Raw genomic sequence first — 102,939 nt, 5'->3', positions numbered from 1 at the left:
ATGTAGATTCTAAGCCCTCTTGAACAGGAAATTCTATGTACAACTCACCTTGAGCTCAGATATGGATAATGCAGCAATCAAACCTAAAGTGCAGATTTTGGGCTTTACCCTACCTCAAGTCACTTTATGTCCCTGTGCGTTTAAGTCTTAATCCCAATTCTGTCTCTGGGACACCCTGGTTAAGTTACTGTATCATCTTAGGCCTCAGCTGACCTAAATGTAATGGGGTATTCTCTTGTCCCTTTCCTCACTCTTGTGCGGATATTAAATGCTAACTTCTGTTGATGGAGATGCTGAAGAGAGAAAGAAAGGCAGTCAGCAACAACTGGAGCATAACCAGAAAACTAAAGATCAGAGAGGAAGAAACTGAGAATGAGGGACATGTGTTGCACATTTCAGTCTATGGTCTGCTCTGTTTTATTGTCAAATATAGACGTCACATATGCATATCAAAACTTTCACCACTAAATGTCATTTTTTTTAAATACAGATGATATAATCAAACTTAGAATTCATCACATCTTAAAAAGGAAACATACTGGTTTTCTTTTTAAAATGCACAGCATCTACATCTCTGAAAAGTTCATGCACGGCACTGTGCATTATAACTTATAAGTCCCAACAGCCTGCAAAGAATATAAAAGGAATATGCAATGAACTCTATCAATGTATGTAATTAGGTCAGCTACGCAATCACCATGCAGGTCTCAGAGGCCATCTCCTGGTTCCCATCCTTTTAAAATGATTGTTTGTAGGATAAGCCCAGCCTTGCCTACTTCCTTCACCAGGAAAGAGATGGGGGATTGGTCCCATTATACAAACGTGGCTGTCCTTCTGATTCATGCTACTTCTGCCTCTGTATATAAAATTTGCGTCCCACGTACCTTACCCCCTTCACTTCTTCCCAGGTGAAGAAACTCACAGAGGGTCACAACTGAGTTAGGTTTTCTGTCCATGTCAACTAAAAAAAACCCAACCATACAAAAAAGCTACTTTCCCAGACACCTGCAGTATTCAAGAAAGACCACATGGTGTCCACACAAATCCACGGCCCTCACTGTGCCGTGCTTTACAGTACCTAGGGCAAGGGAGAGAAATGCTCATTTGTCCTCTACCCATTAAAAATTCTAATTTTTCAGTTGTATTGAAATTAGTGCAGCTGGGGCCCCTGACTCCTGGGAGCAGCCACTTTTGGTCCTAGATCCCATGGAATTACATACATGAACTAAGTGAGATCTTGCACTGCACTTGTTAAGATGACAGCTCCCATACCTCAGGAAACCAATTTACAGTGTTTCAAAATGAAGTAAAATGTTTAGTCCATCAAGAGTACTACTAGTTTTCAAGTGCTATACAGTACCCTCAGAGTGCAGAAGAGAGAAAGAAAGTCAAAGGCAGCCAAGGTCCAATGCCACAGAATCTTCTACCATTTAAAGGACTGACCCTCACAGAAATCAGCTCAACTGGCCTAAGAGGGAAAAGCCCACCCACAGTCACTTTGGTCCGTCCTTCATTACGGCATTCTCCTGCTTACATGTCTGCAGGTACGGTCTTGCACCTATACTGGCCTGCTCTGTAAGCACACATCCTTCCATGTGCACTTAAGCAGATACGATCAGCAAGAGCGAAGGGGAGCTGCCTTTCCTCCTTCTACCCCTCCCCAGTCTCCCAGGTCCTATTTATCCCCTTGGTCACATGAAGTTACAACAGGGTCTTTTCTCTGTAGGAGGCTCTTCTGAGGGTGCAATCAGTTTCAGTAGGGGAGGGTCACTACCAGCTGTTGGGTAATGCACTAAGTTCTGCTGGGATCCTGCTGTAGAGAGTTCCTCTTGTGTCTCTGTTGGGCCTGGTAGGATCACTGGCTGCTCAGCAGCCAGGAAATCCTCAGAGGAATACCGCTGCAGTTTGGCAGCTGCCCGCTGACGCTTCAGGTCTGCCAGCGTGTGGTGGCACTTCTCGAGGCTCAGGTCTGCAGAGAGGCCCTGTTCCCTGGCACACTGGTACGACACACTGCGGTCCAGTCGTTTAGTATAGGAGTGCTTGGAGTGGGGAATGCTGCCATTCCTCTGGGTCACCGGTGGACCCTGATATGATCCAACTCTTTCTTCTCCAGAAGCTGAATCTTCTGCTGAGGAACCCTGTAATGAGAGAGAAAAGGTATCAACACAGACTCCAATGGCAGCTGAATCTAGAATTTACAAAACGTGGATCAACTACAAACTATAGCATAAAGGTAGTGGGATAACACAGTCCCACTCGATATTTAAAACCATTTAACCGGCCAGGGATGGATCCTGGCCAGTTAAATTGCACTTAACTGACTATCTGAGAAGTTCTGAGAGAAGAGGATATTTCTCTTGGTAAGTGAACATTATTTTGCTCCGTGCTTTACTGTTCTAAAGACTGGGGTTCAAAAGAAGAATTGTAGGTTTATTGACAAAGACAGTTTGAATTAAAAAAAAAAAAAAGCAAAGTTTAGTAACTAGTCTCCATAGTATAAAACCCTTTTCCCCATAGTTTTAAAACTTGAACTTTCTGCCACAGCCTACAGTATTAATAGATAGCCTCTAGAAGGCATAGCAGGGCCTAGTTCAGTCTTCATACTTGCCCACCCTCCCACCCACCCCTAGCACACCTTTTCATTTATAGTCTTAACATATAGTCAATTATTCTACTTAGGATAACAAGAGGAAAGTTTTAATTACATTTAATTACTTTCTGAGAAGCAAACACTAAATAAATCAAACAATATATCATATAATCTTAAGGGTCTTTATATTAATCTAATATCCCTAGTATCTTAAGAAGTTTTAATTAAACAACTCAATAATACTAGGATGCAGACAGTAAGTCCAGCAGTGAGAGGGGTGCTATCCGGTCTTTTGCACTGAGTGGCAGTGTCACATGTATGATTATCTCCCAGTTGGCAAGAGGTTATATGTGTGTGCTCAATACGAAGAGCTCCTAGCTCTCAGAGAATGAGTCTGTTCTCTTGAGGCTAAAGTAGCAGTCTTGGAGGAGCTGAGGGAGACAGAGAAGTACACAGACGAGGACTACAGGGACGATGCAGAGAAGTCCCATCTCCAGTCTGGCAGCCCCTGTGGGAAAAGAAGAGCATCGCTCTGGTGAAGTAGGAAGTAATCCTGCAGCCAGGACCTGCCCATCAGGGGATGTAATATCCTCTCACACTGAGGATGTGTCTCTAGGACCTTCTGCCCAGGAGAAAAGGGTTAGAACAACTGTTGCAGTTGGTGATTCGATCATTATGCACATAGATAGCTGGGTTTCTGGTGGATGTGAGGTAAGTCTGGTCACTTACTTACTTGCCTGCCTGGTGCAAAGGTGGCAGACCTCATGCATCACCTAGATAGGATTTTAGATAGTGCTGTGGAGGAGCTGGCTGTCTTTGTACCATAGGCGCCGACTCCGTGGGTGCTGTGGGTGCTCGAGCACCCCCAATGTTTTCACCCGCCCAGGCAGGGGCGGGGGCGCCGCTTACCCCTCCGACATCGCAGCACCGTACCACCTAGGCAGCGTCAGTGAAAGCGCTGCCCGCTAGTCTTCCCTTCGCCTCGCTCGTTCGTTCCCTGTCAGTGTCCCGCCCTCGCGGAAATGATGTCAGAAGAAGGCGGGACACTGACAGGGAACAAACGAACCAGCGAAGGGAAGGCTAGGGGGCAGCACTTTCACTGACGCTGCGCAGGCTCAGCTGCTGCGACGGAGGTAAATTTAAAATATTTACAGAAGAGGGGCGGGTAGGGCAGATGGACATGGGAGCGGGAGGGCAGGGGACAGCGAAGCATTGATGGATGGATCTGGATGGGAGGAGAGGGCAGGGCCCAGGGAGAGTGGAGAAATTGCTGTACAGGGAGGGAAGGGAGGAGAATTGCTTGAGATGGATGGATGGAGGTGGGCATGGGACAGAGGAGCCCGGATGGACATGGATTGGAGGACAGGGCCCAGGGAGAGAGGAGAAATTGCTTGATATGGCTGAATGGAGGTGGGCAGGGGACAGAGGAGCATGGATGGGAGGACAGGGCCCAGGGAGAGAGGAGAAATTGCTTGATATGGCTGTATGGAGGTGGGCATGGGACAGAGGAGCCCGGATGGACATGGATTGGAGGACAGGGCCCAGGGAGAGAGGAGAAATTGCTTAATATGGCTGGATGGAGGTGGGCAGGGGACAGAGGAGCATGGATGGACATGGATTGGAGGACAGGGCCCAGGGAGAGAGGAGAAATTGCTTGATATGGCTGGATAGAGGTGGGCAGGGGACAGAGGAGCATGGATGGACATGGCTTGGAGGAGAGGGCCCAGGGAGAGAGGAGAAATTGCTTGATATGGCTGGATGGAGGTGGGCAGGGGACAGAGGAGCATGGATAGACATGGATTGGAGGACAGGGCCCAGGGAGAGAGTAGAAATTGCTTGATATGGCTGGATGGAGGTGGGCAGGGGACAGAGGAGCACGGATGGACATGGATGGGAGGACAGGGCCCAGGGAGAGAGGAGAAATTGCTTGATATGGCTGGATGGAGGTGGGCAGGGGACAGAGGAGCATGGATGGACATGGATGGGAGGACAGGGCCCAGGGAGAGAGTAGAAATTGCTTGATATGGCTGGATGGAGGTGGGCAGGGGACAGAGGAGCACGGATGGACATGGATGGGAGGATAGGGCCCAGAGAGAGAGGAGAAATTGCTTGATGTGGAGAGGAGGACAGGGGAGAGAGGAGAATTGCTGGATATGGATGGATGGAGGAGGACAAGGGAGAGAGGAGGACCCAGCTTTTACTTATGGATATAGAGCAAGAAATGAAGAAGAAAGAAGGAAAGTAAAGAAATAAATGGAAATGAAGCCATGGAAACGGAGTTAAGAGGACAGATAGCAGCAGAATCAGATACTGGGCCAGCATAATCAGAAAAACAAAGTCACCAGACAAAGGTAGAAAAAAATCATTTTATTTTCATTTTAGTGTTTGTAATATGTCCACTTTGAACATTTACATCTGCTACATCTGCTGTCTTATTTTGCAATGTATAGCAATGTGTTTCTTTCTGTTTGTCTGGTATTGTGCTGCATGCAGGGTCTAACTTCTTAGGATTTCAGGTTAATTTTTGAAGAATTTGAAGAGGGGATAGCTCTGTTCTGCATGTGTGACTGCAAGGCCAAGTATCTGAATAGGGATCTGTTTCTTAGATTCTGAGATTTTGCTAACACATTGTTTTTCAGAGTTGGCAAGACTGTTCTCGTATGCTAATTTGGTTTGTGTCATTTAGAGTATAATGGAGCTGTAACAGCTTACAGAAACTATTTATAATGAAAACAAAAAAGAAACAAGTTATTTTTCTTCTTTACTGGTGTAATATTTTCAATGACGCCATGGCTGGTAAAAGGGGTGTGACTACTGTGATCCCACCCCTGGATGGGTAGGGGCACCGACTAATAGGCTGCAAGAGGGTGCCAGAAATCCTAGGACCAGCTCTGCACCCGCCGGAAGTAGGAAGTTTCCTTCCCAGCCAGCCCACCTGCTCGGTGCCCACCCTCTTCTCCTTCAGTTCTCTGCCGGTCCGTCCTCGCCTTCCTGCGTGCCACCCAGAATTTTAAAACTCATCTTACCTCGGGGTCCCAGCGGCAGCAGTGAAAGGCGAACAGGCTCGGCGCTTCAGCCTTCCCTTCTCTCTCAGCTCTGGTCCCGCTCTCATTTTCTGTTTCCGCAAGGGCGTGACCAGAGCTGAGAGAGAAGGGAAGGCTGAAGCACCGAGCCTGCTCACCTTTCACTGCTGCCGCGGGGACCCCGAGGTAAGATGAGTTTTAAAATTCTGGGCGGCATGCAGGAAGGCGAGGATGGACCGGCGGAGGACTGTTGTGGGAGAAGAGATCAGGCTGGGGTTGGGACTGGCATTCGGAGGAGGGGGGCCTGGAACTTGGGGGAGGGGGGCAGCGAGGGGGAGGGAGGGGGCGGGGGAATGCGCCACCTGTTAAAAAAAAAATTCAGCACCCCCAATCATTTTGAAAAGTTGGCTCCTATGCTTTGTACATGTGGGTACCAATGACATAGAAAAATGTGGGAAGGAGATTCTGGAAACCAAATTTAGGCTCTTAGGTAGAAAGCTGACATCCAGATCCTCCAGGTTAGTATTTTCAGAAATGCTCCCTGTTCCATGCACAGGACCCTGGAGGCACATAGAGCTCCGAAGTCTCAATGCATGGTTGAGACGATGGTGCAAGGATGAGGGATTTAGATTTGTTAGTAACTGCACAACACTGTGGGAAAGTGAGAGCCCGTTCTGAAAGGATGGACCCCACCGTAACCAGGATGGAACCAGGCTGCTGGTGCTAATATTTAAAAAGGAGATAGAGCAGTTTTTAAATTAAAATGGGTGGTTCAGTGTGGAGTATTTTTGAAGGATACTATTAAACAAGATCTTTAGGGAATCTCAATAGCGAGATTTCAATAATGTTGAAAGAAAGCCAGGAGTGTTCAATGGGAGAACAGAGTAAAGGATGCAAATTATCCCCATCAACTTCAAAGCAGCTTGAAGATGCAAGGCAAAAACACAATTTGAAGTGTCTATATACAAATGGTAGAAGCCTTAAATATAAGATGGGAGAGTTAAGAGTATATAGCACTAAATGAAGAGGTAGATACAACAGGCATCTAAGAGACCTGCTGGAAGGAGGACAATCAACAGGACACTGAGTTATCAGGGTACAAATTATATTGCATTGATTGAATGGAAAAAATTGGAGGGGGGTTGTGCTATATGTTAAAGAGAGAATTGAGTCAAACAAAATAAATATTCTACATGAAACAGATAGCTGCATGGAAACCTTATGGATAGAAATTCCATGTGTGAAGGGAAGGACTATATTGGTAGGGTTGTACTACCATCCACCAGGACAGAATGAACAGACAGATGAGAAAATATTTACAGAAATTAAGAAAGCTGACAAATTGGGCAACAGTATAATGTATTTTTAAACAGTGTCCAAGCCTGATTTAGAGTCCTAACCTTAGTAGCTGAACCTTTTAGCTTTTTTTTTTTTTTAACCATTTCCCTCATTTTATCATAGTCGCCCTTTTGAAAATTATATGCTGCTACGTAGATTTCCTTAGTGATTTCACTCCAAATATTACATCATATTCCTCTGATGTATAAATTATTTTAATACCATGTAAATTTTAATCTGCTGTATGTTTGAATTGTAGAGTTTTTTGATAGTTTGTTGTGTAAAGAAATAATTTTTATTGCTTTGGTTTTTTTTTTTTATATATTTTATATGTGATTTATTCCCCGCTTAGACTTTTAAAGATATAGCAGGTTATAAAAATAATACTAAAACTTTTTTAAAATCATGTTATGATCACTGTTTACCAGCGGGTCCAACACCGTTACCTCTCATACTATGCCCTGCATTTAACTAAGGACTAGATCTAAAGTAACTCCCCCTCTTGTCAGTTCTTGGACCAGTTGGGGGGGAGAGGATACTGAGAAAGGAAAATAAGCTGAAGGATCTGGTGACATTATCAGAATGGGGGCTGGGGAATGAGTGTAATCTAGGCTGTGCGGCTGCAGAGAAGTCTGGGGGAGAACATTGCTAGAGAAAGGAGAGAAATGAGCTGGGGCCAGAGAGAGGATGGCAAGAGAGGAGGATGAATGGTTTATTTTGTTTGGCATTAATATTGTGTACTCCCTACTGATTGATTTGGGGGGGGGGGGGTGCAGGAACTCCATACCCTACCCACTTGCAAAAATTATTAACTCAACAGTAGTGCACACCCCCAAAAAATTGAGGGAAGAGTTCTGGAGACTCACACAGGTGATTCGCTCCTGCAGTTCTGCGTTGGTCTGTCTGTCTTCATCCTCTTGCTCAGTCTCAGTCTCCCGCCGTCTCACCTGTCGCCAGACAATGGCTTCCTGCTCATGCTCCTTGCGATACAAGTTAGTGCGTTCAGTGACGCTCACTCGCCGGACAACCTTCCTGCAGGATGGAAGACATTCTCGGCTACATCCAATGACCACTTCTTATCCCCTTGCTGCCAGCCATACAACCACTTTTTACCCCTTTGCTGCCCATGTCCTGCCTAACTCATGCTGCTAGTGCATTCTGGGGCCCTTTTACAAAGTTGTGGCAAGCCCAACACAGGCTTACCGTATGCTAATCTGGAACTACCGCCGGCCCAGCGCGGGTGCTGGTGGTAGATCCAGCCCCGGTGCGCGCCATTTTGCTGCACTAGGGAAAATAACTAGCTATATTCTAGCGCGGCACTAATCCGACGGTAATTGGGCAGCGCCACACACAACCTGATTGCTGCGGGAGCCCTTAATGCCACCTCAATGTGTGGCATTAAGTGCTCTCCACTGCATGGGCAAGCGGTAGGTGAAATCTTACCGCATGACCATGCCATTTTTTGGACTTTTTAGCCGCCGTAGTAAAAAGGGCCAAAACACATTGCAAAAACAGCCCCTGCCACTAGCGCAGGGCCCTTTTTACCGCAGCTTAGTGAAAGGACCGCTCTGCACTCTCCTCAATCTCTGCTGTCTTCACTCTCCAGTACATCTTAACTCTCTGCTGCCAGTGCTTGCTGTTCTCTCCCTTCCCTTTTACTGCCCACGCTGCTTGTGCCCTCCTTACCCTCTACTGCTGGCACTTGATGTGCGTCGCTGCAGTGCTGACTTGTGCCTGTCATGGGATTTCATGATGGCTTCATGTTTGTGTTTCAAGTCCAGGAGTCTTCTTCTGACCTCATCATCTCCACAAACATCTGTGGGGGGAGAGAGAGAGAGGATCAGTCACATGGGCACTGTATGCTGCCGGAGAGCAATCTACATAAGCACTTCTTATATCACAAGAGGCATTGCATCACCTCCACCGCACAGAACTAGAAATGCACATTTGCACGGAGTCTCTAAACGGGAGAGTGCGCAAGACAATTTACAATTTATTTATACTTATATACCGTTAATACCATGGGTTCGAAGCGGTTTACAATAAGAGAAGAATATCAAGACAGTCTCTTGAGAACTACAGTTAAGAAGACATATCTAGAACCCCACTATGAACTTTTTAAAAAGCAAGGTTTTTTAGGATCTTCCTAAAAAGAGAGTAACTAGGACAATTAATAAAACATAAAGAGTAATCACGCCAAATTTTAGGTGCTTGATATGCAAGAATTCTTTCACAAATCTTAAACCATTTAGTATCGTTAACCAAAGGAAAAGCAAAAGGGGTGTTAGTAAGAGTCCTCCTATTTCTAGAGGAAACTGAAAATTCCAGATGAGATAACAAGTATTCAGGACAGTCTCCATTAGAGTTAGATGCTGAACCTTTTTATAGTCACTGTCTGGGGTGGAGGTTTCCTTCCTATTTATTTCTATTACCCCAGCTGCAAAGGACTAAAATATAAACTAACATATGCATCCAGTTTCTCCTACATAAGCACGCAACTATGGAATGCACTACCATAAGCCACAAAAAAACCCAAAAAAAAACCCCGATATAACTATAGGTTTCTATGGAACTTTGGAAGGCTAAGTGCTTTGAATATGCCTCTTAATTACTCTGTCACGACTGACCTTTAACTCATTACCATTTTATTTCTCATCACGAAAATTAATTCTTTTTACTTGATTGCCTAAACTACTCTGTTCGTCTACGAACCTAATGCAATATAACTCTGTATTTCTCATTCCGGAAATGGCGATCGCCATTACGGAACAATGTAAGCCACATTGAGCCTGCAAATAGGTGGGAAAATGTGGGATACAAATGCAACAAATAAATAAATTTACTAAATGATTATTTTTTTTTAGATTATCTACTTAAGGGGCGGGACAAATTTGTCTATCATAATCAACAGCACAAGCATGACCCCGCCCTTTTTTGGCCTACTGCTAAGGTGGTGCTACTAGGAGATGTTATTGTATATGTCAACATCCGCAATATAAAAATAGTGCAAGGAATAGTTCTTTTGGAGAATAAGTTAAGGGCATTAAAACAGATTACATCAGACATCCATCCCCACAAGTGAAAGACACATTAGAAGCTACTAGGGTGGCCTTCGTGGATGTTGTTGTTTCATAAATAAATTGTTTTGTTGGGAATAAGTCTGGGCGGCTTCTAGCTCAAAATCACCACGTCTTGGGGACAGTTTTGCTATATTTCTTCTTTGAAAACTTTCTCAGGGATCATCGCTTCTAAAGTGGAGACGACAGCTGAGGAGTTCAGTGCCTTTTTTAAGGGATGTATTCAGTTGGAGATGCAACTATGGAGAGTGATCGCATTCACAGCTATCTGAAAACTGCCAGATTGCCTAATCTTTTCCCTGAGAAACTTGCTTCGCTTGAGCTCCCTTTACAAGCTAAGGGGGTGTAGGGGCCTTTTGCGCTCTGAACTGTCACTCTGCTCCAGGTCCTGATGGCTTCATGGAAGAATTCTATAAGCTTCTATCACTGCAATTGATTGGCCCATTAATAGATTATTATGCTCAGGTGGTGGAGAGCGGTAGCTTTCTGCATTATAAGAATATGGCTCTAATTAGTCTTCTTCCCAAACTGGGCACATCACTAGATGAACCAGAGGGTTAGAGGCCAATTTCCCTCATCAATCTTGATATAAAAATTTTATCTTGGGTTTTGGCTGATAGACTAGTGCCATATCTTCCTGAATTGGTGGGGGCAGATCAGGTGGGATTTATTAGAGGATGCCAGTCAGCAATGAAAGTTGGGAAGTTGCTTTTAGCAATGGCCTATTGTCAACAAAGTGGGCAGCCAGTGCTCTTGGCCAGCTTAGATGCAGAAAAGGCCTTTGATAAGGTCCGGTGGCCATTTCTTTTTCAGACTTTATCTTATGTGAGCCTGCAGGGCTAGTTTTTTCAGCTGTCATTGCTTTGTATATGGATCCTCATGCGTGGCTATTGGTACATGGGATCCATCTGGCTCCCTTTTCAATTCACTGTAGAACGCACCAGGGATGTCCCCTATCTCCTTTCCTGTTTGTGTTGTCATAGGAACTGCTATGTATGCTCCGGGCATTGGCTGAAGTATCTGGTGTGGTAACAAGGTGGGGGGGGGGGGGGGGGGGGAGTACAAATCAAGGTGCTGGTTTTTGCTGATGATTTGATGCTGGTTTTGAGGAACCCCTCCAGTTCACTTTTGGCCATGCTTCGGCTTATTCAGATCTGCTGCTGCCTGCAGCGTTTCCACACGGAGGTGAGAGGCGCTGTCAGGTCAGTGCAGGGGGCCCGATACAGAGGGGGGCGGGAGCGGCGACGGGGATGTGGGGGGAGGGTGGAGGTTGTTTTGCACGATGTTCCTTTCCAGGTGGTAGCGGCGACATCCGACAATTCGACTCCGTTTCCCTCTCTGTTCCGCCCTCTGACGTCTTGACGCGAGGGCGGGACAGAGAGGGAAGTCTGTACTGTGCATTTGCAAGTGAGTGCGGTCACTTGCCGTTGATTCTCTTTTAGCCTCTCTTATCAGTGCTTTGCATCTAACTTGCCAGTACTTATGCTGTTTCCTGTTTTCTTTATTTAGATCCTTTTTCCATTTTTTGAAATATGCTCTTTAGGCTCTAATAGCCTCTTTCACCTCACCTTTTAGTCACTAGAGCTGTCATAGGGAGCTATAAGAGTCAAAGCTCGCTACCTCATTTGGTCTCGTTACTGAACTGTTGTATTCATGGACCACTGATCGAAGTTTACATGCACATTTTGTTTGTAACCATTGTGGAGACTGTCTTCTTTGTATACTTCAATAAAAAAGATTGAAACAAACAAACAAAAAATCATTAGAGCTGTCATTTGGCTGTTTTAACACTTTTAATATGTAAAATGCATCTGGTCTGGGCTTTCAACAATGCCCATGCCCAATTTAAAATCCTAACCTTTGCAGCTGTTCCTTTTAGCTTTTTTTTTTTTTTTTAAATCATTTTCCTCATTTTATCTTAGCTGCCCTTTCAAAAGTTAAATGCCTGTTGCAGTAGATTTCCTTAGTGTCTTCACACCAATTATGATGTCAAATTTGATCAGAGCCATGCCACCTTACATCAGTATAGTTGCCTTCTTGGTGACCATTAACACCAGTGCATCCACCTTCAAAAGGCATAACACTTCCTCCTGGAATTGGACACAGTCTAGCCTTAGATCTTGTAACTTTAAGCAAAAACAAGAGTGGAAGTCACCAAAGAAACACAAGTTCCCAAGACAACCAGTGGAATTACTTCTAATTGTTATAACTGAAGAATAAACTATTTTGGACATATCCTTCAATTCTGCATACAGGCAAAACCCAACATGGGCCGTGTTTCGGCATACAGGTTTTCGACAGGGATCCTGTGGCACAGTAAATTATATTTCTATACTCAAATGATTAGTTCAGATGGACTTATGAACTAATCAGATGGCACTTAAGTGTGATGTGATCTACAAATGTGCATCAGCTCAGTTTTCCTGAAGCTTCCACTTTTATTTTTTGCTTGCTCTTGGCTTTTGTGGAAGGAAGGGGTTTTTTTCTTCGTTTTTTTGCATCCCTTGTAACTTTAAGACCTGCATCCGGAGTGTCCCATTTTGCTATCATCATCTCCTTAATTATCCTGTAAATTCAGAGGCCTTAGACTGCTTTTTAGTCCCTTCTAACACAGGGTCCTCCCTCCTTCGCAGCTTCTGCCAGCTGATTGTCAGAGATCCTTAAGGTTGAAAACAGTTAGGTGATCATGGAGGGCAACTCATCTCTATGAAAAATTCTCACCACTGAGGCATCCTCCCCCAGAGGCACCTCTTCCTTCTCCCAATCTTCCTAGAGGTCCATCCAGAAGGCCTTCAGGTCCCAAGGATTCTTGCAATTCCAGTGACTCCAAGGACTTCAAGGAACCTAAGGCTAAACCCCTACAAAGCCCATCTTGAAGAAAAGCCACGATGCACACTTACTTTAAATGTAGATTTTGCTCTCTCAAGTTCAAAGAACCTGTATCTTCTAGTGTGGGGATTGAATCAACAGTAGTCTACAGCATATCCCATGATTTGAAAATTTGCCAGATTCGCTCATACATCAAAGAAGTGAATGGCATCCTAACCTGAAGCAGAGTGGCAATCACCTCCTCTAACTATCCATTATGCCTTACCTTCGACTGTTTAAGAGCCAAGCTGTAAGACAGAAGAAGGGAACCAGATGTTCCACGACTTGTGGACCTTGAAGGTGGTCCCTTTTCCTGGGAAAGATGCAATGGCCGGTCAATTTTGAGACATATTAGGTCCACAAAGCATAGTCAACAAGATGGCTTGGTACAAGATTTTCAGAAAAAAAAAACAATGAAAAGATGGAGACAATGAGACGTCACTATGGTGCATAAAAGCTGATTTATTGCCAATACAAACCCGATATGGCCAGAACATGAAAAAGCATGTCACATATAAAGGTGGTAAATTTCATATGAAAACAGTACTGATGATGAATGCATCCAAGTATACACTAAAAACATGTTATGATACATTATGTATGATAATCTACTTGTGATAAAAAAAATTAATCTTGTTTATGGATGATAAACCAGAACCACCATGGACATGTTACGTTTTGGCCACTCAACATCAAATATTAAAAAGCATACATGACATAATGACATTACTGATCATAATTATATTGAAAGTGCTTGAACATTTTTATAATAAAAATTGATGCAATTGTTTAAAAAAGGAAGCACAGACCCCGAAACTCTATATAACACGTGGCGAGTAGCACACATTAAATTAGGCACGTGCCTAATTTATGTGCACACCTTGATTGAGTATTGAGCCAATCAGTGATAACTGGCCAATAACCAATTATCACTAATTGGCAATAACTGGAATTTATGACAGCATCTTTGTAGGGGTATTCTAACAAGAGGCGCGCGTAAATTCTAATACGCATAGCTGAAAATGGGGTGCAGCTATGGGAGGAGTGTGAGCACATCTAAGGCGTTACTCAAATGTGTGTCTGTTGATATAGAATTCGGGGAACACACCTACATTTAGGCGTAGGTATTTGCGCCAGGTTTTCAGTGGCATAAATGGCCACGCCTAAATACGGGCGCATTCCCTGGCCCTATGTGCTATTCTATAAACCGTGCCTAACTTTAGGTGTAGTTTATAGAATAGTAACATAGTAACATAGTAGATGACGGCAGAAAAAGACCTTCACGTTCCATCCAGTCTGCCCAACAAGATAACTCATATGTGCTAATTTTGTGTATAACCTACTTTGATTTGTACCTGTGTTCTTCAGGGCACAGACCGTATAAGTCTGCCCAGCACTATCCCCGCCTCCCAACCACCAGCCCCGCCTCCCAACCACCGGCTCTGGCACAGACCGTATAAGTCTGCCCAGCACTATCCCTGCCTCCCACCACCGGCTCTGGCACTTTTTCTGGACGTGTCTATATTTTAGACCCCCATTTACAGAATCTGGCCACAGAGTGCAACTTATCCTTATGGCCACTAGATTTCAGAAGAGTGCTGTTCAACTACTACACTGCATATATTAAGAGTAGAGAGAGCTGCACCCGAATGAGGTTAGCAGGAATCCCATGGTTCCCGAATGGATCCTCTCCAGATCCACAGGGATGGACGCAAGTCCTGTGGGGATCCTTCGAGTATGGACGTAAGTCATGCGGGTATCCCGTGGAAGTGTAGTGCCAGGTCAGCCTACCTATCTCCTTTCCTTGTGCCATAGCAATTATAGCACTAAAAAAAAAAAAATTAATGGATATGGTTGATAGCACTGAAATCCCCATAAGAACTGAGAGGGGAAGTTATCAACATGGGCTACTGTTGACTTATTTTACCACAAGCTGGGTTATTTTAGCACAGGGGACGGATGAGGATGCAGGAGATTACTTGCAGGGATGGAGGTGATTCCAGTGGGGACAAGCAGGGACAGCTGTAATTTCTGTCTCCATGCAACTCTCTAATTAAGGGTAGCTCAAATGAAAAGTACTTCTGTGTTTACAAGGTGTACGTGGGAAACTAATAATATTAGAAAAAACTATTACATACCAACATTCAACGAAAAAGACCTTTGCAGCAAACAGTCTGATAGGATGGGTGGGTCCTGAAAGGATCCACATGGAATGTTTTTTATATGGATAAAAACATTCCATGTGGATCCCTATGTGGTTGCTATGGATAATTTGTAAAGCAGTTTTTAGGCACTGCTATGTATTTCTCCTGATGAAGATTGCGAAACAGAAGGATTTCCTACTGTCGAGAAACAAGAAAATTGGACATTTTTTGCCAGAAGGATAATATAAATTGGACACTTTAATTTTGGAGAAACCCCACAGACTCTGAAAATCCTATGAGGCTGCACTTCTGCTATGACAATTTGGATGTTCTGAGCTAAGTAAAGTTTACTTTTTGTCAGAATTAGAAACCATTCATTAGTAAGGATGGACGTTTAAGCAATTCAAGCAATGTTATAAGAGTTTTTGCTCTATTTTGAGTTTTCTTTACTTGCAGGAAGGCTTCTCTGTTTAAATGAGGATTTTAGTCTAGTGAGGGATTGCTAATTAGTGTCTATTTGGGTGATTTATATTCATAGTGAGATCTAGTGTTGTGGGTATTTGGATCTGTATTGTGTTAAATTGTGTTACCCTCCCTTCTGTTTTTTAAACACAGACTTTTCTCCCACTTCTTTAGAATTTTTGAAATATTCTGGGAGCTTTTCTCTGTGTTTTTTTTTTCGGAAGGTGGTGGAAGCCTGTGATGTTATTTTGTACAGTGGAGCATAAAAGTCAGGCTCCCTGTTATACTGAGGCTATTTTTTAAAATTTAATATATTTTATCCTTCAGATCTGAATCCCCAGTGTGACACTATATTGGAGTGATGTGTTTGATAGTTTCTTTGTTATAACTACACACTCGTGCAGATTGTTTATTTGTGAGAATGTTTTTTATATACAAGAAATATTCTACCATACACTTATTTGAACAGATTAGTTCTTCATGACATTTGGAAATTAAAAAAGAAGAACCAGAGAACGTATTACAATTTGACAGTGAGTAAGAAAGCAGCAGCACAGTCCCTTAAAAACAACACATATATATTTATCAAGCCAGCATTTTTAGCACACGCTAACCGTGTAGATGCCCATAATATTCATATGGGCACCTACATGGTTAGTGCATGCTGAAAACGCTAGTGTGCCTTAGTAATGCGATTTGAAAGCGCAAAACCCCTCCGCGAAAAACTACACTGGCTTCCAATCAATGAATGCATCGCCTTCAAAATTTGTACCATGGTTCACAAAATTATCTACAGTGAAGCACCGGGATACATGACAGACTTGATCAATCTACCAACCAGAAACACATCCGAATCAACACGTGCGTACCTAAATCTACATTACCCAAGTTGCAAAGGACTCAAATATAAATCAACCTACGCAGCCAGTTTCTCCTACATCAGAGCACAACTGTGGAACGAACTGCCAAGGGCCTTGAAAACCATGAACGAGCAACGACACTTCAGAAAATCACTAAAAACTCACCTGTTCAAAAAGGCATATCCTTCTGACCCAACATAAATGACTGATTCCTGCGACACAACTTGACTAAAGATCGTAACTCCTCAGCTAAACGAATCTTTTATGTGGCTATATCACATGATCCTTTTCTACCACAACATAACTCTGTAACTGTTTTACCCCGGAGCCTGTAAGCACCTCTCCGGAGCTATGTAAGCCACATTGAACCTGCAAATAGGTGGGAAAATGTGGGATACAAATGTAACAAATAAATAAACAGAGCCCAAAGTCATAATCCTGTTAAAAGTTCTCATTGTGAATTCTTTGTATAAGAGTGAGGTCTGTCCTTTTATTTATTGATATTTGTGAAGGTCTGTTTCACTAAATGTTGGTATGTAGTATGTTTTTCTAATATTTATATTAGAATTCCCATGCTCACCTTGTAAACACAGAAGTACATTTCATTTGAGCTACTCTAATAACTGCACTCTCCTGACATCTAGTGGCCATAATGATAAGCTGCACTCTGTGCTTGTTTTTTATATATAAACGATCGCCAGAAATTGTTTTCAAGCACATTTTAATATAATTACGACCAGTAATGTCATTATAATCTCCTTATTCCCCCACTTTATCCACCTTAGTATGCAAGTTAATTATCAATGAAGTACTTATCAACAATAGAAATAATGATCTTGTATTTCAATTTTATAGTTTTTGGTGACCTTGTTGGTGCCACTTGCTAATACCCTTCAACTAGCACAATAGTCGGCACACACCTCTTCATGGGTACACCCGATTAACACGTTTTACAAATAGTAATATATTCTTTAATACTAATCTTAAATATTGCCAGACATGGGGGTACTGCGTCTGACATGCATTTATCGCCTCTACGAGCTGTCTCAAGGACTATCCCCCATAGCCATCTACAGTGCCAGAGCTGAGAGTATTAAAGAATATATTACTATTTGTAAAACGTGTTAATCGGGTGTACCGATGAAGAGGTGTGTGCCGACTATTGTGCTAGTTGAAGGGTATTAGCAAGTGGCACCACCGAGGTCACCAAAAACTATAAAATTGAAATGCAAGATCATTATTTCTATTGTTGATAAGTACTTCATTGATAATTAATTTGCATACTATGGTGGATAAAGTGGGAATAAGGAGATTATAATGTTTGAAGATTCCCACAAAAAAATTGTTGGTGCCAGTCAGTAATGTCATTATGTTATACTTTTTTAATAGCCAAAATGTAATATTATATTCATGGTGGTTCCGGTTCATCATCCATAAACAACAAGATCAATTTTTATCACACACAGATTATCATAACAGATTTTTAAGGCATTATTTGAATGCATTCATGGTCAGTACTGTTTTTACATGAAAACTGTATGTTTGATATATGATTTACTCTTTCTCATGGTCTTGACCAGTGTGCCATTTTTTTTTTTTTAAATTTCAATTGAGTTATTAGTAACAGATACGTATAAAAAGTTTTATTCTATTTTATTTTTAGAAATTATACCCCTGATGCAGGGGTGTAGCCAGACTTCGGTAGGTCCAGAGCTGAGGGGCACATTTTAGCCCCCCCCCCCCCATTGCCGCCCCCCCTCCCACCGCCGCCTACCTTCGCTTTTCCTGGCGGGGGACCCCAATCCCCGCCAGCTGACGTCCTCTCTGTCCTGCTGCAGTCAAAAAAGTCTTCTTCTTTCTGTTGCATGCTGACGTCCTGCACGTTGTATGTGCAGGACGTCAGACTCAGAGAACAGAACTTTTTTGACTGCAGCAGGACGGAGAGGACGTCGGCTGGCGGGGATTAGGGTCCCCCACCAGCAAAAACGAAGGTAGGCGGCGGCGGGTTCGCCGGGAGGGGGGTCCAGGCTGAAATATACGGGGGCCCAGGCCCCCTCAGGCCCCACGTAGCTACGCCACTGCCCTGATGCATGCATCTGCTGAAACATGCCCATGTTGTTTGTATTTATCCAATAAATCATCTTTTATGTGTCATACTGCTGTCTCTTTGTCTCCACGTGGTATATATTTTAATATGCCCTTGTAACAAACTATACGTGGGTAAAACAACACATTCTCTAAAAAATAGATTAAGTGATCATAAACATAATCTGAAGTACTCTCGTATGGATGCCCCTCTTGTCCAACACTGTGCGGAATATTCACACAAATTTGAAGATCTTAGATGTGTAGTGATTGATCACGCTCCTGCATATATTCGAGGTGGTGATCGAGATCGCCGATTAATGCAGAGGGAACAGCGTTGGATTTATAGACTGAAATTCCTGATGCCTAACGGTTTAAACAATAAGATTGAATGGAAAAAGTGTTCCTTTAAGATCCAAACAGTTGTACTTTTGAGTTAGGCTCCTTAACTTTTTCCACGTGATAGGTGGAGTACAAACAGGAAGTAGTTTAAATATCCTCAGTCTAGTGTTAAGAATCATAATGGAGTAGGCTGGTGGTTGTGGAAGGTGATCCTAAGTACCCAAAGTATGTGAGTTAACCAATCTCTCTTTTTTCGTAGAAGATGACAGATTTAAATATTTTGTACAGTTGTAGGTGCTGTGACGAGATGTTTTAGTCCGGCTCCTTAAGAAGCGAAGAGCGAAGTGGGAGCTTGCCGTCGGGCACGGACATGTATACTAACTCCAGCACAAACCACAGCTAAGTACTTTTGAATATCGTTGTTATAAAATATTATTATAACACATCATTGCTAGGATTTCAGAGGTTTTTTGACTAATGAGGATTCTTGCCAGCGTGAGCTGAAGATAAGCCACACAGTGCATTGCGGTCAGCTGTTTAGCTATAAGCACTATCAGCTGAGACCGAGATTCTGAAGTCTTTTCCTCTTTAACAAGCATAGTCATCGGATTAGTAGAGTACACGTTTGCTTTAAAATAGATGTTGTATGTTAACATAGCATAAGAGCAAACGCCAAAGATATTGTTTAATAAAAAAATAACAGAAATATGATCAAATCAACAAAAGGCATTTCTGCCTATCTAGGCTCAGATGAGACAGAATCATTCACCAATGTGAATAATTTTTAAGCAAGCGATTTTGTGCCAATTAATGTGCTTTTTTTTTTGTCTCAGCACAGCTGAATTTATAGGATCGTAGTACTTCTTTCCATCTGGACTTGGTAGATGAGTTGTGCTTTTACTCTTTCCAGACATTTGCAAGACTTTTTTTTTTTTAAGTACCTCAGGAGATCAATGTACCAAGGGTTAGGTTTGGTGGACCCAACCATTTGACATTTCTCAGGAGCTATGGTGTTCAGACATTCTTCAGTAATGAAATCCCACTCGGCCTTCATTACTAAGGGATCATTTGGTTGTATACAGATCTTATCCAAGACTAAATTCCAGAACCTGACACTATCAATTTTCCCCCTTGTTTTTACGATGGTTCTGACCTTGTTAGTGTTAACAAAAGTCATACACATGTGAAAATTAAAGTGGTCCAGAAAATGATCAGACCATGCTATGGAAGTCCAATTAACATCAGAGAGAAGTGACAAGAGTATGTCCTTTTTCATGTGTCGTGGTCATATAGCCAAGGATATAATCAAAGGATGTTAAAAAAGATTTGAGGCAGTTGACCCTGGCATCATCCTCTAACCCAAGAGGGTATGATACATACCTGTAGCAGTTGTTCTCCGAGGACAGCAGGCTGATTGTTCTCACGACTGGGTTGACGTCCGCGGCAGCCCCCACCAACCGGAAGAAGCTTTGCGGGACGGTCGGCACGCAGGGCACGCCCACCGCGCATGCGCGGCCGTCTTCCCGCCCGTGCGCGACCGCTCCCGCCAGTTGAATGACTAGCAAAAGATGAAACACACAACTCCAAAGGGGAGGAGGGAGGGTAGGTGAGAACAATCAGCCTGCTGTCCTCGGAGAACAACTGCTACAGGTATGTATCATACCCTTTCTCCGAGGACAAGCAGGCTGCTTGTTCTCACGACTGGGGTATCCCTAGCTCTCAGGCTCACTCAAAACAAGAACCCAGGTCAATTGAACCTCGCAACGGCGAGGGAACAACAGAAATTGACCTACGAAGAACAACTAACTGAGAGTGCAGCCTGACCAGAATAAATTCGGGTCCTGGAGGGTGGAGTTGGATTTACACCCCAAACAGATTCTGCAGCACCGACTGCCCGAACCGACTGTCGCGTCGGGTATCCTGCTGGAGGCAGTAATGAGATGTGAATGTGTGGACAGATGACCACGTCGCAGCCTTGCAGATCTCTTCAATAGTGGCTGACTTCAAGTGGGCCACCGACGCTGCCATGGCTCTGACACTATGAGCCGTGACATGACCCTCAAGAGTCAGCCCAGCCTGGGCGTAAGTGAAGGAAATGCAGTCTGCTAGCCAATTGGAGATGGTGCGTTTCCCGACAGCGACCCCTAGCCTGTTAGGGTCGAAATAAATAAACAATTGGGCGGACTGTCTGTTGGGCTGTGTCCGCTCCAAGTAGAAGGCCAATGCTCTCTTGCAGTCCAATGTGTGCAACTGACGTTCAGCAGGGCGGGTATGCGGCCTGGGGAAGAATGTTGGCAAGACAATTGACTGGTTAAGATGGAACTCCGACACCACCTTCGGCAGGAACTTTGGGTGGGTGCGGAGCACTACTCTGTTGTGATGAAATTTGGTATATGGAGCATGAGCTACCAGGGCTTGAAGCTCACTGACCCTACGAGCTGAAGTAACTGCCACCAAGAAAATGACCTTCCAGGTCAAGTACTTCAGATGGCAGGTATTCAGAGGCTCAAAAGGAGGTTTCATCAGCTGGGTGAGGACGACGTTGAGATCCCATGACACAGTAGGAGGCTTGATAGGGGGCTTTGACAAAAGCAAACCTCTCATGAATCGAACGACTAAAGGCTCTCCAGAGATGGCTTTACCTTCCACACGATAATGGTAAGCACTAATCGCACTAAGGTGATTCCTTACTGAGTTGGTCTTGAGGCCAGACTCTGATAAGTGCAGAAGGTATTCAAGCAGGTTCTGTGCAGGGCAAGAACGAGGTTCTAGGGCCTTGCTCTCACACCAAACGACAAACCTCCTCCACTTGAAAAAGTAACTCTTTTTAGTGGAATCCTTCCTAGAGGCAAGCAAGACCCGGGAGACACCCTCAGACAGACCCAACGCAGCGAAGTCTACGCCCTCAACATCCAAGCCGTGAGAGCCAGGGATTGAAGGTTGGGGTGCAGCAACGCTCCGTCGTTCTGCGAAATGAGAGTCGGAAAACACGCCAATCTCCACGGTTCTTCGGAGGACAACTCCAGAAGAAGAGGGAACCAGATCTGACGGGGCCAAAAGGGCGCTATCAGAATCATGGTGCCGCGGTCTTGCTTGAGCTTCAGTAAGGTCTTCCCCACCAAAGGTATGGGAGGATAAGCATACAGGAGGCCGGTCCCCCAATGAAGGAGAAAGGCATCTGACGCTAGCCTGCCGTGTGTCTGAAGCCTGGAACAGAACAGAGGCAGCTTGTGGTTGGTCTGAGAGGCGAAAAGATCCACCGAGGGGGTGCCCCACTCTCGGAAGATCTTGCGTACCACTCTGGAATGGAGCGACCACTCGTGCGGTTGCATGACTCTGCTCAGTCTGTCGGCCAGACTGTTGTTTACGCCTGCCAGGTACGTGGCTTGGAGAAGCATGCCGAAGCGACACGCCCAACGCCACATACCGACGGCTTCCTGACACAGGGGGCGAGATCCGGTGCCCCCCTGCTTGTTGACGTAATACATTGCAACCTGATTGTCTGTCCGAATTTGGATAATTTGGCAGGACAGCCGATCTCTGAAAGCCTTCAGTGCGTTCCAGATCGCTCGGAGCTCCAGGAGGTTGATCTGCAGATCCTTTTCCTGGAGGGACCACAGACCCTGGGTGTGAAGCCCATCGACATGGGCTCCCCACCCCAGGCGGGATGCATCCGTCGTCAGCACTTTCGTGGGCTGCGGAATTTGGAATGGACGTCCCAGGGTCAAATTGGTCCGTATGGTCCACCAGAGCAGTGAAGTGCGGCAACTGGTGGAGAGGCGGATGACATCCTCTAGATTCCCGGTGGCTTGGAACCACTGGGAAGCTAGGGTCCATTGAGCAGATCTCATGTGAAGACGAGCCATGGGAGTCACATGAACTGTGGAGGCCATATGACCCAGAAGTCTCAACATCTGCCGAGCTGTGATCTGCTGAGACGCTCTGGTCTGCGAAGCCAGGGCCAAGAGATTGGTGGCCCTCGCTTCGGGAAGGTAGGCCTGAACCGTCTGGGAATTCAGCAGCGCTTCTATGAATTCCAGAGACTGAGTTGGCTGGAGATGGGACTTTGGGTAATTTATCACAAACCCCAGCAGCTCCAGAAGTTGAATAGTGCACTGCATGGACCGGAGGGCTCCTGCCTTCGAGGTGTTCTTGACCAGCCAATCGTCGAGATATGGGAACACGTGCACTCCCAGCTTGCGTAGGTAGGCCGCTACCACCACGAGGCACTTTGTAAACACTCGTGGGGCAGAGGCGAGCCCAAAGGGCAGCACACAATACTGAAAGTGCCGTGCGCCCAGGCGGAATCTGAGATACTGTCTGTGAGCTGGCAGTATCGGGATGTGAGTGTATGCGTCCTTTAAATCCAGGGAACATAGCCAATCGTTTTTCTGAATCATTGGCAGAAGGGTGCCCAAGGAAAGCATCCTGAACTTTTCTTTGACCAGGAATTTGTTCAGGCCTCTCAGGTCTAGGATGGGACGCATCCCCCCTGTTTTCTTTTCCACAAGGAAGTACCTGGAATAGAATCCCTGCCCTTCCTGCCCGGGTGGTACGGGCTCGACCGCATTGGCGCTGAGAAGGGCGGAGAGTTCCTCTGCAAGTACCAGCTTGTGATGGGAGCTGAAAGACTGAGCTCCCGGAGGACAATTTGGAGGCAGGGAGGTCAAATTCAGGGCGTATCCGCACCGCACTATTTGGAGAACCCACTGGTCGGAGGTTATGAGAGGCCACCTTTGGTGAAAGAATTTTAACCTCCCTCCGACCGGCAGGTCGTCCGGTACGGACACTTGTAGGGCGGCTATGTTCCCGTGGATCCAGTCAAAAGCCCGTCCCCGGCTTTTGCTGTGGAGGCGCAGGGGGCTGCTTAGGCGCACGCTGTTGACGGGAACTAGCGCGCTGGGGCTGTCCCTGTGCCTGACGAGGCCTTCGGGCCGGCTGGTTGTACCTACGCTTCGCAAAAGAATAGGGTGCAGCCTGCCGAGCCCGGGAAAACCGCCCGCCCGCGGGGGCGGGTGCTGAAGGCGCCCAGTGGGAGAGCTTGTCGAGAGCGGTTTCCCGCTGATGCAGTTGGTCAACCATCTGCTCGACCTTCTCGCCAAAAATATTATCCCCCCGGCAAGGGACGTCATCCAGTCTCTGCTGGGTGCGGTTGTCCAGGTCAGAGGCACGCAGCCATGAGAGCCTGCGCATCACTATACCTTGGGCCGCAGCACGAGATGCCACGTCACAGGTGTCAAAAATCCCCCTGGACAGGAACTTTCTGCACGCCTTCAGCTGCCTGACCACCTCCTGATATGGCCTGGACTGCTCCGGCGGGAGCTTATCGACCAGGTCCGCCAGCTGTTGCACATTGGTCCGCATGTGGATGCTCATATAGAGCAGGTAAGATTGGATGCGGGTCACGAGCATGGAGGATTGGTAGGCCTTCCTCCCAAATGAGTCCAGAGTGCGAGACTCCCGCCCCGGGGGCGCCGAGGCGGTATCCCTCGAACTCCGTGCCCTCTTGAGAGCAGAATCCACGACCGCTGAGTCATGGGGCAACTGGGGCCGCATGAGCTCTGGGTCAGAGTGGATCCTGTACTGGGACTCTGCTTTCTTGGGAATGGTGGGGTTAGTTAGTGGTCGCACCCAGTTCCGAAGCAGCGTCTCCTTCAGGACATTGTGCAGCGGTACCGTGGAGGACTCTCTAGGTGGTGATGGATAGTCGAGGACCTCGAGCATCTCGGCCCTCGGCTCTTCCACAGAGACCACGGGAAAGGGAATGCTTATAGACATATCCCGCACAAAGGAGGCAAAGGAGAGACTCTCAGGAGGTGAGAGCTTCCTCTCCGGTGACGGCGTGGGGTCCGAGGGAAGGCCCGTAGACTCCTCTGAGGAGAAATATCTCGGGTCTTCCTCTTCCCCCCACGAGTCCTCATCCTCGGTATCGGACATTAGCTCATGTAGCTGAGTCCGGTACCGGGCCCGGCTCGACGTCGAGGCACCGAGGTCTCGGTGTCGTCGAGCGGTGGACTCCCGCGCCGGCGGGGACGGAGCTCCCTCCATCGACGTCGACGGGGACTCCACCTGCGTGGCGGTCGAGACCGGCACCGCAAGCGGCGGCGGTGTCGACAGCCCCGGCGCCGGGCTAGAGCTCGCCGGCGCCACAGTCATCGGCGCCGGGGGCGCAAGCACCCCCGACGCCGGCACAGCCTGGCGCATCAGCCCTTCCAGGATCCCCGGAAGGATGGCTCTGAGGCACTCGTCCAGGCCCGCTGCCGGGAAAGGCGGTGGGGCCGGTAAGGGTGTCGGTGCCAGAAGCTGCTGGGGGCCAGGAGACGGCACCGAGGTGCCGGAACCCCGACGCGTCGGTACCTCCACCACCGACGGAGATCTCTCCTCTCTGCGATGACGCTTCGGCGTCGACTCCCCTTCAGGGTGCACCGAGGGCTCCCGGTGACGGCGCTTCTTATCTTTTTTCCGGTGCACGTCACCGGCGCCGGAGGGCATGGAGGAGGAGGAGGTCGATCCCCCTCGGTCTCGAGGTACCGGGTCCGACAGGGTTCGGTCCCGTGGCTCACGAGCTGAGGGAGTGACCGGGGCCGACAGCCCACGCGGCCTCTCAACCCCACTCTCACCGGCGGACCGGCGGGCCGACGGGACCTGTTCTACTGGGGTCGCTGCCATCGGTGCCGATGTCTCGGGCATCGATACCGGTACCGAAGATCCGGCCTTCGATACCGATGCCGTCGAGGTCGACGTCGAGGGGCCGGCGCAAGTTCCAAAAAGACGGTCCCGCAGAACTTGCCTCGCAACCTGAGTCCGTTTCCGGAGACCGAGACACAGCGCGCACGACTTGAGATTGTGCTCCGGCCCGAGGCACTGGAGGCACCAAGCGTGGGTGTCGGTCTGCGAAATCGGCCGGCCGCAGCGACCACACTTTTTAAATCCACTCGGGACCTTCGAGGACATCGACGGAAAAATCGCGTCGGCGAAGTCAAAGTCGGCAATGGTGGCTAAAATCACACCATGAAAAAACTAGCCGACCGAGCGGCCACTAGGCCGCAACGAGGCGTCCCCGCTGGAAGCGAGGGAAAAGGGGAGCGCGTGCTCCACACGCGCGAAAATCCTTTTTTTTTTTTTTTTTTTAACAATACGAAGAAAGAAAGAAAGAAAAAGGAACCGAACGGGTCAAAGCAACGATCCGCGTAAACGCGGTCGAAAAATCCGGCGGCTGAACGGAGAGAGAGGCAATTGCACAACTCTCTCCAGTCGCGGAAAAAAAGTAACTGGCGGGAGCGGTCGCGCACGGGCGGGAAGACGGCCGCGCCTGCGCGGTGGGCGTGCCCTGCGTGCCGACCGTCCCGCGAAGCTTCTTCCGGTTGGTGGGGGCTGCCGCGGACGTCAACCCAGTCGTGAGAACAAGCAGCCTGCTTGTCCTCGGAGAATGTTAGATACAGTCTCCCTCGATTATCAATCTAGGGAATTGTGAAAAGCATAAGCTTAGGAGTTCAAATAGCCTTGCTTGAGCATCATGCCAAGAGCCAGGAGATCTGTAAATCAGTAAGACTCCAACAGTGCTATGAGGCATGTTAGAATCGTCATGAAATTTGCAGAGCATATATTCTAAGCCAGGAGCAGTGTCAGAATTAGAATCAGATAAAGGAAACAATAGTATAGTATGACCAGCCCTCCCCTCTGTTTATCCAACCTGGGGGAATGAAGGGTGCTGAATCCAGGTGGACATAAGAGAGACAGTTCAGGACTATTTTGTTCTTTTAGCCAGGTCTCAACCAGAAAAACAAAACTGAAATCACCTGATTCAATCGGTTCATGAAGCAGTACACAGTTTGTTCCTAACACTGGCACACATACAAGGTACCGGTACCTGTGGTAACCCCGTTGGAATTTCATGATGACAAGAGATAGAAGATAAATTGGCTAAGTTTCTCTGACGTATCTTAGGTTTGATCTTTCTTGGTCTGATGCCTATGATCTGTCCATCAGAATTTGATGGGCTGTCAGAACAGTCAGTCTGAGAGGCGAGAACCAGAACCCTCACCGTTCCTCCTGCTCCTTGATTTCTGATATGTAGAGTATAAGACTGGGATAGGTCGATTGAAGGTATCCTTGTAGCCTACCCCTAAACCACCCAGGCTCACCATACATAGACTGCAAACTAACCACCTCATGGTGAAGACCACTATACCATCAGGCAGGTTGTGACCAGTAGTAACACATTCAGTTCTAGGTATCAATAAGATCGTATAAATTCATCCATTTAGTTTAGAGATAAATTGACAACTGGTGTGCAAAGGAACGTGCCTTCAGCCTGCAGCTAGGCACTGTGGTAAAGTTTCCATGGCGTCTGCTGTCAGAGCTGGTGGGCAGAGCTTGCTCCCACGTTCAGCTCAGCTGGAACAGAACCGTATGCAGTTTGCTCCCACATCCCGATCCGGTGGCCCGGGATTAGCACAGAGCAGCCTCTTCGCTGGAAGATCAATCCAGCCCATAGAGCTCAACCATTAAGAAAAAGTTGTCTGAAGAGCTGCTGTTCCCTGAGGTCCACAGAAAGGAAGAACAGAATTACTGTGGTTTTTCTGTACTGTATATAGAGAAAAACCAAGATTCTTAAATAGCAACAAATGCACAGCAGAGAGCAAGAATATGTCCGGGAAAGATGCAGAAATTATCCTAGTTGTCCTGATTAAAAAGAGTTTCCAAGCACATCTTGATATATTGCCTATACAGACTCCAGGAGCCAGCTCATGTTGGGACAATGCAATTATTGCGATGAGCATTAACATTGAATCTGAGAGACTCAGATCATAAGAGCGAGGTTTATTCCTGTCCTGGTATGGAGATATTACCCACTGAAAAAGGAAGGGGCCATCTAGGCTCAACGTCATGTACTTGATTGGCAATACCATCCCTCACTCACCTAAAGGTGTTTCTTCCAGGCTGGACTTTGCATTCAGGTCTGCATCATGAGCCACCAACAACTCCACAAGATGAATCTAGCAGCAGAAGGGGCAGAGAATAACAAACAAAATAATATTCAACCCTAATGAATTTCTCATTTCTCCTCCCCAACTCCTACCTTGCACTCAGAAAAAAACACAACATATCTCGTAACAAAGGCAGTGAATACGAGGAGTTGCCCTAGGTGCATCTCCCGGGATTGACATGTGCTCCTCCCCCCCCCCCTTTAAGACATGAAAGCTCGAGTTTCCACACAAAAAAATCTGGTGTATTCAATGACAATTTTTCCTATAACATTCAATTAACTTTAACGGAGAAATGCTGGTCCAAACCACTCACAGGTTTCAGACTTGATCAACCTGGAGTGGGAGAGGTTGGGAACTGTGTAGACACTCCTTGGAAGGTTCTCTGCCTGGTGAAAGAGCGCTGTCTGAGTCCAATGACTCTAGATGCAAAGCTCTCAAAGTGAGGATGCGCCATGGCACAGAGATCTTAGAGACTCCCCAACTAAACTGCTCTGTTTAGTGGACATATTTGCAACAAAACAATCTCTCTCTCCAGTGTTTTTCTTTATTTTTACCTTGTTTCAATGAAACATCCCAGCAGTCTGTGGGGCTTTTGATGAGGCTAGAGCCAACACCATTGTTTACTACAAGCCAAAGAGGCTTACAACAATATCCACAAAACTATGAAAAGCTCAGTGCTCGCAGATACAGTGCTGTTAGAACATCCCAGCCCTACATCCCTGGGAAACACACAGGACATTTGTAATACTCACCTGTCCCCAGCAGGAGGCGGCGTGCAACGGTGTCCATCCATCACTGTCCCTCACACTCACCCTGGCCTTGTTCGCCAGTAACAGCTCTGCTGATCCCAAGTATCCATTCGCTGAGGCAATGTGCAACTACACAGAAAAACAGTTAAAATATCAGCGCAAAAGTTCTGACCTTTCTATTCTAGTCATGTCTTCTGTCCTTCCTAGAAACCCCTTCCATTACTCCAGCTGCTCCCCCACCAACCGCCGAGTCCCGTGCTTTGAAAGATACTGGTCAAAGAACTCCAAGTCGACAGGACAGATAGAGCTGGGCCTGGCCCCAATCCTGTTTCTCTTAGGCCCATGGGAACTACAAGCACAAGGCCACAAAGAAGCAAACTCCAGCTAGGCTCAGGCTTGCTCTGCAGACCTGCAGTCACTTGGTGAACACAATCTAGCACTCTGCTTGCAGCCTAAAATCTAAAAATGAGAAATCTTCTGCTAGCATAAAGTCAGGGAGCTTTGCTACAACCTACAATTTATTTCTATAGTGCAACTAAACGTACACAGCAGCGTACACAAACACGTTAAGACAGTCCCTGCATAGTACAGCTTACAATCTATTCAAGATAATCAGGACAAGCTTCATATCCTAGCCTATCTACCCCCCCACCCCTGAACTAGTCAGGAAGCACCTTACTTGCACTGGAGGGAAATCACCCCACTGTCTAAGGCAGCACTTATCCAAGTCAAGGTGGTTGTGACTCCATTCACAGGGCTACAGAAAAGCATGCAACCTCCCAGAGGCAAAGTATGATAACGTCCTATGGAGGTCCCGCCCAAGTCATGACCCCCAAATGCAAGTTTTATGACTCCTCGGTTTGGGAAGACCTGTCCAAGGCTGACATTTCTGTGACCCTGTGGTAACCAGGTGAGCCAAAGTGAGGGTGAATTTTTAACTAGCACTGAGGAAGTGTGCAAGCCATGTAAAATCTCCATGCATAGTGATCTGAATTGTCCACACACTGATGCCAATTTTTCATCGGCTCTTAAAACGTGTTGCTTGACATTCATTTTCAGTGAATAAGCGGGTATAAAACCAGATGCACACCTTGATGCTCACCTAGTTTTATGTGTGTGGAAAAAAGGGCACGGACAGAAGGGCGTTCCAGGGGCCGGGCCCACTATATGCCTGCTCTAGATGTACAGAGGCGGATAAGCCACACCTCTACATCTACCTGGAAATGGCAAAACAAGTACAACCTGGAGCGTATGGCCTAAACAATATATACAAGAAGCACAATTATTTGCGTAGGTTAGATGCAGATTTTCAGTGGTGTACACTATATGCACCGTGCTGTGCCACTGAAAGTACGTCTAATCTAGGCATATACTTTGGCTGTCCTCAAACAGGTTGTCCAGTGACATCTGCTAAAACTGCCCCGATTATTATGATGTGGTCTAGAGAAAGACTAGGGAGGTCATGGGATTACTACTACTACTTAACATTTCTAGAGCGCTACTAGGGTTACGCAGCGCTGTACAATTTAACAAAGAAGGACGGTCCCTGCTCAGAGGAGCTTACAATCTAAAGGACAAAATGTCAAGTTGGTGCAGTCTAGATTTCTGAGTAGAGGTGTGGTGGTTAGGTGCCGAAGGCAACATTGAAGAGGTGGGCTTTGAGCAGTGATTTGAAGATGGGCAGGGAGGGATTACCAAACATAAGTGACTGAGCAGCCTCTTGCAGAGGGAACAGGGGGAATGAACCACCTTGAAAAGCCTTAAATCTCTCCAACCCAAAGTAAGTAGGTCCGACAACGACACAGCAAAATGGAGGTATTCTACTAGACCTGTGACCATGGCAAGAGACAGACTGTGCAATATCTTTTGATTGCCCACTGCTTGCTATGAGGTCCAGCCTAGGTCAACTCCTGAGCCATTGAAATGTGACCACCAGTGAAAAGGAATGAATTTATTTAATTTATTTTCTACCACTGGCAACTTCGGTGGACAAACAAGAGAAGGTAATGATGGGAAACCCAGGCAGGGGCAGTGAGGAAATGCATGTGAGCCCTTCCACCCCAGGTGGGCCTGCAGTACACGTGGTTGGCATTAGCTTAAAGCAATGGCAGAGGAGATACCAGGCTCCAGCCTGCCCCTGCCTCTTCCGCTAGGTTATCGCTTTCTTACCCTATTGATCTAACTTGAGCTGCAGGGAGCCATGATGGGAAAACCAAGGGAGATGTAGGAAAGAAAGGCCAGTCAGCTGCTGCTCCAGGCCTGAGTAAACCATAGCCACAGTGAAAAGCAGAGCCTTACCTCCTCTCTCACACCCAGGCAGGGGAATCGGGGAGGAAAGGCACAGTGTGGAGAGGAGATGGGACACACTTAGCAAGTTCTGTGGCTGCTGAAATGTAATTGATGATAGACATGGTGGGAGGTAGGAAGATCTCCAGAACGGGGTTTCAATCCACCCAACCCCCCCCCTCCCCCAATCACAACACACTGTGCAGTCACATAAGCCACGGACAGATCTCTCTCTCTCTTTCAAGTGACATGGCTGAAGGTAGATGCAAAGCTCAGCCCTTGCCCCTTGGGGTGTCTCACCAGACTGACTCCGTGCTCATCCTGGACATTCAGATCTGCACCAGTCTGCACCAGCTTCTGGATATCTTCCATCATACACCGCTCTGTGGCAGACCGTGCCTCCTCGATAAGATCCTGGGTTACACCTGAGACAGTGAGTGTGCAGCATGAAACAGGGTCTATGAAGATATTCGCCTGAACCAGTCACACTGTGTGGAATACTGACCCACCCCTCCAAACCATGGACTGGAGGAAAGAAGTAACCCGTAAACAGAGAGACAGGAAGTGTAAAATGTAAACACACTGCAAACCAGCGCTGCAAAGCTAGGTACACAATTGATGCTCTCCTAGTGGTTCTCAACCCAGTCCTCAGGACACACCTAGCCAGTCAGGTTTTCAGGTTATCCATAATTAATACGTACGAGATAAGTTTGTATGAACTACCTCCCTTACATGCAAATCTATCTCATGCATATTCATTGTGGATATCTCGAGGACTGGGTTGAGAATACTTGTGCTAGCTAAAATGTTTAAAAAGACAGAGAAAAACAAAACATGTTACCTTGTTTGTTTAGTCTTTTCTATTTAGTGATTTTTATTTTGGCTTATTTTGCTTTTTCCACCCACTCTCTTACCACTTCCATTCATCAGTGCCTTCCCTTTTCTGTAGCTCGGTGAAGTGCATTGAATTTTGGGTACCCAAGCAAATTGAAGTTACTTACTTGTAGAAGGTGTTCTCCAAGAACAGCAAGATACATAACCTTACATCTGAGCACAGTCTCCCGACACAGCCCACATGGGAACATTCTCCAGATTGTTTACCACAAACATTTGAGAAAATCACACTGCACATATATGTGATATGCACTCTGCCACTGTGGCACGGGACCTAGATATTTGTATACATAGAATACAACGTGAAGGAGAGGTAAAAGAGTATGCATATATATTCCGCAGTATTTAGAGAACACCTGCTACAGGTAAGTAACTTCACTTTCTCCAAGAACAAGCAAGACAGCATAGCCCTCCATCTGAAACTCCCTGGCTACAGGCTGCCTTCAACAAAAAGAGGGAACAAGAAGAAAGGCTCTGCAACAATGAGATAACAGAAATAGCAAGAAAGTGCAACTTGTTTTTCTTTCGTTTTTAGAAGGTAGTCTGGAACAGAAAATTACTGGGCAGTGGGTGGAAGGAGTTAAGATTGTAGGCCCCAAACAAGTTCTGAAAGTCTGTCAGGCCAAACCAACTGTCACGTTGGGAGTCCTCCTGTCCCAAACAGAAATGAGATGTGAACGTGTGAACCAAAGACCATGTTGCAGCTCAGCAAATCTCTTCAATGGAGGCTGATCTCAAGTGGACTACTGACACAGCCATGGTTCTGACATTATGGTCCATGACAGGACCCTCAAAAGCCAGTTTAGCCTAGCAAAAGTGATGGAAATGCAGTCTGCTGGCCAACTGGAGAGAGTGCATTTGTCGATGGCAGCCCCCATCCTGTTTGAGTCAAAAGAAACAAAAAGCTAGGTGGATTTCCTTTGGGCTTTAGTCCTCTCCAGATAAAAGGCCAAGGCTCAATTGCAATCCAAAGTGTGCAGTGTGCTTTCACTTTTATGGGCATGAAGTCTGGGAACTGACTGGTTAAGATGGCATTATGACACCACATTAGGAAGGAACTTGGGATAAAAGCACAGGACTACTCTATTGTTGTAAAACGTTGCCTACGATGGATCTGCTACAAGGGCCTGGAGCTCACTAACCCTGCACGCTGAAGTGACTGCCACCAAAAACAAGACCTTCCAGGTCAGGTACTTCAAGTAGCAAGTATCCAGTGGCTCAAAAGGAGTTTTCATCAGCTGAGCTAAAACAACAAGATCCCATGACATTGTAGGAGGCTTAATGAGAAGCTTCAATAGAAGCCAGCCCTGCATACAGCGGACAACTAAAGGCTGAGCAAAGATGGGTTTACCTTCTACTTGATGAGGATAGGCCAGAGACTCCCAAACTTCATCCTGGAGGCACCTCAGTCAGTCAGGTTTTCAGGATATCCACAATGAATATTCATCTCTTCATATTATTTGAGTAATATTTGTTCAATTTGTTCAATATAAACATCACACATTTGTAGTCAATAATATATCCTACAACATCTATAATATTTATTAACATTGAGACATTTCTTTCATACACAACCGATAAAGTTCAACATGTGTCTATTCCATATTCAAAGTCCCAAAACCAGCTTTGAATATGGAATAGACACACAAAATCTTAGCTCCTCTGGATGAGATTTATGCCTCTCATGTGAAGGGACCCCTCCTCTAAGAAGACCTCTGGTTCTTCTTTAGATGCCAGGAGAGCTCGGACTCAGAATAATACTCCTCAGAAGTCAGACTCTCTGCCTGCCTTGAACAACTGACCTAATGGTCAGGCCTGGACCTATGGTGTTGAGGCACCAGGGAACTTCTGTGCACCATGAGAGCTCCCCCTACCCCTTTGAGGCCTATGTGAGTAGACATTGGGTGCGTATATGCTGCACATAGCCACTTTTACCCCTTGCAAAGTGCCTGCCACTATCACAAACCGTCCTTCTGGGTCCTGATACAACCTATGCATATCAAACGCTAATGATTTCTTAATTAGGATAGCCACTCCTCTCTGCCTGTTGTTAAAGGATGCAAAATAAAGGTCTCCCACCCAATTCCTCTTTAATTTGGAGTGCTCTGACACTCCTAAGCGAGTTTCTTGGAGTAGAGCTACATCAGTATGCTGCCTCCTGAGTGCCTGCAACACCCTGGATCTTTTTATTAGGGAATGAATACCATCTACATAAAGAGAGACAACTTTAAGACTAACCATAGGGTAATAAGAAAAAACACCAACATATCAGAATAGCTGAAAACTTTTCCTTACCCAAAGGGCCTCCCAGCTGGACCCTCCCAGCAAACTCATAACCAACCCATCGACTAGATAGAACCACACTCCCCTCTGCGCCAAAAAGAGACTGATTCCCCAGTGCCCCCATGGTTCCCCAGAACAAGAATACGCTGGACAACCCCACCCTCACCCCCCCCCCTCACCCTTTAAACCCTCAGCCATTGACCCTCCACCCTACCTCAACCAATTGCGACAGCCACAAGAACTCCCATACACATCCACACTCCTCTCACAACAGTCACCCCCCTCTTACCACCAACCCTTCCCCGCCTCCGCTTCCCCCCATCCCCCCAACTCCAAATACCACTCCTCGAGGAGAACTCCCCAACCCCACGCCGCCCCTGTAACCCTGAAGACAAACTGTAAGTAATAATAGAGAAGAGAGAGAGGTAAAAAAAAAAAGTGTTAATAACAATAATATGTTCACTTCAGCTGGCTTCCCATCGCCTGACTCAAAGCTTGTAGCGAAGGCCCTGCTTCAGTAGATGTCAAAGATCACAGTCCTCTGATGCACCGCCATCCACGAGGCACAAGGGCTCACAGCATGCCGACTGGACCTTCTAAGGGCTCATCTCCCTCGACAGTGCCCAGGCACTGAAATTATGCTCCGGCTTCAGGCATCATTCAAGAACCACCAATCTACTTAAAATACACCGTGAAAGAAAGTCACCTAGGAACGTGCAAGCTGATAAACTGAAATTACTCCAACCGCATTGAAAGATCTAGAAGAAAAAAAAAAAAAGAAATGTTCTTTTCTCTATTTTACAGTCCGTCCACAAAGGCACCAAGTTCCTTGGGGTCAGTAAAATACACAGTTTTATTGTATTGCAAGATCCGCACCTTAGCCAGGTATAACAGTGCAAAACGCACACCCTTCTCATAAAGCCATTTGCAGTGGCATCCCATCTGTTTGTGCTGCTCTGAAACAAGTGCTGAATAGTCTTGAAATAGCAAAATCTTGTTACCTTCAATTCCAATTGCTTCTTTCCTCTAAAAGCTTGTAGAATTTTATCCTTATCCGCATAGTTAAGGATCTTAGCCAGAACAGGTCTCAGTCACTTATCTCCTTCACACAGCAAGCCCACTTTATGAACTCTTTCCACACGCAGAACACCGTCAGAAAACTGCAGGCCCAACCGTCCCAGTAGTCAATGCTCAATCAATTGCCATAGATCTTTGTCCTTCACAGATTCTGGAACTCCTATTACTCTGAGATTATTTCTCCTGCTCCTATTCTCTTGATCATCTACCTGGTGCGCCAACTGTCTACGTTTCTGTTCCAGAGCCCCAATCCTCGCATCTGCCGCCTCTGTACGGTCCTCCTGCCGAGAAATACGATCTTCGGCCTGCTGCAAATGGGCGCCCTGCCACTCCACAGAATCCCGTATCTGGTCTACCAAGGCTTGAAGCTTTGACAGCTTATCTTCCAGAATCCCAGTGATCTGCTGAATCAAATCTTGAATGGCCTCCGCAGGCAAGCTTAGAGCCATATGGTTCTGAGGGCTCTCCTGTATCACCGCCATCTTAAGCTGCAAATCCTTCATGCGGGGCTTCTTAGAGCGCGGGGTCCTCATGGGCATAACAGCTGTCCGTGGACATGCTCACCTCCCAGCACCAGCTGAAAGAAAGCGTGATCCCCATACTTCTCACTCTGGTAGATAGAAATTCTCCCCCGGAGTACTCTGCAGGTAACATTTTAGAATTTAGGGGCAGCAGGAGCGGAGCCGGGTCCCAAGACGTCCGCTCAGCCACCAAGCATCACTTGACACCCCCCCCTCCCCAGCTAACACCTTGATGTGAGAATGAGTTATGAATAAATGTAAATATAGGGAAGATACCATAAGATTGAGATTGGCGTTGGGTATTTGTTGAGATACACTTTTTAAATATGGCCTGAAACGGACAAAAAAAATAAAGTACGCTTAAAGGCTGACATGTCTATTCAGGAAAGCAAGAGAGATTGGAAATAGTCTCAGCATGATACTAATAGGACTTAGAGTGCAATGAAAAATCCTGAAAACTACATCCAGATATATTTTGAGGTGTGCTGACAGAAGCTGGCTAGATCCTGTGCGATGGAGGCAGACAGAAAGGTCCACGCATGCATGGTGCAATGCTCTCAAATTTGTGGTAAACAAGCTAGGGACCTTCCCACGTAGGCTCCGTCAGATGATGTCACCCAAATGTAAGGCTATGCTATCTTGCGTGTCTTCGGAGAATCTAGGAATAAATATCAGGATTCATTTTTAAGACGGTGACAGGTGACAAAACTACACAAAGAGACAGGAAATATGGTCTGAATTATTGACCAATCACCTCCAAAGGGCATAAACATGAGTGATCTGCAGCACATATTGTAAAGTCAACCCACACCTGAGCTGGGAAGCATGCACCGTAAACCAAACAGGACACTAGAATGCTTTATGGAGAACAGAGCACGAATGAATGGGCTGAGACTCACCTTGATCTGCCATGGCTGTCTCAATGAAATCCAGCGTGACATCGTCCTCACAGAGGTCATAGGGCATGTTCCCATCTGAGTTCACTGCCAGGAGATTGGCACCACTAGAGAAAGAGAAAGGGAGGGTGATAAGAGAGAGCAGCTGCAGCACCAGAGAGCCAGACCTGTCAGGGGATTCTGCATTATCTCAGGTGCTTACGTGAGATGCTTATGTTTGGGTAACGGAATCAGGAAACACAAACATTTCCAAAATCCCTGGAATTTGTCTCTGCATGTCTCCAACCGACTTGCTTAAAGCATATGGAGACAATCATGCCACAGGCGCCTGCAGTCCTCCCACACAGAGTTCAGGAGACTAAACAGTACTGGAATATAGGGGTTTCAAGTCATTAGTGTTTAAGAACCATCAGCCGGCTCTGCTTGGACAGTGGACAGTACAGTGCAGTGACAGCACGTGAAGCAGCAGCACAAATTTCACATATACAATACATACTCACAGCCCAATCACAGAACAGAGACAACACAGGCAGCAATGCCAGTTTCTCACACATACATAGCCCAATTACAGAACAAGGACAACAGACGCAGTTTCACACATACGCAACCCAATCACAGAACAAGGACAACACAGGCACTGACACCACAATCACAGAACAGGAACAACATAGGCAACAACAGTGCCAGTTTCACATATACACACACACACACACACACACACACTCACACACAAAAAGAGGTGTAGCAGGAGCAGCAGGGTTGGGGAAAACTGCAGGGATGGTCCTTCTGGGACCCACTGTACCCTGACACTGAGATCTCACTTACTGGAGAGTCCAGCAGCCCACAGCAGCAGAGGATACTGTTACAGCATTATCAGTACAAGCCTATGAATCATTTAGTGCAGGACATGCATCTTGCCTGGGTTTATATCACAAAGCACAGGTTTCCCAGGTGCTCGTGTACTGTGGAAAGGGGAGGATGCAAGAAGATTTTTGGGATATTTATAGGAAGGTCTAAATGGAGACTGTAGAGTGAGGAAGGGAGGGGGAAGCCTCAACATCTGCTGTAGGACACGACCAGCCTAAGAAGCTCCTACGTACTATTTAACTAGCAGCTCCACCAGATGCAGGTGTGCGCAGGTCGCTGCAGCGTGCATAGGCGTCCAAAGCTCACTGTCGCAGGCATTCACGTCAGCTCCTGCTTCCAGCAAAAGTTTGACCACATCCTCGTAGTCATCGATGCAGCACTAAAACGGGGTGTGGGGGGGGGGGGGGGGGGGGGAAGGAGTAAGAAAGATGTGATAATGAATCTGAAGCATTTTATATTGGACCAATTTAAGTGCTTAATTTGTAGACCAAAAGGAAGAGGAACTATGTAATAGGAGGAGGTGAAGCATCATTTTCCAAGAAAAACCCCACACCGGCTTTCTTTCACCCACATACACGAACACACTTCCTCCTCCTTATCCACAAGATGCACTGGTGGGCAAAGGATGGCTGGGAGGTGCAGAATTGGAGAAGGAGGAGGGTGGGAGAGAGAATTGAGCCTCTCTTTGTCCTTGTACTGCTGATCCTCCATCTCAAGCCCACCATATGACTTCCCCAGTGGTCCTAAAGCACCCATAACAGTCACTAATTCCTCCTCCCTGGAAAACCGCCCTCTGCATCAACTGGGGGAATAGTGCTAAATTGAAGGGCATGTGGCTGCTCCTGTTTCAGTATAGGCAGCTCCAACACTTCCAGCTATGCTTTGCTTCCTCCAGGAGATCTGGAGGGGGGAGGGGGGAGCACACAGGTGGCTCTGCTTCATGTCCACAAGGCTGCTGGAATCAGGGTAGGATGAACTCTTTAGTGAGCCTAGCAAACAAGTGCATACAGACGCCTTCATAATACAAACACATGTTAAGACTTTCACACAGGGCCCTGTGTGCTTCTGACTTCCATAGTAACATAGTAAATGACAGCAGATAAAGACCTGTACGGTCCATCCAGTCTGCCCAACAAGATAGACTCATTTTACAAGGTATGTCATACTTTATAAGTATACCCGAGTTTGATTTGTCCTTTCCATTCTCAGGGCACAGACCATAGATGTGTGCCCAGCACTCTTAGTACAAGTTCTGAAGCTAAGGTTGAAGCCCCATAAAATGTACACTCCAGCCCATCTCTATCTATTCAGTCATGATCAGGGCATAGGCCGTAGAAGTCTGCCCAGCAACGGTTTTGTTTCCCAATTATCGGCATCGCCACCTAATCTCCGCTAAGATTCCGTGGATCCATTCTTTCAAAACAGGATTCCTTTGTGTTTATCCCATGCATGTTTGAATTCCATTACCGTTTTCATCTCCACCACCTCCCGCGGGAGGGTATTCCACATGTCCACCACCCTCTCCGTGAAAAAATACTTCCTGACATTACTCCTGAGTCTGCCCCCCTTCAACCTCAATTCATGTCCTCTAGTTCTACCGCCTTCCCGTCTTCGGAAAAGGTTCGTTTGCGGATTAATACCTTTCAAATATTTGAACATCTGTATCATGTCACCCCTGTTTCTCCTTTCTTCCAAGGTATACATGTTCAGGTCGGCAACTCTCCTCGTACGGTTTGCAACGCAAATCCCATACCATTTTTGTAGCTGTTCTTTGCACCACTTCCAGTCTTTTTACATCTTTAGCAAGATACGGCCTCCAAAACTGAACACAATACACTCCCAGTGGGGCCTCACCAACGACTTGTACAGGGACATCAACACACCTCCTTTATTCTGCTGGTTATGCCCCTCTCTATGCAGCCTAGCATCCTTCTGGCAATGGCCGTCGCCTTGTTTCTTCACCTTCAGATCCTCAGACACCAACACCCCAAGGTCTCTCTCCTGAGTCGAGCTTACTAATCTCTCCCCTTCTATTTGGCATCTGTCTTTAGGGTTTCTGCACCCCAAGTGCATCACTCTACACTTCTTGGCATTAAATTTTAACTTACAACTATTATATTCTGTTGTTTAAAACATTTTTTTTATTTTTTATTTGCAGTGCTCAGTATAATGATGTAGTGCCTTTTAACCATATGTTATGGAGTAGGCATACAGCCGCCAAACATCACAGCACTAGCCCTCCCTTTCTATCCTATCTAAAGAGGGGGTATTAATCTGTGCTGGCGATTATAATGATATCATAAAAAAATGCTTTCACTTATCTTGGCCGGTTAGATAAATGCGCGGTCTGTTACTACTCCATATCACCCGTGTTTAGTGCATAGTGTTTTAAAGCTCGTACTCCATCACTATTCCCGACATACAGCCACGTTTCACTCTCAGGGCTTTCTCAAGGGAATGTATTCCAAATCTATCAATAAACTACAAACATATGTATATGAGTTAATATGAACTCTATAATTTATCGAAATTTTCTACAAAAATGCTGACTAAAGTCTATTTCTAGGCTTACCGGGAGATATCTCTGTGCTCGCTCCTCCCTGCTGCTATGAACCAGGAACTGGTGAATCGCTCATATTTTATATGTCACTACTACAGCTGTTTGACCTGAATGGTAATTACGTGGTCATATGATCCGAGCGCTGAAATTAAAGGGTCAACCACTCTATTTCTTTGTTTACACCCTTGGGGTATACCGTGTTCCATAAATATCTTTGTTCTTGTTGTGTCAAGACTGCTGTAATGTCTCCACCCCAGCGTAAATGAACCTGAGTCCGATTCTGAATGTCCTTTCGTGGACCAATGTTTTACTAATGGCGCCTCTACTTTGTTTGTCCGTATATTACTGAGGTGTCCCCTATACATTGTTTGACTTTTCTACGTGTTTGACCAATGTACCACTTAGCACACAGGCAGCAGATGGCATAAATTGCTTGAGTTGTATTGCAATCTGTTTTCGATCGTAAGTCAAACCTTCTGCCTGTGGCGGGATTGATGACACTATCCACTTGCATTGCATGTCTACAGTAAATGCAATTCTGACAACTGCTATGTGCTCTTTCAGTCAGTTCCGACAATGTGACCCTCTGTCTAAGAGCTCTCCCATATTTCTGGCTCTTTTGTAAGCTGTCCGGGGTCTATCTTTAAACTGAGGGTGCAGTTATAGAACCGACCAATGTTTTAGTATGATCTTATTAATTGCAATATCTGTAGGTGAAAACGGTAAAACACACTGTAATGTCTTATTGGATTCAGTACACAGATTATCACATTCTATTTCATGCATGAGCAGTACACACTTATGCCTTGTATACAGAAGAGATCTGCGGTGGCACGGGAGTAGGATTTACATTTGAAAACAGGACTGGCATTTCCCGGGAAGCTCCCGCATACCATCCTGTGTGGATAACTCTCTTGTCCTGCCTTCAAAATTTGCAAAGCCCACACGGGTTTTATTTTTCCCCAGGACATGGGTCACGAGCCTCCTGCCCACTTCATCATAAGTCTCAGTACAAGATCACTGAATGCTTCCACACATGGATAAATGTGCTGTAAAGACTTCAGATTATTTGAGGCATGGGAAGGGGTAATGGTAGGGTATGCAGTATTCTCTGGTCTAGCCACTCTGTAGCAGAAAGCTGGTCACAGTTTTTTCCTCCCTTGCCACCATTTCATCACAGCCATTAATAACAAGCAGGCCCACCTTTGGGGGAAATTATGCAAAGAAGGATTTACATATAGAAAAAGGCTCTTATAATACTACACAGCTGAATACACAGAAGGAGGGGAAGGAGGAAGTGGTGATGGAGGGGGAGGAGGAAGCGGTGATGGAGGGGGAGGAGGAAGCGGTGATGGAGGGGGAGGAGGAAGCGGTGATGGAGGGGGAGGAGGAAGCGGTGATGGTGGGGGAGAAGGTACAGGAGAAGAAAGAGGAGGGAGAGACATCATTGGGTAGGAGGTACAGGAATCTTGAGATATGAGGTGCAAGAGGGGGAAAGAAGTGTTTTTTCTTTCCCCCTCTTGCACCTCATATCTCAAGTTTGTGTAGAAAACAGGAGTAGATGGAAGTTTTGATATGGAAGTTAAGAAGAGCAGGAGGAGAAGAGCATTGTGATAGGAGAAAAGGAAAAGGCAGCACTGTGAGAGATGGTAGTAGGTGGAAAGCAGGCCCTCATGGTAAAGGGAAGAGTGGCAGTTGGTGGGAGGACAGCCCACGTAGGCTCTAGAGTAAAACTTATTTGGGTTTCCAACCTGGTGCAGGGCCGTGAGTCCATCATCATTGCATAGGTTGGGGCTGACTCCACTCTGCAGCAGCTGATGAACTGGAACAAAAAAAAAAAAAGGGAGAGAGAAAAACGTGATTTAAAAAAAAACTTCCAAAGGATCCCCAGAAGGTAGATCATCCCTTTCTCTGTGCAGGGTTTCACCATACCCCACTGGCTCTTGTACTGCTTTTCCCTTTGGGTGAAGGAAATTATAACCATGCAAAGCACTAGACATTCCCGACTGCATTCAGTGGATTAGGGTTGTAGCTACAGTACAGAGTTAGGCATCCTAGCAAAAAACACAGGTACTCTTGTAGACAGGTCTGGTGTGCTATGGTGCCCAGTTTAGTGTGGCAGGTTGAAAGTGTGAGAGCTGTCCAGAAAGACCATGAGGACCTAAAAAGCTGAATGTTTTGTTAGCAAGTATGCTGGTGTTAGCTGCTCTTTGGATTATTGTGGGGTCTCGTGGTTGGAACTAAAGAGGGGAGCTATTGTATTTCACTACAGAACTTACAAAGTGCCACGGTTCAGTGCCAAGGTCAAGAAAAGAAAAATGCTCTAGGTAGGAAAGAAAGAAAATGAAGATGTACAAAGGATGATGTATGAGAGGTGAATACTAGTGGCAACTAGAAGCTTAAATGCTGTTGATAGGAGAAACAAGGAAACATTTTTCTTGTCTTATCCTCTTGCTTCTATGTAAAGATAAGTGTTTAATCAGTGTTTACTGAAGAAACAATGGTGGGCACTTTTGGTATGGGGGTGGGACAGGGAAGAGAGGCTTTGGGTTGGGGATGGTATAGGAGGTGTTGGTTTTATAAGAAGACTAGTGTTTTGATTGTATGTAAGTTTTATTGAACAGTTTTCAATTAAAGAAATAGAGCAGTACAACACAGAAAACATGTTAACAATCAAGTTTGCCAAACTGTGCAAAAGTTATCCCAACACTCTTAGGCATAAGGCAAAAGATGTTCAAACCCCAAATCCCCCTAGCAACCCCCCCCGCCCTCCCATGGCAAACACAGTAAAGTTATACAACTGTCTGTACAAGTAGCAACTGAAAACAATCATTGCCTCTTATTGCCCTCTCTCCAGGTGGTAAATGGCTCTCAAACTTTGAGGAAATTTCGCATTTTGTTTCACCATAAGACAGTCAGTTTAGACATGCGACCAGTAATTGCTGCCTTGTAGGCTTTTGGACTTGCTTCCAGACTGCTGCCAAGGCAATTTGGCCAGCTGTAAGGATACGGAAGGCCAACTTACAAAATTTGTCCGGCAGCTCTGGAGGTTTGATTTTCAGTAATCCACAGCCCATCAATGGTGACAATGGAAACCCAAGGATCTCCATGAGCAAATCAAACACCATTATCCAATAATGATGAGCCAGGGGGCAGTGCCACCAGATATGCAAGAAGGACCCTGGTGCCCACAACCCTGCCAGAAAAGGGCAGAAGTGAGTGAGATCTCTCCAGAGCAGTCTCCCATTGACGAATATATTTAGTAGGAGGAGCCTCCTATTTAATCAGAGCTCTATAGAAGTGAGAAATGCAACCCCTTCCAATCATGCCCTTCATTGCCCACTCCAAAGGTATCTCTGCTTTACGTAAGCCCGTAAGGGTCCGTCAACAGAAGAAATCTGACACTTGATGGTAATGAAAAATATTTTTCTAAGTTAAGCCGTACTCCTCTTTGAGCTCCAATAAAGGTAACGGCTCTCCTTCCTCTACAAATGTCCCAACTGAGTCAGCCCCTTAGATGCCCACCCACAATACCTAGGGTCGCCACATCCTGGTACAAACCCACCAGCCACCACAATGGGGATGGCATGAAAATAGGCCCACCCCAGAAAAAAACTGTGCCGAGTCCTCACCTAAGTACCCATTGTCAAAACCATGTAGGGACTCACTCCCCCCTGAGCAAAGCTCGTGTAACATGTAAAGGGAGCCAAGGAACCTGAGTTAAGGTACCTTGCTCAGGGCATGTTGTTCCATACAGACCCAGCTCTTACAGTATGTGTATCCTTCTGCCAAGCCACCATGTATTTCAATTGGGCTGCTATATAATATTGATGAAAATTGGGAACCACCACCCTCTTTAGCATCTAAGCTAAAACACAGTTGCCCTACCCATCCGAAGTTGTTTACGCTTTCAAATATACTGAAACACTCTCCAGTGAAGTGTGTGGAAAAAGTTATCAAGCAGCACAATAGGGAGTGCCACGAAGTACAACACCTTGGCAACACCATCACCTTAATGCCATGTACCCTGCCCAACCAGGAAATATGTAGACGTTCCCATTTCTCAAAGTCAGCCCATAAAGAGCACATAAGGGAGGGATAATTTGCCTCACATAGGTCCTTCTACTTAGCTGTAAGATATATGCCCAAGTATTTCAGGGTCTTAGCAGCCCAATGAAAAGGGTAAAGGGACTTGATCCACACTTCATCATCAGGACCTAAAGAAACACTTAAAATTTCAGACAGCGTAATTAATTTTAAAATCAGAGACCGGACCATAAGTTTCCAAAGCCTCCAACATACCCGGGTAGGGACACCCTCGGGGAACCTAAAGTGAGGAGCATATCATCAGCAAATAATAAAATCTTATTCAACAGACCTCCACTGGTAATGCCCTGTATGTCATGCCTCCTTCAGATCATGGAAGCAAAGGTTCTTTGGCCAGTGCAAATAGCCAATTCAAAGCTACCCTCATATGCTCCATTGATCTGAAGACTGGGACAGGGGCTTAGTGTAGACAGTTTTAATCCAAGAAAAGAACCGCCCAGAAATACCCACCTGAGCCAGAGCAGGAAAGGCCAGGACAACCAATCAAAGGCTTTTGACGTCCCAAAAATCAATTCTGGAGTGAATATCATGTACCCAGTGCAGATAGAAATGGCACCAAGGGTCGACCAAATCCTATTTAGAGAATAAAACTTTTAATTGCTTCCTCCCTGCGTGACCATAATGGACATTGGCTGAATTATCCAAAGCTGGGTCGAGGTAAGGTTGAAGTCACCTCCTATAATGAGAGCCCCCTCCAAGTTGGATTCAATCACCCTACCAACTTCCAGACAGAATGCTTTCTGCTCCGAATTAGGGGCATATATATTTACCAAAGGGCCCCTATCTTCACCTTTAGAAAAATGTAATTCTCCTGTTTATCCTTCACTATATTTTGTACCTGTGGATTAAGGGAGCATGCAAACACTATTCCCACACCATCCCCCAGATTCTATGTAGTACAACTTAAGTTGTGATCGTAAATCAATCATGACTTACTTCTTGCCACACTGTCCTCATTTGGGTTCCAGGGCTCTGTCCTCTCCTGGTTCTCCTCCTATCTCTCCCACCGCACCTTCAAAGTTCACTCTCATGGATCTTCCTCCACCCCCATCCCCTTATCTGTTGGTGTTCCCCAGGGATCGGTCCTTGGACCCCTTCTCTTCTCAATCTACACCTCTTCCTGGGCTCCCTGATCTCATCTCATGGTTTCCAGTATCATCTCTATGCTGATGACACCCAACTGTATCTCTCCACACCAGACATCACCGCGGAGACCCAGGCAAAGGTATCGGCCTGCTTATCCGACATTGCTGCCTGGATGTCCAACCGCCACCTGAAACTGAACATGTCCAAGACCGAGCTTATCGTCTTTCCACCAAAACCCACTTCTCCTCTTCCTCCACTTTCTATCTCAGTTGATAACACCCTCATCCTCCCCGTCTCATCTGCCCGCAACCTCGGAGTCATCTTTGACTCCTCTCTTTCCTTCTCTGCGCATATCCAGCAGATAGCCAAGACCTGTCGCTTCTTCCTCTTTAACATCAGCAAAATTCGCCCTTTCCTCTCTGAACACACCACCCGAACTCTCGTCCACGCTCTCATTACCTCTCGCCTGGACTACTGCAACTTACTCCTCACCGGCCTCCCACTTAGCCATCTATCCCCCCTTCAGTCTGTTCAGAACTCTGCTGCACGTCTCATATTCCGCCAGAACCGATATACTCATATCACCCCTCTCCTCAGGTCACTTCACTGGCTTCCGATCAGATACCGCATTCAATTCAAGCTTCTCCTTCTTACCTACAAATGCACTCAGTCTGCTGCCCCTCACTACCTCTCTACCCTCATCTCCCCTTACGTTCCCGCCCGTAACCTCCGTTCACAGGATAAATCCCTCCTCTCAGTACCCTTCTCCACCACCGCCAACTCCAGGCTCCGCTCATTCTGCCTCGCCTCACCCTATGCTTGGAACAACCTTCCTGAACCCTTACGCCAAGCCCCCTCCCTGCCCATCTTCAAGTCTTTGCTTAAAGCCCACCTCTTCAATGCTGCGTTCGGCACCTAACCCTTACCGTTCAGTGAATCCAGACTGCCCCAATTTGACTGCCCCGATCGGACCGACCGTTCACTTGTCTATTAGATTGTAAGCTCTTTGAGCAGGGACTGTCTCTCTTTGTTAAATTGTACAGCGCTGCGTAACCCTAGTAGCGCTCTAGAAATGTTAAGTAGTAGTAGTAAATACAGTCATATTCTGTATTGGCACGCACAACTTAATTTAACAAGCCAATCAGCACTGATAACTGCCAATTACAAGCAATTACTGGCAGTAATTAGAATTTGCATGCAGAACTAAGAAAACAAAACAAAGCGTGCTAAAGCGATATCTTCCTCACAGTCACTTCTCCGAACAGCGCGTTTTGTTTTGTTCTTTTTTTCTACTGGTGACAGACACTGTTAAGTGGATGTTACTATCTAATATCCTTGACAATTTTACTGCTAACAATCCAGGAGACTCCTGAGGCAAGCCTTATTGGCCGAAACACAGCTGTGTCAAGTCTTGGTTATTGTACAATAAAGTCATAGATCATTTGAAGCATCATCTATTTATTTATTTATTTATTTATTAAGAACATTTATATCCCACATTATCCCAAAAATGTTCAGGTTCAATGTAGCTAATAATAAACATTTGCAAAAAGTATAATACAATTAGTAATAGCATACGTAGTAATAATACAATACACAAACTTCACTATTACTGAATAACAAGAGCAGGGCTCCAAATATGCCTGAGAGCTAACAATTACAAGTGTGAGTAAGGGATTTACTAAATAAAAATGCTTTCAACAGCTTATGAAATAAGAGGTAATTAGTAACATATATTAATGGATTAGGCAGAGAATTACATATCTTCGTACCTTGATAGGTAAAGCCTGCATAGCATGATAACCTTGTTACATTAAATATTACACTGCATCTTGAATACGGCTAACTGGAACAATGAAAAGACTCTACAAATTCAAAAAAGATTTTAACTGCTCAGGAACAAACAAAACATACTTCACTCCTAAATATTTAATAATGGGGGGGGGGGGGGGGGGAGGGGAACGGGGACATTCCCCGAGCCCAGCGACAGCAAGGCTTCTTGAAGCAGGCAGAAAGTTCTGTTCCCTCGGTCTGTCTCTCTCTCGCTCCTGTGTGTTGGGACCCCAGTGATTGCGTTAACGTGAAAACCCAAGTCCCAGCACACAGGAGAAGAGCGACAGACCGAGGGAGGAGCAGACACAGGAAGGTAAGAGTGGACAGCCTGAATGGAGGGGGCCAGCAGCCCTACCCTGGGCCTGGCTTGTCTCTCAGTGGCTCCATTACAAGGGTAATTTAATTAAAAAAAAAAAAAAAAAGAGACACACCCAGGATTAGTTCGTTGCCTAAAGGAAAGGAAAGTTTTTCTCCTTTCTTGTGTTATTTCAGTGCTGCGTATGACTTATAGTGCTATAGAAATGATAAGTAGTAGTAGCAGTACTTTAGACACATCTAAGTAAATCCATACTTTCCATTCATAAAAAGATTACTAGACTTCCTAAAGTACAACCTCATCATAGAGTTTAAATCTTGCTCAAAAATAAACAATCAATAAGGTTGCTGTCACGGCTGCAGCTGTGCCCCACGTCCAGACTCACCTTTTTCTTCTGGTGGTCAGGCTCTGTGGCTTCTCCAGACTGCCTCTCCTTGCATTGATACCACTGCTGCCTGTTTCCCTGTTTCTCAAGTTTCATTCCAGAGATTATCCAAGCCTCAGTCTGATGTTCCTGCATCCAAGCTTCACTCCAGAGTCTATCCAAGCCTCAGCCTGATGTCCCCGTGTCTTGGCCTCGCTCTGGTGCCCTGCTGTGGTCCAAGTCTCATTCCAAATTGTGATATCTCAGTGAGGAACTTTATATGGAACGTGCATGCTTTGCCTTCAAAAGTGGTTTTTTTAGTTTTGTCTTCATGTTCCTGTTTTGTTCCAGTTCCTACCTTGCCAAGATCCTGTCTAGTTACTGCTCCAGCTTTGTCAAGTTCCTGCGAGTCTTGCTCCTGAAGCCTTGTTCCTGTGAGTCTTGCTCCTGAAGTTTTGCTCTTCTGTATTTTATTCCTGGTTCCTGCTACAGTCAAGCCCTGATCCTGATTTATGCTTCAGTCAAGCTCTGTTCCTGATTTCTGCTCCAGCCAAGTCCTGTTCCTGCCTTGTCGTCAGATTTTTCCTGCTTTGTCCTCTAGCCTTGTTTCTGTGTGTTCCTGTTGCCTCTAGTCTGCTTTCAAGCTCCAACCCTGCCTTGTCTTGTTTAGTTCTCTGTCGTGTCTGGATCCAGTTCTTGCCTTGCCTAGCCTTGCCTTGCTTTGTCTGAACTCAGTTCTAGCCTTGGTTCCTTGTCTTGCCTTGTTCCTGTCTGGGTTCAGTTCTAGCCCTGTTGTCTTGCTCTCCTTGCCTTGTCTGGATAGGGTTACCATTCGTCCGGATTTCCCCGGACATGTCCTCTTTTTGAGGGCATGCCCGGGGCGTCCGGCGGATTTTGCCTGCACCCACGTTTGTCCGGATTTCTGGACAAACGTGGGCGCGGGTGCGGGCAGGCGCGTGCGTGTGGGCGGGCGATCGGCGCCGTGGTAACCCTACTCCCGTCCCCTCCCCTTCCTTACCATGTTCCCTGGTGGTCTAGTGACGTCTTCGAGGCAGGAAAGAGCCCCCTCTTTCCTGCCTGGAGCGCTGCCTCCCCTGTCTATCATCCTCCTCGGTCTGGCTGGGGATTCAAAATGGCCGCCGAGAGTTGAACTCTCGCGAGGCCACTTCAACTCTCGGTGGCCATTTTGAATCTCCAGCCAGACCGAGGAGGATGCAGCAGGCAAGGACAGGCAGTGCTCCGGGCAGGAAAGAGGGGGCTCTTTCCTGCCCCGAAGAGAAGACCCTACTAGACCACCAGGGCTAGATAGTAAGTGAGGGGGGGAACCATGTGACGGGGGGCGGGGAATAGAGGGGCGGAACGAGGACCCGAAGGGGGCGTGGCGGGGCGGGGTATGAGGCGTGGCGGGGGCGGGGTAGGGGGCGTGACATGTGTCCTCTTTTTCAGAGGACACAAAATGGTAACCCTATGTCTGGATCCAGTTCCCGTCTTGCATGTTTACCTTGTCTTGCCGTGCCTAGCCTTGTCTAATCCTGTCCACGTCCAGTTCTTGCCTTGTCCTTGTCTTGCCTTTTCTGGACCCAGTTTTAACCTAGTTCCGTGTCTTGCCTTATTCTGTCTGGGTTTTGGACCCAGTTTTAATCCAATTCCAAGTCTTGCCTTGTTCTACCTGGGTTCCAGTTCTAGCCCCTTTGCCTGCTTTCCTTGCTTCATCTGGATCTGGTCCTTGTCTTGTCTTTGGTATCTTGCTATTTCTGCACTGCTTTGTTCAGCCTTGCCTAGCCATGCCTTGTTTTTCCCTGCCTAATCTCATCTTGTCTTGTTCTGACTCCTGCCCTGTGCCAGCTCAGGGGACTTGTCTGCTGCAGCTCCAGCTGTGGTCCAAGGGCTCACCTACCTTGAATGCATGACAGATTGTGAAGACCACGAGCATGATGAGTTGTCTAGTATTGATATTCCTGCTTTGACTTAAATTTTGTCTATATAGTCCTGCTTCAGAATCTTGTTTTCAGCCTTGTGTTTTCTGTACTGTGCCTGAAGAACCAGACCATTGGGAGGTGGTCTAGGACCCCATTTTTTTCCAGATGGGTCTGCAGTTACATGGATAACCATGGTAGTCCACTGGCTACTGTCTTGATCCAGTTCGGTTCACAAATTCCAGTCCTGATTCCAGTTCCAGCACAGCTCCTGTTCCACACACACTTTCAGTTTTAAGCATAGCTTCAACCTCTAGTACATCTCTTGCTTCCAATCCTGGTTCCAGTTCCATTATCAAGAAATTGTGTGGTCTTCTACCGTGCCTGAAGAACCAGACCATTGGGCTGTGGTCTAGGACTCCTTTTGATTCCAGATGGGCCTGCAGTTACATGGACAGCCCATGGAAGTCCGCTGGCTACTGTTTTGATCCAGTCCAGCCTACAAGCTCCAGTCCTGGTTCCAGTGCAGCTCTGTGGCTCAGCCTGCCTTCACACTCCAGTCCAGCGGTCAATGCTCCAGTCCGGGTTCACCAATTCCATTTGAAATATCCTTGAAAGCCCGACTGCTTTGTTTAACCTTACCTAGCCCTAACTTGTCTTGTCTTGCCCTGCCTAATCTTATCTTGGTTCTTGTTCTGACTCCTACCCTGTGCCAGCCCAGGGGACTTGTCTGCTGCAGTTCTGGCTGCGGTCCAAGGGCTCACCTACCTTGAATTTGTGATAGTTGCCCTCTCTATCACATCAACCAAAGAAGATCCAGAAAGGTAGACAAATTATTTAAGTTGGTCCAATTCCACATTCTTCTTCTTCCCTTCAGATACTTTAACTTGTGCGTCCTTTGGTTCATAGAATTCGGTAAATAATAAACCTTATTAACTGGAGGCATATGTTCAAAGGAATAATGCAGTATCTCAGTCAAGTACTTCTTAAAGGCATCTCCTGGAGTCATACTCGCAAACGTAGGAAAATTCAATAAATGCGCATTCAAACGCCGATAATTTTCAAAATTTTCCATCTTCTTATGAATCAATAAATGATCCTTCACCAAAGATACTGTAAGGTCTTGTACTGTGTTCACATCCTTTGTAACTTGTGGGATTTGTGTAGAAAAATCCAACTTAAATCACTTCCACATTTTTAGCAAATAAATCAATCTTACCCACCACAGCGGTTAAGCCAGTAAAGGTTTTAGACAAAGACCTCCATTCTTCGTAGAATATGCCACAATCCCTCAAGAGTTACTCCACCAGGAATGACAGCAATAACGTCACCTCGCTTGAGAAAGATTCCAGCAGATGTAGAATCTTGAGGGCTGACCTCCTCTAGCAGCTTCCCAGCAGTGCCTTCCACATCCAGGTCAGCTGTGGACAATCCCTTCAGTTCAAGGCAGAACACAGCACAGAGGAGAGAAAGATGTTTCCAAGCTCAAGTCCACAGGCTCTCCCATGCTGCCAGGGACAGCGAGCTCTCCAACTCTGGCTTTCGCAGGGGGTCGGCGTTGGACTGCTGCACCAGGAATAACGTTCAGGTCACAGAGGCACAGCTTTAATCATTCCCTTTCGCTTTGTATGAGGCATAGCAGTAAAAGTAAAAACAAAGTACAGCTAAGGCTTCAGTCCACATAAAGAACGCCGCCAACAGTCTTGCCGTCATCTTGGTTCCATCCCCCGTAAAGTCCAATTCTGACAAGCTCGGGATAGTGAGATCTTTAACTCAAGATAAATGAGCTGAAACATCGCAATGTTCAATATATCCTAATGAGTTTGGAATTTATTTTTCAGAAAAAAATCCAAATGTGGTACAGTCCCATGATGCACATATACCTGAGGAGAATTTGATTCTATTGAGACAGTAAGTGGAATTCATTTGATTTAGTGAATGAGTCAGAAGTTTGGTCAATTATGAAATCGTTAAGACAACTACTTCTTTGAATAATTTATGTTATTTACATGTTCTCCAAGCAGTAGGAATGAGTACAGGACTGGCTGTAGAAGCTATTAATTCATCTCTAAAAACAGGTAGATTATTGGATCCTCTGAAGGTTGTGAATGTACACCCCCTTTTGAAAAAGCCTTCGCTGGATTCCTCAAATTCTGCTAGTTACAGACTAATTTCCTCTCTGCCAATGCTTGCAAAAATCGTTACATGAGTTTTGTTTCAGGTTTGTTTGTTTTTTTTGGGAGAAAGCAGAAATTCTTGATCCATTCTGCTATGGCTTCCGAAAGGCACAGTAAAGAATCATTATTACTTTCTATTATTGATGTAATGCAACAAGATATGAACCAATGCTCTAGTTATTTTTTGGTCATGCTAGATACTTTTGCAACACTCAAAATGGTAAATCACTCTGTCTTACTACATTGTTGTGTGAGGTTCGTGGCCCTACCGAAGTCATGTCAGACTGGTTCAGTTCATTTTCAAAGGACGAAAGCAGGAGATACAAATTGGAGATCATGTTTCTAAATTGAAGAATTTAATTGCAGGTGTCCACAGGGCTCCTCATTATCTGCTGTCTTAGTTAATATTTATCTTGTTCTTCGTGTCAGCAGTTTAAAGTCCTAAATGTTCACTATATTACTTTCCATTTGATACCTCAATTGACAACACAGTTAAAGGTCTTCAGGAAACGTTTGTTGTTGTAGCTGTGAGAAATCAAGCTTGCCCTAAATGTCAAAGGGGCATGGCTTTGATATACTGCCTTTCTCTTGTAGAGTCAAAACGGTTTGCATTTATTATATGCAGGTACTTTCTCTGTCCCTAGAGGGCTCACAATCTAAGTTTTATACTTGAGACAATGAAGGGTTACGTGAATTGCCCAGGGTCACAAGGAGCTGCAGTGAAAACTGAACCCACTGCACAAACCATCAGGTTACTAAGAAGATGAGGTATTATTAATGGGGCAAATGTATGAACGAAGGTCCTAGCAAAAACTAAGAAATGGCCAAGTGAGTCAAATTTCTCAGTTTAGGAATAATTCTGGATTCACTTCTATTGCTTAAGACGCATATTTAAAAGGTCATAAAAATATTCTCTCTTTAAGCTGAGGATGTTAAGTTGAAAACCTTTGTCCCACTTGACAGCTTGTCAGTTTTATGTTAAACTGTACTTGTTGTACACTGCCTTGGGTGAATCTCTGCATAAAGGCGGTTAATAAATCCCAATGGATAAATAAACTTTAGATGTTATGCAGAGCCTAGTAATTAGTGACCCTAGACTATTGCAACCTGCTGTATCTAGTTTTGCCAGTAACGAGCATTAAGTTGCTACTGATTGGCCAAAACGCTGCAGCTCATCTCATGTCAGGTTGCTCAGGTTTTCAACATATCATCCCAGTTCTCAAAACAAGTATACTAGTTACCAGTTAGTGAGAGAATTAACTTTCAGTTTACTTCTCCTAATGCATAAAGCTTTGCAAAAGGAGTCAGCCTTTTACCTTTCTACCGAAGATTATGATTTTATTTATTTATTTATTGCATTTGTATCCCACCTTTTCCCACATATTTGCAGGCTCAAAGTGGCTTACAGAGTGTGGTTATGACATAATCATTTTGTGTTAACAGGTACATTTCTTATAGATTGAATATTGTTAAGAGAAGATAAGCATATACGTTTCTTGATGCCGAGTACAATTATTAATGTTTAAAGATTGGGTAATTGAGGATAGACAGGGAAGAGTTATGTCAGTTAGAGGTGTGGTGTGGTCATTGTGTGAGCTGTTGAAGTGGTTTGTAGGTTATGTATTTTCCTTGTATGCCTTTTGGAAGAGATGAGTTTTCAGAGATTTGCGGAAGTTAGTTACATCGTCAATAGCTTTCAGGTCTGTAGGAAGATCATTCCACAGCTGCGTGCTCAAGTAGGAAAAGGTGGTGGCGTGTGTCAGTTTGTATTTCAGTCCTTTGCAACTGGGGAAGTGCAGGTTGAGATATTTGTCTATTCTGGCTTTAAGGAAATTTAATTGTAAGGAAACCTGGAATCAACTTCTCTCGTGTTGTCAGAATGACATCAGACATTGCTATATTTAAGAAACTACTGCAGGGAGATTTATATGGTAAAGCATTTGCAAATGTGATTTAGAGTTTTGATACACATTTTTTGTCACAATTATCACAGTCCAATTTAACAGTGGGGGCAATCACAAATACTCCCAAGATAAATCTTTTTGCAGGAGCACAGAATGATATACATAACAGTTTTGATATGTATTTCCATTACAAGACCATGACCTGAAGCAGTGACTCTGGTGCAAAGCATGGCTCATGTCATCAATGAGTCCTCATATGAAGCTAAGTAGCAAAACTTTGAGTATAACTGATGAATATTGATAAATATTCAATTAAGTTTATATTTAAATGAGAGTGAAACCTATGATGATTCAAGTGAGGCATAAGGTGGAGTTCCTTATGTGAAATGAGTTACTTCTGAGGTTTCTGAAGATGCTAACCTTTGGATAGCTGGTGGAGAAATGATTTATGCTCAGTTTGTATAAGTTACAAGATCAGCATTGGGATCTTGTTTAAGCATTTTTTAAAATATCCGTTGTATGCAGTTTGATATGTTTCTAATGGAGTGTTATCAGAAGAAATGATTTGTTACCCATTGCATGGCTAGTTAAAAACATGGATTGATTTTAGTTCTGGAACACTGTTGCTGCTATAATTATATTATATTTTTTATTTTTGTGATTACATGTTTTTAATTAAGTACATGCAAAGTGTAATCTGCCTAGGTTTAGGGGGAATACCAATTAAATAAATCATTAAACCATCCCAGTCTGCCTCGTCAATCTGCCCAGCTGATATTCTTCCTGTGCTTTTAGGAAGAGGAGCATCCAAATTCCTATAAGCATTCCAACACCAATATCCCTTCTCAGGTCTTCTACCTGACATTCCTCAACCCCCTCTCCACATCTGTCCTAAACATGTCCAAAATCTGCCCACCATTGGCCTCCTCCACCACTTTGGTTAGGCCATTTTTCATATCTCATCAGCTGCCACTCAACCAACACCTAGGGTCCTCACTTCCATGTTTTCTTACCATGCTTTGCAATGATCCCCACAAGCCAACAAAATTAGCAAGGATGCTGTCCAAAAACATCCAACCTCCCCATATTCTGATTTTAACTATGATCACTCAATGAAAGTGCCTTTTTGAAAGCCTAACCCACCTATACACCACTGCTGTTGGTGTTTGTAAACAAAACTTTGTGCTCCTTGGAAGCCTGATGCAGTCATAAAACCTGTACTCCTCCACCATCTTCAGCAAATAAACATGCCAGAGCCCATACCAAATCCAACTATGAGCCCCACCCCCTCTGACTCATCACCAAGCTTTGTAATTGCAAGCAGCCAAAGATGATATCTTCCTGCTGTACAAGAAAGGGTACCATAGTCTAAGGTAAGAAATTCCTTTTTAACGAGATGAATTTCTAGCTGGAGGAGGAGAACCATAAGAAACTCCTGCAGAAAGTTCCTTATCCTTGGATGAAGACAGCTACAAAATAAAACAGAGGATCATCATAATCTTCAAATCCAGTCTGCACATGCTCTAAATGTGGGGAAGACAGACACAAGGAATGGTTACCTTGCAACTCAGAATCTGAGATTTAAATACTTTACTATACTGACTTGTTACACCGTCCTTTACTGATAGTATGATACAACAAGGGAAACTAATAAGAAAAGGTAGGAGATAGACCAGAGAGCGAGCGATACTATAAGATCCCAAGATGAATGGAGCTGTCTTCAAGTTCCTCTGCGTACGTCTGACGTCAGACGCACGCAGAGGAACTTGAACCGAAGATCATTGAAGAAGCAACGCCGCGAAGGCCAGCACAGGACTTCGGCTGACGGGGGTTGGGGTCCCCCGTCAGCACAGGTACTGGACGGCGGCGGGGGACGATTTTCGCCGAGAAGGGGAGAGGTCGACAGTGTCGCGGAAGGGGGGTCTAGTGGGCCGTAACGCGGGTGGGGGGGGGTTGTAATCAGAGGGAGGGCGGAGTGTGGAAGTTGGTGGGCGAGGGGGGGGGTCTGTGTTGCATGGCAGGGAGCGGCGCAGTGACTCCTCCCCTTGCTTTGGTATCAGCTGTCACTGACGTCACTGCGTGCCTGCCTAGCAGACCACCTCCGAGGGAGGCACGGTGCCAGGCACATTCGAATGTTGGAGGTGAGAATTATTATATAGGATGATATATTCCAAATGTAATTAGAACTGGTAAAATTTTGCCATGGTTATGCAGAAAACAAACCTTGTATAGTTTTTTTTTATGTGTGGGGGGGGGGGGGGGGGGGGCAATGAATATGCATATGTATGTGAAAGTCTGTCTGTCTGCTTCTGGAGTGGCTCCCAAACATTCCTTTGGTTTGGAAAGAACAAAATAAATCCAAGTGTAATAATACATCTAAACAATAGATGCAACTTAAATCTCAAAGGAGATATTTCCTGTCCCAAGACAACAGATGATATTCTGCATCTTCACTACTAATTGGCAACCAGTAGCAAATTGCATGACTGAGTCACTAGCTGTCAAGGTACAACATTTATAAGCCCAGCTATGTTAACTGCCTTGACTACATTTTCCAGCAGTAAATTCCACAGCTTACTAGCATAGAGATTAAGAAATACTTTCTCTGATTTGTTTCAAATGTGCTATTAGTTTCATGGAGTCCCTTACTCTTATTATTTAACAAGGTAAATAATCATATCCTATTTACCCTTTCCAACCCACTCATGATTTTATTAGTCTACATCTCATCTCTTCCCTGCTTTCATACCCAAGATGAGGAGCCCTAACCTGTTTAGTCTTCTGAGGGAGTGCTCAGTTCTGGATTTTCTATCTCCACCTGCTGGTTGATGGACATAACTACCCACTTGACCTGGAATAATGGGATAGAACGTAATGGAATCTCCTCTATATAGAGCAACATGCCCAAGCAGACATCGCGGAATCTGAAGACAGGATTTACAGATCACCAGCATTGCGTCAATACATTGAAATCTTTTCCCAGTGTGGGGCAGCGGTGGCCAAAAATCAAACAGGATGCTAGCAATTATTAGGAAACAGATGGGGCTAAAGAGGTTAGGGCTCTTCAGCTTGGAAAAGAGATGGCTGGGGTGGAGGGGGGGATATGATTTAGGTCCATAAAATCTTGAGTGGTGTAGAATGGTTAAAAGTGAATCGATTTTTTTTTTATTCTTTCAAAAAGTTCAAAGATCAGGGAACACACAATGAAATTACATGAAAATACTTTTAAAACAAATAGGAAGAAATATTTTTATACTCAAATAGTTAAGCACTGGAACCCGTTGCCATAAGATGTGGTAACAGCAGTTAGCATATCTGGGTTTAAAAAAGACTTGGACAAGTTCGTGGAGGAAAAGTCCATAGTCTTTTATTGAGATGGACATGGGGGAAGCCACTACTTGCCCTGGGATTGGTAGAATGGAATGTTGTTACTAATTGGGTTTCTGCCAGGTTCTTGTGACCTGGATTGGTCACTGTTGGAAGCAGGATATTGGGCTAGACAGACCATCGGTCTGACCCAATATGGCTATTATTATGTTCTTAAGTAAACAGCGTAAATTAGAGGAACCCTTAATCAAGCATTGCATGGACACTAGCCACGTTTGAATATTTATTTTGTATGTCAAGTGATTGTATCAAACCCTCTCTGCAAACAAAGGATATGTGAAAACAGTTACAATAGTGGGAATAAAACTGGATCCTTCATTTAAACACGGTTTCACGCGTGGTTAAAGCATTTGGAAGTTCTGATTGACAATTTTCAATCCATGGCATCTTTTTGAAAGGACGCCATCTAAGGTTTTGGATTGTAAAGTCTGCAGTTCCTCTGACACAGCAATAAGTGAAGTAGGAGCCCTGGTTGGGATAAGAATGATGAACCACTTTTTTTTTTGTTTTACATAGCAACATAGTAGATGACGGCAGAAAAAGACCAGCAAGATCCATCCAGTCTGCCCAACAAGATAAACTCATATGTGCTACTTTTTGTATATACCTTACCTTGATTTGTATCTGCCATTTTCAGGGCACAGACTGTAGAAGTCTGCCCAGCACTAGCCCCGCCTCCCAACCACTAGCCCCGCCTCCCACCACCGGCTCTGCCACCCAATCTCGGCTAAGCTTCTGAGGATCCATTCCTTCTGAACAGGATTCATTTATGTTTATCCCACACATGTTTGAATTCCGTTACCGTTTTACAATGGACAGATACGTTTTCTCATCGACTAGTCAGTGTATACTTTGTTTTTATGAAAGCCTGTTTATGGAAGCTAGCTCTATAAAGTTTTAGAAACATAGAAGCATGACAGCAGATAAAGGCCAAATGGCCCATCTAGTCTGTCCATCCTCTTTAACCCCTAAGTCTTCCTTTTCCTAAGGGATCCCACGTGGGACTTGTCATTGAGTTGGAGCTAGTCTGTTGTGTGTGTTGCTCAGTTGGCAGCACTGAACTCCGAGGTCCCTTGTTTCTCCATTTTTTGACAGTTATTTCACGTTTAAAATGTATTATGATGTGAAAGTAAGCATGCATATCTGAACTGAGTAATGCAATATTTTTTACTTTGTGGTTTTCACATACTATAGTATTATTTGGATTTATGGATGTTCTCACTTCACCATTTTACCAGAATCTCTGCTCTTCTGGGCACCTGTCAGTTTTCCTCTATGTTCTATTTACAGTGACCACTATCATGTGCAGAGGTCCTGGCCTATACTGAATCGCTGTACACTCGTACTGTACAGTGATTGGAACAAACCATTTTTTTTCATTTTTCTGCGCTGAACCAGCAGTTTCAAAATACCCATTCTGTAGAGATGCTGCTAGCTTCACGTCTTGCAGGACATGCTCCATTGCTAAGGAAATGGTTCCTAATAACAGAGAACCTCCCTTTTCAATTAGATTTATCCAACTCAATCTTGTATCTGTCATTTGATATAAGAATATTTTATACTGCTTGATTAGTGCACCTTTCTTTATATTAGTCACCTTATTTTCTACTTCTTACTCTCACCTTTCTGTTAACCATCTCTCTGACCTCATGTGCAACTTTCTTTAAATTAGACCCCTTATTTTCTAACTCTTCTTACTCTCTTACCTATCTATATGTTCCATCTTTGCTTATAACCTACACTGGCTATTAAAATGTTCTATTATGTATTGTGTTGGCATTATGAGTAGTATACTATGCCATACTTATAAGTTTTTTCTCTCTATTTAAACCACCGAAGCACATAAAAAACACCTCTCACACGACCTTACCTAACACCTGCCACCTAAACCCTCTTTACCTTCAGCTTACTACCGACTGTATTTCAAACCATGTAACGACTATATCATTACAATACTCTGTAAACCACATTGAGCCTGCAAAAAGGTGGGATAATGTGGGGTACAAATGCAATAAATAAATAAATTTTATTTTTATTTTTTTGTTACATTTGTACGCCACGCTTTCCCACTCATGGCAGGCTCAATGCGGCTTACATATACAGGTACTTATTTGTACCTGGGGCAATGGAGGGTTAAGTGACTTGCCCAGAGTCACAAGGCGCTGCCTGTAGGTAGCAGCTGGGTTCCACCCTGGAAAAGTGCAGTCTATCTTTGCAATAGGCATCCCTTTCCTAATTTGTTGGCTAGTTTCTAAGAAAATAAAAGCCCTCTGCCCTGCACTACCATCTCATCCATTTGAGACTTTTGGCGCTTCGCCTGCCTCTAGGGTCCTGCATAAGGACTTACATAAGTAACGTTAGGAAGTACTTTTTCACAGAGAGGGTTGTGGATGCCTGGAATGCCCTCTTGGGGGAGGTGGAGGAGATGAAAATGCAAAAACACATGGGAAAAACACAAAGGGTCCTTAAATGTAAAAAAGGATGGAATCAAAACAAAATTTGTCGGTGCTTAGATGGCAATTCCAGTAGGAAATAAGGTCAGTACTGGGCGGACTTCTATGGTCTGTGTCCCAAATATGGCAAAACAGGGCAGACTGTCCCAATTATGGAAAGGCAGATTTGGATGAGCTGGAGTCGGTTTTGATGGATTAGTGACAATCAGCTCTGGGAGGTGAATATGCTAGATATACACTTTCAGAAGAACAGGAAACATAAAATTGGTAGAATATATATATGACAAAGGCCACCGAGATCAGGTGACAAGGAGCAGCTGAGCTGTTGTGGGTGACTGAAGAGGTCTAATCCAGAAACTGATGGCAGACAACCAACTGGTCCAACAGGGACAGCTTAAACATTAGGCAAATTCCACCAGGAGATGCTTAAACATTAGGCAAATTAGACAAATGCCCTAAGTAGTTACAAAAAACTACAGACAGAGCAGAACAGGTCCTGACAGTTACATCAAACAGGCCATTTATTCAGCAAAATATATATATACATAATACACACACACAGTATATAAAAGAGAGAGACATTCACAGCTCCACAGACTATCAGGTGATTCAAAGACTTTGAATGAGGCAGAAGACACACTGGTTTGATTAACTGGCTCCTCACGACACCAACTCCCCTTCTCCTGTTGTCAGCTGGGATCAGGCCACAGGTGGATTAGGGGGGGGCAGATATGGGGGGAGAGACAGATGATGTTTGGTGACCAAAAGCAGCAAAACAGAGGAATTTCTAGGCACTTAAAAGAGCCAGGGCTCAGGTTCATAAAAGCATCCACTCAAGATTTTGATTATTAAAACACTGATCACAGTCCCCTCACCCTCAAGATGACCCTGTAAAAGTACCAGACATCATCCATTCACTGCCAGGCATGTTCAAAATTAAATACAACAGCAAATCTGCCATGACAGTATTAACTGCCAGGCCTCATTCAGTCACACCAAGTCCCAGAAACCCAATACACCTATTCCTGGGAAACAAAATAAGCCAGACTGCTACAATTTCTATACACAGTGGAGTAGCAGCCTAGTGGTTACAGCACCAGGCTTAATATCCAGGAGTGGCCAGTTCACATCCCACTGCTGCTCCTTGTGATCTTGGGCAAGTCACTTAAATACTACTACTACTATTTAGCATTTCTATAGCGCTACAAGGCATACGCAGCGCTGCACAAACATAGAAGAAAGACAGTCCCTGCTCAAAGAGCTTACAATCTAATAGACAAAAAATAAATAAAGTAAGCAAATCAAATCAATTAATGTGAACGGGAAGGAAAAGAGGAGGGTAGGTGGAGGCGAGTGGTTACAATCTCCATTGCCTCAGAAACAAATTTGGATTGTGGGCCCTGCAGGGACAAAGTAATCCCTACTGTACCAGAATGTAACTCACTTTGAGCTACTACTGAAAAAGGTGCAAGCTAAATCCAAATTAATAATAACAACACTAGCTAAATACTGAATGCTTTCAAACACACACAGCACAGACAGACCACAACCAAAACAGAAACAGACAAAAGTGAACTAACTACCAGATTCTGCAATCTGCAACACAGCGGGAAGAGGAAGAGCAATCAACCTCCTCTCATACTGAGCAACATACAAAGACAAGAAACAAGCAATATATCCCAAGCTGACATACTTCATTTAATAAACTTAAAATAAAATACTTTTTTCTACCTTTGCTCTCTGGCTATTTAAATTTTCTAATCATGTTGGTCACTGCCTCTGGTTTCTGCTTTCCTGTTTTCTCTTAACTCTCCACTGTCTCCTGTCCATTTGCCATTTCTTCTCTCCTGTCTTCTTCCCCTACATCCATCTCGGACATTATCTTTTCTTTATTTTTCTGCCTATCTATCTAGATTTAATCCTTCCTTTTCATCCAGACCACAAGCCCCCTCTCTTTATGCAATCTACCTATAGCTTTCCATCTCTCTCTCTCTCTCCACTGCAGCTATAAAAATAAATAAGTAAATAAAAAGAAGCATGCAGGTGCTCAAGGTCCTGCTGCATTCTGTCCCCTCTTTCATTACAGAGAGAAGATAGAACCTAGAGCATGTAACTGGGCATAATGGCCTCATATTTGTTTTACAGGTGCAGCACTGAATTTGCTTCATTGTCATGATGTCCCCTATGAAGCCAGCAACCTGGGTAACATGGTTTCCACGCTGCCCCCTCGCTACGCAAGAGAGGACAGAGTGAAAGCTAGAGGCCCTGTTGCATTCAGTCCTCCCCATTGCCCTCTCCTTAATAGCAACTGCCTATACTGCTCAGTCTCTCCTCCTCTCCCCCTCCCCCCAAAGAAGGAGCCAATAGCACACTCTGAAATATGAACAACATCAAACATAGTACCAGCTTCAATATGCAGGGTTGCTGGGCCTGTGAGTAACCTGTTGTGATCTCTCCAATGGTGGTATTTTTATAGGTTGCCTTCAGAGTCACCACATATCTCTTTTGTCCCCTCTTGAGAAGGTCCACTAACACCAATTCTGATAGATGTACTCACAGGACCACCAGAGTCCAAATTCAGTGATTCTGCAAACATCTGCATCATCTTGGCTCTCCCAAGCACAAAAGAGCTTTGGAAGCACAAAAGAGCTCCTCTCTGACAATGGCAAGCTAACTTCCAAAGCAGCTCCTCCAACTCTGAAACTGCTTCAGATGCTGCAGGCAGGGCTGACCTCTCACACAGCGTTACATGGGGGTTGGTTCTCCTCCCAAACCCCCAGTGGCTTTGGGACGATTCTGAGATGCAGCACGCTGAACAAGTTTGGGTACAATGACTTGGAGACCCGCAGCTGAGATTCGGAAGGGAAATCCTACCCTTCCCCTTACACTTCCCTATACCACACAGGGCATCCTCTCTTCAAGGTGCCAACATGGATACTCTTCCACTCAATATAACATGGTTGGTGAAAATAAGTAGAATTAGGGGCTTTATATATAGAGGTAAATTCTCTCTCTCTTTTTTTGGGGGGGGAGGGGGCCTATTTGTGCCGTACTCCTGGGCATGCCCTTGTTTTGTTCCCCCATTATTATGATCTAAGTGGTACAAGATATTGAGTTATAACAATTTTCTTGTGTATTTACTTTGTTATCTCGTTGCTACAATACTTTCCCATAGCAAGTCTCTGTACCTGTGGTTATAAATTATGAATTCTACAAATAAAAAGTTTTAAAAGAAAATAAAATCACTACCCTTCCAGGGAAAGACAAACTTTTAGACTCCACAGAGAAGAAGGTACACCAAAGCTCCATGTTAGCTGTCAAAGTTATAGCACATCAGCTGCAAGTACCAGCATGCCAAGATGAAGGAGCTTGGAGATTTTTCTGCTTCTGCATTTGCATCTCAGAATCAGACCATCAATTTTCATTTAAATCTTCAGGAATCCAAATACCATCTCATCCGTGTACCTATGCTACCTACAATATGGTGCCCAGACCATCAGCAGCTGCTATTTTGGATCATCATACACCCTGGCTAAGAGCCTCAGGTCTCAGAGAAGACCTCCATAATAGGTTAAGAGATGCACTATGCGTAGGTGATAATCTTTTCAGAGAAAAGGTTCAAGACCAACCTTCCAAGATCTCTCATCTTAACCTCAAGATGGAGTACAGTCTAAGAAGTCTCAGTAATATCAATAAAGGAAACTCTATCAACACTGGTTAGTTCTAACAACTTTACCCCAGGAGAAGGCATCAGCCTCATGCACGACAACTTCAAAATCAACCTCAGCATCTGCATATGTGATTATGGAGAATATCTCCAATTTGATCCCTTATACCTTTCTCTGCCCACTGTTGTTTGTCCCATGGTATTATGGTTTCTGCAAAGACTGTACCTCTAAAACTTATTTACAAATTTATATACCATATTATCTAATAGTACAAGTGGTGCACAAAAATACACTCAAAACATAATACAAAATGACAGAGTATAGACACAGAGATGAGAGAGCTACAGAGTCTGCAAAAAACAAACAAATCCCTATGACACAAAACTTAAAGACATAAATGTATCTACCATAGAGAAGAACAAAGACAAGGGGGAGATGTTAGACTTTCAAATAAATAAATAATAATAACAAAGGTAATGCACAAGACAAGGACAAGAAGCTCTGGAAAATCAGATCTTGACATATAGCTCTAAGGGAAGAGACAAGAGAAACATTAGAAATATTTCTTCACTTAAAAGGTAGAGGAAGCAGGAAAAAGAAAACAAAAAAGACTGAGATAAACACAGAAGAGCTGCTGGGGAATGAGGGGTAAAGCCTTGGATAAGTACAGAGGATCCTCAGCTGTGAGGGAGTGAGAGTAAAGCCTGGGATAAGCACAGAGAATCCTTAAGCACTGCACTAAGTAGTAAATTATATATCACAATTATTTCCCAAACATCCACTCTTTTCTATTATATAAATATATAAACTTTACTTTCAAATGTATGTAGAAGAACATTTCTTTATGGGGATCGTCAGAATCTTCAACAGCAATCCCTTGCGGGTACAGCGTCCCTCATTTTAGAGCGCCGTATAACTCCTCATAGATCAACCCAATATTATGCATTTTTTCTTTTTTTTCTTTTAATTTTATCTTTCTTTAAATCTTCATATTGTCATTTAACAATTTAAATAAGTATTAAACTCTTCAATTTGAAGTAAATTAGGCAGACTAGGTGAGCCTTCCAGTGCCTATCTGCTGTCAAATTCACAAAACTGCTTCCCCAGCAGTGATGTTCCAAGGCAAGAGACGGTCTCTCACAGAAGACTCGTGAATAAGCTGAAAGGGCTGAACTGGATAGGAAACTGGTTGACTGACAGATGGCAGAGGGTGGTGGTAAATGGAATCTGCTCAGAGGAAAGGAAGTTGAGCAGTGGAGTTCCTCAGGGACCGGTGCTGGGGCCTACTCTGTTTAATATATTTGTGGGAGATATTGCTAAAGGGTTGGAAGTAAAGGTTTGCCATTTTGTGGATGACACAAAAATAGCCAATAGAGTGGATACCCTGGAGGGAGCAGAAACAATAAGAAGGGATCTCCAAACGTTAGAAGAATGGTCGAGGGTCTGGCACCACCCATTCGGGAGTTTGATAAGTACCCCACACACCGTGTTGTTGGAATTATATTATCTATATACCTGCTAGATATTGATATGCATCTAATGAAAAACACCTTAATGAAATGCCACGGGTAGGCGGTAGGGAGTGCAATGATGTGATTACGGGTTATACCCTATCAGTGGATGGTCAGCCGTTGCAGTATGGGATACCCAGATACTGAGCACAAATAGCATCAGAAAAAAATATAAAAAAGGATTTTGTGTTCACATATTTTTCATATGATTTTTTTGTTTGCTTTTTATTTAGTTTTTTTGTTTGTTTGTTTTTATTTAGTTTTTTTTTTATTTTAGTTTTTTTGATTTTAATTTGAAAAAGTTTAGATGGTTTTTGGGGAGTAGTATTGAGTTAAAATTTAATGCCAAGAACTGCAGAGTGATGCACTTGGGGTGCAGAAACCCAAAAGAGAGATACCAGATAGGAGGGGAGATATTAGTAAGCTTGACTCAGGAGAGAGAACTTGGGGTGTTGGTGTTCGAGGATCTGAAGGTGAAGAAACAATGTGACAAGGTGACGGCCGTGGCCAGAAGGATGCTAGGCTGCATAGAGAGGGGTATAACCAGAAAAGAAAGGAGGTGTTGATGCCTCTCTACGAGTCGTTGGTGAAGCCCCATTTGTAATATTGTGTTCAGTTTTGGAGACCGTATCTTGCTAAAGATGTAAAAAGACTGGAAGTGGTGCAAAGAAAGCTACAAAAATGGTATGGGATTTGCGTTGCAAACCGCACAAGGACAGAATTGCCAACCTGAACATGTATACCTTGGAAGAAAGGAGAAACAGGGGTAACATGATACAGACGTTCAAATATTTGAAAGGTATTAATCCACAAACAAACCTTTTCTGGAGACGGGAAGGCGGTAGAACTAGAGGACATGAATTGAGGTTGAAGGGGGGCAGACTCAGGAGTAATGTCAGGAAGTATTTTCTCACGGAGAAGGTGGTGGATACGTGGAATGCCCTCCCGCGGGAGGTGGTGGAGATGAAAATGCTAATAGAATTCAAACGTGCATGGGATAAACACAAAGGAATCCTGTTCAGAAGGAATGGATCCACGGAATCTTAGCGGAGATTGGGTGGCGGTGCTGGTAATTGGGAAGCAAAACCGGTGCTGGGCAGAATTCTACAGTCTACACCCTGATCGTGACTGAATAGATAGGAATGTGCTTGAGTGTAAATTTTAAGGGTCTTCGACATTAACTTCAGAACGTTTAGTACAAGAAGACTGCTGGGCAGACTTCTACGGTCTGTGCCCTGAGAATGGCATGGACAAATCAAACTCGGGAAAATATATAAGTATTGCATACCATGTAAAATGAGTTTATCTTGTTGGGCAGACTGGGTGGACTGTACAGGTCTTTATCTGCCGTCATGTCATTCATTTCATTTTAATTTATTATGTTACCGCAGTCTACATAATGAAGAGACTAGAGGCCGCACAGGCAAGCCAAACCACCATGAGGGTGGAGGTACACAAATTCTTACGAAAAGTAGAATCTGAGGAAAGGGGGAGTAGGAGGAGTAGGCTCTTGAACAACACTAGTAGGCAACGTAGGTTAGGAACAATCTCTTTATTTTTTTGTGTACTTGGATTCAAAAATTCTGTAATCTCCATGGTGTTTTCGCAAACGCTGCATCTTCCACACTTCTTATGTCCCCAGGGTACACTGTCTGCATTATATGACACTGTCTCTGGAAGGCACGAGGGAACCAAAAATTCTCTGAGATTCTTCTCCCAGGAATAAGCAACGACTAGACGTTTGTCTTTAAAGCATTCGTGTCCCTCTAAAATGTGCCAATGACGTCTGATAGAGGACTGAATGTGTCTCGCCAGATGTGAGAACTTAAGTGTACAAACAATGTCAGGGGCTTGTTTGTCAGGTCTGGGGGCAAGTACAGCATCTCTGTCTTCAAACACTGCTCTCTGAAAGCCAGTTTCAATATGTTTCTTGGGATAGCCTCTACTTCTAAAACACTGTGCCATCTTTCTGGATTGAACTGTAAAGTCATCAAAGTCTGTGCAAATCCTTCTGAGTCTTAAAAATTGACATAATGGTAGATTCTTCTTCAATGTGTGGTGATGGTAACTGTGAAAATGTAAAAAGGCATTGCGATCGGTAGATTTTCTAAAAAGAAAAGTAATAAAATGATAATTATCTTTCCTAATTAATAAATCTAAAAAGCTAATTTCTTTTTGGTCGTATTGCATTTTAAAATGGATATGTGGATCCTGTGTATTTATCCACTCAAAGAAAAGGTTCAATTCCCGTGCGTCCCCTTTCCATACCAGGAAAATGTCGTCTATGTATCGTTTATCCAAAATAATGTTATGTTTATAGGGGTGTTCCTCCAAAAATTGTTTTTCAAAATGTGCTACATAGAGGTTAGCTATGTCCGGAGCCATGGGAGATTCCATGGCAGTGCCTCTAATTTGTTGATAAAAATTATTTTGAAAACAAAAATAATTATTGGTTAATGCGATACTTGCGCATGTCAGGATAAATCTATTAGGTATTCGTTTGTAGGTTGTGCGATTCTTTAGTGTCTCTTCAATGATCTGCAAGGCTTCGAATTGAGGAATATTTGTATACAATGCTTCAATATCAAGAGTAACCATAAGAGTGTTATCAAGATCACTGTCAAATTCTTGTAGTAAACTTATCATATGCGTAGAATCTCGTACATATGAGGGTATTTGTGGAACATATGGTCTTGAAAAGAAATCAACAAATACTGATAAAGGTTCTAGAACAGAGCCATTACCTGAAATAATGGGTCTACCAGGTGGTTGAGTCAATGACTTATGTATCTTTGGTAATATGTAAATAATTGGAATTGTGGGATCTGAGATCTTTAGAAAATGAGATTCTTTGGAGGTGATATATCCTGCTTTTGTAGCGAAATCAACGACCAATTCAATTTCCTTCTCCAAATCCGATGTGGGATCTGATGGTAAGAGTGCATAATAATTTCTGTCACTGATTTGTTTTTCTATTTCAGCAACATAATCTGATCGATCCAAAATCACAATTCCGCCCCCTTTGTCAGCGGGTTTAATCACTGTTGCAGTATTATTAGCCAGGCCTTTAGTTGCAGATTTTTCTTCTTTAGTGAGGTTATAAAAACGGGGTCTCTTCCGTTGCTTAATTTTTTGGAGGTCCTGTTCAATACATGAATTGAATGCATGTATTAATGGATCGATGGGGCCTGATGGAATCCAAGCAGAGGGTCGTTTGACGACAGATCGGTCTGTATTTGTGGGTTGATTAGAAAAACATTGGATAATCTGAAGTTTCCTAGAAAATTTAAACAGGTCTACTCTTGTTTGAAATGCATTATAAGGTGCAGTTGGTACAAAGGTGAGACCTTTTTGCAAAACTGATTTTTCAGTGCTATTTAAAGGATAATTAGATAAATTAAAAACTGGAATATCTACCTCTAGCTCTCTCGTCGTGTGTGTGCCCTGTTTGCTGGCAAGTATGGGCGACCGAATCCTCTCCCTCGTCCTCTCCAAGTTCCCCTCGTTCCAAATGTTGTCTGTATATGGAAAGGTTCTTGTGTCGGATGAGTCGCCCTGTACATCTGATTTTGAAACCATGGAGGAATCTCCCTGGTGTCCTTGGGCCAAATCTTCTCTAAAAAAGATGTCTGAGAGGACTGCACATTCTGGGCTGGTGATGATCTCAGAATACCCTGATTAGGCAAACCCTGTGGAATAGGTGACTCGATAGGACTGTTAAGGGGTGATGTAAAAGGATCCCCCGAATCACTCCTGATGCGTTTTCTGCTTTGTTCTTCAGGATTCTGCACACTCATGCGAGGTACACGTTGAGTACCTTTGATTGATAGGATTATTCCTTTTAGAAACAAAATATGGTTTAGCTTTTGCAAAGGGATAAATTGAACCTTTTTTATAATCACTTTCATCCCTTATGAATTTCCTCTTCTTTATATCTTTTAATTCTGATTTAAAACTATGTAATTTATATTCTATATCTGTATTGGTTATATCAAAATTCTTATCTTCCTTTTTCAATGTGCTTAATATGTTATCACATTTCTCTTTTGTAATTGTACTTTTGTCTTTGTCTTTGGCTGTTTCTGCTATTAAAATCATCAAATCTAAAGAACATTTGTTTAAAATACACCATTTGTCTAAAAACTTTTATCTAAAAACATAGTTGGTTTTTTCATAATACGAAGACCCCTAGGGATCTTTCTAGCTCTGCAATATTGTAACATGCTGACAAAATGTAAATCGTTTCTAATTATATTTTTTTTGTGCTCTATAGCCTCTTCCCATAAGTCGACTAAAGTCTCTTGTGGTTGTACATCTTCTTCCTCTAAGAATTCTGCATCATGCATTAGATTATTTTACTTTTGTTTTGCACGTTTGTTTTATTACCATTGTTTGGTTTTATTTCATAGACTCCTGACGAAGGCGTCTGTAGCGCCGAAACACGGCTGCGTTGAGTCAAGTGTATATTTAAATAAAGAGATTGTTCCTAACCTACGTCACCTACTAGTGTTGTTCAAGAGCCTACTCCTCCTACTCCCCCTTTCCTCAGAGACTAGAGGCCTCGCCTACAGAGAGGCAGGAAAGTTTTCTGCTCCCGTTTTCTATCCAGTGATTGCTAGTCTACTTTTACAAATGTAATACACACCACACGGTTAGTCAGTAATGGAGTACTGGATATGGGACTGCTCCCTCCTGTCCTTACTCCTATGGCTCACCTTCTAGCCTCACCTAGTTTGATGACCCATGGCTAAGCGGTTTTCCTCTGACCACCAAGACTTCACTATCTAGGACAATTCAAATTTACACCTGCTGTACATTATTACTTCCTGTGTATAGAAAGTCAGCTGTACTGAAAATCCAAGCTTTAAAGCCCTTGTGTGTGAAGCCTATTATTCCATCTCAGGGCTAGGGATCCCACAGCCAATTAGATGTCCAGGATCTACTACTACTACTACTTAACATTTCTAGAGCGCTACTAGGGTTACGCAGCACTGTACAAATTAACAATAAGGGCGGTCCCTGCTCGGAAGAGCTTACAATCTAAAGGACGAAATATCAAGTTGGGGTAGATAAGTTTTCTGAGAAGAGGTGTAGTGATTAGGTGCCGAAGGCGACATTGAAGAGGTGGGATCTGCATAGTATATGAGATCAATTTGCACGAACTAAGTCTCTGATATATGCAAACAGAGCTCATGCATATTCATTGTGTGGACTGCAGGGCTGACTGGGGTTAGGGAACCCTACTCTATTTTTTCTACTTCTGTTCTTTTCTTCCCCTACTAAATCTTTTTCAGTTTGTTCTGCCTGCCTCAAGGCATGCATTCGTATCAACCCACTGTGTGACTGATACATGCTTATATTCTGCAACAACTGTTAAGTTCAGTGCAAATTATATCAGTTATTAAAAAAAAAAATACAAACAGACCCAAGAGATTTACAGGCCAATAGAAATAAATACATGATATCCTCTATACATAGCCAATCCTAAATTAATAAAATATTTCTTAAACAGAACGTTTTCAACTGTTTTCTAAAGGCCATATAGTCCAAAGTAATTCTAATGTCAGGCTGAAGAGAATTCCAAACCTGAGCCACCAAATACTGAAAAGTGGCAGAAAAACTCAATTTGGAGCAAATACCTTGCAGAGAGGGTAATAGTAACAACAAAGGATTTCTTCAGGAAACATTCTTAGATCTGGGCAATAAACTAATTAGATCTTTCATATATGGAGAAGCATCAACATAAAGTATCTTAAACACAAATGTACATAATTTAAAATGAAGCCAGACCTCGACTGGAAGCCAATGCAATTTAAAGTACAGCGGAGAAGCCCTCTCAAACTTATGAACAGATTAATAAGACAAGCTGCCGTATTTTGGATCTTTTTCATTAGGAGCTTAGAATTAGAGAATGACACGGCTACCGTTACCAAAGATATACTGCGGTAAATCCATGGTAATGGCAACACTCAAAGAAATTACTGAGGATGTGGGAACAAAACATTTTACCACTCCACGGGAACAGTAAAAAGCCTTATTCCTGTGGTTAAAAAAATCCTCTCCTTTCCGCAGGTGTTATTCAAGGAGGTTTAGTGTCTAAACAGGAAGTTGCATTAGAGAGGGTGGGACTTGGCAGGACGACGGCCACGGAGCTGGCTGTGTAAATCACTGCCGGTTGCAGAAAGATGTGACACCAAAACCTCCTTCAGTGACATGGGGGGGGGGGGGGGCAGCAGAGGACGGGAAGCTACAAAAGTGCTGGCTGGACCCATGGGAGGAGGAGGAGGTGCTGGACAGAATAGAGCTAGCTGGACCCATGGGAGGAGGAGGGGGTGCTGGAGAGAATGGAGCTAGCTGGACCCATGGGAGGAGGAGGGGGTGCTGGAGGGAAAGGAGAGATGTGCTGGATGGACCCATGGGAGGAGGAGAGGGTGCTGGGATGGAAGGAAAAAAGATGCTGGACCAAGGGAATGAAGTGAGAGCCAAATACTGAACCCACAGCGGGAGGGAGAAAGGGAAAGAGGTCAAGCAGGTGAGCCAGATGCTAGAATGGGTGGAGAAAGAGGAGGAAAGAAGCTGGGTTGGAGAGGAGAGAGACACATTGGTATGGAAGAGGAAGAGAGGGGAGAAGCTGAATACAGGGAAATAACAGAGGAGAAATTACGTGCATGGGGGGCTACACAGGAACAGGGACACAAAGGGGAGATGCTATGCACGTATGGTATATGGACACAGAAGGGAGATGATGTTCAACACGGGGGAGAGGATAGGAAGATAGAGAGGTGATGATGGAGCGGGGATATGAGAACAGGGGAGATACTGGACAGGAAAGTACAGGGACACATAAGTGAGATGCTGAAAATGGAGGACGATAGTGACACAGAAATGGAAGATGGACAGGAGAACCTGGTGAGTGACTTAACAGAAGACAGACGGAAGCAGAAACCAGAACCCGAGACCAACATGATTTTAAAAATACAATGACCAGACAATAAAAGGTAGAAAAATAATTTTTTATTTTCCATTTTGTGATTACAGTATGTCAGATTTGAAATACACATCTTGCCAGAGCTAGTACTGGATGATACATTGATGATACGTTGAAACCTTCTGCTCAGTGTGCTGCTGCAGCTAAGAAAGCAAATAGAATGTTAGGTATTATTAGGAAAGGAATGGAAAACAAAAATGAGGATGTTATAATGCCTTTGTATCACTCCATGGTGCGACCGCACCTCGAATATTGCGTTCAATTCTGGTCGCTGCATCTCAAAAAAAAGATATAGTGGAATTAGAAAAGGTGCAGAGAAGGACGACGAAAAAGATAAAGGGGATGGGACGACTTCCCTATGAGGAAAGGCTAAAGTGGCTAGGGGCCTTCAGCTTGGAGAAAAGGCGGCTGAGGGGAGATATGATAGAGGTCTATAAAATAATGAGTGGAGTTGAACCGGTAGATGTGAAGCGTCTTGTTTACGCTTTCCAAAAATACTAGGACTAGGGGGCATGCGATGAAGCTACAATGTAGTAAATTTAAAACGAATCGGAGAAAATGTTTCTTCACTCAACGTGTAATTAAACTCTGGAATTTGTTGCCAGAAAATGTGGTAAAGGCGGTTAGCTTAGCGGAGTTTAAAAGAGGTTTGGACGGCTTCCTAAAGGAAAAGTGCATAGACCATTATTAAATGGACTTGAGGAAAATCCACTATTTCTGGGATACGCAGTATAAAATGTTTTGTACTTTTTTGGGATCTTGCCAGGTATTTGTGACCTGGATTGGCCACTGTTGGAAATAGGATGCTGGGCTTGATGGACCTTTGCTTTCCCAGTATGGCAATATTAATGTACTAATAATGTACTAATGTACTAATGGACAAGGCAGAAATTTGGGAAAGGAAAAGCCCACTACCAGGCTGCACTTTCTTCAGGTTTCATTAAGCTTGGGTCTCTCTCTGGTCAGAAGCCAAGGGCAGTTGCCCTGGTCACACTCCCCTAACACCATTCCTGGTATGTGCCATCTTTATATTTTGCACATATATCTCTGGTGCTGTACTCAGTGGTGTCCCAAGGGCGGCAGTGGGGGCCAACCGCCCCGGGTGCAGCTCATGAGGGGGTGCTGCCTTGGATGTCTTCCTCCCCCCCCCCCCCCCGACTGGTGCAGTGCTGCCGTCTTTACCCCCCCCCCCCCCGACTGGTGCTGCATGGGTGTCCTCCCCCCCCCCCGTCTCCCGAATAGTGCGGTATTGCTCTCCCCCTCCACTCCTGCACATCTTTCAACTTCGAGGCTTCTGGCAGCAGCAGCAGCAATGTAAGCGCTGCCTTCTGCCTGCCCCGGAAGCACCCTCTGTACAGCTTCCTGCGTAGGCAGGACGCTGTCCAGAGAAGGCTTTGCACTAATATTCTCTAATAGCTTAGGTGCACCCTTAAACTGTTATAGAATTGGTGTTAAGCCGCTACTTTGTGGCACATAAAATGAGGCAAAGCAACATAGCAATGGTGACTGAAAAATGACCAGATGATAAAGGATTTCAGTTTATTAATACCCACGACGTGACACGGTCGTGTATTGGCCAAGTAGGCTTGCATCAGGAGTCAGTTTTCTAAAAATTCTGAACACGCTGAACAGCTGGTTTCCACGTATGCATGCTCTAAAAATCTCAAGTCCTTTTGGACATTATATTATAATGTCAACTACAAGTTCATCATACTGATAGCTCTGGGTTTTTTTTTTCAATCTATGTCAGCTTTGTGCTATATGCTTGCTATTCTTGGAGGAACACTTTTCTTTATTGGATCAGACACTTGTTTCATCTTACTTAGATTACAGATTGTACTCTACTATTTCTATAAAACTTTGGTCTAAACTTCAGATGCTTCAAAATACAAGTGCAAGGATGATTTTTCACCTGAAGTTTAATAGTTACTCCCTCTAATTCATCTGTGTTGGTTGCCTATGCAGGCCCATGTGTTTTTTTAAATTGGTATGCATGATATACAAGATTTTTGAGGGCTCTAGTCCAGATTATTTAATTGGTATGTTTTCATTTCAGATCTTCAAAATCTTCAAGAGCTGGAGATCTCTATAGGAAGATTTTTGATAGTTTTGTTTGTTATCCAGGAGTACAGGCTTGAGATCTATGAGCTCTCACTCCTCTTTTTGGCAATCTTTGAAAACTTGTTTAAGAAATATTTAATGCAAATTTTTTTGTTTTGATTTATCTCCATTTTTATGTGTGCAATCTGCTTCAGGCTCCATTGGCAGTTGGCAGAATATAAATGACACATATACATATACTGGAAGTTTTTTGGCTGCCCCTCTCCTTACATGGATTTCATCAGTAACTTCTAGTTCTCTGACTCTGTCTGCTGATAAGGGGGACACAACCCATAGGTATGGATTGGTCAATCAGGATGCTAAGGAGAGAGAAGTTTTCCCTTTCCCTTAAACTGATGTACAGATATTACTGGAAGGCTAAACTTGCCTTACCCCTGGTTCTCTTCTGACTTAAATGAGTGACTGGGGATGAGCTGGAATTGGCAGCACAGCTACAAGCATCCTTCTGCCTGCTGGCGTGGCAGAGCCTTCCAAAACAAGCCCATACCATAGGCTGCAATTATAGCTCCCACAAAAGCTATTTTTGGATTACGACTGTGCAGTAGTTGGTACGGGGAGGAACAACCCAAGGCTTGGCTTCTGTCACTCAGAATAACCAGAAGTAACTGGGCAGGAAGTCTCCCAACTTCAAGCCATTTTAGGAAATCCCAAAGAAGCAGTATACTACGTTTAATGGGGATAATAAGTTGGGACTATAGTTCTCACCCCAGACTTATGGCCCCTGCATCATTCCCTACAGTGACTCCTGCTGGGAAAGGCTGGGACTGCAGGACAAGGAACATTAAAAACAGATTAGCAAAAGAGATCCTGTTAGAAATATGTAAGAATATACAGGCACGAAAAGCCTGATTTCAGTATTACATAAGTATTTTAGAGATTCTAAAGTTGGGGAAACACAGAAATTGCAGAGAACTGGCGTTAAGTATGATTATAAAGAAGGGGAACAAATGACCTGAGCAAGGTTTCAACTGCCACTAATATGCAAGAAAATTATTGTAAAATCAGGTACCATGCACAACCCAAAGGAAAAGGTTAAAAGACAACAGACTAGGTGACCTTATACCAAGCTTTGATAAATTTTCTTAGAAAGTAGGAGCCGGACTTATAAATGACTGGAATTTGAAACAATCCTTTGGTGGTGATCAAAGGTATTGATGATTTTATTTTATTTTTTGATGATGATGCAGATTGGATTTTTGTATGTGGAAGTATTACTATGTTTGTTTTTAGGTTTTTATTGTGTGTGTATACTTGTGGGTTGTACAGGTTACACATTTTAAAACAAATAATACCCTTGCAGTGGTCCTGTTCAGGATTATGAAATGACTAGTAAAAAAGGCCTGTTTCTGATACAAATGAAACGGGCGCTAGCAAAGTTTTCCTCAAAGTGTGTATGTTTGAGAGAGTGTATGTGAGAGTGACTGTGTGTGTGAGAGAGAGTGAATGTGCGAGTGTGTGTGTGTGAGAGAGAGAGAATGAGTCTGGGTGCGAGTGTGTCTGTGAGAGAGAGTGTGTGTGTGAGAATGACAGTGTGTGCAAGTGCGTATGTGAGACACAGTGTGAGAGAGAGTGTGTGTTTCACACAGATACAGTGTGTGCGAGAGTGTGTGTGTGAGACACAGACTCTCTGTGAGTCTGAGTGTATGAGACCAAGAGAGTGTGTGAGTGACTGTGTGACACATAGAGAGTGAATGTGATACAGTGTGAGACATAGAGTGTGTGAGAGACAGTGTGTGAGAGTGAGAAAGACATTGACTGTGAGAGAGAGAGTGTGTGTGTGTGACAGAGATACCTCCCCCCCTCTGGTGTCAGGCCCCCCTCCCTCCCTCTCTCTGGTGTCAGCCCCCCCCCCCCTCTCTCTCTGGTGTCTGAGCATTACTGTGCAGGACGCTGAGCTCTGGCTATGCTTCAAGGAACTGACCAATCCTATTTAATAGAATGCACCTCCAACATTCTGAAGCCGATAAACCTCGTGTGGTTGGTCACTTCTGCTTCTGACGAACCCGGAAGTATGTGATGTCAATTCAGGAGATGGATACAGAGAGCAGGAATGCCTCAGCCATGCAGTCAGCTTCAGAATGTTGGAGGTGTGTTTTATTATATAGAATGTTGGAATATACTCTTGGTAATGATGCAGTGCTCATGCCAGAGTACTGTAGTACTTAACAATATCATTTCCTCTCTGTTATATGGGACTTTTCATGTTCACACCCTGCCTCTTCCCAGAGTTGATTTTGGCAGGTCTCCTCTGCCTTGTCCTTTGAAAATCCTGACTTTTGGGGGGGGGGGGGGGGGTAGGGGGGGATTTGATCAAGGTTATAGGCACTTCATCTCTTGCCAATTCATTTAAAATACTTGGCAGATGGCTGTATAGTGTTACTGAAACTGTTTAGTTTCAGAAATACAACTCCATTAGGGCACAAAAACTGGGTGCAGAAACCTGCAAGTTACTCTATATTTGCTCACCATTTACCTAAACACTTTATTTCCAGAAATTTCTGTCTGAAAGACATCCATGTCAAAAACATTTTGCATTAAAAAAAAAAAAAAAAACAGCAGTGGAGCAAATGTTAAATTGGGGAATTTGGCCAAGTCCTTGAGGTATTTCTGTCACGTTTTGCTTTGCATAATTTTCTCAGGTGTGCCTGTTGCATGGGTCACCCATCTGAGCATTTCCACACGTGCAGCAGGAAAGCAGGAACAAGGAGCCGAGTCTCTCTAGAATGGCAAGGAGCAGAAGCTCCACCACCCAAAGAAGACTAAATAGTACCATTTTAATACATATGCAATTTTGTGCCCTGCCTAGAACTGTGGAGTAGAGAATGACACGGGGATAGGGCCATGCAGTTAAACCACGGGGACAGGGCCAAACTTTGTCCCCATGTCACTCTCTGAAAGCTTGAGACTAGCCTTTAACTGACTGTTCCAACCAGATGGATCAGCATCTATAAAATACTATATCAACATGTAAGAACTTAACACATCTTAGCCAACTGGCAACTGAATTCAATGATAAAAAAACAAAACAGCACAAGCTGCTTTTGGATTTAAATGAAGCACTATTAAATGACATCATTTGTGTCTTGTCTGCCTTTGATGTGGCAACAAGAAGCTCGTCTGCTGATCTGACTCCTACCATCTGAAACGTCCTTCCATCACGTGCCCAGTTGCTCAAGCATCTTACTGTTACTGCAACAGATTCAGCCACTGTTGCTGGCATTGAGGAGCATTTTCAACATTTGATACTCATTTTCCTGTTCATCCACTACACAGTGTTGGCTCTCTTCTACACCCATGTCTGAAAGACAATCCCAGTCTCTTCCCAGATGATGTAAAAACACAGGCAACCAAATCTTTAAAGAAGGCTGTACCAAAACCATATTGAAATGGAAGGCTCCAGTCCATCAACAACTCAAAATCTTCCACAATCCACATTCTCAGAAAGTGTCACATTTGTGGAAGATCCCCCCCTTCCAAAAGAATGAAAATGAATGTTAGCAGTTTTGTGGGCGACTTTTATGAACCAATGCCCCCTTTAAATGGTATTGTTAGTAAATTAAACAGTTATGTTCGATGATGCAGACGAGGATGTTTTGATCTTTTGGAAAAAAACAAGCAAAAGTGCTGGCCAAAACTGGCAAAATTTGCATGTGGGATCCTGTGCATTCCTACTACCAGCATGTCTTCTGAGAGGACATTTTCGACTGTGTAAGACAGGAGAGCTAGACAATCCCGAGATTGTTGATGACTTATTATTCACCCACAGATTAAAAAAATCATAATTGTGCTTCTTAGGGCTTATTTCTCCCACCCCCTAAGGCATACAGAGCAGGTTGCATTTTGTACCCCTGGACAATTTATGTCACGCTTCCATATTGTTGGGGGGGGGGGGGGGGTGAGCCCTTATGCTAGCACTAGAAGCTGGTGACTGGTGGCCGAATATGCCACTGGGGTCTTCACCTGGACCAACCTCCGTTCCCTGCAAGTTGAGCCCTTGGATGCTAGTGGCCGGCAGGACTTGGAAGGTCCTCAAGAGGAGCGGCTGGGTAGTCGCAAGGACAGGGCAGAGACATGTGGAAGGCTCAAGGCCAAACCAGAAGGACAGTCTGGGTCCCAGGCAGGGTGAGGCAGGCAGCAAACAGACGTCCTCCGGGTTCCAGGTAAGGTCAGGCAGCAGATGTCCTCTGGGTTCTAGACAAGGTCAGGTCAGGCAGCAAAGATACGTAATCCGGGTTCCAGGCAAGGTCAGGCAGCCAAAAGACGTAATCCGGGTTCCGGGCAAGGTCAGGCAGCCAAAAGACGTAATCCAGGTTCCGGGCAAGGTCAGGCAGCCAAAAGACGTAATCCGGGTTCCAGGCAAGGTCAGGTCATGTCAGGCAGGCTGAACAAAGGAAATCCAGCAGGCAGAATCAAGGCAAGGAACCTGTTGCTGAGGCGCCTGCTTAAGCCCAGCCTTAAAACCCGAGGGTGTGGCGGCTCTGGCTGGCTTCCCAGAAGTTCTGGGTGCGCCCTTTAAGGACCAGTTCCAGGCACGCATGCCGAGGACACACCCTTTCTCGACATCAGAGCAGGATGCCATAAGCCAGCCTGTGTAGCAGGGGGAAACGCCACCGCGCCAAGCAAGCCACTTGGTGCTGAGGTGAGTGGCGGGTGCTGGTCGCAGCGGGAGACGTGACATTTTAACAGGGTGGATTAGGGTTCCTTGGGGTAGTAGAAGTCAGCTATTGTTGGGGTTTGAAGCGTAGAGGGTGGTTGTGGGGGTGTTATTATAGCTGCTCGTTGTTTATAAATCCCAAATAGAAAACAATAATAGAGTTATACAGAATATTGTTCATTTTTATACTTTAATAAAAAGATTTAAATATAAAATCTAAGTGTTCAAGGCTTGTGCAGATGAGGACAGAACCTACGGGGATGGGGAAGGAAAAACTTTGTCCCCGTGATATTCTCTACTGCTGCAAGACATATTTTGCCAGTGTCATAACACTCATATTAGCCTTCTCCTCGAGCCACTTCATTGGCTCCCTATCCGTTTCCGCATCAGTTCAAACTCCTCTTATTGACTTAAAAGTGCATTCACTCTGCAACTCCTCAGTACCTCTCCACTCTTAACTTTCCCTACACTCCTCCCCAGGAACTCCGCTCATCAGGTAAATCTCTCTTATCTGTACCCTTCTCCTCCACTGCTAACTCCAGACTCTGTTCCTTTTATCTTGCTATATCGTATGCCTGGAATAGACTTCCTGAGCTGGTACATCCAGTTCCATCTCTGGCTGTCTTCAAATCTATGCTAAAACCCCACCTTTTTGAGGCTGCTTTTAACTTTTATTCAGTACTCATGTCTGTTTTATCATTCCCACCTTAAGTAATTCCCTTACATTTATTTATTTATTCATGACATTTATACCCCACATTAGCCTGAAATAGACTCAAGTTCAATGTGGCTTACAAACAAACAATAAGTGAACAAAACATAATAATGTACAGAATATAACACAAATTACAATAACTTCAAGAAGCAAATTAATACATGTGCAGTAAGTAACCAGGGATTTAGACTATCTCAAGGACAAACAAATAAGTAAGGGTGGATAGGTGAGAGCATAATTAGGCAGGACTATATGGAAGAAAAGGACGAAATGAGATTAAGAAAAGGATGTGGGTAAACTTCAAATAGAGTTCTTTGTATTCAGAAAGGCCAGACTGAAGAAATGTGTTTTTAGAAGCCTTCTGAAAGTTAGGTAATCATCTGTAAACTTGATTGATTTAGGAATCGAATTCCAAATTTTGGTGCCTTGATAGGATAAATTAGAAGTGAATTGTTTTATATATCACATTCTTACAGATAAGGAAATGTAAGACAAGATATTCTCTAGATGATGAAACAGCATTACAAGGGGGTAATTCAATAAGATTATTCATATATAATGGGGCTTGACCAAACAGGATTTGGTGAATGAAAACGCATAATTTGAAAGATTTTCTCTCTCTTATTGGTAACCAATGTAGCTCATATAAAAGAGGAGTGGCTTTGGCGAAGCAAGGGGATCTACATATAAGACAAGCAGCAGCATTTTGAGCTGTTTGTAACTTTTTGAGTAGACCACCTTTAAGTCCAGCATAGATGGAATTGCAATAGTCAAATCTGGTGAGGACAAGGGATTGAACCAAAGTACGAAAGACAGATTTAGAGAAAACTGGCTTCAAATCTCTTTAGCTACCAAAGTGAGTGAAAAACACTTGAGGTCAACTCAGAGACTTGATTTTCAAGGGTGAGGAAATGATCCATTGCGACTCCCAAGATTTTCATTGATAACTGTTTGTCTGTCTTGATTAAATTGTAAGCTCTGTCGAGAAGGGACTGTCTCTTATGTGTTCAGTGTACAGCGTTGCGAACATCTGATAGTGCTATAGAAATGAATAGTAGTAGTAGTAGTAGAAGAGAAGTGACAGACTATATATCTAAACTACCCACTGCAGTTGGCCCGTCAGCTACATGGTAAGCTGCATTGTAGGAACAGCATTAGCACCACATCTGTGTTATTTGAACATAATGTGTGCTTATTAGGTATTTCATTGGTATTATGCTGACATCGTATTATATCTTTGTTATTTGAATATTCTTCCATGCCTTCTATTATATTATTGTTTGTACTGTTCTGACATTTATCATATTTCTGTTACATGATTGTTCTGCAGTGCTGTTAAATGTGTATATTTCTGATACTGTTTCATGTCACTCTTATTAGGTTTAAATTTGCTGTTTCCACATTTATCTCATTTATTGTATTTATGTTTATATTTGGTCCTTTTACTACTGTTATGCTGAACAAAATTGTAAATTTTATGTTAAACTGTCCTACTGTGCACCGCCTTGGGTGAATCTCTTCATAAAGGCAGTTATGGCCTAGTGGTTAGGGCCGTGGACTTTGGTCCTGGGGAACTGAGGAACTGAGTTTGATTCCCGGCACAGGCAGCTCCTTGTGACTCTGGGCAAGTCACTTAACTCTCCATTGCCTGCCGCATTGAGCCTGCCATGAGTGGGAAAGCGCGGGGTACAAATGTAACAAAACAAAACAAAAAAAACAAACAAACAAACAAAAAAAAAAAAATATATATATATATATATATAATCTCTGCCCATCTCACCTGCTGCTCTCTTCTCCATGGGCAGAAAGTTACCAAAGCTGGGGTCAGGCCAAGGACCAAAGGCAGTGGTGGTGGGCTGTTTCAACATGTGGGGTTGTCAGCTCACATTCCTCTGCCAAGCCCCTGCTCCCAGCACTGTTGTAGAGTAGAGAGTTGCACGGGGACAGAAACTAACCTGACCCTGCCACAAGTAATATTTTCCATCCTGGCCCCCGGCCCACCTAGCCCCTGCCGCACTGCAATCACCTTGCTCCCCCCCCCCCCCCCCCAAGAAAGAGAGCTGCATGAAATATTTATTTTTATTATTTGACTTATGAAAACCACTTGTCCCTGAAACATGCTCAATATAATCCATTTATACAAAAGAGATGAGATGAAGATGTGATTCCATGTGTCCTAATGAAAGGAGAATTTAATTTTATTTCCAATCTTTATAACACTAGGCTTCCCAAGGCAGATTACAACAACAGTTAAGATGAACCCATCAGTAAACAGGATATCCTCACTGAAATTTAGCCATGTATTACTGTATTGTATAGAACAGTGTAGAAAAAGGAGAAAAAAAATACAGCCTTTATTAGTGCTGCTTCTACCAGCTACAATAATGTTTGAAGCTGTTTTAGTGATATTCAGTTTTTATTTCACAATATTTATATCTACATATGAGAAGCTATCAAATAAATTAAAAAGCTGTGAAATAAGATTTTTTTTAATCTTTTGTCCTCCACCTTTTAAGGCACTGCCTATCCAACTGGAACAGCTTTTGACTTTTTGCAGATGGACCATGCAAAGGCAATCCATTATTTCTAATAATCTTTTACTATTGCTTTCAATAGCGTTTGCTATTGTTTTGGGTAAACCAGTGTGGCGGCAATCTCCGCCTACTGGCTTCAACCCACATAATGGGCTAGACAGCCTCATACCATCTCCTGTTTTCAATCTAACCTCCTTGCCCCTTACCAATCTTTTTTTCCTTCTCCCTGCACCCACACTCCCACCCTTTTTACAGCCCCCTCTCTCCCACTTATGTACACACGAGTGCATCCACCTCCCTTCCAGCCCTGGGTGCCCTCCCTGCACATACGTCAAGGCACCCTGGTGGTCGTTGCTTCTTTCCTGCCCGCTGTCGCTGATCCTCTCACTGCCGCTGCTTGTTTAAAATGGCTGCCAAGACTTCAAGAGGTGGTCTCTCAAGAATTCCACGGAAACAAGCAGCGGGCAGGAAAGAGTGGGGATCTTTCCTGCCCCGAAGAAGCCACTAGACCATCAGAGGTATGTGCGGGGAGGGCATCCTGGGGCTCGGGGGAGGGAAAGCAAAGCTTTGTTCGCCGTATGGTTCCACGGGAACCCTGAAGGGACCTGGGTTCATTCCCGCAGATCTCAGTCCATCTCCACGGGATCCCTGTGGACCTGGAGGGGATCACTGCAGGATACCCCTATCCCTATTCCTGTGCAGCTCTCTACTGTAGGGCCCTGGTGTTTCTGCTCGTGGGAGAAGGGAGTTGCAGAAACATACTTTCCAACTCCTTTCTCCCTGTGGACTTTTTCTTTATTGAAGTTGCAGAAAGATGAAGGGAAAAAAATATGAAGTTGCCAAATTTAGCAGGCAACACTTGCAAGTCTTTTTGATGTCCTGTCTGCCTCCAGGTTAATTTTCGTCTTCAAAGTCAGTTTCTTTTTTAATGTGGGCTTCTGGCTTGTTATGTGGTGGATTTGCTGAGCTCTTTAGAATACAGAAACATAGTAATATCCTGTCCCAAAAGACACTAAGAATTCTCTTATGAGCTGAATTATTCTCACCATGTGTATTTTCAGCATTGCTGGAGAGTGGTTATGAATCAGGATTACTGAGTTTAATGATCACAATGTCAGGAAGGGGAAAGAGGAGGGGGTACCTACAGGTTTGAAAGATAGCAAAGAGGTGCCAAGCTAAAGATTCACTAAAGGTATCTAAAAATACCCTTACATCAGATCTACTTGACAGCATCAGATCCTATCCATCCAAGGTGTCTCTCCTGGTCACTGCCCTCCACCCCTACTGCATACCCTTCCTTTGGATTTCTGCACACCAAATGCACAACTCTGCACTGTTTTGCATGGAATCTTTATTGCCAAGGAATCAACCCTTCCTTGAGCTTTCTTAGATCACTTCTCATTTACTTCCTCCGGTGTCCATTCTGTACCATCTAACAGAAACAGCAAACTTTTCCTCCTAACCCCTCCACAGTGTTGCTCCTGAAAAGAACAGGCCTCTTACAAACTCCAGTAATTAACACTATCTCCTCAGAGTAAACCCCATGAGTCACTAAATCCAGGGGAGGCTCAAGGCAATTGCTGCCTGAGGTGAAGGATCAGCTGTTGCTGCCTTGTTACCTGCTTTTCCCAGCCTTGCAGTAGCAATAAGCTGAACCATAAACGAGGCTTCAGGCCTCCAAGAGCCATGTGTGCCTCCAAGGCCCTGCCGGTCACTCCTCCTGTAACACAAAAGTATACATCAGTGGAGGTGTGACAAGCAAGGCCTTGGAGGCACGCATGCGTCTCAGAGGTCCAGCATTTATCATTCAGCTTTTTACCACAGTGGGAGAGGGAGTTTCTGCTAGTGAGAAAGTCACCACTGGAGTGGTTGAGGGCACTTTATGCCGCTCCAAAAATTCTTCTGCCTGAAGAGACTGCCTCACTTTGCCTAAAGTTTGCACACTGGTTCATAAAATCATTCATGGAAATGCTCCGGCATACATGTCAGACCTTATTGATTTACCTCCCAGGAATGCTAAAAAATCAGCACATACATTCTTAGGCCTCCACTTCCCTAGTTGTAAAGGTTTAAAATACAAACTAGTTCACGCGCCCTGCTTTTGGCACGCAGCTGTGGAATACATTACCACTTGATGTAAAAATTATTCATGACATAGTAACATAGTAGATGATGGCAGAAAAAAGACCTGCACGGTCCATCCAGTCTGCCCAACAAGACAACTCATGTGTGCTACTTTTTGTGTATACCCTACTTTGATTTGTACCTGTGCTCTTCAGGGCACAGATTGTATAAGTCTGCCCAGCACTATCCCCGCCTCCCACCACCGGCTCTGGCACAGACCGTATAAATCTGCCCAGCACTATCCCTGCCTCCCACCACCGGCTCTGGCACAGACCATGTAAGTCTGCCCAGCACTATCCCCGCCTCCCAACCTCCAGCCCCGCCTCCCACTACCGGCTCTGCTATCCAATCTCGGTTAAGCTCCTGAGCATCCATTCCTTCTGAACAGGATTCCTTTATGTTTATCCCACGCATGTTTGAATTCCGTTACCGCTTTCAACTCCACCACCTCCCGCGGGAGGGCATTCCAAGCATGACCTTATCAACTTTCAAAAATCACTAAAGACCTACCTCTTTAACAAGACTTACCATAATAATCAATAATAGGAACTCCATCACATCATTACTTACTAGAGAATCTGTCTGTTTTTTGATTTATCGAATTGTTTAATCTGTCTGTTTTCTGATTTATTGAATTGATTATATCTATTATGTTACACATGTTCTTTATATAACCAATTGTTTTATCTACTCTTGATTGGCGATTGTCAGGATGTATTATTGTAAACCACACTGAGTCTGCAAATAGGTGGGAAAATGTGGGATACAAATAAATAAATAAATGACAGGGCTGCTCCTGATTTAACAATTTATCACTTAACCAGTGTCTAATCTAGTCTCCACCTGGGACCTTCCTCGCAGGATACAGCCTGCTCTAAAATACATGCAAGATGGATGTCCATGTGCTGGAAACATCTCGTATGAACATCTATTTTACAAACTGAAACATTCAAATAATGAACGGGGGGGGGGGGGGGGTGACAAAATGAGGAGCAGTAGAGGAACATCCATATTATAAAATGGCCACAGACATCCATGTGGAAGAACAGCCTAATGGTTAAAGCAGCTGGGAGCAGAGCAGAGATCCAGAGGTTGCTGGTTCAAATCCCACTGCAACTTTTTGTTTCTTTTTCTTTTCCCCTCTTTTTTAAAATTGTGAGCACTCCAGGAACAGAAAGATAACTTCCTTTATCTCCATTAAATGGAGAACTGCTCAATCACAGCACCTTTCTGTAACCTGGATCTGCCAAGTACCAGGTCTAAATATTGGCATCCATCTTTTTGAACACAGACAACCCTTTCTCTTCTGCAATCGGCCCCTCTATAGTCCCAACCCGAACATCCCACACCACTCCCCCTTGCCATAGCAATATACTGCAGTGTCAGATGGTTTTATAATATCCATATTTGGACATCCCAATGAGAACTACTGAAACATTAAGATGAAAGATTATTTTGACATAACTGGAGCACAGCTAGATGAGCCCAGGAAGAGAAGCTCTAAGGAGAAATGATGTCTCACCTGATAATTTTCTTGTCTTTAGTCAGCTCCACTGACCTGAACAAATAGGCATTATCCCTTCCTACCAGCAGGAGGAGGTAGAGAAAATTGAATTCTACCAGTGACTTAACCAGCATAAGCAGAGGTGCTTCCTGGAACAATCCAGTATACATCTGCCCTACCAGCAGAGGGTCCCTTTGTAATGCACTTATGCCCCATTGACCACTGCAGCTGCAATGACCACTGAGCACGCAAACACCACAAAGTGGTACACACAACCCTTCATACACCAGGGAAATGCCATGTTTGCCTGCTAATCAGAATTTTTTTTTTTAGTGGAACCGAAAGAACACAGAGCACACCCAGAACCACAGGGCCAAGGTCTTCCAAGGGTGGGTTTTCAGAACAGTGTAACTGACTAAAGAAAATTATCAGGGGAGAATTTCTCTTTCTTAGCATCAGCTCCACTGTTCTAAACAAACGGGATATACCAAAGCAGTGTTTCCCAAATCGGTCCTGAAGTATCCCCTTGCCAGTTGGGTTTTTAGGATATCCACAATGAATATGAATGAAAGAGATTTGCATACAATGGAGGCCAAGGCTGAACCAGGGCATCAATTCCCTGGGACGCCAGATCTCTCAAAGCAATGAAGAAGCGTTTCAGGCTCTGGTCACCATCAAGTCGAACTGTGGGGGCCCCCAGTGGTCCAGAATGAGTTGAAAGGCCCGATGTCCCAACTCTCAAACTCCTGGATCCAGGAGAGAGCAACTGCGAAAAACTGCCTGCCATATTCTGACCAGTGGTCTGAATGGCTTCCTCCACCAAATCAGCCCATTGTCCAGATAAGGTTGAACCTGCACTCCCTGGCACACAGGTGCACAGGCACCACCAGCTTGGAAAACGTGTGAGGTGCTGTAGCCAGGCCAAAAGGCAAGATCCAGAACTGAAAATGCTCCCCTGCACACAGAAACGCAAAAATCTCCTGTGATGATCCACAATGGGGATATGCAGATAAGTCTCTGAGGTCCAGGGAAGTCAAGAACTCTCCCGGCCAATCCAATGTGATGACTGAGTGCAGGATCTCCATCCAAAGTGCTGAACCCTCAGGCAAGTGTATACCCCCTTTAGGTCCTGGATGGGCCGTAAGAAGCCTTCTTTCTTTGGAACCACAAAATAGATGGAGTACCGACCCAGATCACTCTCCACTAGTGGGTCAGACGCCACTGCTCTGAGGGTGCATAAGTGCTGAAGGGTAAAAGCAACAACCTGCCACTTGAGGACCAAGTCAGAGAGGGAGTACCTGAAGTCATTGGGAACTAGACAGGCAAACTCAAGGAGTATCCCTTCTGAACCAGTACCCACTGATCTGAGGTGATATGGGCCCACTCGTCCCGGAAGAGACAGACTGCCTCCTACCGGAATCAACGAGGGGCCTGTTGTACCCTCACTGGGCAGGCCTGGAAGCTGAAGCTTCGCCTGAGGAACCTGTGGCATGGGCCTTCTTGGCCCACAAAAGGAGCACTGCTTGAAGGATCTGCCCTGGCCCCCTCCCTGGGCCGAAGAGCGCTTAGCGGACTGAAAACAACCCACCCCCTAGGACAGCCCCCTGGATGCAGAGCAGAGCTGCACTCACTTCTGCCGAAGCTCTGGGAGCCAGAGAGGGCACACCTGCCCCGTGTCCTTCATCAGCCTCTCGAGGACCTTGCTGAAGGTAGAGAAAAATACTAGGACCTTCTGCTGCTTGGGCAGATGTATACTGGAATCTTCCAGAGGGCATCACAGCCTATACTGGTAAAATCACTGGTAAAATTCAGTCTTTTATCTGCCTCCACCTACTGGTAGGAAGGAATAAAGACAGTTTGTTCAGAACAGTAGAGTTGACGCTAAGAAAACCACTTTGTTGGATGTGCCTGAAAGGCAGGATAATATATCTAAATAAACTAAACTTTTCTGGAATCTGCTACACACAGGCAGCAGTGGCTGCTGGGGACAGAGATGCCGATATATATATATTTTTTTTTATTGAGGAGGGGAGAGTGAGAACAGGATGAAGCTGCTTCTCTGAAGCACCTCGTATATCCGGAAGGAGGGGGTAAGGGCACAGTAGCTGTCAGCTCTCCCTGTTCTCAGCAGCATGCAGCCAGATTTCTAAACTGAGCATTTCAGCTGCATTTATGGCAATACAGCATCCTCCCACAAGGGCCCAATTCAGGGCTAAATCAGAACCCCTCTGCCCCCTCCCTGCTCACAATCAAGTTGGAAGGCAGCTCCAGTGTACCAGCTCCCTCTTAAAGTACAGAGTCCCTGAATTAGAAGGGGCCTGAGCTCCCCATTCATTACTCAGGCCAGGCCATGATGGAGAATAGTGACAATATGGACCACGGCAGCCAGGACCAGAACCAGCTGCCCCACACAGATCTCACTGTACAAAGCACTGAGCTGGGAACAGTAAACACAAAGCCAAGCAGTAATTCAGTACAATGGCACAGTATCCACAGCAAACAGCATTACAACTGGCACAGACTGGTATGCTTCCTGGCACTCGCCATGAGCAGCAGCCCAAACAATTACTAAGCAGTACAACTAATCTGCCATCTCAGAAGAAATCCCTTCAGGAGCAGGGCTGAAACCAAAACACATGCAACAGAAACAATCCCAGCTTTGCCTCTTCTGGGATAGAGTGTGTGTCTGTCTCTGTCTGAGCTGCTGCAGGGAGCAGTACATCCCAGAAACATTAGGTAGGAGGTCACTGTTCTCCTCTTATAAAAAGGAAAGTGGGAAGGGGATGGGATCTGATGTATCACCTTTCTGTGGTCACAATCAAACTGTTTTACACATTATATACAGCTACTTATTTATTGTAACTAGTTTCTTCTTTTAGGCATAAGACCACCGTGTTTTAATCCACAAATTATGTAAACCGCATAGATGTGAATGCAATATGCAGTATGTCAAGAAACAAAAAGACCTGACACTTTAAGGAAAAGGAGAGTGGTATGTGGAGGGGGTGGTTTAAGGGGCAGGGCACCACGTGTTAGAGGAAGAGATGGTAGAAAGGAATTGGAGTACAGAAATAGGCTGGTGCAGGGGTTCCCAAGTCTGGTCCTGGAGGCACCTCAGACAGTCAGGTGTTCAGGATACCCACAACGAATATTCATGAGAGACATTTGCATGCATCTGCTGCATGCAAATCTCTGATGAATATTCATTGTGGGTATCCTGAACACCTGACTGTCTGAGGTGCCTCCAGGACTAGGTTTGGGAATCACTGGGCTGGTGGATAGAACAGTAGACTGGGAACTAGAAAAGGCTGGATTCAAATTCTGCTTCTCATTCGGACTGCATCCGCTGCAAACTTGGGGACCCTTTTACTAAAACTTAGCGTGTGCTCACTGCCAAGAAGCCCTTAGTAATTTATTTAACAGTATTTATATTTCATACCATCTCCAAATGAGGTTCTTAGCATTTACTGTGTGCTAATTGCATTAGCATTAGCACACTCTAAACTTTAGTAAAAGGGACCATTAGAGTGTAAACCCTCTGGGGGAAAAAGACTTATCAACCATTTGTCAATTAACGTCTCTTGAGCATGAATCAAGTCAATCTAAAATACAATTCAATAACCGGCAGGGCAGCGAGTGGTGTAAGAAGCTGCCACATTTTCAAGCAGTTTGGACAGTAATCCAGTGCATCTTGCAGCTGACTATGGACCATTCATCTGCTACTGCAAGCTAGGAAGAACACTTTCAGATTCTCATGCAAAACCCCTGCATAAGCTTTTCTCCATAGCACTTAAAGACACTTAACATTTAGGGGTAAATTCTATGGCGCCAAAAAGAAATCATGCTTAACTGATATTCTATAAGCCGTACCTAAAGTCTGGCGCAGTTTACAGAATACACGCTTAAGCAGAGAGTCATGTGTAAATTTAGGTGTGGCCATTTGCACCAAAGAAAACATGGTACAAATGCCTATGCCTAAATTTACACACAGAGCACTAGTATTCTGTAATTACGTGCGTAACTCGAAGCCATGCCCCCGTTCTAACCCAAAACACCCATTACCTGCGTATCTCTGCACACCCCTTTTTGGAACGCACATAATTTTACACATACTGGTCCCACTTAAATCTAATTACTGCCAATAATTGCTTGTTAAAAAGCCAATTGACACTAATTGGCTTGTTATTCAACTAAATTGCATGCAAATCGGGAACATGCCTAAATTTGCATGCACAATTTTTGGCAACCTTTACAGAATCAGAGAGTTAAAGCACAGCTGGTCTACCATTTCTGAAGGCAATCAGGTGCAGATGATCAAATGTAAATGCAGGTGCTAGAGGCCATCAGCACCGTACTAGCGCCTACATTTACCAGCGCAGAATGATCAGAGGGGTCTAGCGCAGCAAAAAATGAGCATGCCAGGCCTTAGCGCAGATAGCATGCAAATGTAGACAAGCTCATTTAAATGAGGTCCCAATGATCAGAAAAGAGCATCCGATACAAAACTGCCTTACCACTGTAAAAAAAAAAATAACACCAGTTCCAAGCAGGCATTAGGGTGCTGGAAGAGAGAATTTCCAATGATTCTCATGCTTCTCTCATGATTCTTTCTGCAAAATCCACTGGTTTTGATTGCTTTTGAAAGCAGAAGGAAGCCCGTGCAAGCCCTTCAGCGCTGGTTGTGAGAAACAGCAGACCTGAACGTAAAGCACACATCGGCGTTCTTGTCCTACGTCTAAATTTTAAAAAGCCATGCTTTAAAAAAAAACAACAAACAAACAAAGCACACATCGGCGTCTATTACTTGCATCTAAATATAAGCATCCAGAAAAAAAAATTTAAACGCTTATATTTAGGCTGTAGAAAACAGAAGCCAATGTGTGCTTCATGTTCGGGTTTTACCAGGCATTTGTGCACAGGAACTGAGCTTACTGCTGAACTGTCTTCTGCGCACATGCCAAGCATAATCCTCCGCCAAACTCCCTAATGCTCAAAGCTATAAGCGCGCTTATATTTGCATCTCATTAGCTTTGAGCATTAGGGCGTTGTTCTGCACTGTTCTGGCGCTATTTTTATGATGCTATTCAGAATAGCACTGGAGTTTTGGTCATCTGCCCCTCAGTGTTACATACTGAATAAAAAAAACTAGAAACAGCTGCAGCAAAATTGAGTTGACAGGCAAATTCCAACAAGGTATCTGGAATCCAGTGGAAAATTATCCAGAACATCTTTTACATGACAATGCCAGAGTGGAGGAGTGGCCTAGTGGTTAGGGTGGTGGACTTTGGTCCTGAGGAACTGAGTTCGATTCCCACTTCAGGCACAGGCAGCTCCTTGTGACTCTGGGCAAGTCACTTAACCCTCCATTGCCCCATGTAAGCCGCATTGAGCCTGCCATGAGTGGGAAAGCGCGGGGTACAAATGTAACAAAAAAAAAAGATAAGTAACGGTCAATTTTCAACTTTTCACATGGAATTATGCTTCTAAGCTTCAGAGTCATAGTTTGTTCATTCCAGTTCTTCTAGTGTTAACAAATTATTAGCCTTTTGTGTTAGAAGATTTGTGAAATTCTGATGAACCCATGTACTGTACCTCTCAATTATACTGTTAATAAAGATTCAGAAAAGAAAAAAAACATGGCATGGGGAGGTGGGGCAATGGTGGTGTAAGGGAAAGAGGGCTGAGCAACAGCACCACCTTAGGCGATATAGAGGGGCAGTGCATTGAGTAGTATTTAGGTGGATGTTTGCAATGTATCAATAGCATGGAAAGTGTTAGTTCAAAGGAGTGTGTGATATATGAAGTTTTGTGTGCAATTCTGGTCTCCATATCTTAATAAAAGATATAGCAGGATTACAAAAGATTCAAAGAAGGGCAACCAAAATGATAAAGGGATGGAACTGCTCTCATATTAGGAAAGGCTAAAGAGGTTAGGGCTCTTAAACTTGGAAAAAGAGATGGCTGTGGGGAGGTATGACTGAGGTCTACAAAATCCTGAGTGGTGCAGAAGGGGTAAAAGTGGATCAATTTTTACTCATTCAAAAAGTACCAAGAGTAGGGGACACTCCATGAAGTTACATGGTAATACTTTTAAAACACAGCAGGCAGAAGTAGAGGCTGTTTATTATTTGACCCCTGATGTAGGCGCTTACAAGTGCCGAAACACATCCCGTTTCGGGTCCTCTTTTGATTTGCCTCAATAAAAGACTGTTGGACTATATCTCCAGTGGTGGATTCGTCTTTGGTCAGCCTCTACTTCTGTCTGCTGTGTTCCTTTGCCGTACAGGGATCCCCTGCTTTGTCTTTTGAATACTTTTAAAACAAACAGGAGGAAATATTTTTTCACTCAATGAATAGTTAAGCTCTGGAATTCATTGCCGGAGGACGTGGTAACAGAGATCAGCATATCTGGGTTTTAAAAAAGGTTTGGACCAGTTACTGGAAGAAAGTCCATAACCTGCTATTGAGATAGACATGGGGGAAGCCAATTAGCATGAATCTTGCTAATATCTGAGATTCTGTCAGGTACCTGTGACCTGAATTGGACAGTGTAGGAAGCAGGATACTGGGCTAGATGACCACTGGTCTGACCCAGTATGGCTAGTCTTATATAATTATGAGGAACAGTTGAACTGACAGGACCCTATATATTATAGGGAGCAATGATATAAGCAGCTGCATAGTGAGCAGTACACAAAAGAGCAGTACAGTGAGTGTATACACAGAGACCAATTCTATATGTATAGAAAGAGAAAGCAGGGGGTTATACAGAGGACCAGTACTGTGAGTGTATACACAGGGACTGATTCTCATTCTCATTCTCATAAAGAAATAATGGAAATATGCAGAGAAGCAGTACACTAGGGGTCCGATGCACGGAACTCCGGCGGTAAGGAACAACGCTGGAGAAACACGGGCTCGTTAGTGAGTAGGAGTTACCAACCAATGCTCAACACTAACAGAATGCAAATTATATGCACCCTGTTAGTTTTGAACGTTGGTCTGTAAAAGGGTCTGAGCATTCCTGGCGCATGCCCACAAGAGCTATGTCTCTTGTGAGAATGTCCAGGGCTGATCAGACCCCTCCCGACCCCCCCCCCCCAACCTTACCAGCCCCCCTGGTGCCCCCACTCGGAACCAAAACATCCCTGGAGGTCCAGCGTTAGAAGCAGGAGCAATGCCTACTCCCTCCTACCTCTGAGTCCACCCTTCTCACAATGGCGGCGCGTCCAGCCTCTGCCCGGCCCATCCTGGGATGCACTGGGAAAGGCCAAGCACCATATAACAATAGTGCTTAGCCCCTCCCAGTGCATCTCAGGAAGCATAGGTAAGGGGCTGGATGACGCCATTGTGAGAAAGGCGGACCCAGAGGACTGATTCTATATGTATAGAAAAAGAAAGCAGGTCAGTATACCGAAAAGCAGTACAGTGAGTGTACACGCAGGGACTAATTCTATATGTATAGAAAGAGAAAGCAGGGGACTATACAAAGCAGTACAGCACACAGGAACTAATTCTATATGTACAGAAATAGAAAGCAGGCCACTATACAGAGAAGCAGTAGAGTGAATGTATATACATAGACTGATTCAATATGTAGAGAAAGCAGGGGATTACATAGAGGAGCAGTACAGTGAGTGTATTCACAGAGACTGATTCTACATGTATAGAAATAGAAAGCAGGGGATTATAGAGCAGTACAGTGAGTATATACACAAAGACTGATTCTACACGTATAGAAAGAAAAAGCAGGAGATTATAGAGAGGAGCAGTACAGCAAGTTTATACACAGGGACTGATTATATAATATATATATATATATATATATACACACACATATATATATACACACACACATATACACACATAGAAAGAGAAAGCAGAAGTTTATACAAAGCAGTACAGTGAGTGTATACACAGGAAATAATTCTATATGTATAGAAAAAGAAAGCAGGAGATTATACGGAGCACTACAGAGACTGTATAGAAAGAGTCTAATTCTGTATGTATAGAAAAAGGAAGTACAGTGTGTACACAGGGACTTATTCTATAAAAAGAGAAAGAAGGAGTATACAGAGGAGCAGTACAGCCAGTGTATAAACAGGGTCTGATTATATATAGACAAATAAATATAGAAATAAAGAATGAGACTGGAGGGTTGCAAGTTGGGTGATCATGTATATATAGAAAAAAAACAGTGCAAGGGTGCTACATAACGAAGAAATGCAGTGGGTGGTGGTGATTACAAATATGTTTTTTTAGCATTATGATTTGATTTTTATGACTGATACTGTATTTTCTAGTGTGTGTGTTTTTGTTTAGGCTAATTTACTACCCCTGAAGCAGTCCCCTTGAGCGAGACATGGCCATGTTGGGCACTTGTCTCAAGACCCCGGAGCTTGAGAATTGAAGCAAGTCTGCATTTCTACATGGTCGACTCCTTTTTACCTATATAGAGCAGGGGCTTTATAGAGAGAATACGTGCAGTGAGTGGGGGGTGATGATGATATGCATACATAGAAAACAGGTGTTACAAAGAGGACCAGTGAAGTATTTCTTACCCTCCTGGACGTCGTGGCGCGCGGCCGCCTCCAGTAGGGCCACCCTGTGCGGGAAGCTCACGCGCCCCGGCTCGCCCCTCTTCTTTGCCGGCTCCTCGGGGCCCGGGGGCTCCCTCTGCGCCTGCGCCCAGCGCCGGAGCTGCTGCGCGCGGCGCTTCTGTGCGTGCTGGAGCCGCTCCTGAGGACTCATCCTAGTAACTGCGGGCAGCTCTAGCAGTAGCTCCAGGTGATCGGCCATGCTGCACTGAGGGCAGGGAGAGAGGCAGTCAGGTGGCCCTGGCTCCCGCTTCCCCGCCGCTGTCCCGGGGCTGCATCGTGCTCCCGGGCACTTTCTGCTTCCTAGTCTCTGATGATTCTTTGCCTGCCAGCCTGTTGCTTCCTGCCCCTCCCTCTCCTCTGAACACACTTCCAGCCTGGATGAGAGGGGAGGAGACACGCACAGAGCCGTCCTTTCCCTGCTGCGCTGCTTCAAGAACAGCTCAGCTGTGTAAATGGTCTCTGTTCTTACGTTCTCACTGTAATTGTATTTGCTTCTATTATTACTATAGTTTTGAAAATGAACAACTAAATGCACTAATTTGGCAAACACCTGTAAAGTAGCATATTAGTAATGTTACCGGAAGCAGGCAAAAACCAGCACCAGTACTCCTGCTGTTGGGAAAACAGAACAAGCCGGGCTGCTACTAATCCCTTGACACGGGGAGAAAGTTTGGCCCCGTCCCTGTGGGTACTGTCTCTGTCCCCACCCCATCCCTGCACGTTCTGTCTCCGTCCCCATGGGCTATGTCCTCATCTGCAGAAGCCTCAATTACATCTTTTTATTAAAGTATTAAACAAATAACAATATGCTTTAACTGTTGTGTATAAATTGCAAATAGACAACAATAACAGCGAGCAGCTATAATAACCCTCCTCACTACCAACCTCTACCCTTCCAACCCCAACAATAGCTGATTTCTACTTCCCCAAGGAATCCTAACCCACCCTATTAAAATGTCCAGGAGTTTTTACAGGGGCGTAGCCAGACCTCACAGTGGAAGGGGGCCAGAGCCCGAGGTGTGTGGGGGGGATATTTTGGTCTGCTGCTCCCCACCCAGTGCCGCAGCAAATACTGTGGCTAGCGGGGGTCCTCAACCCCTGCCAGCTGAAGCATTGTCCAGCACCAGTCTCTGCCGCCACCGTGTATACTGCCCTGCTCTGTCTTCTCAGGTCCTGCACACTCCTTATAGTGAACTTCAGCATGCTCAGTTTCACTAAAAGGAGCGTTCCAGACGTGAAGGGAAGATAGAGCAGGGCAGGCAATTCGGTGGCACTGGACACTTCAGCTGGCGGGGCTTGAGGACCCTCGCCAGCAAAACCAAGGGCCCACAGGAAATTTGGGGGGCCTAGGCCCCCATGGCCCCATGTAGCTACGCCACTGGTAGAAAATACAACCCATTCTGTAAGCCCAAGAGGGGTGAAATACGCCCTGTGAAGAACTGTTATGATTTTTTAATCTATGGATGAATAAGAAGACCTCAACAATCTCTGGATTCAGTCTCGCTCTCCTGTCTTCCACAGTCCTTCCCGCAATAGAAGGTGTCTTCTTAGAATATGTGCTGGTAGCAGGATGTACAGGAGCCCCCATGCAAATGTTGCTAGTTGTTGGCTTGTTTTTCCAAAAATTCAAAATATTGGTGTCTGCATCACTCAAACATAAATAGCAGTCCAGTTCATTAACAGGCTTCAAAGTAGAAAATAGCATGGGGACAAGGTTTGACCCCATCCCTACAAGCTCTGTCCCCTTCCCCATGTCATTCTTTAGTCCAAACTGTACACCAGCATAGTAACATAGTAGATGACGGCAGAAAAAGACCTGCACGGTCCAGCCAGTCTGCCCAACAAGATAACTCATATTTGCTGCTTTTTGTGTATACCCTACCCTGATTTGTACCTGTGCTCTTCAGGGCACAGACCATATAAGTCTGCCCAGCACTATCCCCGCCTCCAAACCACCAGCCCCTCCTCCCAACCACCGGCTCTGGCACAGACCGTATAAGTCTGCCCAGCACTATCCTCACTTCCCAGCCACCAGCCCTGCTTCCCAACCACCAGCTCTGGCACAGACCGTACAAGTCTGTCCAGCACTATCCCCGCCTCCCAACCACTAGTCCCGCTGCCCACCACCGGCTCTGGCACAGACCGTATAAGTCTGCCAAGCACTATCCCCGCCTCCCAACCACCAGCCCCGCCTCCCGATCTTGACTAAGCTCGTGAGGATCCATTCCTTCGGCACAGGATTCCTTTATGCTTATCCCACGCATGTTTGAATTCCGTTACCGTTTTCATTTCCACCACCTCCCGCGGGAGGGCATTCCAAGCATCCACTACTCTCTCCGTGAAAAAATACTTCCTGACATTTTTTTTTAGTCTGCCCCCCTTCAATCTCATTTCATGTCCTCTCGTTCTACCACCTTCCCATCTCCGGAAAAGGTTAGTTTGCGGATTAATACCTTTGAAATATTTGAACGTCTGTATCATATCACCCCTGTTTCTCCTCTCCTCCAGAGTATACATGTTTAGTTCAGCAAGTCTCTCCTCATACGTCTTGTAACGTAAATCCCATACCATTCTCGTAGCTTTTCTTTGCACCGCTTCAATTCTTTTTACATCCTTAACAAGATACGGCCTCCAAAACTGAACACAATACTCCAGGTGGGGCCTCACCAACGACTTATACAGGGGCATCAACACCCCCTTTCTTCTGCTGGTCACACCTCTCTCTATACAGCCTAACAACCTTCTAGCTACGGCCACTGCCTTGTCACACTGTTTCGTCGCCTTCAAATCCTCAGATACTATCACCCCAAGATCCCTCTCTCCGCCCGTACCTATCAGACTCTCCCCGCCTAACACATACGTCTCCCGTGGATTTCTATTCCCTAAGTGCATCACTTTGCATTTCTTCGTATTGAATTTTAATTGCCAAACCTTAGACCATTCTTCTAGCTTCCTCAGATCCTTTTTCATGTTTTCCACTCCCTCCCGGGTGTCCACTCTGTTACAGATCTTAGTATTATCCGCAAATAGGCAAACTTTACCTTCTAACCCTTCAGCAATGTCACTCACAAATATATTGAACAGAATCGGCCCCAGCACCGATCCCTGAGGCACTCCACTACTCACCTTTCCTTCCTCCGAGCGAATTCCATTCACCACCACCCTCTGGCGTCTGTCCGTCAACCAGTTCCTAATCCAGTTCACCACTTCAGGTCCAGGCACCATATATAGAATCTCCCCGTTGGTGCCTAAGCCAAAACCGGCTATGTTGTGAGCGTTCTGAAGTGCAGTTGGCACTTATCTGGTTAAGGTTAACTGGATAAACATGACCACATCAAACAGTCTTATCTTTATCCAGTTAAGTGCTGAATATCACACCTAACCGGATAAGTGTTATCTGGCTGTGTATAACCACATATTCAATGCTGGTGCCCGGACATGGCCTGGCATTGAATATCCAGGGATACTACGGCGGTGGCCATAAGAACACTGACTGCTACCAGCTGAACATTGACCCTTTAAATGTATATTTTGTGTAAGTTTTCAAATTATACCTATATTCACTGGCACTATTCATGTATTCACTGCTGAATATTTCATGTGTAACTCGAACCGTTTATGGTAGATGCTTCAGGTTATACCTGTTATCTGTGTTGCCCGCTTGCTAATCTACCCCAGATTCTATAATAATTGCCCAAATTTGAGTGCCCAGAATAATTAGTTAATGGCCTCCAATGATTTAATTATTGAAGCTAACAAGCTAACAATCCAGGTACTTGTGACCTGGATTGGCCACTCTTGGAAACAGGATACTGGGCTAGATGGACCATTGGTCTGAACCAGTATGGCTGTTGTTATGCTCTAAGCACTCTTAATTGGCACTAATTATGATTTGGGTGCTGATCTGGCTTTGCATAGTAACTTTGTAATGCAAAGCCAGATCAGCACCCAAATCATAATTAGTGCCAATTAAGAGTGCTTAGAGCATAACAACAGCCATACTGGTTCAGACCAATGGTCCATCTAGCCCAGTATCCTGTTTCCAAGAGTGGCCAATCCAGGTCACAAGTACCTGGATTGTTAGCTTGTTAGCTTCAATAATTAAATCATTGGAGGCCATTAACTAATTATTCTGGGCACCCAAATTTGGGTGACTATTATATAATCTGGGGTAGATTAGCAAGCGGGCAACACAGATAACAGGTATAACCTGAAGCATCTACCAGAATACCTTACCTCAATCACCCATGCAGAATAGAGGCAGCCCCTCACCAAATACAGAAAAAGGGACCAGATACAAGTGCTGAGAGCAAAGGAAGCTTCTCTCAGCAACTGGATGTTATCCTGTTGGGTGATTTGATGACAAAGAATTTCCTAATTCTATACTCTTACCATCTCCATTTATGCACCATACACATGCCAAGATTGTAGAATATTAGAACTGAACATCTGAATGTTACATTCACGTGTGTAAGTGCAAGTTAGGTGCTAAGAGGTATTTTACAAGCGTAGGGGCTGGTGCAGAAAGCTTCCCACGTAGTTACAGTGGATTTTCCATAGTTTTACAGGGGGATAGCAATGCAGAAAGGGTTGCTGCACCAGTGTTAACTTGCATGGAAACCCTGACTGCACACCACATTGAAATGAGTGCAAATGCAGTGCATTTGCTATCCCATGGCATGCAACTTTAAAAGCACGAAGCCAGCAAAAGAATCAGTTGCACAGCTAGATGACTGAAGGGTAAAAGGGGCACTCAAGGAAGACAAAGCCATAACAGAGAGATTGAATGAATTCTTTGCTTCAGTCTTCACCGAAGACGAGAGAAACTGGTGCCAGAAAAGATATTCAAAGCTGAGTCAGAGAAACTGACTGAAATCTCTATAAACCTAGAAGATGTATTTGAAGAGTAGCAAATCGCCTGGACCAAATGGTATTCATCCCAGAGTACTGATAGAATGGAAAAATTAACTTGTGGAACTATTGTTAGTAATATGTAATTTATCTTTAAAATCAAGAATGGTACCTGAAGATTGGAGGGTGGCCAATGCAACACCGATTTTTTTTAAAGGTTCCAGAGGTGATTCGGGAAATTATAGACCGGTGAGCCTGACGGTGATGGTCAGAATGGTAGAGACTATTATAAAGAACAACATTACAGAGCATATTCAAAAACATTGGTTAATGAGACAAAGCCAACATGGATTTAATGAAGGGAAATCTTGCCTCACCAATCTATTACATTTCATTGAAGGGGTGAACAAATGTGCGGATGAAGATGAGCCGGTCGATATTGTGTATCTGGATTTTCAAAAGGCATTTGACAAAGTACCTCATGAAAGACTCCAGAGGAAATTGGTGAGTCATGGGATAGGAGGTTGTGTACTATTGTGGATTAAAAACTGGTTAAAAGATAAAAAACAGAGAGTAGGGTTAACTGGTCAGTATACTCAATGGAGAAGGGCAGATAGTGGGATTCCCCAGGGATCTATGCTGGGACTGTTGCTTTTTAACGTATTTATTAATGATCTAGAGATGGGAATAACTAGTGAGGTAATTACATTTGCTGATGACACAAAGTTATTCCAAGTTGTTAAATCTCATTTTGGCACCCAGATATGGGTGAATTTTATGGAATTGCCCGCTTAGAGCTTGGGATAGAAGAGAATTTCTGGGTTTACTGATAAAATGTAATTTCACTAAAAAGCAACAATTAGTTATTAGCTTGTTTAAAGAGTGTAATAGTCTTTTGTCTTGGTTTAACCTTAGTAGTTACAGCTCTCAAACATTAAAAGGTAGGTATTAGACTAATTAAAGGGTCTTACATTATTTTGCCTAAGTTTACATTTAGTTCTTACAGTCTGAAAGGGAAATGGGACTTCATATACTGCTTTTCTGTGGTTTTTGCAACTACATTCAAGGTGGCTTACATGGTATATATAGGTACTTACTTGTACCTGGGGCAAATGAGGGTTGAGTGACTTGCCCAGAGTCACAAGGAGCTGCAGTGGGAATTGAACCCAGCTCACCAGGATCAAAGTCTGCTGCACTAACCACTATGTTACTCCTCCATGCCACTGAAACATTAGAAAGGAGGCATTAGATTGATTAGAGGGTCAAATATTTACCCCAGTTTAAATGTAGTTGCATTTACCCTAGAACATTAAAAAGTAAGTATTATATTAGTTAGAGGGTCTTAAATTCTTTTGCTTCAGTTTAGTCATCTTTTCCAGCCAGGAACATCTCTTAATTTATAGTCAAATCCCATTTAAGAGGATAAGAGGGAAATTTGTCACCACAAGGCAATTTCATCAACAAGTGATTTGCCATAAACAACACATTAAGGAAAATCAAACATAAAATAGATGCAAAAAATACATAAAATATTCTTAAGGACTTTTAAATTAGTTTATGTATTCCCACTCCCTTAGCAACTTGAAATAACTAAACAACTTTGCAATACAGTGCACTCCATTTAAGTGCACGTCAGATAAGTGCATGCTCCGTTTAACTTCATGCCATACTTCGGTCCCGTTTTTGGCACCATCAATTTCTATGGGGACAAACTTCGGTTTAGCGTACCACTGATAAGTGCAAGATTCGCTTATATGCATGGTTTAAGACCACTCCTCTGCAGGAAAGACTCCGCATAAGCACACGCATGGAATATAGAAGCCAGTTGGCATGTGACAAAGGGGCCGTAAATTTGAAATCTCGTTGGTTAACTGCCACAGGCAGAATAAGCAAAAGAATGTTGTTAGAGTGTACACTGGAGTCGGAGTTGTCATCACGCAACTGTAAGACTTTAACACTGGCTGAACGAATAGAAGTTCTTAAAAAATTAGAAAACAAACAAAGTCAATCATCTATTGCTAAAGAATATAGTGTCAATCCCAGTCAAATTTCATGTATATTCAAGCAGAAAGATCAGCTTCTGGAAGACTGGCAAAACAAAACAAATCCACACAGGAAATGAAAACAAGCGGGAAAAGCTGAGGAGGTAGAAGATGCTATTCGGTGGTTTTCTCAAGTCAGGAGCAGACAGTTTCCTGTCAGTGGTTCACTGCTTATGGAGAAAGCTAATCAGCTAGCTGAAAGTCTTGGACTAACTGAATTCAAAACCACTGTTGGATGGTTGGAAAGATGGAAGTAGAGGAACAACATAAAATTCAAGAAACAGCTTGGTGAAAAACAAGACGCTGATGACTTTGGTGCTGAAAATTGGGTTGTTTCAGTTCTTCCTAGCATCTTGAACAAGTTTGCACCTCGTGACATTTTCAATGCTGACAAAAACGGTCTCTACTGGCGAGTGATTCCTGATGGAACACTTGCATTCAAATAAGCCGAAACTACAGGAAGTAAAACGTTGAAGGACCGACTGACGATCCTCCTTTGCTGCAATATAGATGGGAGTGAGAAGTTGGAACCACTCGTCATTGGAAAGAGCAAACAGCCCCATTGCTTCAAGAATGTTAAGCGACTTCCTGTGTCATACAAGGCGAACGCAAATTCATGGATGACTGGGGACATTTGGAAGCAGTGGCTAAAGAAGTTAGACACTAGAATGCGGGCACAAAAGCGTCAGATTTTGTTGCTTTGTGATAATTGACCCCACTCCTCCAAAGCAGCACAGAGGATACCAGACTGGAGGTGGGACTTCTCTACTATATCTCTGTAGGTCTCGTCTATAAACCTGTCTGCCTCAGCTCCTCATAGTCTGCTACTCTAGCTTCCAAAGATTGAACTTTTCTTTGAGAGCCAGGAGCTCTTTGCACAGAGTGCACACATAAAATTCTTACTTGGAGATAATCATACATGTGGTACTCATTTAAAAAAAATGGATACCGCTCATCTTGCTTTACTGAACAGCTCCAGAGAAATACCGCTAGATCAGCGCTGAAGAACTCCCTAATGCTCAACGCTAATGAGATGCAAATATAGGCGCGCTCATAGTGCTGAGCATTAGGAAGTTGTTTGGAAGTTAAGGGGGAGGATGGTACCTGGCGCATGCACTCAAGAGTTATTTATTATGCAGAATTCCAGAAGGAGGGAAGGAGGAGGAGGAAGTCCCAGTATCCTGTGCAGCAACTAAGAAGAGGATGGGAGGGAGAGCAACCCGATCCAGACACAGAACCCAGGCAGAGCTCTCCCCAGGCACCGGCAGCCCTGCCGCCGTCCCTGCCTTCACCTCTCTCTTTCCGGCTGCTCAATTTTGTTTTTCTGGACCAATCCTTGCTAAGGATAAACTGCAGTATCTGAAGATTTGCTCTTCATTAGGCAGAAGTCAGGTGAGTAAAGTCCAGAAAGTGTTTGAGGGAACATAAAAATACCAGAACAGCTGCCAGCAACACTGGTCTCCCCATTCCTCTCCTTAGCTCAGCACAACCCTAACGCCAGCTCTGAGCTAGCGTAACGTTGATGGTGGAAAGAGTGCCCTTGATTGGCACACTGTCCGCTGAGCATTGGCAAGGAGTAGGGAATCAGCTCATCGGCATGCATTTGCATGCTCATTGCACTGGGAGCCAGTGAGCTTATTGGTTCACACGCTTGTCAGCTTTCGGCATTGTGCACTAGCAAATGCGGGTGTTAGACTAATGGCCTTTTAGGGTCCGCATTTGCTTTTGAGCATCAGGGCCAGAGAGGGAGAGCAGACTGTATACAGAGGGGTGGTAGGGGGGGATTATTTATATACATATCCATTGTCAGCTAAACTTAAGAGACTATTTTTTCAGCTGAAAATTCATGTTAATTTACTTGCTTAAAACTAAGCCTTATAAATTTTGGCTGCCATTCATTTGCCTAGATTTATGAACTTAGTGCTGAAATCAATGCTAAACTCCCACTTTGTTTTCCATGCCCTGAATCTGTCCCTTTTATGTGCCTACAGTTAGGAGTTTAGTGAAATTTTGAGCATAAGGTCAGCCCTAATACATTTTCAAAAGATGACAATTCAGGAGCATAACTCTCAAAGTTAGGAGCACAAATCCTTTGATTAAATAGAAAGGGAAATGTTACACAGAGAGGAGCATGAACAGTTCCCAAGTTCTGGTGCTGCTCCAAATTATCCT

The 102,939-nt window shown here is 44.4% G+C and overlaps 1 protein-coding gene and 1 long non-coding RNA gene across 2 annotated transcripts in view; one reads left to right on the top strand and one right to left on the bottom strand.

The window, feature by feature from the left end:
- Window positions 1-318: 318 nt before the first annotated feature.
- Window positions 319-94,247, bottom strand: PPP1R16A (protein phosphatase 1 regulatory subunit 16A). The gene is made up of 10 exons (XM_030220273.1): window positions 93,836-94,247; window positions 41,664-41,734; window positions 37,586-37,731; window positions 36,489-36,592; window positions 31,115-31,239; window positions 28,532-28,657; window positions 27,713-27,788; window positions 8,638-8,767; window positions 7,818-7,983; window positions 319-2,138 (listed from the first exon to the last, which is right to left on the bottom strand). Exons 1-10 carry the CDS (start codon window positions 94,071-94,073, stop codon window positions 1,692-1,694), a joined length of 1,629 nt encoding a protein of 542 aa, XP_030076133.1. The 5' UTR covers window positions 94,074-94,247; the 3' UTR covers window positions 319-1,691.
- Window positions 94,248-102,078: 7,831 nt separating this feature from the next.
- LOC115460482 overlaps window positions 102,079-102,939 on the top strand; it is a 9,578-nt gene continuing 8,717 nt past the window's right edge. The window contains exon 1 of the long non-coding RNA XR_003940507.1: window positions 102,079-102,159. This is a non-coding gene — a long non-coding RNA (uncharacterized LOC115460482). The remainder of the gene's footprint in view (window positions 102,160-102,939) is intronic.

This window comes from Microcaecilia unicolor, chromosome 1 (genome assembly GCF_901765095.1).
Source record: "Microcaecilia unicolor chromosome 1, aMicUni1.1, whole genome shotgun sequence".
Taxonomy (NCBI): Eukaryota; Metazoa; Chordata; class Amphibia; order Gymnophiona; family Siphonopidae; genus Microcaecilia; species Microcaecilia unicolor.
Note: the sequence above shows the minus strand (reverse complement) of the source record. Positions and strands in the feature narration are given on the sequence as shown.

Coding starts and splice junctions, on each gene's coding strand:
- PPP1R16A (XM_030220273.1), bottom strand. CDS start 94,073: ATGGCCGATCACCTGGAGCTACTGCTAGAGCTGCCCGCAGTTACTAGG. Junction 36,593..37,585: donor GTGGAGCTGCTAGTTAAATA/GTACGTAGGAGC, acceptor CTCTTTCTCTAG/TGGTGCCAATCTCCTGGCAG. Junction 2,139..7,817: donor TGCAGGAGCGAATCACCTGT/GTGAGTCTCCAG, acceptor CTCTCATTACAG/GGTTCCTCAGCAGAAGATTC.